Source organism: Castor canadensis, chromosome 15 (genome assembly GCF_047511655.1).
Source record: "Castor canadensis chromosome 15, mCasCan1.hap1v2, whole genome shotgun sequence".
In the NCBI taxonomy this organism is placed as follows: domain Eukaryota; kingdom Metazoa; phylum Chordata; class Mammalia; order Rodentia; family Castoridae; genus Castor; species Castor canadensis.
This window is the reverse complement of record NC_133400.1, coordinates 14,229,366-14,331,347: the sequence shown is the minus strand read 5'-3', so window position 1 is coordinate 14,331,347 and position 101,982 is coordinate 14,229,366. Positions and strand designations below refer to the sequence as shown.

At 41.6% G+C, this 101,982-nt stretch overlaps 2 protein-coding genes and 2 non-coding genes across 8 annotated transcripts; 3 read left to right on the top strand and 1 right to left on the bottom strand.

The window, feature by feature from the left end:
- The first annotated feature begins 1,650 nt into the window (after positions 1 to 1,650).
- Pkd1l3 (polycystin 1 like 3, transient receptor potential channel interacting) lies at positions 1,651 to 63,132 on the top strand. Its single transcript, XM_074056925.1, has 32 exons — positions 1,651 to 1,966; positions 2,764 to 2,883; positions 5,808 to 5,927; positions 12,438 to 12,487; positions 14,876 to 15,121; positions 18,023 to 18,154; positions 19,377 to 19,577; positions 21,585 to 21,712; positions 21,813 to 21,939; positions 22,883 to 23,011; positions 23,313 to 23,544; positions 25,647 to 25,840; positions 28,501 to 28,731; positions 31,196 to 31,297; positions 31,522 to 31,700; positions 33,324 to 33,470; positions 42,389 to 42,585; positions 43,055 to 43,254; positions 43,691 to 43,871; positions 44,528 to 44,711; positions 44,810 to 45,041; positions 46,612 to 46,711; positions 48,357 to 48,497; positions 49,325 to 49,510; positions 53,411 to 53,720; positions 55,028 to 55,161; positions 56,849 to 56,976; positions 57,440 to 57,600; positions 58,659 to 58,869; positions 59,095 to 59,196; positions 61,642 to 61,773; positions 62,222 to 63,132. The coding sequence occupies exons 1-32, from the start codon at positions 1,651 to 1,653 to the stop codon at positions 62,315 to 62,317; spliced, it is 5,349 nt and encodes a 1,782-aa protein (XP_073913026.1). The 3' UTR covers positions 62,318 to 63,132.
- On the top strand, positions 16,628 to 16,731 carry LOC141417781 (small nucleolar RNA U13). Its single transcript, XR_012442409.1, has one exon. It is a non-coding gene; the product is annotated as a small nucleolar RNA U13 (small nucleolar RNA).
- On the bottom strand, positions 62,876 to 92,912 carry Ist1 (IST1 factor associated with ESCRT-III). Of its 5 annotated transcripts, none has more exons than XM_020176118.2 (10): positions 92,756 to 92,912; positions 72,525 to 72,627; positions 71,522 to 71,702; positions 70,974 to 71,061; positions 69,187 to 69,270; positions 68,626 to 68,736; positions 67,679 to 67,888; positions 66,947 to 67,039; positions 65,990 to 66,038; positions 62,876 to 64,132 (listed from the first exon to the last, which is right to left on the bottom strand). In XM_020176118.2, exons 2-10 carry the CDS (start codon positions 72,610 to 72,612, stop codon positions 63,936 to 63,938), a joined length of 1,101 nt encoding a protein of 366 aa, XP_020031707.1. In that variant the 5' UTR covers positions 72,613 to 72,627; positions 92,756 to 92,912; the 3' UTR covers positions 62,876 to 63,935. The 5 variants fall into 5 exon arrangements, with proteins under 5 accessions (XP_020031707.1, XP_020031710.1, XP_020031708.1 ...); XM_020176121.2 differs by having other exon boundaries at positions 66,947 to 67,035; XM_020176119.2 differs by having other exon boundaries at positions 72,525 to 72,647; positions 92,756 to 92,864.
- On the top strand, positions 64,575 to 64,707 carry LOC141417734 (small nucleolar RNA SNORA51). The gene has a single exon (XR_012442373.1). It is a non-coding gene; the product is annotated as a small nucleolar RNA SNORA51 (small nucleolar RNA).
- Positions 92,913 to 101,982: the final 9,070 nt, after the last annotated feature.

The following is a 101,982-nucleotide window of genomic DNA, read 5'->3' as shown; positions in this document are numbered from 1 at the left end:
TGAAAGAAGGGATCATAACATCATTAGATTACTGTAGTGTTTTTAAACTGAGGGATATATTCTCAGAGCCTGTTCCTTGAGGAATTTTTAAGCTGGGTGCCAATGACTCATGCCTGTAATCCTAGCTACTTGGAGGCTGAGATCAAGAGGATTGAAGTTCAAGACAAATAGTTCTTGAGACCTCATTTCCGAAATAATCAGAGCAAAATGGATTGGAGGTGTGGCTTGAGTCCTCCTGCTTTGCCTTCCCTTTGAAGGAAAGCCCTCACTTCAAACCCCAGTCCCACCAAAAAAAAAATTTAATTTTGGTATCCTAAATTTTATAAGCAATGTAAGAATTACAGCTGATGCTATAGCTTAGTGGTAGAGTGCATGCATGAGGCCCTGGGTTTGATCCTCAGCGCCACACACACAAAAGGTGGGAGAGGAGCTGCAGATGCAGCTCAAAGGTAGAGTGCTTATCTAGCACGACCAAGGCCCTGGGTTCAATCCCCAGCACTGCAAAACAAGGGGGGATGGAGAATAATTTGGACCATTTGGATAACCATCTAAACCCTGCCAGGTGATCTCAGTGCCTACATTCATTTGCATTGATGCTTGCTGTCTGGCACCAGGAAAGAGAACTAGCAGTACAGATAAATGATGATTATGCAACAGGTGAAGACCAAATGGCCTGCTTAGGAACAAAGGCTTCACAGAAAGTCAAATAAGAAAAATAAGCAAGAATTCAATCTCCCCTGCAGTGTGAAGTACCGTGCATGCCAAATTCAAAGAATCTGTGCAGCCATCAGCCAGAACCATGTTTATCTGCACTTTCGCTCAGCAAAAGTTGGATTTTGTTGGTTCCTAGTTTTATTTGTATTTAATTTGTATTCATTCTCTCATCAAATATTTATTTGGTTTTTATGATTGTCTAAGAGCTTTAAAATAGAGTTCATTCCTGGCTTTGTTTGCATATAGTTCAGAAACAAATACGATAATTTAAATTGATCCTGGATAACCAATATGTAAGATGAACAAGTCTAGAGATTTAATTTATAACATGAAGACCATTGGTAATAAAAATGTAACATACATGGGATTCATGAGTAAGCTGTATATGAGTAGATTTTAGCTGCTCTTGCCACAAAAATATTTTTGAAGGTAGCTACATGAGACGTGTTAATTTGCTTCATTATAATAACATTACTACATCTATCTTATAGCATTATAATGTATATACTCAAAACTTATTTTTAAAAAATCTCAGGGATCTGTAAGAATGGTTTTCTTTTTATAAATTTATCAATTTTTAGTAACACTCACTTAGATATTTATGACCCCCTACCTCCTTACAGCTTAGTCTTAGTTTCATAATAGCTCTTTATTTGTGGAAGGCACATCTGGTGGTGTAGACCCAGATGGACACTGTGGTGTCCCAGCTGTCAAGGTCTGCTGCTTTATTGATCTTGGCTATTAACTCTCAGATTGTAAGAATTCCACTTGTTCCTCAAAACACAGCAAAACCTTTTGTCTCCTGGGCAAATGATTCCCAATTCATAGAAGAACAATGCTAATAAATATGACAAACCCACCAAGATACATATTTAAAGGACAAAGCAGCTGCCGAGCTGCCATATTTTTTCTTGCTCATAGTTCACAGAGAAAAAAATGTCCTTCCAAGGAAGGATCTGGCTCTGCCTGTACATGGGAGCCAGTGTCATTCTAGCACGGGAACAACGCAACCCTGAGCAACGTGGGAAAAGTCATTGCTATCAGTTTAACAGTCTGTACTGCAGCTTTGAGGAAGCAGAAAACTACTGTCGGGTCCATGGAGGACAACTGGCTTACACTTCGAACGAGAAGATTCGAGAGCTCATCCGGAACTTTCTAAAAGAAGGAACAAAGTGGTGGGTTAAGCAGAATCAAAAGCCACAGAAAGAGCATCAAGGAAGAAGCCGCCAAGGTAGGTCTGGGGTTTGGTGTTGATGAAAGTAACTTCATCGCATTTTGTTCTGGGACAGAATAAGAAAACTAATCTTTCTGCTTTTATATTCAGAAAAATCAGTTGCTTTGTCACTGTCATTCTTCTGCCATATTTTCACCTTGATACTATGGGCTTTGTATGTTTGTGGGGGGGACTGGATTTGAACTCAGGGCTTCATGCTTGCAAAGCAGGTGCTCTACTGCTTGAGCCACGCCTCCAGTCCATTTTACTCTGGTTATTTTGGAGTTGGGGTCTTGTGAACTATTTGCCTGGGTTGGCAATCCCCCCAAGCTCAGATTCCCAAGTAACTAGGATTACAAGCATGCACCACTGGAGCCTGGCCTGCTATATAACCTGTTGATTTGTCTGTATAGCAAAGGTGATGAGGTTTTTTTTCAGAGCCTAATTTTTCATGAGAAGTATTGTGTAAGATTCAAGAGGAAAACCTTTTATGGTCATTTTTTGTGGTAAACATTTGTTATTCTTGGTTCTAAGTTTCCTAACACAAACCACGAGAGAAATTACCTATATGTCTTACTTATACTTTGAAAATTATGCACCATTAATCTTACAATTTTAGAAAAAAAATCCAAGACATATCATCATCTTTGTTGATGTCCAAGTACATTAATATTAAGCTTTGTGATACAAACACATATGAAAAAATAAGCAATCTACAATGCCAATGGTGTTCCTAAATTTTCACCAACTGTAAGTCAGGCAAATTGGGCTTTGTATTTATTTTTCTAAATGTCTGACTTTTTTATGAGGCTCATCTGGATCGGGTCTCCCTTTAGGTGATGCAGTCCCCTGGGCCCGGCCCTCTGCCACCTGCACCTTCATGTCCAAACACTTGAATGAAATCGTGCAGAAAGAGGACTTATGTTCACAGAGACATTATTTCATTTGCCAAACCAGTAAGTGAGAAGATTCATCACCTTATTTTTAAAACATTTTAAATAAAGAACATACGTGAGTATTTGTTTTAAATGGTCTGTGAGTGGTAGAGCAGAGAGCAGACAGAGGTTTCCTTATGCATTCTGTTCCTGGGACGTTGGGAAAAAGTGCCTTGAAATTCCCTCATGTCTTGACTTGGGTGAAGCACAGGAGAAATGGAATTGGTAACCCCCCCTTTCTGCCTGTGCACCCCGCGCCTGTTCAGCACCGGGCTTCAGAAAAAAGAATGAGAAATCAAAGAAGAAAATAATGAAAAGACAAGGGGAGGTGGGATCTGAGAGAAGTTTACCTCCTTAGCACTGAGAGGTCAAAAATAACCTGTGTGTATAATTTGTGTGACTTATTTTTTTTAATTAAGCAACATTTCTGCAGGTGGTGGTTTGTTTTCCTAAAGCCTTTAATCTTAGCTCAGTGAATTACTGAGACCTTACAATGTCTCAGATTGGTAAAAAATTTTGTTCCACTTTTTAAAAATAATCACAAACACATTCTTACTAAACTATGAAACATGGCACATGGCCCCCATCTTATTTCTTAACTCTGCATGTGAACCTATAACTATCTCAAAATAGTGTTTGGTTTTAAAACAACAAAAAAAGCAAGCACCTCTGATGTAAGTATACAATCACATATAAAATAGTCTTACCAAAAACAGAGAAATGCACACTTCCCCACCTATCAAATTGCTATAAATCCAAAACATTCTGTTGTCAGGGCTGTAGGGAAGTAGGTGCTCTCATAAACTACTAGCAAGGATTCAAAACAACATCATCTCTATGTAGAAGAATTGTCTCTAGCAAAATTACATATATACCAAGCCATTGATCTAGCAATCCACTTCTTTATGTATAGACATAGGTATAAGGCTACTCATTGTAGCTTTCTTTGTAGTAGAAGAGTAGAAATGAGTCACGTGCCCATCAAGAGGAACAGGTTTTAAAAAGATAAAAAAGACTTCTGTGTACTGCAAGGGGTTATCTATGTGATGCATTTGTCCTAGTGGAAAAAGGCAGAACAATGTATGTATAGAAGGCTACCTTGTGAAATAGATAGTAGGAATATTTATTTGCATATGCACAACCATATAAACATAACAGGAAAATAAAACTGGTTCCCTATGGGTGAGGAAGGGAAAAGGGCAGAAAGGACAACTAGACTTTTCTGAATGTGCCTTGTTTTATGGCTTTGACTTTGGAACTCTTAAGTGTTTTACCTAACTATTGCTGTGGGTTTAAATGTACAGCTCCAAACTCCTGGTTTTTACTAGCTTGATAATCTGGAAAGTGGAGCCTTTTAGAGGTAGCTGGTTCCCTGGGGCTTCTCCCTGTGAACGGGATTTGTTGCCCTTATTAAAGCACTTGAAGGAGGGGAGCAGGTGATGTCCCACCCTTCTGCCTTGTGAGGACACAGTGGTCTTCACCAGACACCAAATGCTAGTGTCTTGATTTTAGTCTGTCCGACCTCCAGAAGTATGAGAAATTAATTTCTGAGATTCTGTTTTGTTTTGTTTCTTTTTTGCTGGGGGTAGGAGTGGCACCTAGGATGGAATCTAGGACTTCACACATGCTAGAAAAGCACCCTATCACTGAGCTACCCCCAGCCCTGAATTTTTGCTCTTTATAAATTAGTCTGTGGCTTTCTGTGATAGTAGCACAAAATGGACTAAGAAAATCAGAAAACATTTAAATCAAGCTTTTAGAAAACAATCCCTAAAAGTAGCAACAGATGAAAGGAGAGGAATTGAAGCTAATAAGTTTGATTCATTTTTTAAAGATAGGGTTGCTCAAGAGCAGAAAAGAACAAAAGCAGCAGTTCATGCGGCCATGTGAGCTGTTGGTTTTCTTAAGGGAGGAAAACATAGTGTAGCAGAACCAGGGACTTGGTCTGAGCTCCTGACCTGCTGGAGGCACTCCCTATGATGTGGGCAAAGGCAGGGCTGACAGGTACAGGTGCTGGTAGGGGTCATAGAAAGACTAAGTTGCTTTGACTTTTCTCCTTGAGTTAAAAGCAAGGTTGTCACCCCAGCTAAGGATGCAGAGAGGGAGGCTCCAAGTTGTTGGATGTTAAGAAGTGGAAGTCACAGGAGAGTGAAAGAGTGAGCAGACTGGGTGAAATGGTGGGATTGCCAGGCAATGGAGGCAGGCCACTGGAGTCTTGTGACTCTGATTTTGAGTTATAGTTAATATAGTTATGATTAGCTCTAGTTCTGTTTAGCAGCACATGAGAGAAACTCTTGCATTTGCAGAAAGGGAGGCATGTTCAAGAATGTTGTTGCTGAGGCTGAGAGTGTAGCTCAGTGGTAGAGGGCAGGGATCCCTGGCACCACCAAAAAACAAAAACAAGTCATTGCTGCCACCTTCTGAGCAATTATCTCCCCATGAGTTAGAGTACAAAGGAAAATGTTTGGCATGTAATTTCCCAAAATGAATGTATTCGATTTTCTTGGTGTTGACCCAATTGGTGGATTCAATTTGAGATGTTGGATAGCATAAGGTGATATGACTGATCTTGAGCAAAGTTCCTATGTCATTGCTTAAATAAACATACAAACAACAGTAACTAGGCACAGTAGCTCACATCTATAATCCCAGTTACTCAGGAGGCAGAAATCAGGAGGATAATGGTTCCAGGCCAGCCTGGGCAAAAAAGCGCTGAAAAACAACCAAAAGCAAAAAAGGACTGGGGTGTGGTTCAAGTGGTAGAGTGAAGGCGTAGCAAGCCCAAGGCCCTGAGTTCAAACCCCAGTACTACCACAAAAGAAAAAAAAAAACTAATGCTCAATTTGTTTTCCTAATTATCACCTAAATATCTACAATGTTTACTTTACGGACTTACCAACTAGAGCTGTAACCTACAAGTGAACTCTTGCCTTGTCCCTACACAGATGCCTTTGCAGACCAAGGTGCCAGTTATGGGAGAAATGAACATAATTCTCACTCATCAGAGAGATCCAAGGAGACAAAAAGGGACGTTGTCACAGTACAAGAAAGCAAAACAACCTCAGGTAACATGTTCCTTCTCTAAAACATGCCATCCAGTCCTGCCCAAAGGGTGTACGGCTGACTTAATGCCAAAATGGGTCAGAGCATTTACCCAGGAAGCCTCACGTCCATTCCATTGTGTCTGACTGGGATTGATACTGCAATCTTTGCTTTCATTTTATATAAACTTCTTTTCTTTCTGTTCTTTTTTTTTTCTTCCTGTTGTTTTTGAGACAGGATCTCTCTATGTAGCCCAGTCTGACCTGGAACTCTTGATTCTCCTGCCTCAACCTCCTGGGTGCTGGGGTTACAGGTAAGCACCACATGGCTGGCTATACTTATTTCCTCCATATGCCTTTGGCTGTCTTCTCTTTTTTTTTTTTTTTTTTTTTTTTTGCATAGGCCCTGGTGAAAGGCAAGGGATTTTTTCACCACACAAAATTTTCCATCACCAAAGAAAAAGTCTTAGTGAAGTTCTTTCAAGTCTTTCAAATTACGGTGTTCTTTCTCTCTCTCTCTCTCTCTCTCTCTTTTTTATTCTGAAGAACAAGTACTATTTGGAGAAGGTGCAATAGCCTGAAATTACTTCAATCGATATTGGTGTTGGATGAGTACAGAGATCACTTGACGGGGGAGAAAAAAAGAGACAAATTTACAGAGGATGTAGTGGTTATTCCTGGGAGGAGGGGTGACCTTACAACTGCTGAGTGAACAGAAGTCCTTGTCAATGAGCCCTTTAAATGTCACCTAAAAGAGAACACTAGAAAGTGCTGTTGTTCAGGGACATGAGTGTGTGTGTGTGTGTGTGTGTGTGTGTGTGTGTGTGTGTGTTTGTATTTGTGTACAGACACATATATGCATGTGTGTATGTATACAATGTGTATATATTCTGTATAGAAGGCAAAAACCTTTTCCAAATGCCTTGAAATGGGCACTTTTGATTTAGCTAAAAAGTGTTTAGTGATAGCATTAGGTGGAAGTAAAAATAATTTTGGCAAATGTAAATATAGTTTTCCCTCAGTATCCGTGGGCGTTGGTTCCAGGACTTCCCACAGACAGAAAAACCTGTGGATGTTCTATGGAGTCCCTCAGATAAAAATGACTTGGTAGCTGCATATAGCTCATGACAGATCCTCTGTATACAACAAAATTAGAAATAAGGGCAAAATAGTTTCTGCCGGGTATTGAGGAGGGGGAGAGGGAGGGGCGGAGTGGGTGGTAAGGGAGGGGGTGGGGGCAGGGGGGAGAAATGAACCAAGCCTTGTATGCACATATGAATAATAAAAGAAAAATGAAAAAAAAAAAGAATATAAGCAATAATAGGAAGGAACAAGGGTTTTTGCTAGTTGAGATAAGGATAGCTATACAGGGAGTTGACTCACATTAATTTCCTGTGTATGTGTGTTATCTTCTAGGTTAATAATTCTCGATTTAACCTTTTCTCTAGTTCCTGGTCCCCTTCTCCCATTGGCCTCAGTTGCTTTTAAGGTATCTGCTTTAGTTTCTCTGCATTGAGGGCAACAAATGCTAACTAATTTTTTAGATGTCTTACCTATCCTCATATCTCCCTTGTGTGCTCTCGCTTTTATCATGTGATCAAAGTCCAATCCCCTTGTTGTGTTTGCCCTTGATCTAATGTCCACATATGAGGGAGAACATATGATTTTTGGTCTTTTGGGCCAGGCTAACCTCACTCAGAATGATGTTCTCCAATTCCATCCATTTACCAGTGAATGATAACACTTCATTCTTCTTCATGGCTGCATAAAATTCCATTGTGTATAGATACCACATTTTCTTGATCCATTCGTCAATAGTGGGGCATCTTGGCTGTTTCCATAACTTGACTATTGTGAATAGTGCTGCAATAAACATGGGTGTGCAGGTGCCTCTGGAGTAACCTATGTCACAGTCTTTTAGATATATCCCCAAGACCTTCTCAGTCTTTAGCTGTTTGAATCCATAGATACAGAACCCAAGGACATAGAGGGCTGACTGTAATTTCAATATCTGTACTGATTATACGTAAAACCATGATGTTGAAGATAAATTTGAGAACTCTGAAGTAAGTTGTGTGTCATGAAATGTCTTTTATGGGAGCAGTGCTTCTAAATCAACATATTACTTCATATAGCATGTGATTTTAAATATGCCCTTGTAAAACTAAATTACTGCATTAAATAGGAAGACATTTACCTGTGTCATCTATATTCTTTAAGTTTATACACACAAGTTCCCAAAAAGACTGTAAAATGTTTTCATTGGGAAAAGAAGAGAGTGCCTTATTTTGAGGGTTGCCTTATATTTATGTGGCCTTTAAAATTTTTTGTGGCAGTTTCAATGTGCTAAATTTCATGTAGCTGAATCTATTTTATTCCCTCTGATAATCTTTATTCTAGTAGCATTTTAAGACATTTTAATAGCAAATACATTTCTTACCTTGCTCCGGGCTTTCTGGTTCTAGTGTTTCCTCATTACTTTCTTCCATCTTGGTTGGAATTTTGTTCTCAATAATCTTGTTTTAATTGCTTACCTTTAAGGAGTTGTGGTTTTTAAAAACACATTCTTATACCTATATTTCCTAGTTGTCGGGCTTAGAAATGAAAAAATATCTCTTGAAAAGCCTTCATTTGATTAAAGTGGCACACATGTTTTTCCCTCCCCACGCTCATGGCCAAGGTTTCATTAGTATAACCTGTGGGTTTTATTCGGGTTATTATTATGACTTAAGAGTACTTTTGTTTTATTGAAACCAGACTTTCAACAATAATTTAGAACTCATTTCTATCTTTAATGGTTATGTACTTATAATGAATCATTTTATACTATAACTTTTCTTCAGTTCCTGATTTTGTCTCACTTCCACCCCAATTGTCTTTTTAAGAAAGGTCTATCAGTAAAAATGTTTTTTGGGAACTTGTGAACAGTGAAAAGGTCTTTCTTGCTCCCTCTCGATGAGTCCTATGTTAGCAGGGTGTACAAGGTAAAATACAGGACCAGTTTCTGTAACCAAGGCCACAGTGACAGCTTAAAGAAGACACAAGTTCTGTTCTCTTTCACATGGTCTAAGCAGTCCAGAGCTAATGGCTGGGGTTTATGAGATCCAAGCCCTTCTTTCGTCTGTTGTCATCCAGAACCTCTATCTCATGGTCTTTGAAAGCTGCTTTAGCCTCCCACTCAAAGTTCAAATTCCAGGAAATGGGAAGAAAAAAAGGGAGAATGGAAGGTCTTATTCTTTTTCTAAGGGCACAGCCTGGAAATTGTATTATTTCTGTTCCTATCCCATTGGCCAGAACTTGATCACATGACTATGTCCAGCTACAAGGAAGCCTGGGACATGTAAACCTGAGATGGGTCCTGCATGTCCCATAGAGGGAAGGAGGGATATATGGGGAATAACTAGGAGTATGTACAAAGAAAGTGATCTAATACTCTGGGCACAGTCACCTCCTCAAAACCCTGTGGACATCATTCCCTTATGTTTTTGGCATATAATGCTATAGGGGGAAAAGCTAAAGCTAGCATTTTTTCACTACCAGATTGCTTGTATAAGCTTTTTAATACTTGCAATTCAGAAATTTTCTAAACATGTACCGAGGTTACTTCTCACTGGTTTTTGCCTAGAATGTGATACTACATAGACACATCTTTCTTGGCTCGAGAAAGTTTTATCCTACCTACTTATCACTTCTGTTTCTTTTGTTCTGGTTTTTTCCTTCAAAAATACCAGCAATCTGTGTGCCGTATCACTGTCTTCCACTGCTTCCCTATCATTCTTGCAGGTGAGCAGTTTCTACCCTGACTGCTGCGTTATGAGAGAACGCCTCACATTCATCCTGTTCTTTGTTTACATTCATCCTGTTCACAGCTGTCCTGTGTTACCGCCAATGTGGATTTTAATTTTGCTGTAGCACTTTAGTTTTCTTGAAATCATCTCATACCATTTATTTCCTTTTTAACTTAGCTCATTTGGGTGGGTGTTAGCTTTTGTTGGTTGGACCTTAAGATTTCCTATTTCTGAGTCAGGTACGGTGAAGCACACGTCTAATCTCAGCTACCTGGGAGGTTGGGACAGAAGGATCATGAATTCCAGATCAGCCTGACCTACATAGCAAGACCCTGCCTTAAAAACAAGCAGCAACAAAAAACGCATAAAAAAGATTTCTTGTTTCTAAGCCAGGCACAGGGGTACACACCTATGTCAGTTGGGAGGCAAAGACAAGGATTTTGAGTTCTAGGCCAGTCTGAACAACTTAACAAGACTGTGTCTCAAAATAATAATAATAATAATTAGTTCCCATTGAGAATGTTAAACAGCTTCTTGACTTCCCCCCGCCCCTCGGTTGATAATTTTCAGAGATTTTTCCTCTGAGTCCCCTGGATTTGACTCCCAGGTTCCAGAATAATAGTCACAGGTTCCCTTTTATGTTTTGTTTTGTTTTTTAAGCAACATTTGTCCAAATACAATGTCTGTCAGTAAACCAAGCAATTGAATTGCCCTTAATTCAGTAGACTATCAACTTACATAATGGTCATAACCTTTTCAGATCTGCAACAGAAGGGAAAGGGCCCATTTCCTTCCCCACAAACCAGCAACGGAAGGACCCTAATCTCTGCAGTCTGGTTTATCTGGGGCTCTGAACCAACGTGTAAGAAAAACTACAGCTCTCAGCATTAGCTGTTACTGATGTTCCTTCTGTGTCCCCATGACTCCACTGGGTGCCACACCCCAGGACCTCCCAGCTGCCTCCTCCTTGTCTGCTGGGCTGTCTGTCATCAGGGGCTTCCCGGGTGGAGCAAGTAGTGGGGTCGTGGGCCGGGTAAGTGCTGACAGCAGGACTCTACTCCTGTAGAGTAGAATCTGGGGTGGGAGAAGAGGAAATGCAGCTGTGTTAAGGGCCCTGGGTATCTGAATTGAGGCATAAATACAGAGCGGGTATTTGCCAGGGGACCGATCACAAAGTGAAACTGGGAGATCCCAGGGGAGAAATCCCATGGTTTTTATAGTCCATTTCCATCTGTATCTTAATTGGTGTCAGTTCTTCCTGAAAAAAAAAAAATTACCAACATTTTCCAAAACAGTAAGACAGGCTTCATTGAGGACTATCGTGATAAGTGTCAAGACTGTCACACAAAGGAGAGACTTCAGCTTCAGCCTGGAACACAAGAGCAAATGGGACTCCATAACCATGGAGCAGGTTCCAGGCACCTGTGTGGGGTGGGTGCAAAATCACAAAGAGGAGACCTCAAGCAGGGCTGATTCTTGGCAAAGCACCTGTTACAGCCCAAAGGCTCATGTGTTGAAGGCGTGGTCCTCAGCTACTGGCATGAATGGGAGGTGATGGACACTCTAGGAGGCAGGGCCCACCTGGAGGAAGCAGGCCACTGGGGTGTGCCGTTGAAGGGGATCTGGGACCCTGGCCCCACCCACCTGCTTCCTCCCCGCCATGATGATCTGCTTTGCCACAGGCCCAAAATGACAGGGCCAAGTAAACATGGACTGAAATCATGAGCCAGAATAAACCCTTACCCATCCCCACTCCCAATGCTGGGGGTGGACCTTAGGACCTTTGCACATACTAGGCAAGCACTTCCCCAGACCTCTTCCTCCTTTAAGTTTATCAGCCTCAGGTATTTTGTCACAGTGGTGGAAATCCATTACACCAGCCAATCGGGATTCTTGCTGTGGGCAGGCTGGGGTGATCAGCTGTCAAGGGAGGAGGATGGGGAACTTTTATCAGATATGGGAGTGGTCAGATACCAAGGGAAAGGAGAGAGCATTTGCTCAACCAACTGAAGGTTCTTGCTAAAAATAGGCTAGGCAGGTCTGTCAAGGACAGGGCCAAGGTTGACTGAGGCTTAGAGCAGCCTGACTGGGGTTTGGATAGAGTCTTTATGACTCCCAGATGCTAGAATTAAGCTGTCAGTCAGAGGTCGTAATAAAATGTCTCTTTGTTTTCTTCTCTTCATGAATATTTTAGGAAAAAAAGCAGAGGGATGGTTTATATAAACTCTAATACTAAGCTGTTTGGAGCTAAATGTTACTGTTAAAAACCCAAATTTACAGTACGCGACTTTAATTCTCACATTCTTAGACATTATTGCACTCATTTTCCAGACGAGAAAACCAAGAGGTTAAGTCATTCACACGAAACTTCATACTCACAGTAAAAGGCAAAACCAGCTCTGGAATCTTTCTTTTCCTTTCTCCCCTCTGTTACCTTTATCTGGGGCTTGTCCTCTCCCAGTGGCCGTAGGCACTAATTTTGCTGTGAAGTAGACATGTCAGTCCACAAACAGCAGCAGGGACTTAGGAATGGTACGAGAGAGGACCTCAGTTGCCAAGTCTAGAAGCCCCAGCCTCAGCAGCAAGTAGGCCGGTAGCACTGGTGGGCCACGGTTTTCTTAGGGGAAGTGTGGAAAGAGCCTGAAAGCAATAATAATGATAACGTGGTCAAGTCTGGGAAGTGATCGCTTTCCAAATGACTTCAATTTGTCCATAAGGAGCCTAACCTGCCGCCTTGTCTCTCTAGGAGCTGCTCAACTTCCAAACACGTGCCACCAGCAGGCCCCTGCGAACCTTGTACGTATGCTGACTTGCGACGCCTTTGCAATGCTACTTTCCCTCCTGGCTAATAGATCCTGCCAGAAGCCTTGGCTCAGAGTGCTCTGAGTAGATTTTCCTGTAAGGAAAATACTCAAATCCAGGAACTGGCTTTAATGAGTACTTTATTGAAGAAACTTTTAAAGCCTACCTTTGGGCTTTTGTGCTGGCATAACTGCCATTTATTTGTTGATTATTTCCTGATATAGTCCATAAAGGACTGTGTATTTCAAATATATACACAATGTGCCAGGCACAGTGGCTCAAGCCTCTAACCCCAGCTACTTGGAAGGCTGAGATCAGGAGGATGGAGATTCAGGGCCAGCCCTGGCAAAAAGTTCAGGAGACCCCATCTCCATCAGTAGTTGGGTACAGTGGTAGGTGCCTGTCACCCCAGCTGTGCAGGAGTCCAACATCAGGAGGAGAGCAGTTCCAGGCCAGCCCAGGCAAAAAAGTTCATGAGACTTCATCTCAATGGAAAAAAGCTGGGTATGGTGGTGGCACACACGCTTCATTCCAGCTATGTTGAGAAGTATAAAGTAGTACCACAGTCTGGGCTGGCCAGGGCAAAAAGCAAAGACCCTATTCCCAAAACAACCAGAACAAAATCGGTTGGGGGTGTGACTCAAGTGGTAGAGCACCTGCCTAGCAAGTGTGAAGCCCTGAGTTCAAACTCCAGTACCACACAAGTATATATGTGTGTATAGAATATAAAAGGCATTTTATTTATATACACAATGCAATACAATTCAAAAATCGGAAAAGCAAAGGAGAGAAATCAGAGCAAAAGGAAAACAGGGAGCAACTCTGCGTGATCTACAAAAATTTCTGAGCCTTTCTGTCTGTATCCTAAATGGAAACCTTTCGGTTGGTGTTTAAATATAGTTTTTATTTCATCAAGTGTTAGCTGCAGAAATCAGTGTTTCTAGTCAAGCACAGTGTCTCTCACCTGTAATCCCACCTGCTCAGGAGGCAGAGATTGGAAAAATTGTGATTCAAGATCAGCCAGGGCAAAAAAGTTAGCAAGGAATCCATCTCAACCAACAAGCCCGTTAATGGTGGTGCATGCCTGTGGTCCCAGCTATGTGGGAGGCTGTAGGTAGGAGGACTGCATTCCAGAGCTGGCCCTGAGCAAAAAAGAAACCCTATCTGAAAAATAACTACAGCAAAAAAAGATTGGAGGTGTGACTCAGGTGGCTGAGCACATGCCTAGCAAGTGAAAGGCCCTGAGTTCAAATTCCAGTGCTGCCAAAGTGGGGGACGTATTCTGTCAATATAAAAGTGAACAAGGGTGAGGTAAAAACCCTCATGTCAGCATTTTTTGTAGAATAATGGCAAAGTGCCCTTGAAATGTGGCTGGAAGGGAAGAAAATGAAGGCCTTCATGGTTCGGTTCTCAGCACTCCTCACCGTCTTCACCACTGTCACCCCCCCGGCCCAAAGCGTCACCCTCTCCCATCTGCACTTCTGCATTTGCCTCCCATGGCTTGCTCTGCTGCTGCTCTTGTGCCTTTTCTGTCCGTTCTCAACGCAGCCTGCCATAGGACACACTCCCTGCCCCATCCCTCACTCCCACCACAACCCACCCCCTCTGCTCTTCTGGCCTCCTTGTTCTTCCTCAAACACTGAGGCTGTGGCCTCAGGGCCTTTGCCTCAGATGTCCTGCTCTGACAGTTGGCAGAGCTTTCTCTCCCTGTGCTCGGCTATTAGCGGGATGGCCCCTCCTCACCTCTGAGCACTGCTCTGAAACAGCCTTTCTCCTCCTCTACTGACCCCAGCTCTCTTCCTCACAGCTTGTTTTCAGTACCTGGTAGAAATTGTCTCTGCCACTCGAATGGAGGCCCCATGCTGGGGGGGACTTGGCTCCCTGCTGTTCCCTAGAACACAGCCTCCCACAGGGTAGGTGTCCAGCAGGACTTTGCTGAATGATTGACCCTAAGTGTGTTGTCCACAGTGCACATTGAGGGCTTTAAAGGGTAATAGAGCCTGCAGGATTATCAGAGGTGCTTGAACCAGGCATTTTGGACAGAAATACCTGTCACACTCTCTGAGCAGCCAGGCAGGGTGGCATATGCCTGTAATCCCATCTTTCAAAGAGTACAGGCAGGAGAATTGAGAGTTCAAAACCAGCCTGAGCTACATAGTGAAACCTTGTTCCAAAATATCAAGGGCTGGGGGTGTAGCTCAGAGGCAGAGCACTTTCCTGGCATGTACAAGGCCCTAAGTTTGATCCCCAGCACCACTAAAAAAATGAAAAAATAAAAAGAGCCTCCCAGGACACGGGAGTTGTAGAGCAGCGTGGGAATGTCTGCCTCAATCATAATTTGGTCCAATCGGATTCACCCTTTCCCGTATTTTTATCTTTTAGTTCAGGACTTTGTGCCATCCCACCAGCCCTTCTGCTTCAGTGATCCCAAAAACCACACCGCAGGCAACATCAGTCCCATCTGCACCCTACAGCCCGCTGCAACCTGAGGTGACAGCACTCACCAGGCCTGTGGCCACAACACCTGCTGGAAGACCTGTGACAAACCTCACCTCAAGCCCAAATGACTCACAGCCAGGTGTCGCCACTACCCACCCACAAATGCCATGGCACAGCACGTTTCATGAGGTAAGTCAACACAGAGCACAGAGGTCACACTGTGTGTCTTTGTGACACTGAAGAAGCACTTATGTACTGTCCCTCTATCATGGTGAGATTTCAAGAGTCCTGTAGAAAGAAGCCTGGCCCATTCTGTACCTCCCAGAAGAACAACACCTAAGAGTGCCTGATAGGTCAGCTTATGTTCCAGTTAGGAACAAAACCAAAACAAGTTAGCCAGGCACCATGGCTCACATCTCTAATCCTAGCCTCTTAGGAGGCTGACATCAGGAGGATCACAGTTTGAGGCCAGCCTGGGAGGGGGGATAGTTTGTAAGACCCCCCCATCTCAAAAACAACCAGAGCAAAGTGGACTGGAGGTGTGGCTCAAGGGATAGAGTACCTGCTTTGCCAAATATGAAGCCCTGAGTTCAAAACTCAGTCCCACCAAAAATATCAAAACAACTCCAAGAAAATGTTCCGCGATGGGTTTGGGGCTGTTTCCATCCATACCAGTTTATTCTCCTTTAGTGCCACTGTGTTTGATGCTGCGGGTTGGAAGGAAGCCGTGCCCAACCCCCACCAATCCCCACTTTGTCAGAGGCAGCAGCCGACCCTCACCTTGTTCTCCTCCCCACAACAACCTTAGAGAAAGCTGCAGAGCGACTTTGACAGTGTGACTGAAAAACACGCTCCTGCTTTTCATTCATTCGTTTATTCATTCATTTGGTGGTCCTGGTGCTTGGAGTCAGGGCCTTGCCCTTGCTGGCAGGTGCTCTCATACTTGTCCCACATCCCTTTTAGTTTTTCAGATAAGTCTCTTGCTTTTGCCTGGCTGGCCTCAGACCACATTCCTCCTCCCTCTGCCTCCCAAGTAGCTGGGATTACACACAGTGCCACCACACCTGCCTTATTGTGTTACTGTTTTGGCGGTTCTGGGGTTTGAACTCAGGGCCTCACCTCTACCACTTGAGCCACAACCCCAGTTCTTTTTTGCTTTAGTTATTTTTCAAGTAGGGTCTCTCACTTTTTCCCAGGTCTAGACTCAGACCACAGTCCTAGTACCTGGGGCCCCTCACATAGCTGGGATCACAGATGTGAACCACCACACCTGGCTTGTTGGTTGAGATGGGGGTCTCACAAATTTTTCTGCTCAGGCTAGTCTCCTCTTGACTTCCACCTCTCAAGTAAGCTGGATCACAGTGTAAGCCACCGCCCTGGCCTCCTCCTACCTAAAAGCCAAACTCTGTGCTTCTACACTCTGCAGTTTCCCTGCTGGGGTGATCTGATTTGCCCTGCTTCCACTTCCATGCTGAACTAAAGGCTCATTCCTGTCTCAAAGTTGTTTTCTACTGGGGAGACTGACCTGCAGTCACTTAAGCGGAGTGCATTTGTGTAGAATATCCAAAAGTGCATATAGGCAAATTATTAAAAATATTAAGAAAACATAATGATGCTGAATACTGGATCCATGTACCAAAGCTGTGGGTTTTTACTATTTACAACCGTCAGAAAATTCAATTTTAAAAAAGATGTCACTTTTTTTGGTTCATGAGCATGAAGATTGGGTGTTCATGCCTGTGCGTGACATGTGCCGCCCTCAAATCTTGTTACGACGTGGGCACATTACCCTTCTGACATGAAAAAGAAAAAAAAAAGATGTCAGCAGGGCATGGTGGTACATGTCTGTAATCCCAGCATTTGAGAGGCTGAGATGGGAGGATCTCAAATATGAGGCCATCCTGGGATACACAGTGAAACCTTGTCTCAAATAACACGTGTGTGTGTGTGTGTGTGTGTGTGTGTCCATACTCCAAGAGCAAGTGCCTAGAAATCTTTCCAAAAATGTGCAAAACTTCTTTGGAGACAGCTATAAAATTTTAAAGTGATTTCTTAAAGACTGAACAAAGAGTGCGATGCACATTGATTAGCCAGGTGAGGAGTCCAGTTCTAAAACACCAAATTCAGCAACTCCAGGACCTGCCTGCCTGTGGCTACAGCGGCAGCAGAACGCCTGACCTCCCTTTGCCAGCTGTGGTTAGGCTCCCGCATTTCACCGAGCCTTCATTCCTGCTGATTGACAACTCAGTCCCAAATTCCAAACAAAACTGGGTGATCCTCAAGTCCAAGATTGCTTCTCAACTGCAATTTGAACTGTGAAGGCCCACCTGACTGCTCAGCTCCCGTTCAGTGCGCAGTGGGTGCTGGGAGAGGTATGTTCTCTAGAAATGGACCGAGTGCTGGTGTAGAGAGATCCTTTCAGGGCTGGACTTCCTGATCAAAGGCCGTGCAGGCTTGAGGGTCTGGCCCATTTACTCAGTTTGCTTTTTTAGGGAGGTCTTCTGTCTCCCACCTCCTACAGTGCAGCGTTTCAAGTACTTCCCTTTTGTCCAGGGACTTTTTATTTTGGGGGGGATTTGAACTCAGGACTTCACACTTGCAAAGCAGGCGCTCTACCACATGAGCCATACTTCCAGTCCAGAACACAAGCACATTCTTCTTTTTTTAAATTTTTTTTGTTGGCACTGGGATTTGACCTCAGAGCCTCACACTTGCTAGGCAGGCGCTCTACCACCTGAGCCAGCCCACCAGCCCTTTCCCTTTCTTCTAATTATCTTTATGATGCTGAGGAATCAAACCCAGAGACTTGTACCTACTAGGCAAGCACTCTATAAGCTAACTCCTATAAATCCTTTTCCAGACCTGTGTGCTCTTGGGTCACTCATTGTATGACCTTGTTATTTAACTTCTCTTGAAAGAGTTGAAAATCACCTCTACCCATTTCCAGAGAAGCTTCTGAAAGTTAGACCTCTTCTGGAGAGTCTGTTGATAATGTTATCAGAAGCAGCTCTGGTTAAAATGATGTATCAGACTAGGAACATAGGTTAACGAGATAAAAGCAATCTCAACAAAATCCTTTCTTCCCAATAGACCCCGGGTAAGCCAGTAGAGAACTTCAGTAGAGCTAGTCCTGCTTCGCAAGCTCACAGCGACCTGGAGAAAGCCTGTGAGGTCCTCCAGAAACTGAGGGACTTCAGCCCAAGGTTTCCTACACCAGCTCAGGTGAGCAGAGGATAATTGGGAGGGAACACGCAGGAGAAAGGGAAAACAGAAACCGAAGACTGGTGCCCTGTGCAGAATTTAGCATCATAAAACTGTTGGGGCTGGTGCCAGTGGCTCACACCTGTAATCCTAGCTACCTGGGAGGTTGAGTTCAGGAGGATCAAGGTTCGAGGCTAGCCTGGTCAAATAGTTCATGGGACCCCACCCCCATCTCCAAAATAACTAGAGAAAATGGACTGAAGGTGTGGTTCAAGCAGTAGAGTGCCTGCTCCTCAGTCACACACAAGATGGTCCCTCAGTACAGTTCTCCGAGATAAGGGGGGTGACAAAACATCTTCGCTGAAGTTAGCCTTGCACTCACGAGCTGTTCCCATCTCACCAAGTCCCCACATTGGGTTTAAGGCTGTGGGAGAGATGGTACTAGCCTGCACAGCCAGTCTGTCACCAGGGCCCTCTAGTTAGTTGGCAATTGTGTGTTTGGCCTGTGTTTGGCCTCTCTACCCCCGGGAGTATGCTGGGGATGGGGCTGGGACTGATTTCTGCTTTTCTCTGTCCCCTTTCTGTGTCTCTGCTTTTCAGTTGTCCTGCTGCCTCGTTCACAATTCCCACTGTTCTCCCTCGCTTTCTATCAAATACAGTCTCTCCTCTGTTACCGACCCTTCCCATTCGCACAAACCAATCCACAATTTTGCCCTGGCCTCTCATGAATTCATTTAGATTTTTTTTTCTTCTGTTTACTTTTGTGTGTGTGTGTGTGTGTGACTGGGGTTTGAACTCAGAGCTCCTGCTTTATAAGCATGAAACCCTACTGCTTGAACCACACCTCTAATCCATTTTGCTTTGGTTGTTTTAGAGATGGGGTCTCATGAACTATGTGCCTAGGCTGACCACGATCCTCCCAATCTCAACTTCCCAAGTAGCTAGGACTACAGGCATGAGCCACTGGTATCCGGTCAACACCTTTCTTTTAACTTGGTTTTGTTCATGGATATCCAGCCTACTTACCACTGAAAAAGATATGTCAGTTCCTAGAATTCTAATCCTTCCCTACAGGTGACATGCAATCATCTATTTTCCATGCCTGCCACGTGGTAATATTGCCTTTTATAAAAATGTATTTGAACTCTGTGAGCAATACTGTGTGGCTTAGAAGAAGGACACAAATAAATTTAAAACAATCGTACCAGTCCAGGGATGTATTTTTGCTTTCTGACATTCTCAGGTCAGTGTGATCAGCTTGCTCATTGACCTGAGGGACAAGTTGCTGAGGCTCCTATTTCAGAACAAGAGCCAGGTGGGCTTCAAGACTCCTGCAGCTGTTTGCCTCTTTCATTCCCTCAGCAGTGGGATCAAGGATGAGAAAGAAAGAGAGCAGGACACCAAGCAGGACACTGGGCAGACCACTGAGCAGGACACCGAGCAGGTAGGTGCAGAACATGCAGGTGGCCAACTCCATTCAGAAACTTTAACCTTAAAAGCACACACACAAAAAGAAAAAGAAACTTTAACCTTGGCAGATCCAGGGATCATGTGGTCTCTCCCCAGACCTCTAAAGAGAATCCAGCTGGAGCACACACTGCTGAAGAAACAACTCTGCCAAGTCAGCTCAAGGGTCTCTCTCTCTACCCCCCCAATAGGCATGGACTCCTGACTGTCCAGTTAGTGACCCAGTGAAAAGGACTGAGTAAAGCATTGGCAAATAGTAGACACTCAATAAATTATATTTGCTGTTCCCTTGAAACGATGTTCAACACAGCTTGGCATGGTGACACACACCTATAATCTCAGTACTTGAGAGTCTAAGAGAGGAGGATCGCAGGTTTGAGGGCAGCCTGGGATACATAGTAAGTCCTACACTAGCCTCAGCTATGTAGCAGAGAGAGAAAGAGAGGTTCAACATCATTATTTATCAGGGAAATATAAACCAAAACTAAAATGAGCCAGGCATGGTGGTACACGCTTGTAATTCCAGCACCTGGGAGACTGAGGCAAGAGAATGGAAAAGTTAAGGCCAGCTTGGCCTACATAGCAAGACCCTGCCTCAACACAACAAAAGAGAGACACCATTTCAAAGACATGGACAATAGGCTGAGTGTGGTGGCTCAAGCCTGTAACCCTAACTACTTAGGAGGCAGAGATCGAGAGTATCATAGTTTGAGGGAAAAGTTCAGAAGACCCCCTATCTCAAACAATGGCTGGGTGTGGTGGTACACGCATGTTATCCCAGCTATGCAGAGAAGCATAAATAGGAGAATCAGGCCTTCCCAGGCATAAAGTGAAACCCTGTCTCAAAAATAACCAATGCAAAAAAGGCTGGCAGAGTGGCTCAAGTGGCAGACATGTGCCTGGCAAGCACAAAGCCCTGAGTTCAATCCTCAGTACTGCTAAAAAAAAAAAAAAAAGAAAGAGAAAAAAAAAAAAAAGATGGCCAACAGCAAGGATTGTCAAGGATACAGAGCTGGACTGTAAAATGATGTAGCCACTTGGGAAAACAGTTTGGCAGTTCCTCAGAATGTTAAAAATAGAATTGCCATGTAGCCTGGCAATCCCACTCCTTGGCATATACACAAGAGAACTGGGAACATAGGTCCATTTAAAAGCATGCACACTCCTGTTCCCAGCAGCCACATTGAAACAGGAAAACAGCCAAAAGTGAGCCACCCGACTCACTGTCCGTGACCTGCTAAATGGATAAACAGGGTACTCTGTATTCATACAGTGAGATGTTACTCAGCCACAAAAAAGGATGATGGATTGAGCATGCTCCGACATGGATGAACCTTGAAACATTATGCCAAGTGAAAGTAGCCAGTCACAAAAGCCCATCAACTGTGATTCATTTATGTAAAATTTCCAGAAGATGCAACTCTACAGACATAGAAAGTAGACTGGTGGTTGCCTAAATGGGTGTGGGGGAGTGGATTGGGACTGCTAATAGGTACCAGGTTTATTTTAGGGAGAATGAGTTAAACATGAGTTTTGAGTGATGGTTAATAACCCTGTGAGTGTACTAGAAACATTGAATTCTGTGTGTGAATTTTGTCTCAATAAAGCTGTTGTTTAAAAGCTGCTTTTTAAATACCTATCATGAGTAGGTCCAAGGCAACTATATCATGGAACAAAGAAGTATTTCCTTGGATGGGCACTCAGTTGGTGTAAAGGAGGATGGGCGGGGTTGGGGATGTGGCTAAAGTGGTAGAGCACCTGCGTCCAAGGAAAAGGTCCTGAGATCAAACCCTAGAACGACCCCCCACCCCAAAAAAAGGAATGGTGGGTTTCAGCCAGACAAGGAGTGCTTCCTATGCTACTCCAGGATCTGTTCCAGAGAATGTCACCTTTTACTGTATCGCTTCTAACAATCCCTTGTAACCCTCTTAAAACCTTACTCCTCAAGCACAGAGCCAGGTCGCATATGTTTTCCTCTCTGCAGGTGGAAGACCTGCTGGAGTTGGCCTTGCTGGCCCTCGGAAAGATCCAGGAAGCGTTTCTGCAGCAGAACCCACATTCTGAGTCTTCGGTGACTTTGACCTCCTCCATTGCTGCTCTGATGTTAAGCAGGTTAACAGAAGAGGGAGGACTGGGAAAACTGTTGTTTTCAGTTTTTTGACCCTTAAAGAATGTACAAAAAATGATTTGCATTTTTCTTCTTTTTCATTAGCCAAAACATGTCAACTTTGCCTCTGAGTTCTTACACTCTGGGTGACCCTGCACCCATGAGGTTAGGTTTCCCATCAGCTTCAGCCTTGGAAGCACTCTTGAACAAGCACCCAGGAGTGAAGGTCCACGTGAGTGTGCAATTGACGCAAATAGGCATGGATATGGGATCTGCTGGGTGTGAAGGAATGGCTTGGAAGACATGGGGTGAAAGGAATGTGACATGAAATGTGGCCAGACTAGACTGAATCAGAGAAGACTGCATGCTACTACTTCCACCAGCGTCTTAAAATGATCCAGTGTAGAGCCAGGCATGGTGGTGCACACCTGTAATCCCAGTACTCAGGAGGCTGAGGCATGAGGATCTTGAGTTCGAGGTCACTCTGGACTACATAGAGACACCCTATCTCCAGAAACAAAAAAGATCCAATATAAACTGGACATGGTGGGCACACATCTACTTTGTAGGTGGAGGCAGGAGAATCGTGAGTTTGAGGCCAGCCTGGGTAAAGTTAGTGAAACCCTATGTCAGAAACAAAATATGAACCAAAGAGCTGGAGGTGTGGCTCAAGTGGTACCATGCTTGGATTCAAGCCCCAGCACTACCACAACAACAAAAAAGTAGATGTTGGGAACACTACACAGATGTCTGAATTTAACTGAGTTTGAATCTACCTCAACTCCTCCCTCACACATACTCACAAAGCTGGAAATATGTGAATAATTACCAGCTCCCTATACCAACCTAGTTCGTATGCTGTATTTCTCTCAGCAATGACCTAACACAAATGGTGTTATTGTGGCTTTACCCTGGAGAGCAGAACACTTAGTTCATAGTACGATACAATCCTCTCAGTATCAATGTGTTTTTAAAAAAATGCTTCTGAGAGCCCCAAGTATAGGACTCATCTTTCATTGTTTCTCATGGATGTTACAAAGGCAAAATATTATCCTGCATGACATACGAGCAGGAAGAAAGCCCGTCCTTTAATTTATGTGTGATACCTTGTAATGTGTCCAGGGTCACTTAGAAGAATTTTGGCATCACTGAAGCAGACTTTCCTCTGTCTGTAGGTAACAGGCCTGGCTTTCAATCCCTTCAAGACTTCTGACAGCAGGCACATCATTGGGAGCATTGGGAATGTGTTGCTAAGCTCTGATCAGGAGTTGCTCCAAGTCCACGATTTAGTGGAAGATATAGAGGTAGGAATTTCTTCTTGGGACGTGGAGCAGAAGGGAACAGGGTATACTGGAGAACAGTGCATGACCTTAGATTTATGCAAGAGCCATTGTTTTATCAAACATCTCAGGAGCTTTTACAAAGAGGTTTTCCTCACCCTTAGGAAGAGGTGTTTCAGGCCTCAGAGTGTCTGTTCTTCCTTAACCCCTGACAATATGGTACCCACTAATATGCAAAAAGAAACCCAGAAGTTCACAACCTTATCCCTACATGGAAGACCGAAAAGCATTGATGGATGGGCTTCTTAAGCTTCTCCTCTTCTAGATCACGCTCTGGAGGAACTCCAGTGTAGACATCCATCCCACCATCTTCAACACGAGTATGAACCGTTTCACAATCACAGTGAACATCACATCCTTGGAGAAATCCCTGATCGTGACCGTTGAGCCTGAAAGTCCCCTTCTAATGACACTCTACCTGGGCTTCCAGGACCAGCCAGGCCACACTCACTTCCACCTGAACATTACTCTTCCAAAGGGTCAATTGTGTCACAAAGGTAAATCCCTGACCAGATGTACAAAGCTGACTTTGAAACCCATTTTCTTTTTTTCTGCAGACACACACGCAATTGTAAGAAAGAAAACAGAGTGCTCCTATGCCCCACCCAGTTCCCCTAATGGGAACATCTTCCCAACTCTGGTACAAGATCACAAGTGGGAAATGAACTTGACCCAATGCACTGACTTTAATCAGGTTTCACCAACTTTACAAGCATCCATTTCTGCACGTGCACACCTGTACGTGCGTGTGTATGTACTTCCATGTATTTTATCATATGTCAATTCATGTGACCAGGAAATGAATTTTCGAGAAAAGATGGACTGTGAGATGGACAGAAAGACATATGTGTGATAGAGAAAATTGTATAAAATGTTAATTGTGGAATCTAGTGATTGTATTTTGGGTGTGCACTGCAGAATTCTTCCAACTTTCTGTATGGTTGAAATAGTCATAAAAATGTTCAGAGCCGGGGGTCGAAATCAGTTGTAGAACACGCGTTTAACATTCACAAGGCCCTGGGTTCAATCCCTAGCATGGAAGATAAAACCGGTGAGGCCAACTGAAATAAAGTTCCAGCCCTGTGGGTAACATATTTCAAACCTTACATTTGTAGATGATTATATGTGAAATGTATATTTCTAGTCTTACACTCATTTATGGTTCAGATATATGTCCTTAAGTCTTAGTATGAGACCAGATGACTACAGTATCCCTTAGAAAGTTAAGAATTTTTTAAACGTATATGAATAGTTAAACTTCTCTGCGCTGTATAAATAGTGCCTGGCTATACCTGATCAAAAGCATGCTCTGAGGGTGGGCAAGATGGTACACACCTGTAATCCCAGCTACACTGAAGGCATCGCCATCCAAGGCTGGCCCCCAGGCAAAGGTGAGACCCTTTCTGAAAAATAACTAAAGTAAAAAGGCTGGGACATGGTTCAAGTGGTAGAGTATTTGCCTAGCAACCACATTTAAAAAAAAAAAAAAAAGCCCCGTGGGTGTAACTTTTAAATGTTGTATTGAAAAGTCTTTAAAGAGCCACCTTTTGTGTTTAAAAAGTGTTGGGGAAAATAATCAGAAGGGGTGAAGCATGTTGAAGTCTCCCTTCATTACAGTCTTCCCATGTTGAAAGAACCTTTTCTGGCTCTCTGGCCTTCATGAGAGCAGGAAGGATCTCGTGTGTGTGTGTGTGTGTGTGTGTGTGTGTGTGTGTGTGTGTGTGTGTGTGTGTGATTGGGGTTTTGAACTCAGAGCTTCATGCTTGCAAAGCAGGCATTCTATCACTTGAGCCACTCCTCTAGTCCATCTTTCTCTGGCTATTTTGGAGATGAGGTCTTTCAAACTATTTGCCAGGGCTGGCCTCAACTTGCAATCCTCCAGATTTTAGCCTCCCAAGTAGCTAGGATTACAGGTGGGATTACCATCACCAGGTAAGAATCATTTTTTAAAATTACTCCTCCTTTTAAGCCAACCACCTGGGGCAGCATCTGTCACCACTGTGGGGGCCCCTCCCTAGATCTTGTCTGCATTGCCCACAGCCCTTAACCAACTCAGAAAGTACATACCAAGTTGCTTGCTGATCTTGGCAATAATATCATGTCATTTAGACCTGGAAGGAACCTTCCAGGGCTTTCCTTGTTTGAAAGATGAGAAAAACTTGAGACCAGAGAGAGCTAAAGGGACTTGCCTTAACCCTCAACTGCTCTGGGGACAAAGCCCAGCCTGAGGCCTGTGCAGATCTCTGCCTCTGGAACCACCATCTTCCTATCCTTGCTTTGTCCTTGTGTTTCCTGTGTTGCCTGGGTCCTTCCTCTACTAATTAAGATGTGTGATGATCTCATTTTTCCAAAACTCATGGTGCATTCCCATTCATTAGACCTAAATATTCATTGTCCAAAAAATGTGATTCTTTACTGGAAAAGGAGTAATGCAGACTTCAGGATCGTGTCACTGGTCATTTTCTTTCAAGTCATTTGTGATTCTGGGCTTATCATTTCCTCATTTGTAGAATAATAATAATAATCCACCCTTGGTAGAAATGTTCTCACAGATTTTTGTTCCACTTATAATACAGCCAGCATTCTTCTTTGTCCTAAGATGAGGAGTACACTTGGGTGCTGACTCCAGAGAGTCTGCAGTACGGGATCGGTACCTACTACATCACAGCCGTGTTGAGTAAAAGCACAGACAATGCCCAGCCCATGCCCACCCTGGTCTCCGTGCTAACTGCTGTCACCCAGTGTTATTTCTGGGACAAACACAACAGGACATGGAAGAGTAATGGATGCCAGGTAAGAAGGGAAGCCTCCTTTCCACCTTAACCATCATTGAATACAGTGCACCTGTTACCTTGTTGGGGCAGCCCAGAAAGAACAGTAGTAAGGAGGGAAGTAAATCAGCCCAGGAGAAAGGAGGGTGTGGGACCAGCAGGGAGCACATGTCCCTTTGGAGCTGTGAGTCCTGTCTCAACACAGTCCCGGGCAAATCGGACAGTTCCCAGTGAAATACAGAGACCAGGCACCAGTGGCTCACACCTGTAATCCTAGCTCCTTGGGAGACTGAGATCAGGAGGATTGCATTTCAAGGCCAGCATGAGGCAAATAGTTTACGAGACACCCATCTCCAAAACAATCAGAGCAAAATAGACTGGAGGTATTTCTCAAGTGGTAGAGTGCCTGCTTTGCAAGAGTGAAGTCCTGAGTTCAAACCCCAGTCTCACCAAAAAAAAAAAAAAAAGAAGAAATACAGAAAGCAGAATTGGAAGTCAACAAGGTGGCATTCACCTGTGATCTCAGCTACTCAGAGGGCTGAGGCAGGAAGACAGGAGTTCAAAGCCAGCCCAAGGCAAAGTTAGTGTAAGATCCTATGTCAAAAACAAAATAAAAAGAAGAGAACTGGGCGTGTAGCCCAAGTGGTAGAACGCTTACCTATCATATGCAAGGCCCTGGGTTCAGTCCCCAGTACCACAAAAAATGTCAATATGGAAGCTGTGAAATCTTGTACATACTAAATATGTCGTGGATAAAGTGAAACAAAGTTCCTGCTAGGCAGAGAACTTTTTCTTTGTTCTTGGCGGGGTGGGTAATGCTAGATTAAACTCAGAGGCTTACACTTGCAAGGAATTAAAGAGAACTTTTCATAGAAATATGCTAGCAGATTCTTGTACGTTCCAGGCCAGGTGGAAAAAGATGACCACTTTTATCCCTAAGGCCTTCTTCCTGGTGCCTGATCCCTTTAAAATGGCACCGTACCTTAGCAGGCTGGTAAGGCCTGGTTCAGTAGCACAAAGACAGTAGTGCACAGTCCTGGGAGTCATGAAGCCATCTTGACAAAGTTGAAATAGGCCAGAGAAGGGGTCTCTGAGATCACTCTTGCCTCGCACAGTGACTTCTGGGTGGCTGCTTCTCAAGCAAATCCTCCCCTGGATTGTTATGATGGGTATTCTGACACAGGAAGTGCCAGGCAGCCTGAGACTCTGCCTTTCATCCAGGTCCTCAGTGGTACCATGCCGTGTGCAGGGTACCAGGGCTGGGGGTACTTCTCCTCCCCCATGCAGCCATTGGTGGCAGAGGCACAGGGGACTGCCACCTCTTCCTCTCTGCAATGCTTGGACTCTGTGAAACGAGGGAGTCAAGCTGCCACATTCAGGATGAGAGCTCTCTCAAGGGCAGAGGAGATGAGTGGTACCCAGGCCTTTGTCTTGGGCCATGGAACAAAGAAACCAGTTATAGCGACAATATTTTAGGCTTTTCTCTACAAAATCACATGAGGATTGGTGGCTTCCATTTATTCTCCTACTAACATTTAATATTGCAAAGAGGGCTGCTGGAGGGGCTCAAGCAGGTAGAGCACCTGCCTTGCAAGTGTGAGGTCCCAAGTTCAAACCCCAGTACTACCAAAATGCATATGTTAAACATATATATATATATATATATATATGTATATATATATATATATAATAGAGAAATGTTACAACATATGCAAAGTTATAAAGAATAATTTTAAAAACACTAAATGCACCTCTCAGCTTTATCAGAGTCAGTACTTTGCTCATTCCGTTTGTTTTGGTGGCACTGGGATTTGAACTCCAGGCTTCACACTTGCTAGGCAGGTGCTCTTCCTGCTTGAGCCACTCCACAGCCCTCATTCAGATTTTAAAATAATAAAACCTCAGGAACAATTGAAGCCCACCGTATATTCCTCCCTAATCTCATTCCCTCTCTTCCACCCAGGGGTAGCCACTGTCCCAAACTTGGTGTGGGCATCCATCTCTTTGAGTTGTATTTATTGAGTGTCTTCTACATGTTGTGCCCGTGTTTAGGAACTAGAGAGACAGCAATGGGCCGGACAGCCTCATGGACTTGTGTTTTGGAGAGGAGACTGACAATGGATCAATTGGTGTAGGGTTGAATGCTTTTAGTCTTTCCATCCATAGTCACATCTCCAGCTTGCTTTGTTCACTCAGCATTTATTCCTGTTGATACAGCTACCTTTTCTGGGGGTGGGTTGCTAGAAATTGAACCCAGGACCTCATGCATACTAAGTACCTGCTCTGCTACTGACCTACATCCTAGGCCTAATTCATTCATTTTAATGACTGCATAGTATTCTCTCTGTTTGCCTCTTACATACGTTACTTGTTTATCTGTGCATTCTGCTATTGTAAGGCAGTTGTTTCTCCATTTTTTTGCTTATAATCAAGGCTGACAGAGACATTCTTTTTCACGTATTGTTGTGCAATGTGCAGAGTTCCCCTAGGACATGTATTCGGAACAGGAATCAGAGGATTCGAAGTCCACACTCTCCTGTTTTACGAGGTATTGTCAACCTGCTTTCCACGTGGACCATTCCAATTTCCACTTCCATCAACAGCGAGTGAGAACGCCCCCACACCCGTGTCCCTTTCTTAGCACTCTACCCATTGCAATCATCGTCTTCCATGTCGTTCCAGGTTGGGCAGCAGAGCACAGTTCTGAGGACCCAGTGCCTCTGTAACCACCTCACCTTCTTTGCCAGCGATTTCTTTGTTGTGCCCAGAACAGTGGACATTGAAGACACAGTCGAATTGTTCCTTCATGTGACCAAAAACCCTGTTGGGGTGTCACTGCTGGCCAGTGTTCTAGGGTTCTATATGATCTTGGTTGTGTGGGCATGGAGGAAGGATCAAGCGGATACACAGAAGGTGACTTGGATTCCAAAAGCTTTGCCACAGTGTCTTAAGTACTTTAAGGAAATGGGGAAAAGCCACCCTCACGAGAAGAAGCACAAGCATGGTCCTAGGAAGCACAGAAATTCAAATGGGGAGATAACACGTTATGAAATCGTTTTAATTTTCTTATTAGAGCAGCTTTTAAAAAATACATTTATATTGTAATTTGCAGTTTTCTTACCGTGAGTGAAGTCAGCATTTTTTAAAATTTATTTAAGAACCCTTTGTGATTCCTTCCCTGGAGTGGGTTTGTAGTCTTGATCAGATTTCCTATTGGAAGGTCATTCTTTTTTTTTTGTCTTTGTTAGAAAGCACATTAGTACTTCGTGACGTGAGTTGCAAATGTCCATTCACACTTTGTCACTTTTCTTTTTATTTATAGTGGATTTTTCCAAGTAGCTTTTGTTTTTTGTATTTAGTTATTAGACTTTTATGGTTTCTGCATTTTAGAAATCTCTAAAGGTGCTTGCTACTCAGAGATTTTTTTTTTTTTTTATTCATATGTGCATACAAGGCTTGGTTCATTTCTCCCCCCTGCCCCCACCCCCTCCCTTACCACCCACTCCACCCCCTCCTGCTCCCCCCCCTCAATACCCAGCAGAAACTATTTTGCCCTTATCTCTAATTTTGTTGTAGAGAGAGTATAAGCAATAATAGGAAGGAACAAGGGGTTTTGCTGGTTGCTACTCAGAGATTTTTAAGAAAAATGTGTTCTAAGTCTATTACAGGCTTCTTTCTCTGTTGAAATTGTTGATTCATGTGGAATTTATTTTGATGTCAAGTGTGAGGTATGGATTTACTTTACTATCTTCCAGATAGCTGTCCAGTAGCAAATATAACTTAGTAAATAACGCATATTTTTTCTTCTGCCTTGAAATGCCAAATTTATCATCTATTAAGTCAGTATATTTTTTTATCCTTCTTAAAAATTTTTTGATTCATTTATTCACATGTGCATGCATTGTCAGTGTATGTTTTAAAAAAATTTAAGTGGGACTTTTCTTCATATCTGCTATCTTAAGATATAAAGACTTAACTTTTTTAAAAATAGTTCTGGGGAAGGAACACAGGCCTCCTACCTGCTAGGCAGATGCCCTACCACTAAGTTACAACCCCAGCCAGAATTTCTCTTTCTCTCTCTCTCTCTCTCTCTCTCTCTCTCGCTCTCTCTTTCTCTCTTTCTGTCTCTCTTTCCCCCTCTCCATCCGTCTATCCCTCCCTCTTTATCTCTCTCTCTAACCCTTTCTAATATGACCCCCCCCCCAGCCAAGGTTAGATTCACATGGACCATTTAGGTTAGGAATGAACCAAAAGAAAACACCTAGAGCCAGGCATAGTAGTACACACCTGTAATACCAGCTATACAACAGACAGGAGGATCAGGTTTGAGACCAGCTCGGGCAAAAGTTAGCACAAGATTCTATCCCAAAAACAAGCTGGGTGTGATGGTGCATGCCTGCAATCTAGCTACTTGGTTGGCAGAGGTAGGAGGATAGCAGTCTGAGGTCAGCCTGGCAAAAGTACAAGACCATATCTGGAAAATAAACTAAAAAAGCGAAAGGACTGGGGGCATGGCTCAAGTGGTAGAGTTCTAAAGTGCAAGTCCCCGAGTTCAATACCCAGTACTACCACCAAAACAAAAGGAAAACACCTAGAGAACTTAACTGAAATCTAATGCAGGTTTATGTTATTTTGTATACCAGACATGAAAGTTATAAGCCAGATTCTAATTTAATTTAATTACAATATACAGGAAACCAGTAAGGAATCTTTTTTTCAAAGAAACAAACAAAAAAAAAAAGAATTCTTAGCAACTTCTTAATTTCTTGGTTTATATCTTCCTTCCTTTCCTTTCCTTTCCTTCCCTTTTCTTCCTTCCTTCCTTCTTTCTTTCTTTCATTTCCTTCTTTCTCTCTCAGGTTGGGGAATAAATCCCAGGCCTCACACATGCTAGGAAAGTGCTCTACTCTGAGCTATACCTCTGGACCCTTTTCTTATACTTGGAAATTCTAGATGCATAGAATATCTATTTCTTTGCTGTCCTAGGCAAAAGGTTGTCAGCTTTAGTAAACAAAAACACAAGGCACCTAGTTTAATTTGCATTTCAAGTAAATGGTAAATATGTCTTTATTATGCCTTAGATTGTTCACTGTTTATTTGAAACTCAAGTTTAGCTGGGTATCTTCTATGTTATCTGGTACCCTTATCTGAGCAGAAGGGAGGTGGAAGGATTTGGAGGTCCAAGATCAGGTCAACTGATTCCTATGGATGTTTTGTCTTGGAGGCACAGGACCTGGAGTTTCAGGCCTTACTCCCACCAGTCACTTCCTTTAGGTCTGCTTGCTTGCATGTTTGCTACCACCACCTCCCTGGCATCCTCTTCCTCAGCTGTACTGAGTGGAGACTGGAAAGCTTATTGGCTTGGCTTCTCTTGCAGGTGAAGGTCACTGTCCTGGCTGATAATGACCCCAGCTCTCAATTTCACTACCTTATTCAGGTCTTCACTGGGTATCGAAGGAGCGCTGCCACAACAGCTAAGGTTAGTGCAATGCATGCCTTTGTTTGGCTCTTCAGCCATGAGCAATGCTTTAACCCGCTGTTATCTGGGGGCCATCGATGGCATTTCCTAGTGCTCAACTGTAAACGTGAAGCACTTTCTGAACCTAAGACTTCATCTCAGTAGAGCGTTCATCTTTCTCTGTTGAAATCATGTTGAATCATGTTGAAATTTCCAGTATTTTACCTTTCCTTGTCACATTTTAGGTCGCTATCACCCTCTATGGATCAGAGGGACGAAGTGAGCCTCATCACCTTTGTGACGCACAGAAGACGGTCTTTGAACGCGGGGCACTGGATGTCTTCCTTCTCAGCACTGCGTCCTCACTGGGGGAACTGCACAGCCTGCGGCTGTGGCATGACAATTCTGGCAGCAGCCCTTCTTGGTAAGGACTATGTATGTAGTCCAAACTGGCCTTGAACTTGCAATCCTTGTGCCTCCGCCTTACATGTACCAGCAATGCCTGGCCTATTTCTCTTTTTTTAATTGCAAGAGTAGCATATGCTTTAATGCAGAAAACTTGGACAACACAGCCGAGCAGAGCTATCTCACATTTAAAAAAAAAAAAAAAAAGGCACTTCAGGCCAGGTGTGGTGATTCTTGCCTGTAATCCTAGCACTTAGGAGTTGGAGGCAGGAGGATTCCAAGTTCAAGGCCAGCCTGAGTTACATATCTGTCACAGAAAAAAAAAAAGCAGATGAATTTTTTTTCTTTAGCAAATGACAATCTCTTCCATTTATATGCTTCTGCTAAATATAGTGAATGCCTCAATTAGGCTTTTCTAGCACTCAGATTTTTTTTTTTCCTCAACAAGCGCATAAAAGTTACACTGGAAGAATAAAAAGCCCAGTTTTTCACCAATCAGAAACTGACTGTTAGGGTGAAGGGGGCGTGGCTTAAGTGGCAGAGCACCTGTCTAGCAAATGCAAGCCCTGAGTTCAAACTTCAGTACAGCCAAAAAACAAGAAGAAAGTGAGTATTTTCTCCTTGCTGATTTTGACTGTTTTCTTTTATACTTTGCTCTTAAATAGAAGCTTTAACAGCACAAGAACCACTGACAAGTTTAAGTCAAATACATCTTAGTCACCTGTGGTTTTGTAAGCCGCCTCAGTAAAAGAGTCCCCAGAAATATTTTCAAGTTTATAGTCCTCAGAATAGAGGCATTGCTTAAGTAGTAGAGTACCTGCCTAACAAGCACAAGGCCCTGAGTTCAAATCCAAGTACCACAAAAAATTATAGTCCTCACACAAGATAATTTTTAGTGAAAATGAGGTTATTGACCAGAGGCATTTAAGTGGTTTCACTCATTAAACTTAGACTCTGGGGGAATAGCATCACTGCAGGAAAGGGAGGAGGTTAATCAATGAGTTGCAAGATGAACAATGAGGTGGCCCGGAGGGTAGGTGCGTGGACAGGTGAAGTTGGTGAAGTTAGTGAAGTTAGACATTGGGTAAAACACTATGGCTGGGAAGCGGGTAAAAGCCCAGGGAAGTGGCCATAGACTCAGATGGGGTAAGAAGTTCTTGGTGTAAATGTTGACGACCACTCCCCAGCCCCTATTTACACCCTTGGCGATGAAGGAGGCATGTGGATGGTGTTATCACACACAGAACAAAGACAGTTTAAAAATGAACATACTCTGAGCTCTTCTTAGGGGTAGAAGTCTGCAGCCTGCTGTCTGGGAAGGCAGAGGCGGTACACATTGCCTTTTTTCCCTTCTTTCCTTGCAATGCAATAATCCACTTACGAGGGACACTCACTGGAAATGCAAGAGTATTTCCTTTTTTTTTTTTCAGTATTGTGGATTTGTACTCAAGGTTAACACTTTAGTTATTTTTCAGATACAGTCCCATGCTTTTGCCTGTGGCCAGCCTGGAATCATGATCCTCCTACCTCCACTTCCTCCACTAGGATTATAGGGTTGTACCACCATACCTAGACCCCAAGATTACTTCTGATTACACCTCAAGCCTACTTTCCTAACATAATGATCTTTGTTTTACTGTAGGTATGTCAGCCAGGTGATTGTCAGTGACATGGCTGCTAAGAGGAAATGGCATTTCTTGTGCAATTGCTGGTTGGCTGTGGACCTAGGAGACTTCGAGCGTGATCAAGTTTTCATGCCAGCCTCAAGGAGAGAGCTCTTTTCCTTTAGGTACTTCTGGAAAATCATTCTATAGTGAATGTTAATGTAGCATTTAGAAGAATAAACCTCAGTCAGCTACTTAGTACCTTTTCTTCCCATTAGGTTTTTGGTTCAGTGCTATCAGGCTCTTTGCTTTTCCCTCCTAGGGACAAAATAAGTGACTGAAAAGCACATGTTCTTCCATAAAACTGCCTAAAGGCAGAAAGGTGGAACTCCTGTGTCTCTTTAAAAACTGTACTTAATCTCTCCTCCTGAATGTCTCCTTTTCCTCCTCTTTTGTGACAGGGTAGTCAGAACTACCAAACAAGCAAGAAATTGTTATTTCTTCATTAAGGACAGTTCCAAGCCAGGCACAGGTGACTCATGCTTATAATCTTAGCTACCTAGGAGGCTGAGATCAGGAGGATCATAGTTCAAGACCTGCTCAGGCAAATAGTTCATGAAACCCCCATCTCCAAAATAACCAGAAGAAAATGGACTGGAGGTGTGGCTCTGCTAAGAAGTAGAGTGCCTATTTTGTAAGCATAAAGTTCTGAGTTCAAACCCCAGTCCGACCGAAAAAAAAAAAAAAAGAACAGTTCCAGTTACTATTGCTATATAACAGATCAGTGCATTAAAATAACCATTTTGTTTTGGGTTTTGTGGGTCAGAAATTTAGGAAGGACATGACTGGACAGTGGCCCGTTGGGCTTCTTCATGTTGGCTGGGTCTGCAGAATCTAGGAACAGTTCCAGTTACTATTGCTATATAACAGATCAGTGCATTAAAATAACCATTTTGTTTTGGGTTTTGTGGGTCAGAAATTTAGGAAGGACATGACTGGACAGTGGCCTGTTGGGCTTCTTCATGTTGGCTGGGTCTGCAGAATCTAGTGTGTGGAGTATCCAAAATGGCTGGCACACATAGTCAGCAGGTGGCGCTGATCTATCAGCTGTGTGGTACCTTCGTGGGGCCTCTCCAGGGTGGCAGCCTCAGGACAGCTGGCTGTTTTATCTGGTGACCAACTTCCCCCAGAGTAGGCAATACAAGAGAACTAAATAGAAGTGTTGTGGTCTTTTATGACCTAATTTGCAAATCAGATTCAAAGGGAAAGGACATAGATCCCACCTTTTAATGAGAGAAGTGGCAAAGAATTTTTTTTTTTTGTGGTGGGACTGGGATTTGAACTCAGGGTTTCACACTTACAAAGTCACACTCTACTACTTGAGTCACAGCTCCAGTTCATTTTGCTCTGGTTATTTTGGAGATGGAATCTCTCAAACTATTTAACCAGATTGGCCTCGAACCTCCTGATCTTATCCTCCCAAGTAGTTAGGATTATAGGCTAAAGCCACCAGGACCACAACCACATAAATTTTATTTTGGTTATTTTTTTGCCATAGTGAAAGCTATACAGTTTGAGTTTGCCTGTGTCTGTTAGCAGTACTGAAGCTCACGTTTAACATGTGTGAAAACAAAGTTCTATAGGTTCCCCCTACGTTTCTTTGACCCAAACTGAAGCCCGTCCCTAGATTTAATTGTGGCTAGAAGAGTCACGATTGACTCCCTGCGGTGATTTACCCATGTGACGGCCTGTTACTGGAAAATCAGGTTTCTGTTAGAAAAGAGGAAGGAGGAAAGAAATGGCTCTGAAGACAACCAACCAGGTTTGCTGCTGTGCGGGGAACATTCTTCACCTGTCCTTATGTGTGTGCTGGAAATTCTCCAGCTGTCTAGAAGGAGAATTTCTGAATTGAAGGATATGCATATCAAAAACAAAAATGATACTCTGTGTCAATTAAAAATAAAAGTATTTTTAAGAGAGTAAAATTTTACAGCAGTCTAATAATGTCCAGTGTTGAAGAGAATAAAGGGAACTCCTGTGTGCTGCTTTTAAGAGTGCTGACTGTAGAGTCTTTTAATGTAGGTGATTTCTTCTGTAAAGCTAAATATTTTAAATTATTATTTGCTGCTTGTGTCTAAAATAAATGGTAGAAATTTCTTTTCCTTTATGAAAACTTAAGGAATAGTGAGTAAGTATCTCTCCCTCCCTGTGCTTGACTCAGTTCTGGAATGTTTTAAAACACATGCATAGATATATTTATTAGATCAAACTTACTCATATTTATTGTTGAAATGTGATTGTTTAGTTCTATTTAATCTTGGTTTCTAATGGGAACTGGGTTTGTTAGTTTCCTTTCAGTTATGTAAATTTTTCATATAGTCACATCTTAAGAATGTTTTATTAGGAGCAATTAAATGCATGTTTGATGTTTTTGCTATGCAAACTTTTTTTCTTTTTTTTGAGACAGGATCTCACTATATAGCTGGCCTGTAACTCTCAATCCTCTGACCTCAGCCTCCCAAGTACTGGGATTACAAGTGTGAACTGCCATGCCCAGTCCTGTTTCTTTTTTGTTATGTAGGTTTTCTTTTTATTCCTCTAATGTTTTTTGTCTTCAGTTATGTTTTGTATGATATTAATTATAGTATGTCAACTTTCTTTCATTAATATTTCTATTGTATATCTTTTATCTTTTTACTGTCTGTTCTTTTTTATGACTTTGTTGACATGGACATGTATCTCGTATATGCAGCTATATTTTAAAATTCAGATCTAGCTAAGCATGATGACTGGGATCCCAGCACACGGGAGACTGAGGCAGGAGGATCACTTGAACTCAGGAGTTTGCCACCAACCTGGGTAACATAGTGAGATCTTTTCTCAAAAATAAATAAATCAGGTCTGGAGGTGTGGTTCAAGTGGTAAAGAGCCTGCTTTGCAAGCTCTCAAACCCCAGTTCAAACCCCAGTCCCACTAAAGAAAAAAAATGTAGTTAATTACCTCTGTATTTTAACCTAAGTTTGATGTGTTTACATTAATTATCATTGCCAATCTATTGGTACTTACTTCTGCTATCTTATGTTACTTGTTAAAATCCTTTCTCTTTGTTTTTATCTACGTTCTACCTTTTGTTAGATTGACAGGTGTTTCTTTTCTTTACTGTTTGTAACCTCTTTTTAATTCTTTGTTAGTTCAGAAAATATACTTTTTTTTAACTTTTAACTCCTAGTTTAGGTTTTTAGCTGGGCATGAATTTTTACTTACATTTTCCGCCCTTAACACTCAAGGATTATAATCTATTATGTTCTGCCTGCCCAACAGTAAATCAGTTCCTAAGCGGAAAACAGTGGGAACTTCTTGGTAGACTAGCAACACTCCCATTTGGCTGTAAGAAGACAATGCACACAGATGTATTTATCTTCTTGAAGAATTGATCCTTTAGCATTCTAAAATGTCCTTCTAATAAAAATTCTGTCTTAAAGTCTATTTTGTCTGACATTAGTATACTTGCCCCATCTCTGTTGATAACTGTTTGAGGGCTGTAGCAGTGGCCCAACTGGTACAAGCACCTGCCTAGCAAATATGAGGCCCTGAATTTGAACTCCAGTACCACAAAAATAAATCACTGTTTGAATGAATTTTCTACATCCTTTTAATTTCAGTTCATTTTTGTCTTTGAATATAAAGGATGTCTCCTGTCCCCAGGTATTGTGGCACAAAATTATGATCCCAGCTACTCAGGGGGCAGAGATTGGGAGGACGGCAGTTCAAGGTCAACCTGGGTAAAAAGTTAGTAAGATCCCATCTCAACCAACAAGCCAAATATGGACCTGTGGCCCCAGCTGCACAGGAAGCATAGGTAGGAGGTTCAACATCCAGGCAGGCCATGGGCAAAAATATGAGACTCTATCCATAAAATAACTGAAGCAAAAAAGGTAGAGGCTGGAATGTGGTTCAAGTGGTAGAGCACCTACCTGGCAAGCTCAAGTCCCTGAGTTCAAACCCCAGCACCACCAAAAGTAAATTAAATAAATAAACAAATAAGTAAATAATAAATATGTTTCTTGTCAACAGAATATAGTTGGATCAGGTCTTTTCTCATTATACAAATCTCTGCCTTTTCATTTAAAAGCTTAACCCATTTATATATAGTGTAACTAGTGATATTGTTTATGTGTGCAATTTGCTATTTGTTTTCTAATGAATATCTCTTTTGTACCTCTACTTCTCTAACACTAGTTTATATTGTGTTAAATAGATCTCTTACAATGTACCATTTTAACTTCCTTATCACTTATTTTACTAATATATATATATATATATATTTTAGTTATTTTCTTATCAGCTGTCCTGGGGATTATAATTAACACCTTTTTGGGGTGGGGGAGCATGGAATGCAGTACTGGGCTTTTAATTCAGGATTCATACTTGCAAAGCATATGCTCTATCACTTGAGCCATGCCCCTAGTCCAATGCTAATTCTTGATAGGGACTGGAGTCACTGTATAGCATGCAGTGAAGGTCTGCTAGGGAGAAGTTCCTTCAGTTTTTGTTTATCTTGAAATGTCTTAATTCCTCCATTTTTGATGGGTAGTTTTTGCTATATGTAGAAATCTAAGTTGACAGTCTTTCTTCTTGCCTAATGCCCCTGGTTTCCATGATTTCTGGTGGGAAATTAGCTGTTATATTGAGGAGCCTTTGTACATGATGAGTTGCTTACTTCTTGCTGCTTTCAAGACTCATTTATTCTGTCTCTGTCTGTCTCTCTGATTATTCTCAACAGTTTGATTATGGTGATGTGTAAGGGTAAGGCTCTCCTTGAGTTTATCCTACCTAGAGCTTTTTAGGTACTGGGATGTGCAAAGTAGTGCCTTTCATCACATTTGGGGATTTTTCAACCATTATTTCTTTAAATAATCTTTCTACTTCTTTGTATATCTTCTCTCCTCTTAGGACTTGTTATGGCTGTGCTGGTACATGTCATAGTGTTCTATAGGTGTCTGAAGCTCTGTTCATTTTTCTTCTTTTCCCTTTCTGCTCCTCAGGCTAGATTATCTCAACTGATTTTCAGTTTTGCTGATACTTTCTTCTGCCTGCTCAAATATGCTGATAAGCCTCTCTAGTAAATTTTTCAATTCACTGAATTATATTTTTTAACTCCAGGTTTCTATTTTTTAAATATAATTTATGTCTCATTATTGATTCTCTCTTTGGGTGAGACATCATTCTCATTTACTTTTCTTTAGTTCCTTTTTTTATGGTACTGGGTTTGAACTCAGGGCTGTGTGCTTGCTAGGCAGGCCTTCTGCCACATGAGCCACACCTCTAGCATTCTCCATCAATAACTTTACTGGGTACAGTAATCTAGGTTGGCAGTTATATTCTTTAAGGGCTTGAAATACATCACTCCATGCCCTCCTTGCTTTTAAAGTTTCTGATAAGAAATCTGTTATCCTGATGGATTTGCTTTTACAGGTGACTTGGCCCTTCTCTCTTGTAGATTTCAATATTCTTTCCTTGATCCGTATGCCTAATATTTTAACTATAATATCATGAGGGAAGTTCTTTTCTGGTCTTGTCTGTTTGAAGTCCTAAAATCCTCCTATACTTGGATGACCATCTCTTTCTCAAGATTTGGGAAGTTTTCTGCTATTACCTTATTAAATATGTTTTCTAACCTTTTAGCTTACACCTCTCCTCATTCTTCTGTGCCCATGATTTGTAGGTTTGTTCTTTTAATGGTATCACAGAGATTTTTGCATGCTCCATTCATACTTCTTTAAGTTTTTTTTCCTGTCTTCATCTGCATGTTCAATACATCTACCTTTTCTTCAAGCTGTAATGCTGTCTTCAATTTGATCCAGCCTAGTAGAGAGCCTTTCAACTGAAGTTTTTTGGTTTTTGGTTTTTGACATGTTGAACTTTTCATTTCCAAAGTTTCAATTTGATATTTTTCCAGAATTTCTATGTTGTTTCTGAATTATTTTTATTTCAGCTCTTTGGGTTTTCTTGGAATTAATTCAGGCATTTATTTGTGTCCTTTTTAATATCTTATAATCATTTTTTAAAAATTCATTGAGATTTCACTCCCCAATTGTTAGGTTTGTTACCGTGGCATTGTTGAGTCTCAGAGGAGTCATGTTGCCTTGTTTTTTCATGTTTGTTCTGTTTCCACATTGGTATTTGTGCATCTAAGGCCAAGTCATTGGTTGGAAGTTTCAATCACCTGTCATCTTTCAGTTGACGTATTCTCAATGTTCAGGCAGGATTGAGTGCTGTTTCTCACCACTGGACTGGAGGTATATCTCCAGAGCCAAGAATTTGCCCACTAGCTCAGGGCACTGGGCTTGATCCCCCAGCATTGCTCAATTTGAGGAAAACTAGCTGGAGTCTCTTTGTAGAGGGGTCAGTTGTCTGCTGCTTTCACTATAGAAGCTTCCCTACTTTGTACACTGGGAGCAGCTGCTGGCCACAGGTACCTTTATAGTGGGCCAGGCAGGTTTCCACTTGCTCCACAAGCACCCCAATTTCTGCCCCAGAGACAGCAAGTTCCAAGCCTAGATGTTACCCCTGAGTGTGCAAGAGAGTTGGGGGGACAGAGCACTGGCTGGGGGAGAACTCATCTCTACCTGCTGATCTCAATGCTTGTAGACACCATCCAGTGCTTCACCTCCCTGTGAGGAGGAAGATGTGAAGTGCTGTGATTCAGAGAGTCTGTATGCAGGGGGCTCTGTCCTGCTTGGCAGCAAACACATGATGGGATGCAGTTCCTGGATGTGGAAGTGTTTTTGTCCTCTCTGCAAGGAATCACTTCCTCTATTCCCAAACTTTAATATCTGATTTGGAGTTCCTTAGAAATCTTAGACACAGATGACAAGTTCACATTCTGAAAGCAAACAGGTCTACATCACTTAGCAGCAAATCTGCTTCGTGTCCTGGGCCTCCATGCTTTTAGACCCCACCCAGCAATTCACCTCCCTATGGTGGGTAGAAGGCTGTGAATCTCACATGATTTGGAGGGTCTGGGATCGGGACCCTCAGATCCACTTAGCAGCAAACACACATAGGGATGCAGGCCTTAGTGTTTTAAGACCCTACCTGGAAGTTCACCTCCTTGTGGTGGGGAGGAGGCTATGGATATTTTATGATTTGGAGGATCTGGGTTCAGGACCTTTAGACCCCCTAGCAGCCAACATACACAGCCTGGAGGCAGGCCTTACAGGCCAAATACTGTGCCAGCCACAGACTCAGTACATTATTTTCACTGTGACCCTCAGGTCAAAATGAGATTTGCTACTTGTCAGGAGGGTGGGGCAACAACTGTGCCCTTTGCTGCTGAAGCTCCCCAATGCTTAAACGTCTTTGTGGGACCACACCAGACCCTCTTCCTCTCCACAACCACTTCCCGTGGCCATCTCCCACCCAGACACTATGGCAGGGTGTTCCGAGACTCCCTGAGCTATGATTGTTCTTTGTTTTCAAGCCCCAGAGTACCTTGGCCTCAAACAGTAGGCCCTCTCTCAAGATGGTTTCTTGCTGGGAGTGAGAGAATGACTTTCTTTACAGAGGCTAGCCTTCCATACCAGAGCAGTCACTGTCTCACTGAGTCCCCACACTGGGTTTAAGGTTTGCAGGAGGTACAGACTCATCCTGCTGCTAGAATTGCCAGTCTGTTACCAGGGTCATCTGGCTCTCCTGGGGATCTGGGGAAAGAGTTGAAACTGTTTGCTGTTTTTCTCTGTTGACCTCTGTTTTCCTTGTTCTTGTTCTGTCCTGCTGCCTCTTTTGTGATTCCTGATTCTCTTTCTCTCTTCAGAATATAGTCTCTCCTGTGTTATCTGTCTCTTTTTATTCACAAACAATGAATACTTTTAATCTGCCATTTTGCCCAACCACCTCCAAATATTTTTGATAATGCTCCCAGGGAAAAGGTATTTTGTACTGGGTTAATACCCAGTTAGGTCAGATAAGGACAGTTTTGCAAGCCAGGTTTCTTCTTGATGTTCTAAATTTTAACATAAGGCCTGACAGAGTAGCTCAAATGGTAGAGTACCTGCCTAGCAAGTGTGAGGCTCTGAGTTCAAACTCTGTGAGGCTCTGAGTACCAAAGAAGGAAGGAAGGAAGGGAGAGAGGGAGGGAGGGAAAAAAATTTAATGTAATTATTTTCTTTGGTTTTTTTTTTTTTAATCGTATTATACTGGGAGTAGATTGTGGCATTTACAAAAATTCTTACAATATATCATAGTTGTATTCACTCCCTCCATCATTCTACCATAATTCTTTTTTACTTTTCCTCCCTTTCTCCACCCTAGAAACTTTTTTTCTGAAGCTGAGGATGGAACCCAGGACCTCACACTTGCTAGGAAAGGGATCAGCCACTGAGCTACACCCCAATCCAACCCAAAACATTTTTGGTTTGTCCTACAGGAGTCAAACTCTCATCTACATACTGTCTTCCAGATCTGGAGCTCAGTAATCCTGTGGCTTCTACCTCACTCATTACTTTCTCATTCCACATCCCTTCCTCAGAGATATTTAGATTGTTTTTAAACCCAGCCAAGTCTTTTTGGTTTTCTTTTTATATATTATTTATGGTTCTTCCACATTTGGAATAGAACAATTTTTTAAAGAGTAAAAGATTTACCAAAACTCTTATAATGCTAAGACAAGTTCTTTGTTGTTTTTGATTTGTAGTACGGGGGCTTGAACTCAGGGCCTACACCTCGAGCCACTCCGCCAGCCCTTTTCTGTAATGAGTTTTTTTTAGATAGGGTCTCATGAACTATTTGCCCAGCTGGCTTCAAACCACAATTCTCCTGATCTCTGCCTCCTGAGTAGCTAGGATTACGGGCATGAGCCACCATGCCTGGTAAGACTAGTTTTTAGTTTTAAAGTCTCATACATTGTAAACTATCCTTGTCTTTGAAAACCTTTTATCCTAAAATACCGAAACAATCATACTATCTGAGAACTTGTCCATAGAGGTGCTGAATGGAGGCTGAGTTGTTGCTGTATAGCTTCTTGCCCAACAGTTCCCATCTTAGTCTAGGATGAAATGGCATGAACTCTCACATCTTTCCTCTTCTAATTTATCTTTTTTAGAAACGTGTTCTTCTCCATGATTGTGGAAAAGTTCACCCAGGACTATCTGTGGCTCTCCGTTTTAACTCGACATCCCTGGAACCAGTTTACAAGAGTCCAGCGGCTCACTTGCTGTGTGACGCTACTTCTCTGTGACATGCTTATTAATGTTATGTTCTGGAAGATGAGCAGCACCACTGCCAAGAGGAACGAGCAAGGTATGGATGTGTCCTCGTGTGTGCTGTCTGTAGGATAGAATGCCTCCACTAGATTCTTCTCTCTTTACTTTCAAGGTTGGAAACGGAATCATAGCTTGGGATGGTGGTGCCCATCTGTAATTTCCACACTGGGCAGGCTGAGGCAGGAGGGTCAAGAGTTCCAGGCCAGCCTGGGCTTTGTAGGGAGACCATGTCTCCCAAAAAAAGAAAGAGGGAGGAAGGAAAAGAGAATCATGGTGTGCCTTCATTTTTCTTTCACTGCTCTGACATTAGTCTACTTTGACAAGTTCTCTCACTGTTCTCCTTCATTATTAAATGAAGCCGTCTCAGGGACACCTGGGGATCTTCACTGTCATAAACTCTTTTATCCCTTGACAAATGTCTAAATAAATAGTTACGTGGAAGAGAAATGACTCTGGGGTAACTTTCAGGATGGAGGGTGAAAGGTGACTGGATGATTTTCTTTCAGTGGGCCCCTTTGTTGTGACCCGGTCAGAAGTGTTCATCAGCCTCCAGACTGCTGTCATCCTTCTCCCTGTCCATCTTCTCATTGGGCGGCTGTTCCTGTTGATTCAACCACAGAAAACTCTGCCCCTGCTCCCTCCCACCCCGACCTCCCGCCCCTCAGGTGCTGCTCATGAGCCCCTCTCTCACACAAAGGTAGTTGAGGTAAGCCACACAGCACACTGAGTGTTACAGGTAAGGTACATGCTCCCTTTCTCCATGTAGCAGAAAGGAGCCATGGGAAGGGCCTCCAGGGAGGCTCACAGGGTCCTGTCACCCTTAATGTCTTGTCCCTAATTCCTGCCCCAGGTTGTGATCCGTTGTACCCTAGCTTCCTCTCCTGGTTACTAGGTATGATGAGGACAGCATGAGCTCTTTTCATTTTTGATGTCTGTGCAAGCTATTCCTTTCTTTCATTCTATAGTGTCTCATAAAAATGTGATGGCTTTCATATAACTTAGGGAAGAAATGAAACCTTGAGGTTCTTTACGTGAAGTCCATGCCCCCTGACTAAGAGAAATAGCCTTACCAACTGTGATTGCTCCCAGTCCTGAGGTAACATAAAACCAAATGACTTTTCTCATCTTGGTTCCACATGTAGGAATTAAAGGAAACAGTGGGATTCCTGCTCAGAAGAAACACATGCCTAATTTCAGAGTGTGAACAATCTTTATGGAGTTCTTGTGACACTAACAAGCTGGTGAAGCTTTTATCCAGCCTCATTTATTCTCAATTAGAGGATCAAGGCTGTTACCAACAGGCAGAATACCACCAGGCAAATGGTAAAGTCCAGTAGATTTTACAAGAGGGATTTTGGGTTTTTTTTGGTACTGAGGATTAAAGTCCAGTAGATTTTAGTAACTAATCTGTCTGCCTCCCCTCCCTTGCATGCTTCATGTTCTTACTCCTTTTTCCTTTAGCATAACCAACAGTCAAGATGCAACTCTCTATGCTAACTTCTACAAGCTTCTCATATAGAGCTGATAGCTTTGTCTTCTAAACAGTCTATCTGCTGTGCAAGGGAAGAGACAAAAAAAAAATTCTCAGTATCAGATTCCCATTTTCCATCTGTTTTGTTGAAGACTGATGAAATTTGTTATTCTTTTTCTTCTATAGGATGGTGAAGTTATATGGTTTGTAGATTCCCAAATACACTTTGAGTTTCCTGGGCACTTAGTAGCGTAGGCTGCATGTACTGAAATTCTGATAGAAAGGCTCAATGAGATTTTAGAAGTCTCTACATCAAATTAATAATTTTACCATTGGTACGAGTTGACCAGCATCCTTAGAGAAGACAGTAGTACTGCAGGTGCTGGGTCCTGTCTCCATCGGTATTAGGAATACTTAGCCTTGCCATCAGTGATTTCCTAATCTCTACCACTGATTGCTGCTTATTGAAATCTACTTGTGAACATGTCAACCTGAACTATATTTTCAGTGGTTTTGGAAAACCACCATCATTTCTACTGCTACCTACTCAGAGTTCTGCAGAGGCTGAGATCTCACTTAGATCTCGCCCGGGTTCACCAGCCTTGTGACTTCCTAGAAGCAGCTCACCAACTTCAAAAACTCCAGGAACTCCTGGAGACACAGATTCTTTCCATGGAGCAAGGGCCAGCAAGGTAATGTACCACACTGTGCTTTCGTGATTACCTGTAAAGTTTCTAACTGTCTCTCATCTTTTGAGTAGGAGATTATTCCTTTGACTTTCATTCTTCAGGGAGGCAACCAGTTTCCCCATTCTGAACCCAGGAGAGGAGAAGCCCACCTCTGTTTGTTTGCCCAAATTGCTGATATGTATCTGCTGGCTCCTTGTAGGTATCACTAGTCTGGCCTCAGCTTTTTTTACAGCACTTTATAGCTTGGAATTGAACAAAGACCAAGCCACCAGCTGGGCTGTTTCAATGATATTATCAGTGCTTCAAGACATCTTCATCGGCCAGCCAGTAAAGGTATGTAAGGAACAGGAAGAACCATCATAATTACAGGAAATTTGAGAAACTGAGCTGTGTGGGTATCAATCCAAGATATCTAATTGCTTTGACAAATTAATAGTAAATTAATAAAGAGGCAGAGTGACATTTATTAGGGATATGAGTAAACTAATCATAGGAAAAAAGTAACAAGAACTGGTAAACTAACAAAAGAATCAAACAACAAATTACTTCTTAAAAAGCCACGTAACTGATCACCAGTGGCTCATGCTTCTAATCCTAGCTACTTGGGAGACTGAGATCAGGAGGATTGAGGTTTGAGGCCAGCCCAGGCAAATAGTGCTCGAGATCCCATCTCCAAAGTAATCAGAGCAAATGGACTGAAGGTGTGGCTCAAGCAGTAGAGTATCTGCTTTGCAAGCGTGAAGCCCTGTGGTCAAACCCCAGGCCCACCAAAAAAAAATTTTAAACTTTTCATTGAGGAAAACTTTAAATCACATGAAAGTATAGAGAATAGTATAATTAATCCTCAAGTTCTGTCACCCAGCTTCAACAACCACCAACTGAAGGCCAGCCTCATTTCATCTATTTTGAAAAGAAAATGCCAGACTTCATATAATTTTATCCAAAAATATTTTAGTCTATACATTTCTAAAAGACACTCTTCTTTTTAAAAAGATAAATAGAAAACCACTACCACACGTAAATAAATTAACAATTTCTTCTTTTTGTGAATGTTTTTTATTGGAGTTTAGAGCATGGGATGGGAAATGTCACCTTTTTTTTTTATTGGTGGCACTGGGGTTGGAACTCAGGGCCTCACACTTGCTAGGCAGTCACTCTTAGCACAAAAGCCACTCCTCCAACCCTTTTTTGTGATGGGTTTTGAGATAAGGTCTCATGAACTATTTGCCTGGGCTGGCTTTGAACTGGGATCCTCCTGAGTACCTGGTATTACAGGAGTGAGCCACCAGTGCCTGCTCACAATCGTTTCTTAACATCAAAACCCACACAACAGTCACCTGCACTGATTCTTCCAAATGAGAAAATGTGGGAAAGGGAAATTTGGCAACAGGCTGGAAATATCACCATATCCTTATTCTCTGGAATAGAATTTCCTCTCCTCCCTGGAAATTTGAGAAGAGATACTTAAGGACTTACTCAATTCTAAGATTCCATGTCTTTTTTTTTTTTCTTTGCTAAATTGAGATTTAATTCTTTGGACTTTTAAAGATCTAGGTTCTCCAGCCCAGCTCTCCTTTGACGGCCTTCCAAGGATACAGAGTTGTCACTGTACGACTTAAACAAGTCAACACAAATCACTTAATTGTTTAATTCCCCTACCCAACCAACTTAAAAATTATAGGAAAGATGTGAACATTAACATTATTTAGACTGTAGGGACCCTTCCAGGTCCCCATCATTGTACAAAAATGATCATGAAATTGGTTGACTGTTTTTCATAAAAATAAAGGAGCATATAATTGAAATGTACTGTTAGTACCCACCCTCACCTATATACACGATGTCATGTTCTGGGGTCCTGTGACACCTGCTGATGGAATTCTCCCATGATTGTCATGTCTAGGTGATCTTCTTCACGTTGTTATTCTCACTGGTAGTGACCAGGATGCCCTGGCTTAACAAAGAAAATGAACAACAAACCAAGAGGATCTTGGCACTTTGGGGTAATCCAAATAATTCCTACTACTATCTAAATTTGCAAGAGTAGATTGTGTCAAAACAGTGGAATTCTAGCCACCTTTCATTCTTTCATTCTTTCTTGGTGGCACTGGTGCTTGAACTCAGGGCCTCAGGTGCTCTACCACTTGAGCCACTCCACCAGCCCTTTTATGTGTGTGTATATGCGAGTGATCAGTTTTTTCCAAGATAGGGTCTCGTGAACTATTTGCTCCAGGCTGGCTTTGAACTGTGACCCTTCTGATCTCTGCTTCCTGAGTAGCTAGGATTACAGGCGTGATGCTATTTCTAACTGCTTCCCATCTCTATCTGAATATTGCGGATGTCTCAAAATGAGCTATTTCTCTGCCCCACAAATCACCACTTTTCTGTATTTTTGCATTTTAGTTAAGCACATCAGAGTAATCTTAAATTCCTCTCTTACTCCCCATGTTCAGTCACCAAGACCCTGACTGTAAAACTGTTGATAGCATCCAAGGAATGAGTGCTGGGCCATGCCAGCTGCGGAAAAATTAGCACAAGATTTTAGTGTGTAAAATACTGCACATCTGGACCAGGGGATACACATGTATCACCTCTGTACATTTATATGTTAAGTACAAATTCAGGGAAGGGTTCCCTCTCTGAGGGAAAGAAGGGGCACCATCGTGGAGAGTATGCAATAGACTTGAACCTGGCAATCTCTTGTTTCAGTGCACATGCTCCAAAGAGTGGGCACTGCAGTCCTTATGAGATTTAAAAATTACTAACTCACTTTAAACTGCCTTTCTTGCCCTTATTTCATTTCTCCATGCATTATGAATTGTTTTCTCTGTCTAAAGTGACCTTTTTCCCTTATCATTGCCCTTGTCCATCTGACAAACTGTGACTCACCCTTCAAAACGCATGTTGGTCTGGGGTATAACTCACGGTAGAGCACTTGCCTATCATGCCCAAAGCCCTGGGGTTTGATCCCCAACACAGGGCAGATAAAAGAGGTCAATGTCACTTCCTCTGTGAAGCCTGCTCCAACTTCCTTTGGAAAGATTTGCTTATTCTTCAGTAATCTCATGTCGCTTGACACATACATACTGGCAAGTTTTATGTCATACTCTAATTCTTTCTCCCTCTTCTTCCCTTCCTGTCTGGTAAGCACGAGGCACCAAAAAATAAGTGAATAAATAAAAAAATCCTTAGCCTGTCTCATGGTATTTCATATCTATAATCCCAGCACTTGAGAGACTGAGGCATGAAGATTGTGAGTTCAAAGCCAGCATGGACCACATAGCAAGACTGTCTCAAAAAGTGTGAGAGGGGTAAATTGTTGCTTAGTGTTGCTAGGAACCAAACCCAGGGCCTCACACATGCTAGACAAGCTCTTGCCCACTGAGCTATACCTTCAGTCCCAGAGCTTATAGTTTACATACTTCCTGTTTTATCTCATTTGCTAGTAACTAATTTTTATTATATTTTACAAAAGTTTTGGACCCCAGTAGATTAGTTTTTAAAGGTGGGCCCCTCACCATAGATAAGTATGGCTTAGATATCTTTGTTCTGTATCTTCAGCATTCAACAGGAGTCACTCACAGTAGCTGCTTGACAAATACTAATGAAATTTAACATTTCTTTGGCCTGCATTTGAATTTTTGACAGCAAAGTGCTCACCATCATCACCTGGCTCAAGAGATAAGAATAACCCGATCTACACAGCCCCCACTATGGATAGTTCAGCCAAAGGACCAAGGAGAACCTGGAAAAAAAAGAAACTCTTCAAGCTGACTGCTGATATTTTGGGTACAGAGGGGAAATAACACCATGCTGATTCTGCAGGACATTTTCCTGGAGGGAAAAGAGAAATGAGGATAAAATGGGAACACAGAGGGTGGAAAAATATCTTTTAAATTCTTCACCTTGTGAAATTTGGGGGTTCAAGTGATCAAGGTGGTATGGTAAATGTAAAGACCCCTGAACTGGAGTTCTTTTTTTTTTTCTTTTGGCACCACTGGGGTTTGAACGCAGGGCCTCATGCTTACTAGGCAGGCACTCTTACAGCTTGAGCCACACCACCAGTCCTAAACTGGGGTCTCCAGATTTCAATGTGTCACATTCTCCACCTGATCTATATACTTTACAGGTTACAGGAAAAATGAGAAAATGCTTTGGGAAAACGCCTATTCTGAGCACTGGGTGACTGGCTTCAACACACTGAGTACATTATTGGATTCCCCGGACTGAATTCTATTTTCTGTCATGCCTTCCCTCCTTGTGAACATACATAGTCAACAGAAAGCCAGAATGAAAGAGAGCACTTAGTTCTAATAACTGAAATATAATGTTTTTATGAGGGATTTTATGGATCTTAAGTAAAATTTCTGATTAATGGCAGAATAATTCTAGGAAGGAAATATATGTATATACATAAAAATATACACACAAATCTGCCTCTGTGTGTATGTATGTGTATATATATATTTGAAATTATTGGCTTGAAGTATATAAAATTGCCAATTTTTGACTGTTTTTGACCTGCAAGAAACTATAGGCTTAGGAAAAATGAAGAGAAGGGTAAAAAGGATTTCTAAGCTAACTGCTCAACTGTATTTCTTTCTCTTCTAAACTAGTGCAAGTCCTCTTCCTAATCCTGCTGATGACTTCAGTCTACTCCTCAAAGAACTCTAATAGGTATTTCCTCCATCAAGCTATCTTGAAGAGTTTTTCTCATCGTTTTTCAGAAATCAAACTTCTTAAGGATTTCTACCCCTGGGCCAATCACACCCTCCTTCCTAACCTGTATGGAGATTACAGAGGTAAATACATGGCTCTGGGGCAAATAGGGGGTACAGTTACTTCTCACAGTGCCCCAAATCATGACCCATGAGAAGCTGGAGAAAGGGCAGCTGTCTTTTCAATATGGCCACAGCTCTGTGGATACTACAAAGGCTTATTCCCTGGAACTCATCTAAGAAGGTTCAGTAAATGACTGTTCACTCATGGTGACCAGGTCTATGGGGGTGGTCCCCAATTGGGGGTGTCACAAAGGCTGACAAACAAGAGTGATAACTGATTCACTTATAGCATGAACAATGACTGGAGTGATCCTTGGAACTCAGCTGCACATAGCTGAGCACAGAGCCAGGAATGTGGTCTAACAGGAAAGGGCTCCACATGACATGGTATTTTGGCCTGATGTTCCGTTTTTCCCAGCTTTGTCACTATGTCTGTGCAATTTCTTGTATGGTTATCCAGTTCAGTCCCACAAACATGCACTGAGTGTCCTGCTAAGAGAAGGATGCTGTGACACTTCCTAAGAGCTAATGGTTAAAAAATGGACATAATACAATTTTGAAGAACCTTACCAACAAGGGAAGTTACTATGCTTTGCCCTGGACAGTGTTGGAGAAATGGTTAAAAATTTAAGGAGCGCTTCTTGTTCAATATTTTTCACCAGTTACCAATGCTTTGTCACTGTATAATTATATATTGTTAAGTGAGCTGTACTGTGGAAATGGTTACACTCATTTATCTCAGGATCAGTGGCTGCATGATGAGATTTCAGACATCTTCCAGGTTCTTGAAAAGAATCTAAAAGATATGTTCATCTAAGCAAACTTTCACAATTTTTTTCTGTTTTTGGTGGTATGAGGTTTCATACTCAGGGCTTCATGCTTGCTAGGTAGGAGCTCTACCACTCGAGCCATTCTGTCCATCCTCAGTTTTTTCTTAAATGTATACTTGATGTGTAGAAGAATTCTTACAGATGGCAACTCCTTCCTATTCATTGCACATTGATTGTAGTTCGATTTTAGATGATAACAGTTTTAGGTTCAGGGTACATTTCTACTTGAAGTATGTAACTATGCTGAATAAAATACTGTGTAAATCAAAGTGACTCAAACCCTGGGTGGCAAAGTTTTAAGCCAGCACAGTTAGCTCGTCTTGCTTAGACTCCTTGACTATAGTACAGCACCAAGGTCAAAAAGTGCAGAATGAGAGCCACACTGCCTAGGTTCATGTCTTGTCTCTCTACTTACCAGCAGCGTGATCTTGTGCCTCAGTTTCCCCTGTCTATACCTATCCTGTAAGACTGATAGGAAGATTAAAAGGTCAATAGACCCCAGTGCTCAGAACAGTGTTGGCATGGAGTATTGGCTGGGTGTTCGGTGTTGTTATTAACGGGGACAACTGGATCTCTGTTAACCTACTGGAACTACAGAGTTGATACCAGAATCCTGAACATCCTACAGAACAGCAACAGCAAACCTCAGGAGGTAGACAAAGAAATAAAATCAAGTCATCATGGGGTAAAAAGCAGTCAAAATTGACACTAACATGGTTTACTTCTTCAACTCCTAAAAAGCTCTGCTTTCAGAATTGATGTAGCCCAGTGCTGTTTATCCAGCTTTTCTCAACCCATTCGCCCCTGGGTGAACAGTCTTTAACCAAACTGCTTAGACAAGGCCCATGGCGTAGATCCTGGGATTGCCCAGAGTTGCAACCATTTTGAAAAAGCCTGCTGGCCTTTCTCCAGATTTTCATGAGTCATATAGGGGTGTTTGAAAAAGTAATACCTGGCAATAAATTATATAAAACTATAAACATTGACCTGCATTTTGCTTTTCCCTTAATTTACCTGGATTCTTCCATCAGTATAGTAAAAGCTGTCCCCCACTGTGTTTTATTCACTCACTATATATGATTCCACTGCATGGATGTGCCATGATTTATATAACCAGCTCCTATTGCTAGACACTTAGATCATTTCTGGTGTCTTAATGTTAATGCTACCACCACTAATATCCTTGTAAGCACTTAATTCCACACGCGTACAAAGGTATTTGTAAGATAATTACCCTGGAAAAGACTTAGTAGGTCAAAGTATATATACTTTTTAATTTGGAAAGATATTGCCAGATTGTTCTTCTTAGTTATTGTGCCAATAAACAGTCCTATTAGCAGAGTTTAAGGGAGTCTGCCCATGTCCCCAAAAGCCCAGTGAAAATGGGTGTTTTCAAGCAATACAAGGGGCTATGAAGTACATGAAAGGCTTCACAACTGAACTCATAAGGGGAAATGCAAGTTAGAGCTAAACTAAGGTACTTATTTCACCTTCACATCATAAGCAAAACTTGCCCCTGCTTTTTCCTTTTCATTTCTTCTTCCCCATATTATATTTTTAATTCATAAAGCTCTGCTGCCCCTCTATTCAAAATCTCCCAGTGGAGTTTCATCACACTTAGAATGAATGCTAAATCCACTGCAAAGCTTAGAAAAGCCTGCTCAGCCCGGTTCTCAGTGCTACTTCAGGTCTTCCTCCTCTCACCCTCACTCACTCTACCTCAGCTGCTTAAGCTTCTGTGCTTCTTTTAAATAGATCAAGCATGCTCTTCACTTGCAGTCTTGGAGCTTGCTGATGTTCCCCTGGGTGGTATCTGCATTATGTCCTCCAAACTTTACTAGGGTAGGGTCTGTCATAGGCCACTTCCTCAAAGAAGTTTTCTCTAATCACCCACCTAAATTAACAGCATCCCCACCTCCATCCTAGCTCAACTTACCACTTCTGAAATCCTGTTTGGTTATTGCCTGTGTTTGCTCGTTGAAGGTGAGCTGTCTGTGGTCAGGAGCTCCCTTGCATCCACTGTTTGTGGCACCTGGCATGAGGCCCGGTACAGGAGAGCACACATGTGTGGCTGCTAAAAGAATGAATGAATGTCAGCCCACAACAAAGGCAAAGATACCTTGCTTGTTTTTTATTACACTGCTTGTTTTTGTTTGCCTGCTTTGAGTTGTAGGAGCATATATTGTATATTGAGAGCTTACATGTATGTTATAAGTAGATTTAGATATTCATATAGATGGAGACTAACTCATAAAGATTAATTTAGGGAATCGATACCTTTATGATATTCTCTTCCTACCTGAGAACATGCTATGCTCTTCTACTTGTTTTGTCTTCATTTGTTTCCTCCAGGACTAGTCATACTTGTTTCTCGTATCATTTTTGCTATCTCGTTAGGTTCATTTTATGTTTTGTGTTGCTATTTTAAATGAGGTACTTTATTTACTCATATATTCTAAGCAAATATAGTGTGGCTATATGAAGGCTACAGATTTGTTTATTAATCCCAGTCATCTTATTGAATCATCTTTTTTTTTTTTGGCGGGGGGAAAGCAGTACTGGGGTTTGAACTCAGGACCTTGCACTTGCCAGACAAGCCCACTTGAGCTACAGCCCTCAGCCCTTTCTGCTGTACATATTTTACCAGTAGAGTCTCACATTTACACTGGGGCCAGCCTGGACCAAGATCCTATTTATGCTTCTCATGGAGCTGGGATAACAGGCCTAAGCCACCACACCCAACATTTCTTGGTTGAGATGGGGTCTCAAGAACTTTCTTTTTTGTTGTTCTGGCTGGTCTCAAACTGTGATCCTCCTGATTTCTGCCTCCTGAGTAGCTAGACTTACAGATGTACACCACCAGCCTTTGAATTATCTTTTTGTAAGTAATAGCTTTTCCACTGATCCTCTTTATCTAGATGAAACATTTCATTTACAAATTGTGATTTCACTCCTTTTAACTTTTATACCACTTATTTCTATGTCTTGTCTAATTGAATTAGCTCCTACTGCTAAAAATATTTTCAAAATTAGTGGTCAAAGTGTTGCAGCTTTGTCATGTTATTAACTGAATCTCTTACTTTCTTGTTAGGATTTATTACTGATGGGAATTCCTTTCTTTTGGGCAATGTTCTGCTTCGTCAGATTCGCCATCTGCCTAATGCCATATTCCCAGTATCTCTCCAAGAACGAGTGAAGCCATCTGGCCAAAACCAGGAGGACAGAAAGAACTACGGGGTCGGCTGGGGTCCCCCTGATCCAAACATCACAAAAGCAGACAGCATTTGGCATTATCAGAATCAGGAGTCACTGGGTGGCTCTCCCATCCGAGGGGAGTTTGCCACTTACTCAGGAGGAGGCTATGCTGCGAGACTTGGAAGAAACTCCAGCACTGCGACCAGGTAAGCCAGTCTGCGCCCCATCAAGAAGACTAGGAGGTTTGTTCCCGCTGCTGGCAGGAGTGGGGAATTCAGTGCCCATCTTCACCAGCTGCTGCAATCCTACTCTGCTGACTGTGATGCTGGCAGACACTTCCATTTTAGACTTCTAAGGTCACAGATCTTTTAGTTAATTAATTTTTATTAGCATATTATAGTTGTATAGGGGTACACTGTGACATTTACAGAAGTGCTTACAATAATCTTAGACTCACCCCCTCCATCTTTCCCCTCTCTCCGCTACCTTTTACTTTACAAATTCCTTGTTCAGTTTTGAACTACAGTATGTTTTGATTTGGTAGTTTGTCAAAACTCATTCCTTTTTTTTTTTCCTGCAGTTGAACTCAGGGAACCCTAGCTTAGACAAACTATTCTTCAAGTTTTATATTTTAAACACTAGGCTAGCTGGTGGAGTGGTAGACCATCTGCCTAGCAAATGCTAGTTCCTAAGTTCAATGCCTGTGGTACCACCAAAAAAAAAGAAAGAAAGAAATATTGCCTTTTGTGAACTGGGATGTGTATCAACCCAAAATTCAAACACCCAAATTAAATCACCAGAGACTTACAGAGTTTTCATTTTGTTTTTGGTGGTGCTGAGGTTTGAACTCAGGGCCTCATGCTTAGTAGGCAGGTGCTCTACCACTTGAGCCATTTCGCCAGTCCAAGTTTTTGTTGTTATGAATGGAAAGTCTAAATTAAAATTACTCTCTTTAAATTTACAGCAAGGAGTTACTCAAAACCAATTATGTCAACCAAATGATAACATTCACACTCCTTTCACCTCTCAAAACTGATTAGCTGTTAGTAAATAGTAGCATTTAATGTTCCAAACAGAAATGATTGACGTAGCATATGAATTCTACCTGAGACCTTAAGTGCCAAATACATTTTCCTGCCTGTTTATCCTTGGTGTAAATACTACTTTGAAAACAAAAACTGGTGTTTTGTTTGGTGTTTTGAGGTAGTTTATAGTCCAGGCTGACCTCAAACTCATGATTGTTTCACCTCAGCCTCCCTTGTGCTGGAATTACAGGTATATATGAGCATATCCAGTTTGAATTTTTCATTTTTACAGACTATTTAACTTATGTCCAGGTTAACATCATAAAAATTTGGGCATTAGTAATCATGATATTTTATAAGAAAACTAGATTGGGGAATGTAGCTTCTTACCTGGTATGTGACAGTGACACTGAAACACTGGGGTGCTTTCCCCTTTTGTAGCACTGAATGGAGAAAGTAAGTGGCTGTCCCCTCTTCTGCTTCCCCAGAGTTCTACAGCATCTTCATCAGACACACTGGCTAGACCGATGCACAAAAGGCCTCTTTGTCGAATTTGTGGTCTTCAATGCTAACGTTAACCTGTTCTGTGTTGTGACCCTGATTTTGGAATCCAACAGTGTGGGTATGAAGATGACTTGGGTATCTCAGGAGAAGGCTTAATTTCTTTACTTTATAACATTCATTAAAGCATGGGGCTGGCAGACTGGCTCAAGCAGTAAGAGCACCTGCCTGGCAAGCGTGAGGCACTGAGTTCAAACTCCAGTGCTGCCAAAAAAAAAAAAAGGAAATACTTAGAAAACAAAATCTTTAAAAAAATTTTTTTTTATGCTAGAAACATGGCTCAAGTGCTAGAGTGCCTGCCTAACAAGTGCAAAGCCCTGAGTTCAAACCCCAGTACCATCCCCCCAAAAAAGGATATTCCTCAATGATTACACATTCATATGATTTTAAGTCACAGTTCAAGGAAAAACCTAGCCACCCTCTCTTTAGCACTTCATACCTACTCAGACGCAGCTTTTCGTTTTAGTTTTTAATTTGAAAAATCGTACAGAATGCTCATTTGTGACGTTTCAGTGTTAAGTATTAGGTTTCTTTCTCTGAGGATGAGGATCTAGCTTTCTCATATGCACACACTTCCCTAATACACACCCCTTTCCCTCTGTTTCTCTTTTCTGCCCTCTTCATCTCTGGTCGTCTTGTGTCCCTTCAGCGGCCATTGTCTGTATCTCTTAAGGGACTGTATGGTAACTGGTTTGTTCAATCTCCACTGTGCAGGGAGTCTGCCTTCTTTCTTTCTCTCCCCCAGAACTCACTCTCAGATCCCTCTCATTTACCACTGGGCATTACATCCAATCAGGTAAGTTTTCCTCCCAGACCAGCAGAGTGGACAGCTTCTCCTTCCCTTGTCTCCAAACACAGCTGAAGGCTCTTTGGGGGGTTTTATTGTAACTCCCAAAAAGCACATAGGGTAAGAATGAACACAAAGGAAGTCCCAGTCTTGAGAGCTAGCTGGGCAATGTAGGATTTTTTTTTCCCTAAATGTACTTTCTACCTATAAGGGTTAGTTCTAATATAAGGGGGACTTTATGTCATTTATTTATGTTTATTTTTTTTGGTGGTAAAGAGGTTTGAATTCAGGGCCTCATGCTTGCTAGGTAAGCAGTTAACTACTTGAACCACACCCCCATTTTTGCTCAGGGCTAGCCTCAGACCCCCACAATCCTCCTACCTCCCAGCAATCTCACATTGCTGAGATTATAGCTATGTTTCACAATAGCCAGCATGTTGATTGAGAGGGGGTCTCACTTTTTGCCTGGTTGGCTTCCAACCACGATCCTCCGTTTCTGCCTGCCAAGTAGCTAGGATTACATTCATGTATTTCCAAACCCAGCCCTGGGGCTTTATGAAAGTTTATATCCATAAGACGTTTCCTGGTTTTATAAATTTCTAGGTGGAGCCTGAAGCTTTTTAGTCCATCCTTATCTAAACATCTGAATACTCAAGGGATATTAAGTGCTTTAGACTTTTACCTCTGCAGCATTGTAACTTGGAGAGGGCAAGTGTTAAGCCAGTGGCACTTCCTCTAGGTAAGGTCAACAGTATACCCTTTCCCTCTGCTGACTTCAGTGCAACTGGCATTTCTCCAAAAGCTTTGCCTTTGTGATTCACTTAATGTTCAGGACAGCTTCACAGGAGGTCCTCAGTGGAGTGTCAAGACTCAGAAACGTTTGCTGATACAGGGACGACGGGTTATTCTGAAGAAGGCAGAAGTTTTAGACTCATGACTCCGGGCGTCTTGTTACTCGCAGGTGCTTTCTTCACCTCTGTAAGACTGGACAGTTTGAATTCCCTTCAGACATCAGGGAAGGGCCTTGCCTGGCCCACTGCCTCACAAGTCACCCAGTGTCTACTAATCTGCTGCTATACCTTCATACAGGTGAGCTCAAACGTTACCTGTGAGAGAGAGACTCGAAAGGAAGGCCGACTCCTCTGCAGAGCCTCACCTTGCCCTGGGGCTAGAATTATGGCTGTGACTTTGGTCCTTTCCAGAGCACTGACTGTCACAGGCTGCCTGGTTTCCCACTAAGAGTATTCTTTCAGTTTTTGTGAGTTAAAGAATTGTCTGTCAGAATATACCTTATGTAGTTTTACCACTCCTCTATGAAGCAGTATCAAGAAAGCGTGCTGAACTTTTTAAAAAGCAAGAACTCAAAAACACGAGTGGTTGCAGGCAAAGGAACTGAGTCTCAATCCGAAGCCTTTTTCTCTTTACTCTCAGGCCTGAAAGCAGCCTTCTGGAGTGCCTGAGAGCAGCGCAAAGGCCCGAACCACCTCGCCCAGAAGCCAGCCGCGTTCTCATCTTTCAGAGACGCAGTGGTGACTGTGGTGTCTGTGTCTAGGGCTGTCGGATCAAACAGGAGAGGTGGAGGTTCCTCACTAGGAAAAAGAACATTCTGGACACCAGCATCCTCCTCCTTAGCTTCAGCATCTTGGGGCTTGACCTGAGGCGCAGGTCTCTACATGAGGAGAACTTGGCACAATACCGCCGTGACCACGAAAGGTAAGCGTGAGCCTGAGGAGCCCCGGCCATCCCCACCTCGTGTCCTGTTTCTGTGCTCTTTCACACTGCCCTTCCAGATCTGTATTTGTATAGAATCAGAGTTAAAACAGAACTTGGGCTGGTGTCCACAGCAGAGAAAGGGGTAAGAGTTGAAAAGCACCTCTGTTTTCACAGTGCGTAGGCATGTGCTAATCAGAGCTAATTCATTCAAATTTCACAGAGCAAGGCCTGGAATTGTCATTACCCCCAGTGCACAAAGCCTAAGGCAGGACAATCATTTCAAACTCGCCCAGAGGGTAAGAATGGTCTTCATTCACCATGCCACCAGATGTCCACTGCCCTCTGCGGCCTGGTCTTTTCTTTCTCACGGGAAGAGCACGTTTCTTAAGCCAAGTACAGACCTTCTCCAAGGCAGGGTCCCTGTTTTTGCAGGGATACCGAGTCTGCAGCCTGAAGGGCGATGGCAGGTGGGTTCCAGCCTGCTGTGTGGCACTGACGAGGTCTTAGGCTTGTGACCGAGTGCCAACTTGCTGACGCCTATGGGGGCCTTCCCAAAACACAGTCGCTGAAGTTACAAATGGATCTCTTACATAACAAGACCTAACTGCTGAACAACACCCTTCCCCTCCAGTTCATCCACTCATCTTTCTAATGTCAGCAGTATGAAATTTACTACATCATCCATCTACTGACAAAAAATGATCAGGATTAGAGTCCCAGGGAAAACAGACTTCCATGATGATGGCAAAGTCAACTCAGTTACTCTTCTCCTTTTGAGGAGAGTGAGCTGGTCTTGATCTCCAGTAAAAAAAAAAATCAGCTAGGGGGTTACATCGCAAGGTTTCTTCAACATAGCTCCAAACCAAGAAAGTGGCCCCTTCTAGTGTCCTCATATCCCCAAGTCTGGGAGGCTGCACTAGAAAGCCTCATCACCAAGTGTCTGAGCTGATGGGGCTCAAAGCTGCTGCCCTTCAGCACTGGGAGTACTGGAGAACACACCCTAGTGGGAACTGATGGCACATGCTTCCAGGCCTAACTGCTGCTTTCTTTGGGAACAGATTCATCAGCTTCTATGAGGCAATAAATGTAAACTCTGCTGTCACTCACCTTGTGGGCTTCCTGGTTCTGTTGGCAACTGTTCAGCTATGGGACCTGCTGCAACATAACCCCAGGTTGCAAGTCATCAGCAAAACCCTGAGCAAAGACTGGGATGAGGTGGTGGGCTTTCTGCTGATCATCCTTGTCCTGCTGAGCGGATACGCAATGACTGTAAGCCCCATGTCCAGTGCCTCTGTCCTTAAATGCCTTGGCTTTGAAATCATTTCTCTTCTACCAGTTCAAGCTGGCAATGAGTTTTGGAGAAAAGGTACCTAGTACAATTTAAACCAGATGCTTGTCTCCTGTCTCTAAAATGGGGACCATATTGGCTGTATCAAGTACCTAAGGACAGAAAGAACTCAGTTTGCTCCCACTGACTGGTCTTCTCCTCCTCAGTTTAATGTGCTGTTTGGATGGAGCATCTCTGACTACCGAACTTTCTGCAGCTCTACCGTGGCTGTTGTTGGCCTCCTAATGGGAATTTCTCCTCACAAGGAGGTAAGAAAAAAAAAAATTCCTAGTTTCTCTACAGAATCTCACTTGGCGTAACAGACTTAACAAGGGGGAGGGGAACTGCTTACAATAGTAGTCTCCCAGGACAGACTGGAAAGGAGCATGTACCTTTCATGTCTTTCACAGTACCGCCTGCACACAGCACTTTTGATTGGCTTTTGCTTTCAGAAATCTGCCCTCCTCCTTTCTCACTTCTTGTATCCTTAATCTTACTGCTGCAGGACTTTGAACCTAAACTTGTGTTCCTACCTGACCAGAATTACAAGAGTTGCTGCTGCTTTCTCAATGACCATTTGACACTGTATGAAAGGAGGGAAGGGCATTAGGAAATAGTTCCAGTAACAACTGCGTTAGTTCTGTTGATAGCTACTACTCATTTCAGTGAGTTATTAGTTCCCCCAGGAGGTACACACACAAATCCCCGTCTTCCTATTTAGCATAGAAGACAAAGGAGGTTCACCCCAAAGAAATGAGAAATAGGTTTATTATACAAGGTATGCATGAATCAAAGCGTCACATGGCACCCATGAACAAGCACAGCTTTTATGTCAATTTAAGTGAGTGGAGGAGTAAAGTAGGAAACTCAGCTGGGATTTGAGCCCCAAATATTGAAGGGTGTATTTTATCAGGAAGGCAAATGCTCCAATTCATGAAATTGGCAAGAACTGGAGCACAGTTAATTGTTCCATTAGTTTAGAATTCTGAAGTTACTGAATTAGGGGCCGGGCAGGGTGGTACATACCTGTTATCCCAGCTACTTGGGAGGCAGTGGAAGCAGGAGGATCATGGTCCCAGACCAGTCCTGGGCAAACACTTGAGGCCCTATCTGAAAAAGAACCTCAGGCAAAAACATGCTGGAGATGTGGCTAGAGTGGTAAAGCGCAAAGTGCTATATCCTGAGGCCTTTTTGTTGTTTTTTTAAGTAACTAATGAAAATAGGAGGTTCTTGTGTGTAAAGTTACCACCTTCAAGAAAGAATCTGCTATTTTGGCTGTAAAATTTTGTTCCAGTTTAGCACTAATCATTATAGATGAAGCCCTTACCTCTGGAGCATTTTGTATTCTTTAAAATTGTAAAGGAACTGACAATAAGAAAAAGACTTTGCTAACATCTACTTTTTATTTTTTTGGTGGTACTGGGGTTTGAATTCAGGGTCTCACACTTGCTAGGCAAGCACTCTACCACCTGAGCCAGCCCACCAGCCCTTTTTTTGTGTTGAGTATTTTTGAGATAGGGTCTTATGAACTATTTGCCTGGGCTGGCTTTGAACCACAGTTCTCCTGATCTCTGCCTCCTGAGTAGCTAGGATGGGACACTGGCACCCTGCAATGTCTACTTTTTTACTTTAAAAAAAAACCACTTTTTCTACTTTCAACATAATTGTCTAACACGGAAGGGAAAACAGGGTAAACTTACTAGGAAAATGTCTAATCATCCTGTGGGTTCTTGGGTTTAAAGCAGTGCCCTAGCAGCAACAATGAATTACCAACACACCAAGGAAAAATAAAAATCACTTGTTAAAATGAACACCTTAAAAGAAATATTGTTATAAGCTGGGCCTGGTGGTGCTCTTGAGAGGCTGAAAAAGGAGGATCATGAGTTCAAAGCCAGCCTGAGTTACAGAGCTAGATGCTGTCTCAAAAAAACAACAAAAAAAAATTGTTATAGAACCTGAATTTGTATTTTAAAAAATCTCCTTCTGCAGAAAAGGATGCGACTCATTATTTATATTATTTTTTAAAGTGACAAGACAATGGGGGAAACAAATGAACATAAAAACCAGTTTCTTGATTACCTGCCCCCCCCCCCCCACTGAATCCCAGGGCCTTGCACATGCTCAGTAAATGTTCTACCAATGGGCTACACCCAAGTCAAAAGAATTTTTTTTTTTTGTGATACTGAGGGTTTGAACTCAGGGCCTACACCTTGAGCCACTCCGCCAGTACTTTGTGATTTTTTTTTTTTCCAAGATAGAAACTCTCGAACTATTTGGCTGAGCTGGCTTCGAACCTCAAGCCTTCTACTCTCTGCCTCCTAAGAAGCTGGGATTATAGGCCTGAGTCACCAGTGCCCAGCTCTTTTTATTGCAACACTCCTGTGTTTAGAGGAGGAGCTTTTTAGATAGCAGGGACTGGTTTTATGACTTCTGGTATAGATTTTTTTTTTTTTCCATTTTCATTTGGTACCCACAGAGGTTTCCATGTTTAGGTTTATTTTCCAGAATTGCCGAAATTCACATGGGATTTAGGTCATTAACAATTCCTCTACAACTCACTTGTTTTCTTCTTATAAAAGCTGTGAAGTCAAATCTTAATATTCTTATTCTTACTCATGTCCACTTAAAAGTATTTTTAAAAATTATTTCTGCCTCTCTCCTTGAAGTAGAATCTCAACTGTCTATAATCCAAAGTGGTCTTACTGTCTTCTCAGGTTATTGCTTTATACCCAGTCCTGGGCTCCTTTCTGATCATCACCAATGTCATCTTGATGGTACTTGTGATCATTAATCTTTTTGTTTCTGCCATTCTCATTGCCTTTGGAAAAGAAAGAAAGTCTCTTCAGGTAAGTAATTGCAGCTCAGTAACTGAAAAACAATTATCATGACACATTGAAAAGCTTAACTGTAATTGCTTTAGATTACAACTAGGCACAGTGGCACATACCTGTAAACCCAGGACTCAGCCTGAGACAGGAGGATCTAGCTTTCAAGGCCAACCTGGGATACACAGGTTAAATACCCCCCACCTACAAACTACACACTGACATAATGCAAGTATCAGCACATTCCCTTTGTAGTCTCAATTCTGCCAATTATTTCCCTAGAAAACCCAATTTGCTAAGACTTTATGTTCCACAGCCACTGCACCACAAATAAATAGCTGCCACTCAAGCATCAGGTAGCAGAGACACCCCCCATTTTACAGCAAATCACTGAAAACACAGTATCCTTACTACTAACAGTAACATTCACAACAATTTCAATTTTCTCCTTTTGTGTTCGGATACTCAGAAAGAAGCTACACTGACAGATATGCTGCTACAGAAGCTTTCAAATCTGTTAGGAATCAGACAGCACCAGAACCCCTCATCTGAAAAGAAGTCCTGACAACAATGGGTACTGACTGAAATCTTAGAAGATGAGCTGCCTTGCGAAGTCAGGTGCACCTCATAAATACCTGTAATTACTTTAGCTTATCATTACTGGTTTTTGCATGGCACAGCTTAGAAAATGACACATACATGTGCTTTTTTTCTTAATTCTGTGAGTGAGTGAGGATTTTCTTGCTTGTGGCTCCAGGCACTGTCAGAAAGGGAACACTGGAAGAATAATATAGCATAAGCCAGTTTTGTTGCCAAAAAGCAAGTAATAGAATACTGGTTACCTATGTCCCGGGATGGCTGTGGGAAATTAATCATAAATGAACTCACTATGACTTAATGAAAACAGATACACATGCACCAGGCTTGGCTGAGAGCCTCTGCCACAAAGGAGTAACTAAGCAATCTCACAGAGGCTATCTGGGCTCAGATATAGTGATGGAAATTTTTCCCATCTGTGGAACTGAGGAAACCTAAGGTGAAGGCTGTCTCTGGCATCAATGTGAATCATGTGCTTAAAATATTGTCCACTAAAATCAAACTCACACATTATCATTTGACCAGCCATGGAAAAAGCAGGACACAGGACCTTTAACTTTATTAGCAGCTACTGATCTATGAAATACAAACCCATCATTAAAGAAAAGTTGCTTGAAACAAGTATATACAAAGACACTACAAAGCAAAGAAGCAAAACTTGTATCTTTGAGTCCCAAAGCCAACCCTGTGGGGAAGGATGGCCTTCATTAGGGGACAGAGAAGCACAGAAATTATAAGTTACAAGTCTCATCCACCCAGGAAAGCAGTGAACAACAGCCACATGGGCACGAAAAAGTTGAGATCAGATTGTTTTAAGTTTTCAAATGAAAACACATACCCTCTTCCGTAGGCTTTCCAGCTCACTACCCAAGAGACTTGAGCACTTCTATTAAGGCAGCTGGAAGCCCACCCTGTGCTTGAATGGTGACTTCTGCCCAATATGTGACCTGTCCTTCCTCTGCTAGTAGCATGCTATGGGAAAAACAAATTTCTATAGTGCTGCCCTCTGCTAAAAAGGAACAAAGCACTCAAAATAAAGCAAAAGGCCACAAAGGGCTCCCTGAGAATCCAGCAGAACTAAGAGAGGCCTCCAACTCTGCAACTGGATCCAGGTGGAACTGTGCCCTGCAGTTAGAGTGTACATGCCAACAAGACGGCGCAGCTTCCAGGAACCGTGATGGTGGCTTCCTGAACCATTTTCTCACAATGTGAGAAAGCACACCATGGCCTTGATTCTCAATCTCAATGTGCAGAGAGGTTTGTTTCCAAGTCTGGAACCTCAACACAAGGGTAAGACAGTCCATGAGGTGCTCTCCCATGTGCTTCATCTCTCTCCCGGGGAAGACACTGACAGGCAGAGGTGCTAAGAGCCAGGTGCTCTGGCTGCCGAGTCTCCAGTTGTTAGTCTCTTAGTGTCACCGAAGAACTGGAAAGCAACAGAATTTGGTAGAGCAGGAAGAGAGCCCCAAGGAAGAGTGTGCTCAGTGACAGTTAATTAGTGAAATGGAATTTCATGGAGATTCGTTGTTGCAAGGAAAAATTGCTGAGTCTCAACTCCAGGAAGCTTGAGGTTGCCTGGAATAAGCCTATGTTTTCTTTTTTAGCTCCTCAAATCTCCGGGAAAGATCATCAAAGTCTATGTCTTCAGATGCTGAGGTGCTGGCTCCAGCAGATGCAGTTGGTAGTGTATCTGGCACAGATGGCAACTCTGGCAGTACAAAGTTAAAGTTATCTGCGGGTCTGGAAGGGGGCTTCCCAGAAGCTTCTGGCTTGGATCCAGGACCTAATTAAATTAGGGCAAGGGGTACAATGTTACAAACAGAAGAGAAATGACTCAGATTTCCTTTCACCAAAAAAAAAGCCATATGATCATTTTTGGCAGAAGAAAACACTACTTTAAAAAAAAAATAACATTCAAAGCCGGGTGCCAGTGGTTCATACCTGTAATCGTAGCTACTACTCAGAGAAGGATCACTAGCCTAGGTCTAATAGATCATGAGACACTATCTCAAAAATACCCAGTGCAAAAACAGGGATGCTGGAGTGGCTCAGGTGGTAGAGCATCTGCCTAACAAGTATGAGGCCCTGAGTTCAACCCCCAGTACCACAAAAAAAAAAAAAAAAAAATTTATATAGCACCAGATATGATATAATCCCAGCTACGCAGGAGGCAGAGATGGGAAGATAATGGTGTGAGGCCAAACCCACCAAAAATTACAAGACCCAGCCTTCTGGTGCTGACCACAGGGTGTGTTCTTACATAGACTGTATAGAAAGAGGAGGCAAAATAAACCAATTCCATATACACCTCAGCCTAGGTCCTGCGGTCCAGTCTGTATTGTGAATGGGGACACAAGGGGCGGGAAGGGAAAAAAAGGCACAAACCCTATCTGAAAAATAAAACAAAAAGAACCAGAGGCATGGCTCAAGTGGTAGAGTACTTGCCTAACAAGTGTGAGTCCTTGAGTTCACCCTAAAGATTGCTCTTCTCCCCACCAAAATATTCAATCAAAAAGGTTAATAAAAATCCTCAGAACAGTTAATGTTTACATTTTCTAATTACAGATGAATTCTATCTGACTTTCCTATGGTGAGAAAAAGCTTAAGGGAAGTCAAAGTGTTGTGCTTGGGGCCAGGTCCACAGTTCATTCATTTAAACAGACTATCACACACTGTCACAAAGCTTGGCTCCTTAACAACCAAGTCAGAAAAGTAGTACTACAATTCTACTAAAACAAATAATGCTTCCTTTAAAGGACTACTGATGCTGTGGTTTTTTGTTTGTTTTGTTTTGCAGTGCTTGAAACAGAACCCAGGGACTTGTACATGCTAGGCAAGTGCTCTACCACTAAGCTTTAGCTCTTAGTTTTATCATGGAGTTCAAACTCATGATTCTCCTACCTCTACCTCCCATGTGCTGAGATTACAGGTGTACACCACCATACACTTGGTCTCGTTTTACGTTAAACTCCTCCCCTTAAGTTCTAGAATAGGCAAAACCAAATTGTAGTAAATCCAAAGAGTTTGCCTGCAGTAGAGTTGACTAGAAAGGAACCTGATAACTTTCAGGTGTTATGGAAGTGTTCTCTACTTTGACTGGAGTGATAGGTGTGTGCATATATAAAAACTCAAATTGTACACTTAAAGTCTATCTGTTTTTAAATGTAAATTACCTCAAAATGTCTCTAAAAGTATACCCCCTGGGTTTTTGGGGTGTTGGTACTATTTTGTTCTTTAAAGAATTTGAGGGCTGGGCGCTGGTAGCTCACGCTTGTAATCCTAGCTCCTCAGGAAGCAGAGATCAGGAGGATAATGGTTCAAAGACAGCCTGGGCAAATAGTGCCTGAGACCCTATCTTAAAAATACCCATCACAAAAAGGGATCTCAGAGGGGCCCCAGTACTGCCAAAAAAAAAAAAAAAAGTAAGAAAGCACAGTTACAGCACTGACAGAAACTGAGAACAAGGAAGATGGGGCAGAGAAGGGCTGGCAAAAATCAAGTGTGATTCAAAGCAAGAAACATTACATGTGGGGAGAGGACAGGGTAGAATGCCATGGACATGGACAGACTCTGAGGGAGGAATAATGAGAACAGCAGAAGGTTTAACACCAAGCCTTGAAGGTTTGTGACTCACACTCACCAACAATCTGTGCAGAAGAGACATTCTTATCAGCATTAATGTCATCAACCTGCAACACAAAGATTGTTACTACAGGAAAAAGCAATGGCAACTCTAGAGAAAGTACCAACACTGCTGCCAGCCACTGTGTTTTTCAAAGCTAAACTGTTTACCAAAAGCAACAGAACCTGTCCCAAAGAAAATGCCCTCTGCTCCCTACATTTCTTCCTGCCACAGATACCACATCGAACTCTGAACTGCCAAGCAGAGAAAAACTTCTTACCACTTCTTAACCATAACCACTTTTTTTCTACCTTTCTGGCAAAGACAAAGCAGTAACTACTGAATACACCTACAAGAACCAAGTCCTCATATATGGCTGAAGTTCCACCTCATTCCTAGAAATCGTTCTAGGTCATGCTTTGATGCATGCAAGACTAAAGCATGTGAAAACTCAGGTCCCAGAGGAAACACATCAGCTAGAGAAAAACCAATAGAACAAGTCAACTCAGGAACAGGGAGAGCTTTCTAGATGAATAATATATATAGCAAATGCCATACTGATTTTTTTCTCAGTAATATATCAGATGGAAAAAAGTGTCAAAAGACATATACCAAGGAAACAAGGCTGACAGAAAACAATCTAAATTTCTAACACCAAGACTGTTAACAGCTCAATGTGATTCTTTACTTAACTAGTCAAATATAACTGGGTAAGTGCCATAGTAGGGCACTGTAACTTTCTAAGAGAGCTGGGGCTTCTTCCTGATTCCTGGCTTCACTGCAGACAAAGCATTCCCACCATCAACATCACCACCACCACTCCCCATCTCCAGAGCAGTGTTAAAGCAACACAAGAATCCCAAAGCAATGCCAGTACTAAGAGATGATCAAAACTTTGCCTTCCCTGTGGTCATTAGTTTGCTCTCTTCATGGGATTCACCTCCTGTTGCTTATAAAAGAGGCTCAGGCACTTACAGATTCATACGATGGGGGAGTAGCTGGTATCTGAGGTGGGTGAATATTAGGAAAGGCCTGGTAAGTCCCCACTGGCAATCCATTGAAATCTGACTGCAAGAGAAAAAAAGAAATTAGAAACATGGCTCCCAATCTGGTACTTCTGAGATTTGTGTATGGGAAGAGAAGAAATAGGTGATATGTGTACTTAAGATTCCCCAAAGAAGAAAAAAAGACTCAAAAGGACTATGTGTAGTTAGAAAGACTCCAGATTTCTAGTCTTACAGCCAAAGGCTACTCTTCAAATTACTAAATCAACTGCTTCAATGTCTGTCTACAAGTGAAAATTCTCATCAGACATTCTTACCAGCAATGACCTATATCATCTTGTCAAAAAAGGTTTTTTCAGTCTAGTAGTAAATGGTTACTATTCCATTTATTACTAGAAAAAACAAAACTACTAGCCTAATGGCAACAAGTCCCACAGACACTCAGTAAGCCAATCTAAAAAGGCTTTTCCTAGCACTGATTCTGTATTTTTCCGCTTTATTACCTACAGCAGAACCAAGAGACATTCTCTGAATCCCAATGATACTTTTTCCACAATGCAATCACTAAGCTAACACCAAACGTCCTTACTGCTGTATTCTCCTGACAGCTTACAATTCCTGAGTGTGTGTGTAAAGTCTGTCTTCCATCCTCTGTACTGGTTTCTAAACTTAACATCGCAGGTTTTTATGCACACATGCTTACCGGTCCCTTTGGCAGAGGGTATGAGAAAGGAGTGTTTGGCGACGGCATGGGCATAGGCATGGGCATGGGCACTGGCACTGTTCCATCAGGTCCACCAACAGGTGCTGCGAACCCACCCCCTCCTCCTCCTCTTCCAGGGCCACCTTTCTTCACATCATCTGTGAATCCAACATCAATAAGATCTGCCTCTACCCCAGGAGGAGCCTCTGCCTAAGAAAAAGAGAGAGAAACCCATAATCACTAACCCGTGTTCAAGGTCAGGTGTCCCAGGAAGCAGACTCTGAGATGGAGATTAACATGTGCAAGCTACCAGTTATCAAACTCTTAAGATCTGGTAGAATAACCACTTCTTTCCTAATGTGTGTGTTAGTGTTAGTGGTCTAAGCGCATGCCAGAGCTTCTCCCACACCCCACTAACCTTAACTGTTATTTGCAAAATCCTCCTTATCCTACACTGTAAGCCTCTCAGGATAGAGATTTATGTATCTCTGTATTCTCAGCTTCCTACATACTATCTGGCACATGATGGGTAGAATAAATGAGGAACTGGTTAGGTCTTGGGGTATTTCTTACTATTCACCGGGAGATTCTCAATTCCTTCAAGTTCACTAAAAAAAAAAAAAAAAAAAAAAAAAAAAAACCCAGCAATAATTAATGCCAAGGGGGGAGAAATGACCCAAACATTGTATGCACATAGGAATACAAGAAAAAAAAAATAATTAATGCCATTATACATTTGTAAGGTTTTTGTCTTCTCAAAAGTGTTTTCAGTCAATCACCTTATCTGATCCTTAAGGACCTTATGAGACATACAGCCATATTATAGTTACCCAAATAGGCACTAAACTCACACACCTACTAAGGTTAATGCAAAGAATATGGTTATTTTTTTCAAAGAAAATCCCACCTACAGAGTCATTTTCCTCTGTGTTCTGGGATAAACTTACCATGACCACAGAGTCAGGTTCATAGGGTACATTATAATTCTTGGCAATTTCGATCAGGTATCTCTCCACTAGGATTTTGGGTGGGGCTTCCACGCTCAGTTTGTGCATGAGCTGTAAGTAAAAGGCCCATCGTTAAGATATGTCTGTATATCCAGCCTAATCCTAACCTCTCATTTACAAAGTTAAATGATTTTTTCAGTCTTATAAGGCACATTATAGAACCCGTATTTTTCTCACGTATTGATGAAAGAGGAACACTACTGCCTTGCACATTTCAATCCATCCACTCCGTCACCCCATCTCATTTCCTGCTTACATAACTCACAATGGGCACAAAGGAAGTGAGGGTAAGGAAGGGAGGCAGGAAGGACAGCTAGAGGTATCCGGCAGGGGAACAGCTCACTGGATTGCCAGTCCCACAAGCTTCTTCTTGCCCTCACTTTATGAAATGTGCAACCGTCCACTAACCAGCCATGCAATGGCACCACCCAAATCACTGCTGGCAATAAAACCTGCTCCCACCACGCATACTGCTTCACATTTACCAGGTATGTTCATTACCCTGTCATTTACAGTTCCAATCTGGTTGGTCCTACATAACTTGCCATATTCCTTGCTATACTTGGCACAGAGCTGATCAGCAACCTACAGAGAAAAAAAGGACAGTAAATTAAATCACTCCCATAAATGTCTTCAAGCTTCCTCCTTTCAACAGCAAACATGCTATTACAGGATTTTCAAAAAACTGAGGTCTATAAAACCTTAAGTACACATTAGTTTATCTAACCATTCAGTGGGCAGCAAATGCCAAATGCTATTATAAGTAATATGAATTACTTCTCAGCCTTTTGGCTAAGAGCAAAAATATAAGCATAATGATATGCACTATAAAGACAATGATGACCAAAACCAGACACTGTTCCTGAATCTCAGTCTCTGAGCAAAACAGTCATTCATCAAATAATCACAAAAGTACAACCACAGCTGTATTAAGTGTTACCAACAGAAGGCACAACCTGCTTCTAACAGGAAAATCAGATGTTAGCAGAGCCAGGTGCGGCTGCCTGAAGGAATGCATTGCCTACATTTAGAAGTCAACTAAACAAGAAAGGAGATCACTCTAGGAAAAGAAAACATGTGCAAAGCCCAAGGAAAGAAGGCAGATAGGAGTCAGACAAGGAGGGTGATGTAGGTCATATCACAAAGTTTTGTCTCTATTGTAAGAATAATGATATAAGCAAGGGGTTATCTAAGGATGTCTTCCCTTGAATTAAGTTGTTTTAATCTGGTGTAGTTATATAGGAACTTTTCTGGGGGCTGGGGTATAGCTCTGAAGTTGGGCACCTGCCTACCAAGCACAAGGTCCTGGGTTTGATCCCCAGCACCACACACACAAAAAAAAACTTTTTACTTGTATAAGGTTAAACAACAATTTTTTTTTTTTTTTTTGAGACGGGGTCTCAGTATGTATCCCAGGCTGGTCTCAAATTGATGATTCTCTTGCTTCACTCTCCCAAGTGCTGGGATTACAGATGTGTACCACCATGCCTAGCTCAGCTCAATTATTTATTTATTTATTCATTCATTTTTGCGGTACTAGGGCTTGAACTCAGGGCCTTCACCTTGAGCCACTCCACCAGCCCTATTTTTGTGAAAGGTTTTTTGAGACAGGGTCTCGAGAACTATTTGCTTTGGCTGGCTTCAAACCATGATCCTCCTGATCTCTGCCTCCTGAGTAGCTAGGATTACAGGTGTGAGCCACCGGTGCCCATCCAAAGCTCAATAATTTAATACAAAACTGGATGTACATAAAACTTGGCTTCTTAAAAAAAAAATCTAATTTAATTGTACGTAGTGGTTCACACCTACAATCCTATCTACTTGAGAAGTGGAGAAAGAGGGTCAAGAATCAAGGCCAGCTTGGGCAACAAGTTCCCAAGACCCCATCTCAACCAATAAAAAGCCAGATGTGGTGGTACACACTTGTCATGCCAGCTACTTGGGAAGTATAAATGGGGTTGTGTGTTTATGCCCGGCCTGACCTATCTTAAAAATAACCAGAGCAAAAAGGACTGGGGCATGGCTCAAGTGATAAAGTGCCGATCTGGCAAGTGTAAGGCCCTGAGTTCATACCCCAGTACCACCAAAAATAAGTAAGTAAATAAATAAATATTTACACACTATTCTACTGTATAGTGTCTGAAAAGGAACAAATCTACAAATCGTATTTCAAAAGCAGCTAAAGAAGGGTACAAAAATAAACTGTCAAATAAACAGAAGTGACATACTAACCAGCCTTTCTAACAGTATGAAAAACTACAGACATCACTGAAATTGGTCATACTTACTATTTTCAACTCAGCCACTTCTGACTGTAGCCGAGGAGCAGCCCAGATCAGGGTAGACACAGATTCAGCTAAACCAGAATCAAGCTCCCTAATCAAGGGAAAAAATTAATAAAATTTAACATTCTTTAAAACAAACCCTAGCTTTTATGTCATATACTTTAGCCTTTAAAGCTATTTCACAAACATCATTGGAATCTGTAATAACTCTAGGCTTCTAGCCATTTCACTGTTACTTTATTTTACTTTCAGGGAAACTCTAAGTAATGAGCCAAAGTCCACAAAGTCAGGTAATGTCTGAACCATTACAGACATTAGGCCTTGAGACTTGGCCATTGAGGCCAAGACTCAAACTTAGGCCTCTCGATTTCAGATTCTTTATTTTCTATCAACATTGAGATCACTCCTTTAAATGACTAGCAGGAAAAAGACCAGGTATGTGAAATAGCCCTTCAGTGCTAATTCCCCCCATGTACATGTACAAAGACGTCAGTATTACTCCACTCTCAAATTCCAGAGGTGATTTGGCTCTTTGAATCTAAGTATCTTACTTCATTGACTGGATGAGGCCAAACCGAGCCAGCAGCAGGTCACAGTACAGCTCCAGGATCTCCATGGCCTCCACGAGGTAGTCTTCCCGGATAATGTGCTCCACACGAATCCGTGCTCGCTCATCCTTCCCAGCAGCAAGATAGTCAGCAATCTCCTTCCTTGCTTTCTGGGCCAGTTCCGCTAAGACACAAACCCCACTCCAGTCACACCGCAGTAGTACACTGGGACCTAGCCTGTGGGAAGACCTCCACCCCAACAGAAAGAACTAGGGGTTTCTACTATATCCTAGCTCACGTTAATCCCTTAGCAAATCTCCCCTCTCAACTACTCTAGAATTTGCTGCTCTGTGAGGTGAGAATATAGTATAGGCTGACATTTCCAATTCAGAAGTCAGCTTTCCTATTCTACAGCAACAGAGCAGTCGTCACTCGGAATCCACGTGGGACTAGTGCTATGAACACCCCACGGATACAAAAATCAGGAGGCTCAAGTCCTTACAACACACAGAGATCCTATGCACACCCTCCAGTATACTTATTTATTCTAGATTACATATAATCCGTAATGAAGTGTAAATACCATGTAAACAGTTATTACAATGTATTACTTTGGGAATAATTACAAGGAAAAAAAGTCTACATGTGTTCAATATAGATGTAATTTATTTTCTCTTAATATTTTTGATGTGCAGTTGGCTGAATCCACAAATGCAGAACCCACGAATACAGTATGTCCCTTTCCCTGCAACAAAATGATTCAGTCTAGTCACAAAAGGGAGAAATGCTAGGGCATAGCTCAAGTGGCAGAATGTCTGCCTACCACGAATGAGGCCCTTGGTTCAATCTCTAGTACTGCCCCCGCCCCCAAAAAAAGGCAGCAATGCATTCTAAACTGAGATCCCTGAGACTTCACATTACTGGCCTGACAGATCCAGTATCACTGTGCTGGCACCTGCTGATGTATTTATGGAAAGAAATGGTAAAATAATCATGCACTACTCACTCTTTTTTTTCTCCAATAGTTTAAGTCGATTTATGACTAATCTCAAATTGACTCGCAAACGCTCAGCTTTAAATCCAGAGCCTAGCATGTTGTACTGTTCCTCCTGAAAAAAGAAGCAGCACACTATTTTGAATCAAAATTAGTTCAGGAACTAACACCATTTAGAGATAAATTATTTGACACCATAAACCAGAGTAGTTTCCTTTTTCTTTTTGGTGCTGTGAATTGAACCCAGGACCTTGCACGTGCTAAGCAAATGCTCTACCACTGAACTATACCCTCAGCCCACAGAGTGCTTTTCTAACACAGCAAAATGTCATGACCTAAACAACATTTTTAAATAACTCATTCTAGCTACTGTGTTGAAAACTGATTGGAGGGGGATAATATTGGCGGCAGGAGGACTAGTAAGAAGGCTACCGCTATAGTCCAGACTAGAGATATAACAATAGCTTACACCTGGCCAATTAGCAGTGGCAATCACAAAAACAACTGGATTTGAAATCTGAAAGAACGTAGTGATAGATGAACTAAGTACACAGGCACTGCCGTGGCAGAGGGATGATAAAAAGATAAGGAAACAAGAGGTCCTCCTGTTTCTCTCAAAAATCTCAACAGGAGTGGTGATGGAAAAGATTATCAAATTTAGAGCCAAATTCAAAGACTCTCACCATCTTAATTCCTCAATTACTACTAGTAAATCTCAGCCTTGGGAAAAGCTAATGCCCAGTATCACAGGAATATCATTAGCACCTGCCCACTAGAGCTACACAAAAAGGTAAAAAGTCCAGGGAGGGGCTACGCTACAAAACCTACAACTGGGGGTCATTACACCAGGAGTTTCTCAGAGCAGCAGTTACCACCCCCAACAGAACCACTCCCACCACCATAAAATGTTAGGATATACCATTCTGCATTGACCACTGTGTATTCTACTTCAACAATTTTTATTTCTCTCACTTTTAATTCTGAACTCAAACTTTAAAACATGTAATATCCAAACAAAATCTAGCTATAACAAAGTAGATAAAGAACAGACAAATCAAGAAATCAAATATAAAAAAGAACACTAGGACTATTACTTGTGTATCTGTATAAAAACCACTGAAAAAAGACATCAGGTATATTTTCTTTTGAGAAACTGCTTCCAGAAGCTCTTATACTACATTTAATAATGAACTCAAGGACTGAGGGTGTGACTCCATAGAACACTTGCAGCAAGAGGCAGAGTTCAATCCTCAGTGGCAGAGAAGGGGAAGGGAAGAGAATAATTAACTCAAGTCCCCATTTAAAATGGGGCTTGTATGTCATAGAGTATCTCTGATGAATTGTGATGAAGTATGTTCAATCCATTCAACAAATATTTATTGATTATACGTCAGGCTTTTTTGATTAGATGCGAAAATAAAAAGGAACCTATATTCTACTGAAAAAAAATAGCAAAGAAAAATCCAGTAATTACAATATGTTTGATAACAGCTATAATTTTAGAGTTTCTCAACTGAGAGTGACTTTGCCACTTAGGGGACATTTAGCAATGATTACAGACAATCTAGATTGTCAGGATCAGAGGTGACACTACTGACAACTGGTGAGTAGAGGCTTAGAATACTATAAAACATCCTACAAAGAACAGGACTCTACCCCTGCAACGTAAAACTTATCTGCCCCAAAACAGCAATACTACCAAGACAGAAACCTAAAGAAATGACCCAACATGCTTAGTGAAGCTCTGAAAGGTTTTCCAGGAAAAGGCAAAGCCTAAGCTGAGACCTGAAGGAAACAAGATATTTGTAAACTAAAATGAGGGTGTGATTTCTGAACATAAAGGTACCGTAACAGTGGGAGATCTCAAAATCCCACTCTCACCAATAGACAGAACATCCAGACAAAAAAATTAACAAAGATATTCTGGAACTAAACAATACCATGGACAAAATGAACTTAATAGACCCTTACAGAGTATTCCAACCAATGGCAGCAGATTACACATTTTTCTCAGCAGCCCATGGAATTTCTCCAAAATAGGCCACAAAGCAAATCTCAACAAATGCAAAAAAAATCAAAATAATCCCCTGTATCCTAACAGACCAGAATGGAATAAAATTAGAAATCAGTGGCAAGGAAAACCACAAAACCACTCAAGCTCATGGAAACTGAGCAACACACTTATGAATGACCAATGCATCACTGAACAAATTAAGAAATTCCTAAATTCAAATGAAAACACAACTTACCAGAATCCATGGGAGACAGAAAAGGCAGTAATGAGGGTAGTTTATAGCTATCAGAAAATTAGAGATCTCAAATAAGCAACCTGATGATGTACCTCCAGCTCTTAGAAAAATAAGACCAAGCCAAAAGTAGAAGACAGAAGGAAATTATAAAAATTAGGGCAGATACCAGAAACATACAATGGAGAAAAGACAGCCTCTTCCACAATCGTTGCAGGGAAAAGTGGTTATCTGGCTGCAGAAACTGAAACTAGATCCATGCCTATCACCCTGTACTAGTATCAACCCAAAGTGGATTAAAGACCTTAATATCAGACCCAAAACCTTGCAGTTAGTACAGGAAAGAGCAGGGAATATTCTGGAAGCAATAGGTATAGGCAAGGACTTCCTTAGTAGAACTCCAGCAGCCCAGCAACTAAGAGAAAGAATGGCCAAATGGGACTACATGAAATTAAAAAGCTTCTGCACAACAAAAGAAATGGTCTCTAAACTGAAGAGACCACACACAAAGTGGGAGAAAATATTTGCTGGCTACACATTAGACAAAGGACTGATAACCAGAATATACAGGGAGCTCAAAAAATTAACTCCCCCCAAAATCAATGAACCAATAAAGAAATGGGCAACTGAACTAAACAGAACTTTTTCAAAGTAAGAAATCCAAATGGCCAAAAAACACATGAAAAAATACTCACCATTCCTGGCCATAAAGGAAATGCAAATCAAAACCATACTAAGATTCCACCTCACCCCTGTTAGAATGGCTATTATCAAGAACACCACCACCAACAAATGCTGGTGAGGAAAGGGGATAGGGGAAAGAAACCCTTATACACTGCTAGTGGGAATGAAAGCTAGTGCAACCATTCTGGAAAACAATATGAAGGCTTCTTAAAAATAGATCTGCCATATGATCCAGCAATCCCATTCCTAGGGATATACCCAAAAGAATGCAACTCAGGTTATTCCAAAGGCACCTGCACACCCATGTTTATTGCAGCACGATTCACAATAGCCAAGCTATGGAAACAGTCAATATGCCTCACTACCAATGAATTGATTAAGAAAATAAGGTTATACACAATGGAATTTTATTCAGCCACAAAGAATGAAATTTTGTCATTCGCAAGTAAATGGATGAAACTGGAGAACATCATCTTAAGCAAAGTTAGCCAGTCTCAGAAGTCCAAAAATCACATGTTCTCCCTCCTATGTGGATGACAGACCCTAAAACAAATGCAGTAATATTACTGGACATGGGTCACACACTAAGGGGAGAACACATACAGGAGGAATAGGGAAAGGGAAGGAAACCTAAAACTTGAATGTGGTTATGTGCACACTGTAGAGGAACAAATACAGTAATCTCAAACTGGCAGAGGCCACTATGGGAAGGGGACCAGGAAGTAGTGAAGATGTCTGGTAGGGATGAACCAATGTGGGTTGCAACACACATGTGCAGGAAGCAATGCTAGGAATCTCTTTGTATAGCTACCTTTATCTCAAACTAGCAAAAACGCTGTCTTTCTTATGTTTTCAACAAAATTGGAGAACAAGAGGGTGGAACAGGTTCTTCCTGGAAGAGGGGGTACACAAAACAATGTATACACATGAATAAATGTAAAAACGATAAAATAAAAAGAAGAAATCAATGAAATGGAGACCAAAAGAATGATAAAACGAGTTAATGAAACAAAAAGGATCTTTAAAGAGATAAAACAAACCTTTAGCCAAACGAACCAAAAGAAGAACCAAATCAATAAAATCAAGAGATGAAAAGGGGGACATTTTAAAACAGACACCGATGAAATTCAGAAAATCAGATGAGAATATTTTGAAAACTTATACTCCAACAAACTGGAAAATCAAGAAGAAACTGATAAATTTCTCGACATATACAATCCACCAAAATTGAACTTTATACAGATCTAAAAGGAATAATAAGACTTAAACAATTGTAAAGAAAAAACAAAGCCCAGAAAAGATGGATTCACTCCTGAGTTCTATCAGACTTTAAAGAAGAAACCAGTGCTCCTCAAACTATTCCAAATTATAAAAAGGGAAGGAATACTACCAAACTCATTCTACAAAACCAGTATTACCCTAATTACAAAACCATCGAGATGCATCAAAAAAATAAAGTTGTAGGTCAAGTTCCCTGATGAACAAAAATCCTCAACAAAATACAACTGAATCCAACAAAGCATTAAAAAGATCATACACCATAACTGAACAGGTTTCATTCCAGGAATGCAAGGATGGGTCGATGTATGCAAATCAACAACAAAAACAGAATCAAAGACAAAAACCACATGATCATCTCAACAAATGCAGAAAAAAAGCCTTCAAAAAAATTCAAGACCTTTTCATGATAAAAGTACTAAAGAAACTAGGAATAGTCAGAACATACCTCAACATCATAAAGGCTATATATGACAAACCAACAGCCAACATTATAACTAAATGGGAAAAAAAAGAAACTATTTTAAAATCAGGAAAGAGAAAAGGGTATTTACTCTCCTCACTCATATTCAATATAGTACTGGAATTACTAGCCAAAGAAATAAGGCAGGGAAAGAAATAAAAGTGTTTCAAACAGGGAAGAAGTCAAATTATCCCTATTTGCAGATGATATGACCTTGTACTTAAAAGACCTTAAAAACTCCACCAGAAGTCTCATAAACACATTCAGCAAAGAAGCAGGCTACAAAATCAACACACAAAAATCAGTAGCTTTTCTATACACCAATAATAAACAGACTGAAAGAAATCAGAAAAACAATCCTATTCAAAATAGCACCAAAAATAAAATACCTAGGAATGAAGGAAGTGAAAGACCTATACAATGAAAACTATAAATCACTGAAGAACGAAATCAAAGAAGACACTCATTGACCAGCAGAATCAATATTGTGAAAAAAAGCTAGACTACTGAAAACAAGCTATATGTTCAATGCAATCCCCATCAAAATTCCAATGACACGCTTCACAGATAGAAAAATCAATCCTAAAGTTCATATGAAGCATAAAAGCCAAAGTAATCTTGAGCAAAAAGAGCAACACAAAAGTATCACAATTCCTGATTTCACACGGTACTACAGAGCCATAGTAATAAAAAACTGCATGTTATTGACACAAAACCAGACATCAAGAATAATGGAACAGAAGACCCATATATAAATCCACACAGCTACAGCCATTTGATTTTTGACAACAGAGTTCAAAACATACACTGAATAAAGACAGCGTCTTCAACAAACAGTGCTGGAAAACTGGATATCCACATGTAGAAACTGCAATTAGATCCCAGTATTTCACCTTGTACTAATACCAATTCAAAAAGGATCAAAGATCTCAATTTAAGACCTACAACTGTGAAACTACTACAGAAAAGAATAGGAAAAATACTGGAACATATAGGCATAGGCAGTAACTTCCCGAATAGAACTCCAATAACTCAACAGTTAAGAGAAAGCACTGACAAGTGCGACTGTATCAAATTAAAAAGCTTCTACACAGCAAAGGAAATAGTAACTAGACTTAAGAGACAGCCTACGGAATGGAAGAGAAATCTTTGCCAGCTACACTCCTGACAAGGGATTAATAACTACAATTATACAGGGAGTTCGAGAGCCAAACTCCCCAAGAATAAACAACCCAATGAATAAAAGGGCAAATGTACTGAACAGATAATTCTTAAAAGAAGTACAAATAGCCAATAAATACATGAAGAAATGCTCAACATCCATAGCCATATAGAAAATACAAATCAAAACACTGAGATTTCACTTCATTCCAGTTAGAACGCTATAATCAAAAACACAAACAACAACAAATACTGCCAAGGTGGAAATTAAAAAAAAAAAAAAAAAGGAGGAAGGAGAGGGAGGAGAAGAAAGGAAGGAAGGAAGAAGGAAGAGAAGGAAGAGAAGGAAGAAGAAAGGAAGGAAGAAGAAAAACCGAGCTAGGTGTGGTAGCACACACTAAAACCCCAGCACTAGAGAGGCTGAGGCAGGATAATCTCCAGTTGGGAATCTAGCCTTAGTCACGTATGGTACCCCATCTCACAGGCAAAAAGGGGTGTGTGTGTGTGTGTGTGTGTGTGTGTGTGTGTGTGTGAATAACTCAAGCAGAGGGCATGCTGGGTGTAAAATCCCAGGTACCAAAGAGAATGAGGAGCTTTCTGAGAGCTACAAGGTCAGTACAGTTGAAGAATTAAATTAGCTATAGTTTATGCCATAACATACCTGTCCTAACCATAACTTCAACCCAGCAGTTATTTATAAGCTGTCAAGCATTGTAGCAGGTTCTGGTGCTCGCTAGATCCAAACAGCATCTGAATTCTCAAGGCATTCACACCGGAGATGATGGGAAGACGGAAGACAGGAAGGAACCCAGTAACTACTATCACCATTAACTTTATCAGGCACCTGCTGAAGATCAGCCAGAAACTAACAGTAGAGCGAAAAATAAAACCCAAATGCAAAAAACCAGGCTTGGTGACTCATACCTGTAGTCCCAGCACTCAGGAAGCTAAGATGGAAGGATCCCTTGTTTCCAAGAGTTTTGAGACCAGCCTTGTCAATCTAGCAAGACCCCATTTCAAAACAAAACAAAACACACAAAAACACCAAATGCATCCAAAATCAAAACCCAAGTAAACTACTAAAAACTACTATCATTTTTGGCACTATAAATTGTAATACAACTGGCACCAGTGGCTCATACCTGTAATCCTAGCTACTCAGGAGGCAGAGATCAAGATAGTGGTTCAAAGCCAGCAAATAGTCCACAAGATCCTATTTCAACAAGATTCCAAGATGGTGGCTAGAGGTAGGAAGCAGAAAGCGACCCTCCTATAGTGAAATCTTGGAGAGACGCTGGAGACACACTTTGCAGGCATAATCACCGAGAAAAGGCATAACTTTGACCCCTCCACATCTCCAGCCGATGCAGAGAATCTCCACCTCACGGTAAACGGAGAAACGAGGAGGGCCCCCGGGGCCGCCAGTGGCCGGCGCCCATACGGCTTGGGAAGACGCGGACCAGGTGAGGTTCAAGGTACCGCGGTACCCCCACAGACAAGCCTGGGCCAGAGCAGCATAGCCCCCTGGACAGACTGACCTCCACCCGGGAAAAAAAGAGAAACTGAGTACTAAGCAATAAGAACAGTTAAGACACGCTGGAAAGAGGGTGGGGCGCCCTGAGCGCTGAAGATTGGGGGAAGGGAATCCTTCCCGGGACTGTAAATAAACGAGCCGGGCGGGCCAGAGAGGCTCTGGCGGGAGCGGGGCGCACGCCCAGCAACCAGGAGCGGGGACCCTTGTGAGAGGAGGGAAGACCCATTTCCCACGTGAACTGTAAATAAACACGCAGGCCTGACAACGCGGGGCAGTGTCACCTTTCCCAGTGCTTGGAAAGGGAAAAGCCTGTAGCAGAGGCCCCCCCACACAGGAGAACCCTGAGCAAACAAAGCCTGTGGGACCAGGTGAGTGCTAGCTCACCCCAGAGATCTGCATAAATAACGCCGCCAGCTACAGGCTGAGAGCAGCAGGCAGGCAAGCCACAGTTGCAGATACCACTCTCAGAACTGTCTCCAGACGCTTTTTTTTCTTTTTCTCCCTACCTTTGATGAGAGAACAACCGAATTACACCTGCAAGCCGAAAAACTTACTGAAACTGTATTGCATTTGAACTGGGGACACTTGGTGGGGCTTTTGTGTGTGTGTGTGTGTGTGTGTGTGTGTGTGTGTGTGTAGTTTTGTTCTACTTTATGCATCCCCTTTGATGAGACAACTACAGAACAACATCTGAGGCACCAACTCCAGGACTGGAGATTGAGACGGACACCCAAATTATTAAGACTGAAACTGCATTGCATATAAACTTGGAAGTTTTTTGGTTTTTTTTTTCTTTTTTTAATTTTCTATTTTCCATTTTATTTTAATTCATTTTTATATATAGATATTACTTTCATTTACTTATTTTTTATTTTTTTTATCTTTGATTTTCAATCCTGTCTCTCTAATGTCTGTTCAGCTTACTGTCGATTAGTACACTAACACTCCCTGTTTATACCTTTGAAACTCTCTTGTCTGATACCTTGTTCTGCTTTCTCCCTCTTGTCTGTATATTTGTTTTCCCCTTTTCTTTAACTTCTTGCTTTCCATCTCAGCTCACTCTTCCATTCTAAATATTACCATTGTTATTATTACAAGCTAGAAAATACTTAATTACACACAGTACAGGGACAGTAACAACATCAAGGACAATGACGGGAAGACAGAAAAAACAGGGAAACCAGTTTCCCCACAGCAAAAAATTAGTACAGGAACCAGAGGGGAATGAAGAGAACAGAAACTCAGATCCAGACTCCAACAAAGTGAAGATAAACTATGCCAAAGGACCCAATGAAGCCCACAAGAATAATTTAAAAGAAGACATACTACAAGTACTCAATGAGAATTTTATAGAGATGATACTGGATAGGGTCAACCAAAATGTACAGGAGACACTCAAGAAATTCCAAGACAATAAAAATAGAGAATTTGAAAAAGCAAAAGAAGAAATAAAGGAAACCATAGAAGCACTGTATAAACACCAAAGTGAAAGAGAGAACACAATGAATAAATGGATAAGTGAACTCAGGACAAAAATAGACAACAATAAAGAAGAAAACTGCCAGGATATGGAAAACCTCAGAAAAAAGAACGAAACAGAACTGCAAAACAAAATGGAAGGCCAATCCAGCAGAATAGAACAAACAGAAGACAGAATCTCAGAACTTGAAGATGAAATGGTAATTAAAGGAAAAACAGAAGAACTATTAATTAAACAACTCAAGACCTGTGAAAAGAAAATGCAAGAACTCACTGACTCCATCAAAAGACCAAACTTGAGAATCATGGGCATCGAAGAAGGAGAAGAGGTGCAAGTGAAGGGAATGCGTAATATATTCAACAAAATAATAACAGAAAATTTCCCAAATCTAGAGAAAGATATTCCCATACAAATGCAAGAGGCCTCCAGGACACCAAACAGACCAGATCAAAATAGAACTACTCCACGACATATCATCTATTCAACATCTATTGGATGTTGATAAGATCCAACATCATTTCATGATAAAAGTTCTAAGACAACTAGGAATAGAAGGAAAGTTCCTCAACATTATAAAAGCTATATATGACAAACCTACAGCCAGCATTATACTTAACGGAGAAAAATTAAAACCATTCCCTCTAAAATCAGGAACCAGACAAGGATGCCCACTATCTCCACTCCTATTCAACATAGTACTGGAATTCCTAGCCAGAGCAATTAGGCAAGAAGAAGGAATAAAAGGAATACAAATAGGTAAAGAAACTGTCAAAATATCCCTATTTGCAGACGACATGATCCTATACCTTAAAGACCCAAAAAACTCTACTCAGAAGCTTCTAGACATCATCAATAGCTATAGCAAGGTAGCAGGATATAAAATCAACATAGAAAAATCATTAGCATTTCTATACACTAATAATGAACAAACTGAAAAAGAATATATGAAAACAATTCCATTTACAATAGCCTCAAAAAAAATCAAATACCTAGCTGTAAACCTAACAAAAGATGTGAAAGACCTCTGCAAGGAAAACTATACACTTCTGAAGAAAGAGATTGAGGAAGACTATAGAAAGTGGAGAGATCTCCCATGCTCATGGATTGGTAGAATCAACATAGTAAAAATGTCAATACTCCCCAAAGTAATCTACATGTTTAATGCAATTCCCATCAAAATTCCAATGACATTCATTAAAGAGATTGAAAAATCTACTGTTAAATTTATATGGAAACACAAGAGGCCACGAATAGCCAAGGCAATACTCAGTCAAAAGAACAATGCAGGAGGTATCACAATACCTGACTTCAAACTATATTACAAAGCAATAACAATAAAAACAGCATGGTACTGGCACAAAAACAGACATGAAGACCAGTGGAACAGAATAGAGGACCCAGATATGAAGCCACACAACTATAACCCACTTGTCTTTGACAAAGGAGCTAAAAATATACGATGGAGAAATAGCAGCCTCTTCAACAAAAACTGCTGGGAAAACTGGTTAGCAGTCTGCAAAAAACTGAAACTAGATCCATGTATATCACCCTATACCAAGATTAACTCAAAATGGATCAAGGATCTTAATATCAGACCCCAAACTCTTAAGTTGATACAAGAAAGAGTAGGAAATACTCTGGAGTTAGTAGGTATAGGTAAGAACTTTCTCAATGAAACCCCAGCAGCACAGCAACTAAGAGATAGCATAGATAAATGGGACCTCATAAAACTAAAAAGCTTCTGTTCATCAAAAGAAATGGTCTCTAATGTGAAGAGAACACCCACAGAGTGGGAGAAAATATTTGCCAACTATACATCAGACAAAGGACTGATAACCAGAATATACAGGGAACTTAAAAAACTAAATTCTCCCAAAACTAATGAACCAATAAAGAAATGGGCATGTGAACTAAATAGAACTTTCTCAAAAGAAGAAATTCAAATGGCCAAAAAACACATGAAAAAGTGCTCACCATCTCTAGCAATAAAGGAAATGCAAATTAAAACCACACTAAGATTCCACCTCACCCCTGTTAGAATAGCCATCATCAGCAACACCACCAACAACAGGTGTTGGCGAGGATGCGGGGAAAAAGAAACCCTCTTACACTGTTGGTGGGAATGTAGACTAGTACAACCACTCTGGAAAAAAATCTGGAGGCTACTTAAAAAGCTGGACATCGATCTACCATTTGATCCAGCAATACCACTCTTGGGGATATACCCAGAAGACTGTTACTCCAGAGGCACCTGCACATCCATGTTTATTGCGGCACTATTCACAATAGCCAAGTTATGGAAACAGCCAAGATGTCCCACCACTGACGAATGGATTAAGAACATGTGGTATTTATACACAATGGAATTTTATGCAGCCATGAAGAAGAACGAAATGTTATCATTCGCTGGTAAATGGATGGAATTGGAGAACATCATTCTGAGTGAGGTTAGCCTGGCTCAAAAAACCAAAAATCGTATGTTCTCCCTCATATGTGGACATTAGATCAAGGGCAAACACAACAAGGGGATTGGACTATGAGCACATGATAAAAGCGAGAGCACACAAGGGAGGGATGAGGATAGGTAAGACACCTAAAAAACTAGCTAGCATTTGTTGCCCTTAACGCAGAGAAACTAAAGCAGATACCTTAAAGCAACTGAGGCCAATAGGAGAAGGGGAACAGGTACTAGAGAAAAGGTTAGATCAAAAAGAATTAACCTAGAAGGTAACACCCACGCACAGGAAATCAATGTGAGTCAATGCCCTGTATAGGTATCCTTATCTCAACCAGCAAAAACCCTTGTTCCTTCCTATTATTGCTTATACTCTCTCTACAACAAAATTAGAAATAAGGGCAAAATAGTTTCTGCTGGGTATTGGTGGGGGGGAGAGGGAGGGGGCAGAGTGGGTGGTAAGGGAGGGGGTGGGGGCAGTGGGGAGAAATGAACCAATCCTTGTATGCAGATATGAATAATAAAAGAAAAATGAAAAAAAAAAGATCCTATTTCAAGAAAACCCTTCACAATAAAAAAAAAAAGGAGGGGGGGGCAGCTGGTGGAGTGGCTCAAGGTGTAGGTCCAGAGTTCAAGCCTCAGTACTGCCAAAAAAAAATAAAAGAAAAAAAAATTGTACTACAATGGCACATACCTGTAATCCCAGTACTCAAGAGGCTAAAGCAGGCGCTGACAGAGTGGGTCAAGCAGTAAGAGCACCTGCCTAGCAAGTATGAGGCCCTGAGTTCAAACTCCAGTCACACAAAACAAAACAAAAAAGTGGAAAATTAAAAAGCCAGGTGCTGGTGGCTCACACCTATAATTGCTACTCAGGAGGCAGAGATCAGGAGGATCTTCAAAGCCAGCCCCAGGCCAATAATTGTGAGACCCTATATATCTCATATATTTTTAACCTTCTTGAACAAATACGTACTGAGTGCCTATTACACTGTAGATGGAAAAACAGACAGGATTACTGCACTCAAGTAATTCATTATCAGGGAAACTTAATGCATTAGTAACTAAAGTAACAGAAATAAATGGTGATCAAGAGCTTATTATGAGGGGATTTCACCTCTTCAGCTACCTGCTTAGAAACTGTCTCAGAGGTAAAAGATAACAAAATTGGGAATGTAAGAGTCATAAAGTTGTAACAGAAAAATGTCAAGATTTCTGTGTGGTTGTGTAGTCTATGCTGGAGTCTATAAGCATCAATTCTGTGAAGTATCAATACTTGAAGACAAAACTTTAATGATGTTTGTATTTAAAAAATTTTTTAAAGAGACTTAAAAACATATTATGCTATTTGTCAGGTGAGGCAGAACACATCTATAATCCCAGCACTCCAGAGGTGGAGGCAGAAGGATCTCGAGTTCAAGATACATAGGAAGATTCAGTCTAAAACAGAAACCTCTTATGTATTTTGACTTAGAAATTCCATTCCTAGGAACCTAACCTAAGGAAATAATCAGAGCTTCATGCACAGATTTTTATATGAAAATATTTACTACTACATTTCAAGGCCACAGAATGATATTAATGAAATGTATGAGCGAACAACTGACACTATCTGTTACATAGATTACAGTGTATTAATGATGGGATTTTACATAGCCATCAAAATACTTTTTAAAGAGCATTTACTGCTGGGCATGGGATATGCATCTATAATCCCAGCACGCAAAAGGTAGAGGCCGAAGATCGAGAGTTCGAGGTCAGCCTGGCTACCCAGCGAAACCAACTCAAAAGTAACAAAAAGCATTTTTTGACATGAGAATGTACTGCTATGTGGCATGTAGCTGAAAATGTCAGGTATGAGTATGACCTCAAATTGTGAAAAAGCACATTTGTATTAAAAAAATGCTGGACTTAAAAGGGAGGCTGCGTGGTGAAGTGCTTGCCTAGCATGTGTAAGGCCCTGAGTTCGATTCTCAGCAACACACACACACACACACACACACACACACACACACACACAGATTTACCCATTCCTATATGGAAACTCTTTTTAAATGAAAGAAATTTGGACTAACATTAAAGTTAGTAGTAAATTCGCATCCACCTCAGAAAACATTTAATTTAGAATTCTTATCAATAAAATATAAATCAATGCATTTTTTCCTTTAGAAAAGGAAAATACTAACATCAAAAAGTGAAAGCTGGCCCAGCTATTGGTGGCTCACGTTTGTCATCCTAGCTACTCAGGAGGCAGACATCAGGAGGATCTCAGGTTGAAGCCATGAGACCCTAACTTGAAAATACCCAAAACAAAAAAGGGCTGGCAGAGTGGCTCAAGTGGTAGGCATCTGCCTAGCAAGTGTGAAGCCCTGAGTTCAAACTCCAGTACTGCCAAAAAACAAAAAAAGTGAAAGTGTTTGTCATTTATGTAGTCACCAGTTGTGATGCGAGTCTGTAACCCCAGTACTCGGCAGACAGAGGCAGGAGGATCCTGTGTTCAAGGCCAGCCTGGGCTGCATAGCCACACCCTGTCTCAAAAAAACCTGTTTTGTTCAAGCCTGTAAAATTAAATAAAATCATAGTACCCCTTCTGAGGTGCTCATAATCAAGGGCCAACCTAGAAACAGATGGCATCCACAACCTGGGTTATTTGAGGAGAAATTATTACACCATTTATAAAGTTTAGATGTGCTCTAGGAAAACCAACAAATGACAGTGGGTTGTCTTTGAGCTATTAACAGCATTAGGCCTGAAGGGGCAAGATGGGGAAGTGAAATCTAAGTAGCTCCATGGAGGACACCAGACAGGAGTTATGATCTTTGGTACAAGCATGCAGATCATTTGCAGCAAGCCAGCACAAGGAGCAGGGAAACAAATACCCAGCCTCAGTTCCCCTGCTGATACCTCCCATTTACCCTCAAATGGGATCCAGAAAGCAGAAGAGCCCACAGACTCAGTCCACAGAGTTCAGCCTCCATAGCCACAGATCAGGAGGAGGATATGACTACATTTAGACAAGACAAGGAAGCCAAGACCTAGATCTACCAAGCAACCCCAGATTTAGACTATAGTAAAACACCCGCTAAATAGATCAGACTACTGCAATAATGATTATTTAAAGAAAATTGTGTATTTGTATGTTCTTTGAATAATAAAATACAGTGCACTGAACATAATTTAATAAGTTCTTACAACAGAATCTCTGCACCCTTCCAGCCCTAAGATTCTGAAGAATATTGGCTATACAGCTGTACTGAATTATATGAAACAGGAGAAAGGCCTAGATAATTGAGATCAGTCCTCAAGATACTCTTTAGGAATCTTATTTTTAAAATTAATGTAACATTGTTTTCCTGCAAAAATAAACCCAGTAATTTTTTGTCCATTCTTGCATTCTACTAATATTTATTAAGCATTTTATTATATTCTAGAAAACTGTGCTACATTTTTAAGTACAAAGATTAAAAAAAATCACTGTCCTCTTCCTATCATACATATAAAAAATTTTTTTTCAAATTAAGATGGGTGCAGTGGTACATGCCTATAATTCCAGCTACTCAGGAGGCTGAGGTAGGAGGATTGTGAGTTTGAGGCCAGCTTGGGGGAAGGTAAGGGCAAAGTTGAGTCACTGTCATAAAAACAAAATAAAAACAAAAAGGTTGGGGGCACAGCTCAAATAGTAGAGCACTTGCCTATCATGTGTGATGGCTGGGTTCAATCCCCAGTACCTCAGAAAAAGAAAACAAGAATCAGATTAATAAAAGAAATGAAACATCCACGATATATGAAGAATTCCTGTAACTCAACAAGGAAACAACCGAATTTAAAAATGGACAAAGGGGAGCTGGTGGAATGGCTCACGTGGTAGAGAACCGGCCTACCACGCGTGAGGCCGAGTTCAAGTTCCAGTACCACCAAAAATAAATAAATAAATAAAAATGGGCAAAGGGTTTGAATAAACATTTCTCATATGATATGAAATGGGCAATAAGCACATCAAAAGATACTCAATGGTACTGTTAGAGAGATGAAAATGAAACATAAGGCAGTGTCACCTCATACCATCAGGATGGCTCCAAACTAAAAACAGACAGTAATGAGTTCTAGTGAACATGTGGAGAGATAAGAACCCTCATACACTCTTGGGGGAATTCCACAATGGTGCAACCACTATGGAAAACAGTATGATGGCTCCCCAAATATTAAAAAGAATACGTGTGTGTGTGTACGTATGTATGTATGTATGTATAAATAAACAAATAAATAAATAAATAGAATAATCATATGATCCCCAATCCCACTTCTGGGTATGTATAAAAGAACTAAAAGCGAGGACTAGAAGAGATACTTGCACACTCGCATTCAGAGCAGCTTTATTCACAAGAATCAAGAGGTAGAAGCAATCCAAATGCCCACTGAGAGAATAATGGTTTAAAAAAATGTGGTACATACATACGATAGAGTATTATTCAGCTTTAAAAGGAAAGGAAATCCTGTCACATGCTACATGGATAAACCTTGAGGACTTTATGCTGTTAACTGACTAGTCACAAAAAGACAAACTCCTGGGCTGGAGGCATGGCTCAAGTGGCAGAGCTACTAGCACTGTTCTGAGTTCAAACTCCAGTACAGTCGAAAAATAAAATACAACTGGTGAGGATGACAGTGTGAGGAAACAGGTGAATTCTCAAACTACTGATGGGAATGTAAACTGGTACAACTTCTCTCAAGGTTACTCTTTCAAATCTCCAAGTTCAGTATCTATCCAGAAGAACAAGACATATATAACAAGAAATATACAAGCAGGAAATAACTGGAACCTGAGAACCTGACACTGGGAGGAGCATGGGAGGCGGTAGACTGTGGCCTGCAGCCTGAGCACAAGCCTAGCACCCACTGTGCCCTGTCTGCTGTGCTATGCACAGGAACTGATCTGCTCTCAGTGCATAAATTCAGAGAAATATGAATGAGTTAACAATAGGAAATGGTATTAGGGCAGTGGGAATTACCAGTTCTGGACAGGAAGCTTTGGGAGGTGTTTACTACAGTCTGCCTGAAGTTGGGACAAAACTAAAAGTGAGGTGAGTTTAGTGCTTTGGAAAAGTGTGAAAGTTTTGTGAACTCTATTCTCTTCTATTAGAAGTAACTGAAGTCAATGAAATTAATTAAGTAGTTGAAGTAAAACCAGGGCTAGTCAACAAATCGTTAGGAAGACGGCCAGCTGATAAAGATGAATGACAATGAACTAGATAAACTAATGAGTGAAGAGGCGAAGAAGAAACACATAAAACCACTGGATTCAGGTGGCTCATACCTGTAACCCTAACTACTAGGGAGGCTGAAATCAGAAGGATCGCAGTTTAAGGCCAGCCTCGACAAACAGTTCAAGAAACCCCATTTCCAAAAATAACCAGAGCAAAATGGTCTGGAGGTGTGGCTCAAGCCATAGAGTGCCTGCTTTGCAAGCACCAAGCCCTGAGATTCAAACCCCAGTCCCACCAAAACAGTAAGTACATAAAAAGGTCAAAGAATCTCAAGTAGAATTTTTTGAAAAGACTTGAACTGAAAGAATATGAAAAATTTTATTTAAATTGTGGGCTGCAGAAAAAGCAGTGCTTACAGGGAAATTTACAACACTAATGATTGTATTAGAAAAGAAAGGCCTCAAATTAGTAATGTAAGCTTCCACCTTAAGGAACCAGGAAATGAGCAAAATTAACCAATAGCAAGCAGAAGGAAACAACAAAAAGCAAAAGTCAATACAACTTGTTTTTGCAAGAGTCATGGGTGTGCCTATCTTAATTGGTTTTGCATCTTGAAATAGTCTTTCTCTTTTTTTCTCCCAAGTTGAACCCAGGGCCTCTCACTTGCTGGGCAGGCACTCTTGAGCCACACCACTTGAGTCACACCCCCAGCCCTTTTTTTTGCTTTTGCTATTTTTCAGATAGGATCTGGGAATTTTTGCCTGGAGCAGCCTGGGATCTGATCTACCTATGGTTGCCTCTCTAGCTAGGATGGCAGACATGCACGACTATGCCTGGCTTATTGGTCAAGACAGATACATTCAATCCCCACCTCCCGGGCAGGTAGGATTACAGAAGTGAGCAAGGGAGCACAGCTTAAATGTTTTATATTAGAGATTTTTTTTCTCTTTTTGGTGGTCCTGGAGATGGAACTCGGGGCTATGCGCTAGGTAGGCAGGCGCTTTACCTTGAGCCATACCTCCAATCCTTTTTGCTTTAGTTATTTTTTGAGATAGGGTCTGGTGTTCATGTCCAGGCTGACCTGGACCTCCATTATCCTATTTATGCCTCCTGCTTAGCTGGGATAACAGGATTGTGCCACTACACCCAGCTTTTATTGGGTGAGAGGAGGTCTTAGGAACTGTTTGCTAAGGCTGGCTTCAAACCTCCTCCTGATATCTGCTTCCCAAGTAGCTGGGATTGCAGGCTTCAGCCACCATGCCCAGTCTAGAGATTTCTTCAATGCACACTTACTAAATATAAATATTTATGTATATATATACACACACACATATATAACCAATGTTGCCATTTTTGTTTTAGATGTAAGTGGCATGCTCATAATAGATACTTAACATAAATTGTTTTTTTCTTATGTAAGACCTTTTTGTTTGCTTTTCTGATTCAAATATATTCTTTCCTTTAGGAAAAAAAAGTCAATGCAAATGACCAGGGAAAACAATCCAGAAAAAAAAAAAAATCAATGAAATCAAATGCTGGTTCTTCAAGAAGATTTTTTTTATCTTTTTAAAAAGATGAACGTATATTAACAAACAGACAAATTTAAAAACCAAAGGAAAGCATGTTGTCAATATTAGGAATGGAATAAGGGGACAGAAGTATAGATGCTACAGATATTATGAGGTGACATTATTGCCAACTTAAAACTATAAATCCAACAATGGGACAAAATGGGTAAAACCCTCAGAAACTTAACTTACTTAAACTGACACAAAGATATAGAAAATACAATTGCGCTGCTACTATAACAAAAACTAAAACTAAAACTCATTCTCCCTCTCCTTCCCCCCTCAAAAAAAAAAAAACAGGCCCAGAAAATCTTTTCTACCACCCATCTAAGGACAATGAGCACCGGTATCACCAAACCCTCTTACCTCATAGGGCTGGTATGTGAATTAAATGAAACTTCTTTAGCATGTCATGTTACATGGTCACATTAAGCACCATACAAATGTGGTAAATAAAATAAATTCCAGACAACACAATCGTATTTTTTAAAAAACTTAGCTCTTCATCTAAAAATTAGCAGTAGATTTTTTGTGTGTTTCAGGTTAAAATAAAACGTTAAGTTATACACTATATCTTTTAACTTCTGCTTTAACATTTTTTTTTCTTTGACAGTGCTGGGGATCAAACCCAGGTTCTCATACATGCTAGGCAAGTGCTCTACCACTGAGCTACAGTTGTCTATATAATCTTTCCTTTCACAATAACAAAAATAACATACCCTCCAGTCTCTAGTATCTTGTGATTAACCTGTTCAATCTCACTAGGACTTCAACTACCTCTAAGTACCAGTGTTATCCCCATGCTTTGTTTTTCACTTTGAGACAAGGTCTTGCTAAATTGTCCAGGCTGGCCTCAAAGTTGCGATCTTCCTGTCTCAGCTTCGAGGGTAGCTGAGATTATAGACATACCCCACCACACCAGGCCATAACCCACTTTTGTTTTGAATTTAAGGAAAGGAAAAGAATTTGCTAAACTATTTTGTTAAGTCTTTTATCTCCTATTGGCAAGTCCTCCTATCCCAGAAGATATGGTTCAGAGGAAACTGTAAAAAGTTTCCCGTGAACTACTGGTTTGTAGATACAAGAATCAAAAGGGGTGGAGCACCTGCCTAGCACAAATGAGGCTCTGAGTTCAGATCCCACTACCGCCAAAAAAAAACAAAACACGGGGGGGGGGGTGAAAGGGGTTGTTGATGAATGTAAGTTGAAAAAAGACATCCGTAAGAAGTACAGATGAAACAAGAATGGCCATGATGAGTTAGTAGTTTCTCAAGCTGAGTGAGGGAATTAATTAACCTCTTTACTTTTTGTTTCTTTTAAGTTTTCCCATATTAGAAAGCTAAAAATTACCTAACCACAACAATAAAAAGCCGGCAAGCCCCCAAAAGAGCTGTTTAACGCCAGCAGGAACAGAAAGTGGCTGCGTCTTCTGCGCTTTCCCAGGGCCCCTCACCTAATTAGTAGACAAGATGCAGGAGCGGACTCGGGGTTCAAGTTCGAGTGCCGCCCTCCCGCACCTGGAAAGAGCAGGGCTGAGAACACTAAGAGCACCAGGGCCACCAGCCCGGGGTCGCAGGCTCTATACAAGGTCAAAACCACAATAAAGGGGAAAAGGGGGCAGAGGCCACTGCTAATTTCAGCCAGTGAAAAAGGCCATCTCCTCCAGCGCAACGGGAGACCCCCACTGGGCGTCCCAGGACCCAGCCCAGGAGGCCGCCCCGCCCGGCGGAGGCGATCAGCCTAGAGCGGCACAGGCGACACCGGCCTTCCCCAAGTGTCCGTGGGCCCGAGGAGTCCGGGGTGGGGGTGTCGCCGAAGAGGCCGAGCCCAGGCCGCGGCATTTCCGCCCCAGGGAAGAGACGCCTCGGGACAAGGAAGACGAGGGGAAAGTTTGGCGACTCTACTTCCTAGGGCCAGCGGTCCCCAAGCAGCTGATGGCCCCATCACGTCCCCCCCGCCCCCGCTGGGTCCACAGCGCGGTCCTTCGCGCCTGACCTCGGGCTTGACCCCCGCTTCCAAGATCCTTCTCTTTCTCCTCCCCGCTGACGCCCAGTGGGTCATTTGAACCCCGGGCCGTAGCGCTGGCTGGGGAGTACTAAATCCAGCACGAAGAAAAAAGAAAGAAAAAGAAAAGAAGGACAGAGGCCCCTGACTCTGACGATGCCACACTCACCTAGCCGAATTCACGCGTGAAAACAGAACAGACTGACTTGGGAAAGCCGCTCAGCATCCAAAATGGCGGCTCCCTCGGCCTCAGCACAGCAAGCGCGGGCGGAGGGATCCACGGGGCCGAGCTAGCCACGCCCTCCCTTTCAGGGATTGGCTGCGCGCTCGCCGCTGCCGGGACCTACGCGCCGAGGGCTTTGCGTTTCCCACCCTTGGCTCCCTTCGGAGCCGGCGAGGCCGGGGACTACTTCCCGCGGCGGAGGCGCGGGGCGCCGCACAGAACGTCACGGGGAAATTGAGTCACCTGCTGGGGGAGCGCCCTGGATTTTGCCCTGGGCGCGGTGAGGTGGGAGAGATGGTGGCTCGTTTTGCTAGTCCGTGTCCACCACTTGTCCCGGATTGTTCCAGCTCCTAGAAAGACCGGATCCAGAGCTGCTCGTAAACGCATGGAGCTCTTGGCTGAGATTTGCTCCGGTCCCTCGCTCGCTTCCGTGTCTCGTTTTCTGTGCCCCAGTGGAGTGGACCCGGGTTCTTCCCCACTGTCTCGGTTTCCATCTGCAGACGCTGATTGCTCTGTCCCACGGTTAAGGCGAGTCTGATTACCCTTCCAGCCAGGCTCTCTTCAATAACGTGTTTCCACGGCACCACATTCTCTGGCGATTTATCTCTGTGTTCAGAGGAAACTTTTTCATTTGGTTGTCTTTGTTTTTAACTTGAAAACCATTTTCTTGGCTTAGTGGTTTTCTGGGCTCTTTGGCTTTCAGAAGGTGATCCTGCCCCCTGCTGAAGAGGCTTCATCTGCAGAGACCAAAATTGAGGTTTGCTTAATTGCCTGGAGCAGTCACAGGACAAGTACGGAGCTACACGTTATCCTAGATGGCTTATATGAATTTAGAAGTACCATCTTTATAAGCATTTGCAGCATTTCCAAATAAAACCGGGTTCCAGGACCTCAAAATAGTATTTGTTTCCTTTGAAATGTGGAGGACCAGCCGGGCATGGTAGCGATCGCCTGTAATCCTAGCTTCTTGGGAGGCAGAGATTGGGAGGATCGCAGTTCGCGGCCACCCTGGGGGGAAATAGTTAAGGAGACCAACACTCCCGTCTCCAAAATATCCAAAGCAAAATGAATTTGAGGCATGGCTCTGGCCCAAGCAAGAGTGTGCCTGCTTTGCAAGTGTGAAGTCCTGAGTTCAAATTCCAGTCCCACCATAAAAAAAAAAAAAAAAACTTACTTGCTGGAGATGTGGCTCAAAGAGGTTTACCTGCCTTACAGGTGCAAAGCCCTGAGTTAAAACCCCAGTACCATAAAAAAAAAATTATGTGTTTTTTTTTCAGTAAATACATGCAAATATAAATTGGGTCATTATGCATCAAAATCAGCATTAAAAAAAAAAGTGAGGGCAAACTGTTCTTTTTTAAAGGGCCTAGAGGCACAGCAACCAAATGTCTCTACATTACATCACATTACCAGATGAAGGATGGGAGGTTCCCTCAGCTTTCCAGTTTCCAAGCAAAATCACAGGAACTTGAGATCCACACATGAATTTCAGGGTGTTACGAGAGAGTCTCACAAGGTGGAAGTTTTAGCAAGGATTTGTTTTAATATACCAGGATAAGGTAGGGAAAAATGAGGGGGAAAAGGAAAACATTTCCTGCTCTCCACTCAGGACATGGAAGTGAAGATTCCAAATGTTGCTTCTTATCTGTGGCCTTTACGCTTTCTGGGCTGGGAGAATGCACATAGCCATGTTTTTAGCTGCCTCTAATCATTAGATGATAATTCTGGGTGACTAAGATGGGTGCTGTTTATTATTCTAGAACGTGAAGACCCCGGTAGTCCCCCAAAATGGAAATGTGATATAGGCCTGCCCAAAACACAGAACAATAGGTAAATTTTAGGACTTCCCTGTACCAGACATGCCTTCCAATTTTTGTCTTTTTACCCATTAATGCAAGAGTCTGCAGCTTCTTAACATCTCAAAGGAGACGAAAGATGCAGATAGCCCCTTTGTTTTGTTTTGTTTTGGCAGTACTGGGTGTTGAACTCAGCACTTCGTGCTTGCAAGGCAGGTGCTGTAGCACTTGAGCCCAGTCTTTCGTAACTTAAAATCTAAAAGATGATGGGGGACCAGGGCCGTGCTGCTCTGCTTTTTCAGGTTTTTGTTGTTGTTTTTTGTTGGGACTAGGGTTCGAACTCAGAGCTTGGAGCTTGCAAAGCAGCTGATCTACCACTTGAGCTATACCTCTAGTCCACTTTGCTCTACTTATTTTAGGGATGGGGGGGTCTCACAAACTATTTGCCTGGATTTACCTTGAACCTCTATCCTCCTGATCTCAGCCTCCAAGTAACTAGGATTACAGGTGTGAATCACCAGCGCCTGACTTGGTTTTTTAGTTATTACTTCCTTGTTCTAATGTCTGTGTTTGGCCCTTTTAATATTTGTTCATTTTTATTTCTCTGCACACCTATCCTGCCTCATGTGGGGACCTTGTTTAGATACGGTTAAAAAACAAGCCAACTGGGCTGGCAGAGTGGCTCAAGTGGAAGAGCACGTGCCTAGCAAGCACAAAAACCTGAGTTCAAACCCCAGTGCCACCAAAAAAAAAAAAAGTTGCAAAAGACTTTGAGACAGTTGGGGAAATTAGATTATGAAATAACCAATGCCAAATGACCTAAGAATTGTTATTTTGTTATTGGTTATTTCATAAGAAAATGTACTTTTTATTTAAAAAAATGCATTCTGTATGTAGGGATAATGGTAGTTAAAAGAAAAAAAACTTGATAATTTTTGAACCAGATGATGGCTATTTTTATACCATTTTGTCTGCTTCCAAATAGGTTTTGAAATGTTTGTTGTCGACAGAAGGTGGGAGTATAACAGATACTCAAACTGCTTTTGCTGAAAAGCATTGACTCCTTAACCTGAGCCCATGAATTAGTAAAAGCAGGAGAAAACCTTGGCTTTGCTCTGAACTATTCATCTGGATAGGATGTAACAATAACATGTTTACAAGGAAGAATGGAAAAAACTCCCAAGGAAAGAAACAGCACAGATCTGCAGGACATAGCACCCACCAGGCAAAAATGACTTACTTATCCTCACCAGTGATTTACAGTGATAACTTCTCCAGAACCTCTCTCAAATAAGGACTGAGATAAAGATACACTGGAAACACCTGAGACCAGGACTGTTTACTAACTGAGCACACCTCTCTCCCCTCATCCCTAGTTCTTTATCTGATTAAACCCAAAGCTCATGTCTATACTTGGAGATGACTGAAGATGGGCTGAAGTGCTTGCTTCACTTCTGCTCATAATAAATCTCCTTTCTCTGCCCTTCACCATTAACCATCTCTGGATTTAGCACGTTGGATGGGGTAAGTGGCAGGGCCTGACTTGTGGAAGCCCTGGAATTTGGGCCTGGGGCCTAAAACTTCTGTTTCAGGAGCAACCCAACTGTTCAACAAGGGATGTGCATACACAAAATATGTTATATACAGACAATGGAATATTATTTAGCCTTAAAAAGAAAGGAAATTCTGACAATACTATAACATGAATGAACCTTGAAGGCATTATGCCACATGAAATTCACCTGCCACCAAGGGACAAATACTTTACTTACGTGAAGTACTTAGAGTAGCCAAATTCATAGTGGCAGTAAGTAAAATGGTTATTGCCAGAGACTAGGAAGAGGAAAGAATGGAAAGTTATTTAATAGGTTCAGAGTTTTCCATTTGATTTTTTTTCTGGTACTGGGATTTGAACTCAGGGATACTTGCTAGGCAGGCACTAATACCACTTGAGCCACACTCCCAGCCCCAGCCTTTCCATTTGAGAAGATAAAAGTTCTGGAATGAATATACAATAGTGTGAATGTATTTAGTGCCACTGAATATACACTTAAAAATGGTTAAAACGGTCTGGAGGTGTGGCTCAAGTGGTAGAGCACCTGCCTCAAAAGTATGAAACCCTGAGTTCAAACTCCAGTACAGCCAAAAAAAAAAAGTTTAAAATGGTAACTTGTATGTGTGTGATGTATATATGTATTAGGTCCGAATTTGATATGACCTGTATCCCTATAAAAAAGGGAGCTTTGAAACAGAACAACATGTGGTCACATCAAGACACAGAGCTGGGTGATGCATCTACAAAACAAGAAACAGCAAGACTGCCAGAAAACCTCCAAAAACTAGGAGAGAATCATCAAACTGATTCTTCTCTCAGCCTTTAGGAGGAAACAATACTGCTGGGTGCCTGATGACTCACATCTATAATCCTAGCTACTTGGAAGGTAGAGATTAGGAGGATGGAGGTTTGAAGCCATCCCAGGCAAGTAGTTCTTGAGACTCTATCTTGAAAATACCCAATACAAAACAGGTTGGTGGAGTGGCTCATATGGTAGATCACCTGCCTAGCAAGTTCTTAGGCCCTGAGTTCAAATCCCAGTACCACAAAAAAAGAAAACAATACTGCCCAACACTTTGATCTCAGAACTTCTAGTGTTTAGAACTGTGAAACAACAGATTTCTGTATAAGACATCCAGTTTGTGGTGGTGTGTCACAGTAGCCCTGGCAAACTGATACCATTCATGACTAGACTTCTGTCCCCAAAAGTTCTATCATGTTATCTTCCCAGAAAGTAAGAGCACCCATTTCCTCAAACTCCCCAAATGGGGCATTATCAATCTTTCAAACTTTTCTAAGGCTAAGAAAATAGTCTAGCCTGCATGGCTTTAAACATTAATATTGAATGTCTTGTGAATAGTTTGTTCATTGTAGTCCTTTACCTAAGGGCCAGGGTGTGGCTCAAGTGGTAGAGCACTTAAGGGCCTGAGTTCAAACCCCAGTACCACAAAAACTAAATAAATAAATATATAAACAAATGTAAAATTTAAGTAATACATAAACCTGCAAACTAAGGGTTTGCATGAAAATAAGGGTCCTCTGACCCTTAGTGTTGCAGTCCCCCTTTCTGGAAGTAGCCGCTGTCACCAGAGTCTTGTGCATTTGCAGAAGTGACTTAATCTCTCTGCCTTGGTGTCCTCATCTGTACAATGTGAATAATGTCACTTCCCTTAATAAAGTTGGATTGAACATCTTAATTCATGGAAAGCTCTTATCTATGCCTGACAGATAATGTTGAATGCTATTTAATATATTTCCAGCCATATCTTCTGCATAAAGAACCATCTGTATGCCTTTTTATACATATAGTAGCATAACTTGCTTTAAGTTATGTAGGTAAATATAATCTTGGAGAGTGTCCCATCTCAGTAGTTACCAATAGTTGCTACTCTTTTAAAGGGCTATGTATTATTCCACAGTATATGTGTACCGTAATGTTTTAAGCAGAGCTTTATTGATGGGCACTTAGGTTATTTCTAAAATCTTGCCTCTCTGAACAATGCTGCAGTGACTAGATGTTTGCCACCATGAATTGTACTTCCTGGTAAATTACCAGAAACAGAAGAACTGGGCCAAAGTGTATGTACATTTTTTTTTCATCTGAATAGATACTGCCAAATCACCTTTCAAAGAGGAAGTATCAATTTATGCTACTAATACCAAAGTATGAAAGTGTCTACTTCCCTATGCCCCTAGTAGCACAGTATGTTAAGATAACTTTTGGGATCCTTGACATTTTAGCAACCCTTGTTTAAACCATGAAAGTAAAGACAAGCTAAAAATGCCAATCTCCAGTCTAACCATATGATTCATTTAGAAAAACTACTTCCCACTCAGGAGTTGTTTGGATTCTGCAACCATCACCTATATCCTGGGTTTTAGCAAACTTCACCTGCCTAATTATATAGATCTCAGAATATATCAACTGTGGATTATACCATGACCATCCAGTTATTCAGACACTGGGCCCTGGGGGTGGGAGAGCAGGACTCACTAGCTGAAAAGACCAGTTTCATTCAGGTAACTAAACATAGTCACAAACTGACACACTGTGTCACTTGAAAATCTGTTTTGCTCTTAGAACAGAAATTAACACACCACGTTTCTTTGGTTAACTAGCCATATATTCTTTTCTGTATCAATCATTATAATGAAAACCTGGTTTGTGTTCAAACCTTATGAGTCAGTCAGGAACAGGCCTGCAGGCCAAAATGTGTGAGACCTGTTTTTGTATAGCCCTGCCAGCTAAGAATGGCCTTTTCATTCTTAAGAGTTGAGAATAGGGGGAGGTATTTGTGACAATGATCTTATGTTGCCCATAGGCCTAAAATATTTACTGTCTGGCCTTTTACAGAAAAGTTTACTAACTCCTGAAATAAAAGTACAGTACTGTAGGACTTACACAGTGTGTAAGAGAAACAAGCAAGAGATGATGGGCAGAGTTACTTGAATTGTTTTATCTTAACTACTAACCTTTAGAAAAGAGAACGTCTCAGACACTTCTTAGGCTAAAGAAGATAAAATGGCCGGGCACCTGTGGCTCATGCCTGTAATCCTAGCTACTCAGGAGGCAGCAATCAGGAGGATTGAGGTTCAAAGCCAGCCCAGGCAAATAGTTCGAGAATCCCTATCTTGAAAAACCCAGTCACAAAAAAGGGCTACTGGAGTGGCTCATGTGGTAGAGTGCATGCCTAGCAAGCATGAGACCCTGAGTTCAAATCCCAGTGCTGAAAAAAAAGAGATAAAATGGGATTTTGAAAAAACACTCTGGAAGGGCTAGGGCCATGGTTCAAGCAGTGGTAGAGTGCCTGCCTAGCAAGCTCAAGGTTCTAATATTTTTTTTTGTGGTACTGAGATTTGAACTCAGGGCCTCAGACTTGCTAAGCAGGCACCCTACTACTTGAGCCATAACCCAACCTGCACGGGGCCCTGAATTCAAATTCTAGTACCACATACATACACACATAAAGAGAACCATTCTGAATCTCTTCCTAGGAAGAAAATCAAGGTAGTTTTTAAGAGCACCTATGGGAAAATTGTTCAGAGAATTTATCAGTATTACTCAGTATAAATGTGAAACACCTCACATGGCATTTTGCAGTTTATACCAAAAGCACCTATAAGCCCATTACTTCAATTTGAAGCTCACACTTGTCTGTGAGAAATCTTTATCTGCCTTTATAGGAGAAAAGTGAAGCTTAGATCTATGAAGTAAGCAATCCAAGATCGACAGCAATTAAGTGTCAAGATCAAATCTGGAACCCAAATCTCGATACTTGACTTCCTATACTTTCCATCTATCCAGATTTCCATAATAATTTGCATTCTTGCTTGCCTTTCCTTCCTTCCTCTTTCCTCCTCTTTTAAAATTGTGATAGGACCTCATGTATGCTAGGCAAGTGTTCTACCATGGACATACAACTCAAGCCTCCACCTTTACTTTCAACATATATATGATTTAATCAATTAACAAAAAGAAATGCACAAGCCTGATTTGGGTTCATATATAGATTTTTTAAAGTTCTATTCATGATATTTATCATCATTATTATCCTTTAAAATTATTTTTTTCTTAAATGAATTTGAAAGAATAAAACTTCATCTGTAATAAGGGTTGCACCTATAATCCTAGCTACTCGGAAGGCAGAGCCTAGGAGGATCCTAGCTTGAAGCCAGCCCTGGGCAAAGAGTTTGCAAGACCCTATCTCCAAAATACCTAACACAATACAGGGCTGGTGGACTGACTCAAATGGTAGAGCCCCTGCCTAGCAAGCATGAGGCCTTGAGTTCAAACCCCAGTACTGCCAAAAAATAAAAATAAAAAAAGGTACTTTTAAGTTTTAAATACAAACTAAAAAGCTTAAACTATTTCTTTTAAAATAAGATATTCCTTTTTGGCAGGGATTTGAACTCAGGGCCTCATGCTTGGTAGGCAAATGCTCTACTACCTAAACCACACTCCAGCCCCTAAAATACGATTTTCTTAACATATTTTATATAAGAATGATACTGGCATACACACATAGGTCAATAGCATAGAACTGAGAGTCCAGAAATAAACTCAGATATTTATGACCAATCAATTTTAATTAAGGATAACAAGAGAATTTAATGGATGAAAGAAGTTTCTTCAATAAATTTTGCTGGGAAAACTAGATAACCACATGCAAAATAATGAAATTGGGCTCATCTGCCTCATGCCATATACAATAACTCAAAAAGGATCAAAGACATAATGCAAGAGCTAAAATTATAAAACTTTTAAAAGAAATCTCAGGTGTAAATTTTCATCACTAGGTGATAGCTTCTTACATATGACAATCAAATCACAAGCAACCAAAGGAAAAAATAGGTAAGCTGAGTCTCACATAAATAAAAAACTTTTGTGCCTCAAAGGATGCCAGTAATAAAGTGAAAGATGGAAAGACAACACACACAATGGGAGAAAACTTTTGCAAATCAGTATCTATAAGGTCTAATATCCAGAATACCATTACAGCACAACAAAACAAAACACAACAACAATAACAACAACAAAAAAAAACAGGATTCAAGTAGTAGAGCATGTGCCTACCAAGCACAAAGCCCTCAGTTCAAATCCCAGTACAACAACAATAAAAAACTGATTTGACTTAAAAATGGGCAAACTGGCTGGAGGCATGAGTCATGGTAGAGCATCTGCCTTGCAAGTACAAACCTGAGTTCAAGCCCAACACTGCCAAAAGGGGGGAGGGGAGACACTTTGAATAGATAGTCTTCAAATGGTCAATATGAACACATGAAAACCTATGCAACATCCTTTTTTGTCATTAGGGAAATTTAAATGAAAACCATAATAATATATGAGTTTATGTTGACTATAATGGCTATAATGAAAAAGAAAATAATAAAAATGTGGAGAAACTGAAGCTGACATACATTGCTGGTGAACTATAAAATGATACAGACATTCTGAAAAACAGTTTAGCAGTTCCTCAAAAAAATAAGCATAGAGTTGCCATATGGCCCAGCAGTTCTACTCCTAGGTATACACCAGAAACAACTGAAAATACACGTTCACACAAAACTGTGCACAAATGTTCACAGAGGCATTACTATGATCACCAAAAAGTAGAAATGACTCAAATAGCCATCACTCATGAATGGATAAGTAAAACGTGGTATATCCATACAAGGGACTATTATTCAACCATAAAAGGAATGAAGTACTGATACCTGCTCAACACTGATGAATCTTGAAAATATTACACTAAGTAAAAGAAGCCAGACATAGAGAGGCACAGTGGTGCATTCCTGCAATTTCAGCTATTCAGGAGGCTAAG

Coding starts and splice junctions, on each gene's coding strand:
- Pkd1l3 (XM_074056925.1), top strand. CDS start 1,651: ATGTCCTTCCAAGGAAGGATCTGGCTCTGCCTGTACATGGGAGCCAGT. Junction 2,884..5,807: donor TTATTTCATTTGCCAAACCA/GTAAGTGAGAAG, acceptor GTCCCTACACAG/ATGCCTTTGCAGACCAAGGT. Junction 44,712..44,809: donor ATGGAGCAAGGGCCAGCAAG/GTAATGTACCAC, acceptor TTCATTCTTCAG/GGAGGCAACCAGTTTCCCCA.
- Ist1 (XM_020176118.2), bottom strand. CDS start 72,612: ATGCTAGGCTCTGGATTTAAAGCTGAGCGTTTGCGAGTCAATTTGAGA. Junction 67,889..68,625: donor AACCTGACTCTGTGGTCATG/GTAAGTTTATCC, acceptor TCTTTTTCTTAG/GCAGAGGCTCCTCCTGGGGT. Junction 67,040..67,678: donor ACCCTCTGCCAAAGGGACCG/GTAAGCATGTGT, acceptor TTTCTCTTGCAG/TCAGATTTCAATGGATTGCC.